This window comes from Electrophorus electricus, chromosome 19 (assembly GCF_041902795.1).
Source record: "Electrophorus electricus isolate QZ-2024a chromosome 19, ASM4190279v1, whole genome shotgun sequence".
NCBI classification, from domain to species: Eukaryota; Metazoa; Chordata; class Actinopteri; order Gymnotiformes; family Gymnotidae; genus Electrophorus; species Electrophorus electricus.
The window spans coordinates 6,045,235-6,189,413 of NC_137515.1; the positions used below are offsets into that span (position 1 = coordinate 6,045,235).

At 41.7% G+C, this 144,179-nt stretch overlaps 7 protein-coding genes and 2 long non-coding RNA genes across 29 annotated transcripts in view; 3 read left to right on the top strand and 6 right to left on the bottom strand.

The window, feature by feature from the left end:
• cux1a (cut-like homeobox 1a) overlaps positions 1-5,631 on the bottom strand; it is a 116,068-nt gene extending 110,437 nt beyond the window's left edge. For 6 of the 10 annotated variants that reach the window (XM_081701798.1, XM_081701796.1, XM_035535803.2 and 3 more), the window contains exon 1: positions 5,060-5,630. In XM_081701798.1, coding sequence (XP_081557924.1) covers positions 5,060-5,122 — 63 coding nt within the window. In that variant the 5' untranslated portion in view covers positions 5,123-5,630. Of the gene's footprint in view, positions 1-5,059 lie in introns of all 10 variants that reach the window. The other 4 variants (XM_081701797.1, XM_035535804.2, XM_035535808.2 and 1 more) reach the window with 2 other exon arrangements.
• Positions 5,632-10,481: 4,850 nt separating this feature from the next.
• On the top strand, positions 10,482-13,888 carry myl10 (myosin, light chain 10, regulatory). Of its 4 annotated transcripts, XM_035535823.2 has the most exons (7): positions 10,482-10,640; positions 11,354-11,440; positions 12,039-12,114; positions 12,630-12,734; positions 13,249-13,327; positions 13,488-13,536; positions 13,687-13,888. In XM_035535823.2, exons 1-7 carry the CDS (start codon positions 10,536-10,538, stop codon positions 13,789-13,791), a joined length of 606 nt encoding a protein of 201 aa, XP_035391716.1. In that variant the 5' UTR covers positions 10,482-10,535; the 3' UTR covers positions 13,792-13,888. The 4 variants fall into 4 exon arrangements, with proteins under 4 accessions (XP_035391716.1, XP_035391717.1, XP_035391718.1 ...); XM_035535824.2 differs by lacking the exons at positions 10,482-10,640; positions 11,354-11,440 and adding an exon at positions 11,588-11,652; XM_035535825.2 differs by lacking the exons at positions 10,482-10,640; positions 11,354-11,440 and adding an exon at positions 11,752-11,802.
• On the bottom strand, positions 10,635-32,312 carry col26a1 (collagen, type XXVI, alpha 1). 2 transcript variants are annotated; one of them, XR_004777086.2, is made up of 15 exons: positions 31,916-32,312; positions 31,047-31,169; positions 29,860-29,963; positions 24,238-24,299; positions 23,998-24,127; positions 22,110-22,217; positions 21,916-22,020; positions 21,144-21,209; positions 20,071-20,123; positions 17,601-17,663; positions 17,419-17,454; positions 17,276-17,320; positions 17,035-17,110; positions 15,653-16,425; positions 10,635-10,807 (listed from the first exon to the last, which is right to left on the bottom strand). XR_004777086.2 is itself a non-coding variant. In XM_027032980.3 (14 exons), exons 1-14 carry the CDS (start codon positions 32,050-32,052, stop codon positions 16,292-16,294), a joined length of 1,242 nt encoding a protein of 413 aa, XP_026888781.2. In that variant the 5' UTR covers positions 32,053-32,312; the 3' UTR covers positions 15,455-16,291. The 2 variants fall into 2 exon arrangements, 1 of the variants encoding a protein (XP_026888781.2); XM_027032980.3 differs by lacking the exon at positions 10,635-10,807 and having other exon boundaries at positions 15,455-16,425.
• Positions 32,313-35,204: 2,892 nt separating this feature from the next.
• On the bottom strand, positions 35,205-38,797 carry bcl7ba (BAF chromatin remodeling complex subunit BCL7B a). Of its 2 annotated transcripts, XM_027032979.3 has the most exons (6): positions 38,634-38,797; positions 38,022-38,103; positions 37,784-37,886; positions 36,924-37,676; positions 36,612-36,691; positions 35,205-36,415 (listed from the first exon to the last, which is right to left on the bottom strand). In XM_027032979.3, the coding sequence occupies exons 1-6, from the start codon at positions 38,723-38,725 to the stop codon at positions 36,323-36,325; spliced, it is 1,203 nt and encodes a 400-aa protein (XP_026888780.2). In that variant the 5' UTR covers positions 38,726-38,797; the 3' UTR covers positions 35,205-36,322. The 2 variants fall into 2 exon arrangements, with proteins under 2 accessions (XP_026888780.2, XP_081559048.1); XM_081702922.1 differs by lacking the exon at positions 38,022-38,103 and having other exon boundaries at positions 38,634-38,772.
• A 453-nt stretch (positions 38,798-39,250) lies between these two features.
• tbl2 (transducin beta like 2) lies at positions 39,251-42,193 on the bottom strand. The gene is made up of 7 exons (XM_027032978.3): positions 41,816-42,193; positions 41,372-41,490; positions 40,914-41,098; positions 40,668-40,819; positions 40,414-40,540; positions 40,106-40,258; positions 39,251-39,812 (listed from the first exon to the last, which is right to left on the bottom strand). Exons 1-7 carry the CDS (start codon positions 41,940-41,942, stop codon positions 39,353-39,355), a joined length of 1,323 nt encoding a protein of 440 aa, XP_026888779.2. The 5' UTR covers positions 41,943-42,193; the 3' UTR covers positions 39,251-39,352.
• A 6,619-nt stretch (positions 42,194-48,812) lies between these two features.
• On the bottom strand, positions 48,813-55,985 carry LOC145652367 (uncharacterized). Its single transcript, XR_014118548.1, has 3 exons — positions 55,758-55,985; positions 54,294-55,649; positions 48,813-52,280 (listed from the first exon to the last, which is right to left on the bottom strand). It is a non-coding gene; the product is annotated as an uncharacterized LOC145652367 (long non-coding RNA).
• A 25,943-nt stretch (positions 55,986-81,928) lies between these two features.
• tmem230a (transmembrane protein 230a) lies at positions 81,929-85,256 on the top strand. 3 transcript variants are annotated; one of them, XM_027008559.3, is made up of 4 exons: positions 81,929-81,993; positions 82,769-82,867; positions 82,966-83,088; positions 84,689-85,256. In XM_027008559.3, the coding sequence occupies exons 2-4, from the start codon at positions 82,772-82,774 to the stop codon at positions 84,827-84,829; spliced, it is 360 nt and encodes a 119-aa protein (XP_026864360.1). In that variant the 5' UTR covers positions 81,929-81,993; positions 82,769-82,771; the 3' UTR covers positions 84,830-85,256. The 3 variants fall into 3 exon arrangements, with proteins under 3 accessions (XP_026864360.1, XP_026864350.1, XP_026864369.1); XM_027008549.3 differs by having other exon boundaries at positions 81,965-82,080; XM_027008568.3 differs by having other exon boundaries at positions 81,965-82,080; positions 82,966-83,028.
• On the top strand, positions 84,860-110,764 carry igsf9a (immunoglobulin superfamily, member 9a). Of its 5 annotated transcripts, none has more exons than XM_035535214.2 (24): positions 84,860-84,997; positions 85,401-87,156; positions 88,510-88,605; positions 90,522-90,610; positions 90,823-91,017; positions 97,178-97,324; positions 98,362-98,513; positions 98,877-98,994; positions 99,456-99,597; positions 99,756-99,901; positions 100,034-100,176; positions 100,407-100,547; positions 100,837-100,953; positions 101,183-101,333; positions 101,641-101,752; positions 102,253-102,434; positions 102,611-102,819; positions 102,982-103,066; positions 103,379-103,549; positions 103,766-103,802; positions 104,149-106,380; positions 106,973-107,154; positions 107,361-107,532; positions 107,744-110,764. In XM_035535214.2, exons 4-23 carry the CDS (start codon positions 90,550-90,552, stop codon positions 107,513-107,515), a joined length of 4,878 nt encoding a protein of 1,625 aa, XP_035391107.2. In that variant the 5' UTR covers positions 84,860-84,997; positions 85,401-87,156; positions 88,510-88,605; positions 90,522-90,549; the 3' UTR covers positions 107,516-107,532; positions 107,744-110,764. The 5 variants fall into 5 exon arrangements, with proteins under 5 accessions (XP_035391107.2, XP_081558658.1, XP_081558656.1 ...); XM_081702532.1 differs by having other exon boundaries at positions 107,361-107,524; XM_081702530.1 differs by having other exon boundaries at positions 107,361-110,764.
• A 23,016-nt stretch (positions 110,765-133,780) lies between these two features.
• LOC145652426 (uncharacterized) lies at positions 133,781-139,623 on the bottom strand. The gene is made up of 5 exons (XR_014118727.1): positions 139,227-139,623; positions 138,896-139,109; positions 138,569-138,652; positions 135,409-135,581; positions 133,781-135,290 (listed from the first exon to the last, which is right to left on the bottom strand). It is a non-coding gene; the product is annotated as an uncharacterized LOC145652426 (long non-coding RNA).
• Between the last annotated feature and the right edge of the window lie 4,556 nt (positions 139,624-144,179).

The following is a 144,179-nucleotide window of genomic DNA, read 5'->3' on the forward strand; positions in this document are numbered from 1 at the left end:
TCCTCAATTATGCTGCCACTTTGAAATTTGACAGTTAGAACAGATGAAAAGTATAAAATTGTACATTATTAATTAACATTACATAAATAGTACATTTTTAATTTAGTACATTATTAGTGCTTTATTAATTTAGCACATTATTAATACATTAAAAAATTTAATAGACTACATTATTAGGCCACGTTATTATATTATGATTTGGTATGTTATACTATTGTTAATTTAAGACATTAGTATGTTATAATTTAGAACATCATTAATTTATTACATTATTAATCTATAATTTCAGTAAAGAGGCCCTAGTGCTGATTCAGACTTAAGATCCTTTTGACCCAAAAAGTGTTCTATTGATTGATGACACAAAAGTAATTCTGAGAGAGCACAGGCACATTCTGGACAGACTACACACACAGGCTCGCTCTGGACAGGCTACGCACACAGGCTCGTTCTGGACAGGCTACGCACACAGGCTTGTTCTGGACAGGCTACGCACACAGGCTCGTTCTGGACAGGCTACGCACACAGGCTCGTTCTGGACAGGCTACGCACACAGGCTCGGTCTGGATAGGCTGTGCACACAGGCTCGTTCTGGACAGACTACGCACACAGGCTCGGTCTGGACAGGCTACACACACAGGCTCGTTCTGGACAGGCTACGCACACAGGCTAGGTCTGGACAGGCTGCGCACACAGGCTTGTTCTGGACAGGCTACGCACACAGGCTCGGTCTGGATAGGCTACACACACAGGCTTGGTCGGGATAGGCTACATGCTGACAGCACAGGCTCGTTCTGGACAGGTTATATACTGTGAGCACAGGCTCACCTGGACGGGCTGCACACACAGGCTCGTTCTGGACACGTTACGCACTGTCCTGTTTCTGTCTTGTTGTCAAGCCTCTTTTACAAGTTTAGTGAGGCTCTGAAGTAGCAAAGATCTGAAGGGAGAATTCAGTGTGTGTGTGTGCGCATGTGTGTGCGTGTGTGCATGAGTGTGTGTGTGAGTGGTAGACTGCACAGAGACACTCTTGTTCTGCACATCTTTCAAGTCTGCATTAAAGCAGTGTCTAAAAGCAGTCTGGAGAAGAGAGAACAGTTTATTTTCACACACACACACACACACACACACACACACACAAAGTAATATAACCGCTTGGGTACATTCACCTTGAGCTCAAAGCCACTCAGGTGCTTTTGAACAGACAGAATACTGTCAGCCAAATACCGGCATTGCACAGTACACGTCAAACGTCTGAGGGATGTTCTCTATTACGTTTAAAGGTGAGCGAGTGATTGGTCCCTGGGTGCTCCACATATAGCAGGATTCATTACTTCAAATGTATCAGGAGCTGGAAGCTCCGGGCCCACAGGCTGCGGGTTTGTTCTGATCACGCAGCATTTTCATACGTTTGACAAAGTCTGGATCAGGAGAGCCACGTTCTTAACACAGCCAGGTACCTAACACAGCCAATTACCTAACATAGCCATGTTCCTAACACAACAAGGTCCCTAACACATCCACATACATAACACAGCCAGGTACCTAACACAGCCACGCTCCTAACACAGTCAGGTACCTAACACAGTCACATTCCTAACACAGCCAGGTACCTAAGACAGCCACGTTCCTAAGACAGACACATTTCAAACACAGTCACATTCCTAACACAGCCAGGTACCTAACACAGTCACGGTCCTAACACAGCCATGTACCTAACACAGCCATGTTCCTAACACAGCCAGGTCCCTAACACAGTCACATTCCTAACACAGCCAGGTACCTAAGACAGCCACGTTCCTAAGACAGACACATTTCAAACACAGTCACATTTCTAACACAGCCAGGTACCTAACACAGTCACATTCCTAACACAGCCAGGTACCTAACACAGTCACGGTCCTAACACAGCCATGTACCTAACACAGCCATGTTCCTAACACAGCCAGGTCCCTAACACAGTCACATTCCTAACACAGCCAGGTACCTAAGACAGCCACGTTCCTAAGACAGACACATTTCAAACACAGTCACATTTCTAACACAGCCAGGTACCTAACACAGCCATGTTCATAACACAGCCAGTTACCTAACACAGCCACACTCCTAACACAGCCAGGTACCTAACACAGCCAGGTCCCTAACACAGTCACATTCCTAACACAGCCAGGTACCTAAGACAGCCACGTTCATAACACAGCCACATTTCTAACACAGTCACATTCCTAACACAGCCATGTTCCTAACACAGCCAGGTACCTAACACAGCCACGTTCCTAACACAGCCAGGTACCTAACACAGCCACGTTCCTAACACAGCCACGTTCCTAACACAGCCAGGTACCTAACACAGCCACGTTCCTAACACGGCCACGTTCCTAACACAGCCACGCTCCTCACACAGCCAGGTACCTAACACAGCCATGTTCCTAACACAGCCATGTTCCTAACACAGCCAGGTACCTAACGTAGCCACTGATACACTAATGAATGTTATCTGAAGACCTTTTTAACTATTCCCCATTACTTATGAGCTGTTAATGCTTTTTCAACCTGAACACTGCTCTTAAAATTTCAGGAGATAAAACATTCTCCCAGCTCTCTTAATTGTGATGCTCATTTTGAGGGTTTTTCCATAGAAAAGAGAAGAGAAGAAATTAGCTACAGACACAGTCCTGATCAGATGAGTGAGTGTGTGTGTGTGTGTGTGTGTGTGTGTGTGTGTGTGTGTGTGTGTGTGTGTGTGTGTGTGTGTGTGTGTGTGTGTGTGTGTGTGTGTGTGTGTCTCACTCGTCGTAGGTGTGGCAGGCGTGACCACAGCGATGAGCAGACCAGAACAGGCTGGGGCACGACTGACGCCTCTCATCGCGACGGGGACCGCGCTACCTGCATCACAGTCAAGTCTCCGCACGGTGACGCGCGACAAAGGAGGAGGCTCCGCCTTTAGCCTCACCTTTAGCTGCGCACCTCACACAGCCCAGGTGACAGGTAACGGAGCAAAAAACAACAAAGATCCGACATAAACCCAAGCGAGACACAAGCCCCCTTTAACCCAGAGAACAGCCGCGTAACTGCGGTTGTCCTCATAAATAACACTATCACTGCATAATGTTCCAAAGGTGCACTTGAACCACATGGCGGCAGCTATTACGCTTAAAGCAGTCAACGTACTTTTTTTTCTCCAGAAAACAAAAGAGTAGCAGGCGCGTTAAATCCATTCAAACAACCGCCCTAATATCACACGGCGAAGACCACCGCGGTGAATCAAACGAAACACACCCTTTACAAAGACGCCAAAAAGGAATTCACTCGCTACGTCCAAAAAAGCGCCGGTGCCAGCTCCAGTGTGTCGGAGAGGCGGGCGGCAAAGGACCGACCACAGGATCGGTAACCACATCAGAGGAGACCCGCCTGGGTGAGCTCTTGGGTGGTCCCCACACGGCATGCCCCGTGAAAATAAAACACGCACACAAAAAAATCTTATAATCCTAGATAATTACAATGTCCCAAATCAAGACACCGGGGAACGTAGCATTCTTCAGCCGCGTTTGCGGTGAAGGGGATTTTCACTTTTAACATGGTTTAGGTGGGCTTTGTGGGTTACTTTGTGTAAGGCTGATAAGAGAATCGTCCCGTCATGTCCTGAACACGGTACATCCACCAGCTGACTGGGCGACACTACTAACGTAGTGCCTGCTACAGAACAGCCCACTGAACGGGTTATCACACATATATCAAACAACGTTGTTTGGTGCAATTAAATGTAATTGAATTTAGACTAATATCCGGGTGGACTGTTAACAACAGATGAAAGAGACGTAACCTACATCAAAAAGCAAGCTCCGGCGCGCCAAAACACCCCTGAACATTTTGACAACAGACACACACACACACACGCACGCACGCGCACACACACACACACACACACACACACACACACACACATATATATATATAAAACTTGGCTAAACCAAAGTACCAACCCTAACAATAACAGTAAAATACAGTAAATTGTAAATATAGCACATGTTTAATATATATAGATCAATTTTAAATACAACCATTTTCAATACAGAGTCCACATTTTGATCGCGGCCAAGGTTCAGGTTCCTAATATAACACCCATATCACTAGCTCACATTTCGGTAACTTAACCTAGTCAGTGCCGAGCTAGAATGAACTTCACACTAAAAAACTTGTGCCAAGCGTGAAACAAAAAGAGTGAACCTAGAATATTACTAACTCCATCGCCCGGGGTCCTGCACTGCGCATACAGCACATACGTGATTATACATGGATCGCGGAGCGCACTTGTTTTCTAGTTGCTAGTTGTTGTTGTTTGTTTGTTTGTTCGATTTATTTTGTTTAGTTTTTATTTAAGATACAACGTCGGACACCAAGTTCAACCAAACCCGTTCTTGAACTTGATCTTGGACTTGATACAGCGAGACAGTCAAAAAGTTTCGTACGACAAAGCGATGCTCATAACACCGAAACCGTAATTACAACTTATAAAAATTCCAACAATAACAAAAAAATAAACTAGACGGTACATAGTCCTAAAGTGAAAAAAAAGTAACGTATGAAAGCTAATTCTGAAGAGCAGAGGTATCTGCCACCACAGCGCCACCCGTGACACCGCAAGACACCCTGCACGCGTCTTCTCCAAAACCAAACGATTCCAGTACAGCCAGTTCCTTTGCGCACTGGCCAAACTACCCAGACTGGAGCAGTCTGGAGGCTGCGAGGATGCCCCTGACAGCTGGGACGCACGTGCTGTCTCCCTGCCAGCGGATTCCCCCCATACCCCCCACCCCCGCCCCCACCGCGATGGCTGATCGATGGGGAACTGAACAAAGAGGATCGATTTCCGATCAGCGCAAGCACCGCTGTAATCGATGGGCAACGGGAGAGCTTCAACACGGCCGCGCGAACTGGTGGAGAGGTTCCACAGAGCTGCGCGCCAGACAGGCTACCTGCTCTCCCCGGGCCGGGGGTAAAAGAAAACCAAAACAAGAAAACCAAAACAACCGCCCAGTAAGTAAAAGTCAAAGAAGTTTACCTGGAGTTGCTGTAAATCAAAGCGCTTCCAATATTGAAACATCGATCCCGCATTGGCCGCCATCTTGAGACATATTGAGTCGGGAATGAAAGGCTGATAGAGAGAGAGAGAGAGAGAGAGAGAGAGAGAGAGAGAGAGAGAGAGAGAGAGAGAGAGAGAGAGAGAGAGAGAGCGCGAAAGAGAGAGAGAGAGAGCGAGAGAGAGAGCGAGGGGGCTGGAGTTCAGTCCGACGAGGAGGGGGAGCGCGCGCAAAACACGGAGCGGAGCGATCGAACGGCGCCAGCCCTTATTAGCGCGCGCCGTGGAACGGAGTTATCGACCGCTAAACCTGCGATATCGACCAAGGACCACCGAGCAGGATGATCGAGACGGGGGTGGCATGCTAATAAAGCGAGAAAACACGGGATGGAGCTTGCAGTAGTTGGAGGTCCCCCCCCAAAACACACACACGCACAAAGAAAGGTTTGGCGGAGATGTGGGTCTTTCACAAAAAGAGTTCGTGTCATCGTATTGTTTTTTGTTTACGTCTTTAAAATCGACATCCCGACTCACACCTGCGCGCGGATTTGAAGGTTACAGAAGTTGCAAAGCACACAGCTCGAAGGGTTCAAAGACTCGTGTTTGTTCTAGTTAGCTATATATATATATATATATATATATATATATATATATATATATATATATATATATATATATATATATATATATATATATATATATATATATATATATGGCTAACTAGAACAAACACACGAGTATATATATCTCAGTTTTCAGTTGGCGCCAAATAGACTATTGTAATAGGAAGCTGAAAAAACAGGTTACATCTTGTTGACGGGGACCTACTTGCAGCCCACAAATAATATTTTCAAACTACATTATAACGTATACAAAATATATACAAAATGGATCTGTACATTCTGTGGATTGTGTACATATATACCCAACCATATACATTGTACATTGTGTATATAATCATAATATACATATATTGTACATACATTGTTAATATATTTTTGTACATACATAGAATATATATATTTATCTGTATATATTTTTTTTTCTCTATGCACCCCTGGTTCTCTTCCTCAGTTTGGACAGAGCACTCTCCACCATTTCACTGCGTGTTATACTGTGTATGACTATGTATGTGACGAATAAACCGAACTTGAACTTGAACGTGCAGCTGTACAATATAATACAAATCTTAAAAGGGACATTTTAAAAGGAGTATTTTGCAACATATTGGGTGCATCTTCTTGGGAAGAGTAAAAAGCAGTAAAACAACGTCAAAGTCGCAACTAATTCTTACTCGGATTTATTTATTTATTTATTGTATTTTGTTAAACGTTCGATACTGAAACTATAAACTATAAGGAATCGGTGATATACTTGAACTTGAGCTTAGGAAGGCGCGCCCCCTGTTGGTTAAAAACGCATGATGTGTTTCCGCGTGATGTGGGGTTTGTATTTATATTTAATATATTTATATTTTTGTTTGTGATTCTCATTTATGACCTGTGCGTTCATCGCTTTTAATTGCTGCCTAAATAAATGATTTGAAGATGAATCAGAAATATAGTGAACCTTTATTCATGCTGTAGAGGCAGGAATATTTTTCCTGCGTTTTTTTGCATTTTGCATATCGCCATGTTAGCTTTATCTATTATTGTAAAGAAATAATGTTAAAAAATTATGGATGCCTGGTGTAAACCTGACCTGTGGTATGGAAACCTGTGTACGGATGCCCATTACTCTTCGGCTGGCCCGAGCTACCTGCCCACACCGAAACTCTAAACTCACGTCTGCATTTCCTTGCTTCTGTTCAGCGCGGGCCAGACCAGGTTTCGGGAGCTGAGGGAGGCTCAGAGCTCCTCCCCTCTGCATCCCTCTCCTTCCTTGCCCGTAGAAGTCATCAGGGGAGCTGGGAGAGAAGCGGGTCCCATTGGTACTTGGTTTTGAAGCCCTCAGGAGCGGCAGAGCTCCCCTGGTACAGCTCTCACCCCCCCCCCCCCCCCCCCCGCCCCCACTCTTGGGAGCCCACAACCTCCTCCTCATCCTCCTCCCCGTGATAAGCTGTGAAGGACCCCCATGCGTCACCCCCATCCTCCAGCTTGCTTTTTTAATCAAATAAGGCTCCTCTCGAGGCCAGTCCTCGTTTAAAACAGCGGCATGCAGGACTGGATTTTAATTATGGATAGAATGGAGAGACAAGCATAGTGTATCGTCACCCAGATCGTCATGTGTGCCTTATTCCGCATAAGATCTTAGCAATTATTTACTCTCTTTCTAACTGATCCCATCTTCAGTGCATAAATAATTAGAAGATGCATCCATTTGTGTTTTGTTTTTGAATACCGAGAACAGCCAGGCTTTTGATTGCACTGCGCCCTCTAGTGGCAGTGCAAGCCAAGCAGCTGGTCACCCACAGAGAGGATTGTTGTGTTTACGATCGATTCTCCCTGAAGAAAAAAAAGGCAGGTACACCAAGTTAATAAAAGCCATGAACCTTGAAATGTTGTGAAGTGATCGGTGTGCAGGCAACCCCCTTTTTGTTAGCATCACCTGTGTGTACAGTTAGAGTCGATTAGGCTGTGCTACACGTAGTTATCACAAAGGCAGTATGTGCTGCGTGCTTTGGGCCTGTAGTGATGTATCTGTAGGTAAGTATCTGTGTTACAGTAATAAAGCATCTGTAGTACATCATCTGTGGTAAAGGTCTATAGTAAATTACCTGTGTTGAAGCATCCAAATGCTTTAGACAAGGATTTAGGGTGTGGGTAGGTTTTGGACCAGGGGTGTCCTAGTCCAGTCCTGGGGGGCTGGAGTGATTGCTCTGCTCCGACACACCTATTAAACCTGGCAATTGATTGATGAGTTGAATCAGGTGCATTTAACTATTATTAGCTAATGTAGCTAATGTACTGTGTCAAAACCTGCTGCCAGAGAGCCAGAGGCCAGTGTGGTTTGGTGATTGAACACATACATGCAGCTGATTCAACTCATCAGTCAATTGCAGGCTTTAGTAGTTTTGTCTGAGCAGAGCAATCCCTAAACTTTTAGACTCTGCACAGGAATCCTTTAGGCTCAGGTTGAATTTAGTATTTGTGGGAAGGAAGTAGACTCTGTGGGTAGTTGTAACGAAGGCTGAAGGCACCCACCCTACCTGGGGCTCAAACCCAGTATCCACAGGAGGTAAACATGAGGTCTGACTACCACAACACAGCACCCATTTAACTTCCCCAAAGTGACTGGCACCATCACACCATCCTCCCCTTTGGAGAGTGACAGTCTCCATGACAATGCCTCACTTCTGGGGCGGGCCCCTTTGTGCATGACACTTCCCACATGCCCCTCCTCACACAACTGTCCATTCCTTCAGGGCCACACCCATGCCCCTCGTCAGGGGTCTTCCCACCAGGCTACACCATCTCCTCATAGCAGGGGGGGTCTATCAACCTAGCAAGCATTCCCAATGGCTTTGCCACTTCTGACACCATGTGCAACAATGTCCAAAGGCAGCCATCCTACCTGGGATTCAAACTCCAGTCCAACAGGAGATAAACATAAGCTCTAACTACCAGACCAAAGAGCCATCTGTTTAGCCTTCCTAAGGCACGACTTGCATCACAGTTGGATTTAGAAACTGTGCGGGTAGGATTTAGACTGCACGGGGGATTTTATGGTTCTGTTCTGGGCTGCACTGTACTCACTGTAGTCAGTAATAAACAGAGGCACATTTCATGAAAAAAGCCCCCAAAACATACACTGAGTTCTTGTATGTTAAAGGAAATCAGGTTATGGTAAAATAGTAATAGCCAAAGCAATGTTTTACAGCCCTGACCAAACCACACTGGATTATTTCAGGACTCGGTTCTGCCTTTCAGACCACCCAGATTTGCCACGGTCAGGAGACTTGCTCTGTGGTGTTGTGAAAATGGCAAACAGATGATGTAAGGGGGTGTTCCAGAGTTTACACAAACAAGCACCAGCTCTGTTCAGTCGTCCTGGTGTTATTTAAGTGTTATTTTGTCACAGTGGGATCACATGGAGCAGGCTGAGGTGACTGACAGTCAGTAGCAGTTGGAGGAAACCGTCTCCTCCCAGGCAGACTAGCAACACCTGTGGCATTGTTGGAACGAACGTCCAGACCTTGACTCCTATCTCACACCTGCTGCTCACTTGCCTAACATGGACATGGCTCTCCTCCCCAGCTTATACTGAGAATGTCACCCCCCCCCCCCCCCCACACACGCACACACAAACACATACACATTGTCTGTAAGGGCAGGGCTAAAACGATTGTTCCAAGGCCTGTGGCTCCTTCTGGCAGGCGAGCAGGTGCCAGAACATAGTTCTGGGCTGTGTAAAACAACAGGGTTAAATTTGGCTTCCATAAAATAGCAGTCCATATCTGTTCTATTGAAGAAGCATTTGTCTCTTTGTTCATTACGAGCGACAGGGGCCAGGAAATAATATTTTTTATGATAAACACATAAAAAATGAACTGCCAAATCCAAACTGAGAGCTTGATTGTGCTGAAGAGTACCAGGAATGGTCTTAGTCACGATGACCACAGTTCTGGAGGTTTGAGTCAGTTTGAGGTTTGAGTTGATTGCTAAAATATCAGCTGCTTGGTAATCACTTTACCCGCAAGACAAGGCGTCAGCCATGCTGTAGCCAAATATCTCATTCGATGCCAGTTTCAGACCAACGAAATGCATTTTGTGTTTGTTTGTAGTAAAGAACGACAGTCTTAAAAAGCATTAATGGGTAACTGAACAAGTTAGCAGTTCAAATGTTCTGTTCTAATCACTAATAGTGAAAAACATTGGTGTATAATTGTGTGATGCACTAACCAACTGTATTATTTATGTTATTATAAATATGATTTAAAAAGGACTAGTTTTGCAGTACGGTGTAATTAGTGATAAAAATGTGAGCTTGGATAAAAATAAACTCTTAAACCATTGTAATAAAGAAAGTATATGATAACAAGGTATTTGAAATAACACATTGTAGAGGTTTGGTTTTTATTACATTCACAATCTCACATTCCTATTTCCAGCTTGTATCGAATCAGCTTTCAGAAAAAACGGATTATGGAAATTGGATATGTGTAATATCAACCTTCATCTGCTTCCATCACGACGACATCCACAGACGCTCTCTCATGGCCTCATGTCATAACTTTACTGAGTGAATAAAAGCTCCATTTCATTAACAGACTGACTGCCCTGTGGAGGAGTTGGAGTGAGCGTGGAGCCGCTGCCCAGAGAAAGAAGCCCGGTGGAATGTGAGCGGGCAGCTTAGCCGGTGGGGTTGGGCCACACTGAGTGATCTTACGACGGCAGGCCTTCGCACCCTGACGAGTTCACTCTGCATCTGTCCACAACAATAGCTGGGGGGGCTCTGATTCTCTATAAGGCAGGCATGCTTGAGTCGTGCCACCGCCTTTGTCTAAACATAGACCAGAATGCCACCGGGCCGAACCCACCCGTATATAAGCCATAGGAGCTGCTTCCCAAACGTCTGCTCAGCCATTAGTGACCGGGAACAGAACAGGAAGCCCGAGACAATGGTAGGCCTGCGTCTTCTACTTCACTGCGACTTAACGGAGAAGTCTAGTGATGCTGCATGGAATCTCCCGCTCAGGGACGATGTGACGGTTCTAACCTCGGACTGACAGGCTGAGCCGAAGGACGTGAAGCACGGGATGACTGCGGTCACCACAGAACTCCGTGATTGCTGTGGGAAAAGAATGAGAAGATGTTAGAGAATGAGATGCTAGACAATGCAAAGGATTTAGAGAAAGAAGATGTTTGAGAAATGAGATGATGCATGAGGAATGCTCAGATGTTTGAGAAACAAAATAACGTATGAGAAATGCTCAGATGTTTGAGAAGCAAGATAATGTATGAGAAATGGGCAGATGTTTGATACTGGGTGACTGAATGTGATACACAGGGTCTTTCACCTTTATGCCTAACTGAGATCAGGCCACTGAAGATCACACTTGTCAGTCCTTTTTGTTGAATCTTGCTGTTAACAAAAATCTTTAAGACTAATACTGCTCAGTAATGCATAATGGAAGCAACTGAAATAACAATAGTTTAATATAAATCAACTGCCACCAAAATACTGAGATGGTGGAATAGTGATATGACTTGGGCAGATTCACACATCAGCATATCTCTTAATGAACATTATTCAGCTCTCAAAAGCCCAAAGTATGAAATACTAGGAAGTATTCATAATGACATCTACAAAAAAAAATATTATTGTAAATTTCAGGCACCAAAGAAAGCCAAGAAGAAGGAAGCAGCCAGCTCAAATGTGTTCAGCATGTTTGAGCAGTCTCAGATCCAGGAGTTTAAGGAGGTAAGAATGTGTTCAGCATGTTTGAGCAGTCTCAGATCCAGGAGTTTAAGGAGGTGAGAATGTGTTCAGCATGTTTGAGCAGTCTCAGATCCAGGAGTTTAAGGAGGTAAGAATGTGTTCAGCATGTTTGAGCAGTCTCAGATCCAGGAGTTTAAGGAGGTAAGAATGTGTTCAGCATGTTTGAGCAGTCTCAGATCCAGGAGTTTAAGGAGGTAAGAATGTATTCAGCATGTTTGAGCAGTCTCAGATCCAGGAGTTTAAGGAGTTAAGAATGTATTCAGCATGTTTGAGCAGTCTCAGATCCAGGAGTTAAGAATGTATTCAGCATGTTTGAGCAGTCTCAGATCCAGGAGTTTAAGGAGGTAAGAATGTATTCAGCATGTTTGAGCAATCTCAGATCCAGGAGTTTAAGGAGGTATGAAAAGCATCTTTTAGTATCTTTTTAGCAGCATAAGAACTATAAGAATGTGGGAAGGTTGGTGTAAAGTGCTAGAAGGTGTTATGAAGTGCTGTAAGGTGATAGGTCAGTGTTCCTATATGCAGATGTTTGATGAACTGGTACATTTCTTCACATTCTTAATGGTTTTCACATTTCCAGGCTTTCACCATCATGGACCAGAACAGAGATGGCTTTATTGACAAGAACGACCTGAGAGACACCTTTGCTGCACTGGGTATGTGATATTTTTTGAATGATTCAGGGAAATCAGAGAGAGAGACAAAGATAAAGAAAAAGAAAAATTGAGAGAGAGAGAGACAGACAGAGAGCCTCAGAGATAAACAGGGTGTTGTATGATTCCCAGTTGTTTCAATTCGAGAGAGTTGCAGGTTCTAACTTCTGTCTCTGTACTGCTCTCTGATCTTAGGCATGGTTATCCCTTTAGAATACTAAGACTGGGTTTGGCACTGCCCTAGTTATTACAGAGCACTCTAGCACAGCAGACCTGTGAAACAAATCTCATAGTTTTATGTTTTACCTTTAATCCAGTGACTTCAGTTAATGGAAAATGTGGAAAATGTAACACAGTTGGGTTTACTCTTTACCTAACCAAACAACTGGCCTTTAATTTACCAATGCTGTCTTCCCATGTGCGCATGTATTTCTCTGTGTGTGTGTGTGTGTGTGTGTGTGTGTGTGTGTGTGTGTGTGTGTGTGTGTGCGTGTGCGTGTGCGTGCGTGCGTGTACAGGACGTCTGAATGTGGGCAATGATGAATTGGATGAGATGCTGAAGGAAGCTCCTGGTCCCATTAACTTCACCATCTTCCTCAGCATGTTTGGAGAGAAGCTAAAAGGTGAGACCAGCCCATGACAAAGCACTACACTTCAAACCAACCCATGAGAAAACAGTAGACTTCAACCTAACCAATGATGAAGCACTACACTTCAAAGCAACCCATGAGAAAACAGTAGACTTCAACCTAACCAATGATGAAGCACAACACATCAAACCAACCCATGAGAAAACACTACACATCAAACCAACCCATAAAAAAATACTACACTTCAAATCAACCCATGAGAAAACACTACACATCAAACCAACCCATAAGAAAACATTACACTTCAAACCAACCCATAAGAAAACACCACACATCAAACCAACCCATGAGCAAACACTACACTTCAAACAAGGTTACAAGATTTAGAGATTTATGCAGCAACGAAGGTATGGATATGTTTACAGACAGAGGCAGCTTTAAGATGTTGTCTTGCATAAATATTAGTATAACCCCACAGCTAGGGAGCTTGCGTGCTAGCGGCTAGCGCCACTAAGATAACACTACTGGCTTTTCTGCCCTCTGAAAGGGACTGATCCTGAGGAGAACATTCTTAATGCCTTTAAGATCTTCGACCCAGAGGGCACGGGCATCATCAAAGGAGAAGAGTGAGTATCCTCCTTCGTGAATATAAACATGTCTGCCTGCATGTACTGTTCAATACAGCTCAATGCCGATGTATTGCAGTTATTTCAGTTTACACGAGACAAAACTAAACTATGGCTTGCAGAATAAGGTGTTCTGTGTTCTTCTGTTTTCATCTCTCAGGATCAAATATCACCTCATGTCCCAGGCAGACAAATTCACAGAGGCAGAGGTATGTTTAACTCTCTCACACATAGTGGTATTCAGCTTTAAAAGTGACATACTGATTGTTTCACATGCTACAGTGATCAAACCACCAAATAATCCTTCTGGGAACATACTTTTATAGTCGCTATGGCAACCTCCTCTCTGACACCTTCAGGTAAATCAGATGTTCACAAACTTCCCCCTGGATGTGGCTGGTAATCTGGACTACAAAAATTTGTGCTATGTCATCACCCACGGCGAGGACAAGGAGCAGGAGTAAATACTCCATATCCCATGGTTCTCTGTGTTTACTGAAAGTCTGTTTCTGATTCCCTTTCCCTGCACTTGTCCTTTTGTCAATAAAGCTGTAAAAATTCTGTATTAAAAAGGCTCATTTCTATATATATATATATATATGCAGAAATATAGTGGGAAAATGGCAGAGAGCTACACTGCGTAAGCCAGAACCCTAACCTAAGCCCAACTATAACACCAAACGAAGAGCAACATTCTGAAGTCAGAACCCTCAAGCCTTATAACTCCAAGCTGAGAGCCAGACTGGTCAGAACAGCCTGAAGAAGGTCAAGGCTCCCTTTCATCTCCAGCCTCTCTGTTCCTGCTCCATTTATAGAGGGCCTGTGTGCACTCTGTCAGAGCAGCTATCAACAGACCACACCAAAACCGCTGTGCACTGTTACAACAGGTGAGCATGCAAACTCAACAGAGACAGACCTACAGAGTACACCTCCATAGAGACAGACCTACAGAGTACACCTCCATAGAGACAGACCTACAGAGTACACCTCCACAGACAGAGATCTACAAGTTACATCTCCACAGAGACAGGCCTACAGACTACACCTCCACAGAGAAATACCTACAGACTACATCTCCATAGAGACAGACCTACAGTGTACACCTCCATAGAGACAGACCTACAGACTACACCTTCATAGAGACAGACCTACAGGTTACATTTCCACAAAGACAGACCTACAGACTACACTTCCATAGAGACAGACCTACAGAGTAAACCTCCATAGAGACAGACCTACAGGCTCCACCTCCATGAAGACAGGCCTACAGACAAAACCTCCACAGAGACAGATCTACAGACTACACCTTCATAGAGACAGACCTACAGGTTACACCTCTACAGAGACAAACCTACAGACTACATCTCCATAGAGACAGACTTGCATGCTACACCTCCACAGGGACAGACCTACAGGTTATACTTCCACAGTGACAGACCTACAGGTTACACTTCCACAGAGACAGACCTACAGACTACACCTCCACAGAGACAGGCCCAGAGCCTTAATCTCCACAGAGACAGGCCTACAGACTACACCTCCATGGGGACAGACCTATAGACTACACCTCCACAGAGACAGATGTACAGACTACACCTCCATAGAGACATACCTATAGACTACACCTCCATAGAGACAGACATACAGACTACACCTCCATAGAGACATACCTACAGACTACACCTGCACAGAGACAGAGGTACAGACTACACCTCCACAGAGACAGACGTACAGACTACACCTCCACACCAGCCCTGCATACTCTTTCAATAATTAGACAAGTATAGGTAGAGCAGGCAGTAAGTAACGCGATACTAATACAGGTTCGTTAATTAGCATGTTTCAGTGAATAGACTGGAAGAACCTTTCAGCTGGAGCGGTGTCACCCCCTTATGAACAAGAGCTGAACACACCTGATGAAAGTTAACATGTAATGGAAGAACAAGACACAAATAAGGAAAAGAATAAGGTTTCTGCTTTCACCACATCTGATTGATATTGCACACACTGTGATTCAGGACAAATACTATTTCTTTTATGAAGCAGTCTCAGCGTACTCTTAACTGGGGGTTTAAGTAAGAGATGCGGCAATCGCAACGTTTTTGGCTAATTTTCTTTCTTAGTATTACGAATAACAGCACAAGGATGCGTTTTTGTTCAATTTCTCTTTTAATGGAAACGAAATATCTCAGCATAAAACTATGCACTAGGTTATAGGGTGAACATTTGCTTTTCACAAACCTCCAAATAAAATAAAGAGCAATAGTTTTACTTTTCCAAATGAAAACAAGTGCACCAGGTAATACAAATGAGAACTCAAGGCACCTTTATGTTGTTGTCCATGCATACATCTAATGCAGTTGCTGCGCTGTTCACGTGTGGCTGTGTTCGTGTCGCTGTAGTCCTCATGTAGTGAACAAGCGTAAATGTGACCAGCACTAAAATATGAAATATATGAAATACATGAGACTGATCAGCTGGTCACCGGTTATGGCCGATTATGCTGAAAACCAGCAGTTTCCGGTCACAAGCAGATCAATCAGTGCATCTCTAGTTTAAACAATGCTTTTTCCATGCTCATCTCAGAACAATTTTCCCATAATATTCACAGAGAATTTCTCCTTGTTTTTAAAAAATCTGATCTGAGATCAGTTTACATTGTCCAACTTTCTGTGGGCAGTATGATTAACTATATGAAAACCAACATCATGTGGGAAAATACCAATTACATTTAGACATACATATGGTGATATTATTATTATTATTATTATTATTAATAGCAATAATAAAATGACTGTAAAATCTTTTCTTTCCGTGACTTTAAAAAGTTTTTTCCTGACAGGTGTCAGTAGTTGCTCTGACACAGGAATTTTATTTGGGTAACAGAATACAAGGCTCCAGCAGGAGCTCTGTGTTTAGTGCAAGAGACCCATAGGTGAGTCTCCTCCTGCTGGACATCAGCATCTATGGTGTCCTGGGCACCCTGGGCCTCCTTGGTGCGGGGGAGGAGGGGAAGGACCTGCCTTGTCCCGTAGCTCTGACTGTGGGCGGGACGTTTAGCAGCAGGTCTGATCCCGAACCTAACTCCATGGCTGCATCTGTGGAGGCCCACAACAGATACAGGAAGAGCTCAGTGGTTAAGATACTTGACTTGTAAACAGAAGGTTACAAGTTCAAGCCCCACCACTGACATGTTTCTCTGAACAAGTCCCTTAATAACTATGAGCTGCTTTGGGTAAAAGTGTCAGCTAGACTCTTAAATGTAAAGAAGTCAGTAACACATCCCTTCTGGAAGGACCTGTACATTCTTTCAGCTATAACACTGAGCAGATCAAAGAATTAGATTTAAATAATGGGGACATTTGATCCAACAGGGAAAATGTAGTGTAGCTTCACTTCTTTAGATTTTGGCATTTCAAATACTGATATCTAACTAATGTCATTGTACCCAAACCGATCTCAACAATACAGCTTAGACCTGGTCAGCATTCCTCTGTCTCAGATGTGATATTAAGTCACCTTCTTGCTATCAACAGCATTCCAGTGGTTCTGTTAAGCATGCACTCCATGACACTAACAGTACAGAATATTCCAGAATGCTGTAAATGCCTTCACACAACTGCTCTTAGAGGTAACCCCCCTAAAACAGCTCCCACAACATGGGTTTTAGACTGGCTGAATGACAGACGGAGCAGAAGTGCTCTTACCATGAATGTTGAACATGTACTCTAGAATCAGAACCCTCTCTGCCAGAATCTTCAGTGCTTCTTTCAACTGTTGAAGCTTAAGGAAAAGCATATTAACAATAACAAAGTCCTCCAATCAAACTCGCTCACACACAGTCCCCCAACTCAAACTTACTCACACACAGTCCTGCATCTCCAAAATCAAAACTTATTAAGCAAATCCAAAACTGTTTAAAATAAAGAGTGCCACAATTGTTCTCACCTCTGTTTCCGTCTCTCCTGGTTCACCCTTCGGTCCGGGAGCACCCTGGACACAGAGCATAAGCATATAAAATGTAATGGCACACAATAATTTATTGACACCATGAAGCTAGCAAACTGGTAAACTCCTTAGAAAACACTCACTGGCCCCCCCTGCTTGCCATCAACTCCTGGTGGCCCCTGGTGAGAAAACAGAACGTAAGGCTTGAATAACCAGAAAAACTTCATAACCACAAGTATGGTATCAAAAGGTCTGAAAATGGGACCCTGAACACCATAAGCTTTATGTAACAATCCATTTGTACTTGTTGGAGGAGACCACTCACACTCTCTCCAGGGTCGCCCTTGGAGCCTTTAAGACCTGGGCTTCCTGAGAAGCCTGACACACCCTACAACAAGAGCACAAACACTCAGCACTGTGCACTATCCCCCCTCAAACACACACTCAACACAGTGCACTATCCCCCCTCAAACACAAACTCAGCACTGTGCACTATCCCCCCTCAAACACACACTCAACACTGTGCACTATCCCCCCTCAAATACAAAAAGACTGTGCACTATCCCCCCTCAAACACACACTCAAGACAGTGCACTATTCCCCCTCAAACACAAACTCAGCACTGTGCACTATCCCCCCTCAAACACAAACTCAGCACAGTGCACTATTCACCCTCAAACATAAACTCAGCACTGTGCACTATCCCCCCTCAAACACAAACTCAGCACTGTGCACTATTCCCCCTCAAACACAAACTCAGCACTGTGCACTATCCCCCCTCAAACACACACTCAGCACTGTGCACTATCCCCCCTCAAACACAAACTCAGCACTGTGCACTATTCCCCCTCAAACACAAACTCAGCACTGTGCACTATTCCCCCTCAAACACAAACTCAGCACTGTGCACTATCCCCCCTCAAACACACACTCAGCACTGTGCACTATCCCCCCTCAAACACAAACTCAGCACTGTGCACTATTCCCCCTCAAACACAAACTCAGCACTGTGCACTATTCCCCCTCAAACACAAACTCAGCACTGTGCACTATTCCCCCTCAAACACAAACTCAGCACTGTGCACTATCCACCCTCAAACACACACTCAACACAGTGCACTATCCCCCCTCAAACACAAACTCAGCACTGTACACTATCCCCCCTCAAACACAAAAACACTGTGCACTACCCCCCCTCAAACACAAACTCAGCACTGTACACTATCCACCCTCAAACACAAACTCAGCACTGTGCACTATCCCCCCTCAAACACAAACTCAGCACTGTGCACTATCCCCCCTCAAACACACACTCAGCACTGTGCACTATCCCCCGTCAAACACAAACTCAGCACGGTGCACTATCCCCCCTCAAACACAAACTCAGCACTGTGCACTATCCCCCGTCAAACACAAACTCAGCACTGTGCACTATTCCCCCTCAAACACAAACTCAGCACTGTGCACTATCCCCCCTCAAACACAAACTCAGCACTGTGCACTATCCCCCCTCAAACACAAACTCAGCACTGTGCACTATTCCCCCTCAAACACAAACTCAGCACTGTGCACTATCCCCCCTCAAACACACACTCAGCACTGTGCACTATCCCCCCTCAAACACAAACTCAGCACTGTGCACTATCCACCCTCAAACACAAACTCAGCACTGTGCACTATCCCCCCTCAAACACACACTCAGCACTGTGCACTATCCCCCCTCAAACACAAGCTCAACACTGTGCACTATCCACCCTCAAACACAAACTCAGCACTGTGCACTATTCCCCCTCAAACACAAATTCAGCACTGTGCACTATCCCCCCTCAAACACAAACTCAGCACTGTGCACTATCCCCCCTCAAACACACACTCAGCACTGTGCACTATCCCCCGTCAAACACAAACTCAGCACGGTGCACTATCCCCCCTCAAACACAAACTCAGCACTGTGCACTATCCCCCGTCAAACACAAACTCAGCACTGTGCACTATTCCCCCTCAAACACAAACTCAGCACTGTGCACTATCCCCCCTCAAACACAAACTCAGCACTGTGCACTATCCCCCCTCAAACACACACTCAGTACTGTGCACTATCCCCCCTCAAACACAAACTCAGCACTGTGCACTATTCCCCCTCAAACACAAACTCAGCACTGTGCACTATCCCCCCTCAAACACAAACTCAACACTGTGCACTATCCACCCTCAAACACACACTCAGCACTGTGCACTATCCACCCTCAAGCACAAACTCAGCACTGTGCACTATTCCCCCTCAAACACAAACTCAACACTGTGCACTATTCCCCCTCAAACACAAACTCAACACTGTGCACTATTCCCCGTCAAACACAAACTCAACACTGTGCACTATTCCCCGTCAAACACACACTCAGCACTGTGCACTATCCACCCTCAAACACACACTCAGCACTGTGCACTATCCCCCCTCAAACACACACTCAGCACTGTGCACTATTCCCCCTTATACACAAATGACTTCCCATGTTCTGTGTCACTGGCTCCACACCACAGAAAGTACAAAACATTAGACATTTTCCCAGTTCCCCTGGTCAGTGTGTTTCAAGGACAGAGCAGATTTCTCTAATGAGTTTCCCTGAGGTTTCATGCACTCAGTGTACAGTTGCAGGTGCGTGTTGATAAATGATAAGTCACACAGGTGTAATAGCTGTGATGTGATAATGCGCATGGACAAAGAAGGTAGAGCACTCCTGGGGAAACAATTAAAAACTGTTAAATGTGCAGCTTGAGGTCAATTTTCTTCCCACATTTTGTCCTGGTGTTCCGGGGATTCCAGGGGGTCCTGCAGGTCCTGGGCGTCCTAAAGAGGATTTAGGGAAGGAGAAAAGAGGAGTGAAGGGGAGATGAGTCGAGAGGAGTCTAATCTGAAACTCGGAAAATAAGGCCTCACATTCATGTTCCATTCATGTCTGTTGAGGTGTGGGGTAGAGCGCATGGAGGCAGGACTGCTGTGTGTAGGTGTGTGTGTGTGTGTGTGTGTGTGTGTGTGTGTGTGTGGAGGCAGGACTGCTGTGCGTAGGTGTGTGTGTGTGTGTGTGTGTGTGTGTGTGGGTGGAGGCAGGACTGCGGTGTGTAGGTGTACGGATGGAGGCAGGACTGCTGTGTGTAGGGGTGTGTGTGTGTGTGTGTGTGTGTGTGTGTGTGTGTGTGTGGAGGCAGGACTGCGGTGTGTAGGTGTGTATGGGTGGAGGGAGGACGTGTGTGTGTGTGTGTGTTTGTGTGTGTGTGTGTGTGTGTGTGGCGGCAGGACTGCCGTGAATATGTGTGCGCGTGTGGAGGTGTATGGGTGGAGGCAGGACTGCGGTGTGTAGGTGTACGGATGGAGGCAGGACTGCTGTGTGTAGGGGTGTGTGTGTGTGTGTGTGTGTGTGTGTGTGTGTGGAGGCAGGACTGCGGTGTGTAGGTGTGTATGGGTGGAGGGAGGACGTGTGTGTGTGTGTGTGTTTGTGTGTGTGTATGTGTGTGTGGCGGCAGGACTGCCGTGAATATGTGTGCGCGTGTGGAGGTGTATGGGTGGAGGCAGGACTGCGGTGTGTAGGTGTACGGATGGAGGCAGGACTGCTGTGTGTAGGGGTGGGTGTGTGTGTGTGTGTGTGTGTGTGTGTGTGTGTGTGTGTATGTGTGTGGAGGCAGGACTGCCGTGCGTAGGTGTGTATGGGTGGAGGGAGGACGTGTGTGTGTGTGTGTGTTTGTGTGTGTGTGTGTGTGTGTGGCGGCAGGACTGCCGTGAATATGTGTGCGCGTGTGGAGGTGTATGGGTGGAGGCAGGACTGCTGTGTGTAGGTGTACGGGTGGAGCCCGGTAGCCAAGGCTGATATACCTGGAGGCCCGGGCGGTCCCAGTATTAATCTCAGCTTGTGATGAGGAGGGTGGACATCTTCCTCATCTAAATGTCATCACACAATCACAACACTGATAACCATCTCATACACAGTGAAACACACTGGGCACATTGGAGCCTGCAGTACCCTTATTCTTCCCTGAAATCAAACGCCATTAAGAGAAGCATTCAAAACACAAGCTTGTTCAGTCATGGTGTAACACATTTATTATTTACTGGGTGAGTTGGAGAAGAGTGGGTTAAACTTCTGATGTTAAACGTCTGAATAGGCTTCACTTTAAGCCAGGTCTCTCCTGACAACTCAGAGTCACAGTGCTTGGTCTGTTCTCTAAGAGACACCCCTCTGGGTTTGTTCTCTCAGAGGGACACCTCTGGGTCTGTTCTCTGACATCTATGGGACTTGCGTGTGGCTTCCAGCAGGTCTTTAATTATAAAGAATGTTCTGTTCTGTCCTCACCATCTCTGGCACTCAGATCTGAAGGCTAATCCAGCCTGCTCAGAAAGGAGCCTTGAAGGCATCTGAGAGAATCCAGCAGGGTGTTCCTGGTCTGGAGTGCCAGCATAGCCTGTCTCAGGTAGACAGTGCCATCTACTGGTATTATAAGGACAAAACTGGGAATGTTACTCCCACCATCACTACTAACTAGCACATTTTTTGGTGTGATTAAGAAGTAAATTAGAACAAGTAGTGGTCTACTTCTTACATGTTGTGCGCGCGTGCGTGCGTGCGTGCTGTCTTTATCATACTCACATTGGCTGTGATGTTTGGTGATCAAAGTGAAGACCTCTCCCCTGGTGTAGTAAGTGAAGCCAGGAGGTCCCGGTGGACCTGGTGGTCCCCTCACACCTGGGGGACCTTGCATTCCCATGAAGAACACAACCGTTTAGTCATCATGCCTTTAATTTAGTATTATGAAAGTATGACTCTGAATTGCTGCACTTCACCTCTTGGTCCCGCCAGGCCTGGTTTCCCTCTCAGGCCGGCCTTCCCTTCAGGGCCCGGGGGTCCACTGGCTCCGGGAGGACCCACGGGTCCCACAGCTCCCCTGGACTCTACCAACACAAGCCATCAGTGTTTCCCTCTGCTAAAGCAACACTACACAGTGAGTTAGTGTAGGCAGCACATGAGTGAGAGCAATGGCTTTATATAGCATATCATTGTCCAGGCAGCAGGCCACGGTAAGAAGACTGATGCCAGTAACTCTGGAAAACACGATCGGGACCAGGAAGCTGAATGCTAAGACAGAAAATGGAGGGAAGCAAAGACAAAACATGGGAGTGAGAACACTGTTAATGAAACAATGTGTGCTCAGCAGATCCCAGCTGCACACCTTCAGAGTGCTTTTAATTCATGTTTGTAAAACAGTATATAGTGAGTATCAGACACAGATCCCTGTGGTCCACCGACAGACCTGTCTGATCCATGGACACAGACCTGTCTGATCCATGGACACAGACCTATCTGATCCATGGACACAGACCTATCTGATCCATGGACACAGACCTGTCTGATCCATGGACACAGACCTGTCTGATCCATGGACACAGACCTATCTGATCCATGGACACAGACCTGTCTGATCCATGAACACAGACCTGTCTGATCCATGGACACAGACCTGTCTGATCCATGGACACAGACCTGTCTGATACATGGACATGGATCCACAAAGGAAGGTTGATGGTCCTCTACTACAAGAGGCTCTTTTAGCTCTTGTGGAATTGTTTGCCAGAGGACACATGGACACTGGACCCTTTTAAATGCAAAATTAAAACTGGCCTTTTAGCCATTTCAACATCATCTCATCATCATCTCATGGACTCTTCTCATCTCTACTTTTTCTGACAAGGGTTGTGGTGGTAGCATATGGAGAAGACTTTTCTATTCCCTGTGACAGATTCCGGCACCTCCTGTGGGACACTCAGACACTCCCATGCCAGCTGTGAGATATAATCCCTCCAGCAGGTCCTGGGTCTGCCTCTGGGCCTCCTTCCAGACAGAAGTGCCTGGAAAAGCTGCAGTGGGAACCCACCAGGAGGCATCCTTATGGGTTGCACAAACCACCTCAACCACCTTAAAATCACCTTAAACCAACCTTTAAACTATATCCACCACCTTAAATCCACCTTAGTACCTCCTCAACCACTTCCATTCTGAGGCCTTACTGGATTGCAGAGCTCTGATAAGGTGATAGGGTGTATCACAGAGTCCAGCCACCCTGCAGAGAAACCTAATTTCTGCCTGTATTCATCATTATATTCCTTCGGTCACTGCCCATATCGTGTGACCACAGGTGAGGACTGGGCATAGATTGACTGGTACACAAAGAGCTTCCTCCTAAGCTCCTGCTACACCAGCACAGACAGACTCAAATTCAGAGACTACAGCACTGTTGCCAGTGAGCTGATCTGTATTACCCTTGCATAATGTAAAACTGCCAGGACATTTTACTAATGATTCTGTAGCAATGTGGAGGCATGAAGCTTTGTTAAAACTTTTTTTGTTTGTTTTGATTTTATTATAATTTATGGCCTTTTTTTTTTCTCTGTCCCTGCTGTAACACTCAGAATTATTGTATTAAAGGGTGCTATATAAATAAAGTCTGACCTGATCTGAAAAAATAAACTTCAGATCAATGCTAATTTTAGACAGTATGAAGTTACAGAACAAGATCACATCAAATGTATCATTACATTACATTGTGTGTTTATCTCTATAGCTGTATAATAAATATTTGTATAATATCTGTTATCTCTATAATAAATGTGCCTATATGAAATATTACACAGATCCTATATACTGCAGAACAAATGGGTAATGTGCTAGGCTCACCTCCCTGACCAACAGAACATGTTGTGACAGGTGAGGGGCGGGACCCATCGACCTCATTATCAGCTGTTCTGTCCACTGATTGGCTGACTGGTGGGAAAGCAAAGAGTCCGGCGTCTTGGAGTGACAGCATCTGGAACAAATGAACGAACGAGGCGGCAGTCATCACCGCACTCCCGAAGGTGAAATACTCCCATGAGCACAGTGAGCGCACAGAGGGTGTCCAAGCTCAGCTCGGCTCACCTGCAATTCGACAGCGTGCAGCCGTGCAGTGAGGTCTGTGTAGCCTGTGCAGTTCAGGCACTCTGTGGACAGAGAAAAGCTGCGTTGGATGGAGGTAAAGCACAGACGTGAGCGAGCGCTGCAGGCCGCTCTGTAATAAACCACACAGCCTGGAGCGAAAGCTTGGAACACACGCTGCCAAATCATGTCAGGCAGTAGTGTGTGAGGTTTTTAGTCACATATAGCTACACACACATCATTACTGTAGTCTCTTGTGTTCAGCATATTCAATAAATACGAACAACTGTAGAATAACTGTCCATGGTCATTCACAGATTACATATGTCAAATACACTGCCTGGCCAAAAAAAAAGGTCACACACTCTAATATTTCGTTGGACCACCTTTAGCTTTGATTACGGCAAGCATTCATTGTGGCATCGTTTCCACAAGCTTCTGCAATGTCAAAACATTTATTTCTGTCTGGAGTTGCTTTAATTTTTCCCCAAGATCTTGTATTGATGATGGGAGGTTTGGACCACTGCACAAAGTCTTCTGCAGCACATCCCAAAGATTCTCAATGGGGTTCAGGTCTGGACTCTGTGGTGGCCAATCCATGTGTGAAAATGATGTCTCATGCTCCCTGAACCACTCTTTCACAATTTGAAACCGATGAATCCTGGTATTGTCATCTTGGAATATGCCCGTGCCATCAGGGAAGAAAAAATCCTTTGATGGAATAATCTGGTTGTTCAGTATATTCAGGCAGTCAGCTGATCTCATTCTTTGGGCACATAACATTGCTGAACCTAGAACTGACCAACTGCAGCAACCGTAGATCATAGTACTGCTCCCACAGGCTTGTACGGTAGGCACTAGGCATGATGGGTGCATCACTTCAGCCGCCTCTCTTCTTACCCTGATGTACTCATCACTCTGGAACAGGGTAAATCTGGACTCATCAGACCACATGACCTTTTCTCTGCTCCAGAGTCCAATTTTTATGCTCCCTAGCAAACTGAAGCCATTTTTGCCGGTTAGCCTCACTGACAAGTGGTTTTCTTAAGGCTACACAGCTGTTTAGTCCCACTCCCTTGAGTTCCCTTCACATTGTGCGTGTGGAAATGCTCTTACTTTCACTATTAAACATATCCCTGAGTTCTACTGTTGTATTTCTACGATTTGATTTCTCCACACGTTTAAGTGATCGCCGATCACGATCATTCAAGATTTTTTTATGACCACATTCCTTCCTAGAAGATGATGTTTCTCCACTGTCCTTCCACTTTTTAATAATGCATTGGACAGTTCTTAACCCGATTTTTGTAGTTTCAGCAATCTCTTTAGATGTTTTCTCTGCTTGATGCATGCCAATAATTTGACCCTTCTGAAACAGATTAACATCTTTTCCATGACCACAAGATGTGTCTTTTGAGATGGCTGTTCAACAAATGAGAAGCTACTCACTGCATCAGTTAGGGTTAAATAATTTGTTGCCAATTGAAACATAATCACCCATGTAGCAATTATCCAATGGGAGGCCCTTACCTATTTGCTTAGTTAGATCTATGTGGTGACCTTTTTTTGGGCAGGCAGTGTACATAATAAATGCACTGGGTACATATACTGACACATCCCTTTTTTAAACCATTGGTTAACAATCACAAAACTACACTCAAACTGTATGTTACTGTTTATGAGAGGTCACTGTACGTACAATTTACATTTAGCTGATTCTTTTATCCAAAGCAGCTTACAATTCTGTAAGCACACATCTTGAGCAACTGAGGGTTAAGGGCCTTGCTCAGGGGCCCAACAGCAGTAACTTGGCAGTGGTGAGGCTTGAACTGGCAACCTTCTGACTAGTTAAATGCCTTAACCACTGAGCTACAACTGAATGTGTCAATGTATGCATCACTATACATGTCACTGTACGTATAACTATTCCTAGCTTTGCGTCCTAGCATGCGAGACAATCATGTCAGCAGAGGATGGTGAAGAATAGATACACTCAAACACTTTTTACACTTAAAACAGAAATAGTAACTGTTGATGTGTGTGTCTGTGTGTGTGTGTGTGTGTGTGTGTGTATGTGTGTGCTTTAGTCTCTTAGTAGAGAAATTATGCTCCCACAATGCCAAGGAAACATAAAAATAAAGACCAGTTTTAGTAATAAAAATACCATGTGTGTTAGTGAGGGTCTGACAACCACATAAAGTGATCATAAAACTTTAGAATACAAAGAAATCATTAACATCATTATACTATTTACTCTTTTTTGCCATAGTGCACAGTTAGTTGTAAACATTTCTTATACAATGTACTATTTTTTTTTCATAGCACGATGACAGATATGTGGTTTGGCACAGGTCAGTCTGTCAGGTTTCAGAGAGCTGAATTTATAGAGGAAGGCCTTCGTGTCCCATGTGCCTGTTTTCATCTTTTTCCAGGTGTCTACTACTTTAGCACTGGCTGGAGGGCAGGTCTCAGATCAGCTATGTGCTTGTTCCCTCTCCAAAGAGCAGAGGCTCTGTGCACTGGTCAACTCAATGAGCAGAGCAGACGCACCCTACTAGATGATGATAGCATTATCAGATGTGCAGTAGGGCACAGACATTCACTATCTCTGGCAATAGCTACTGGTTCAAGCTTTTTAAACCTGATGCTGCAATGAAACCCACACATACATGCACGTATGCCCACGCATGCACACACACACCAATAATACCAAAAATAGTAATATATCAGAAATTCATTTTAAATTAAGAGAAAACCTTTGTTCATTTTAAGATACAAACACACAAATCACTCAAACACTCACTAACACTGTTCCACTCTCACCTACCCTCAGGATACGCTGGTGAGAGGATATTCACCCTTAGAACAACCACTTTCATGTCCACAAGCTTCTGGTGAGGGGAAATACAGCCTCAGGCCTGGCCTGCACTCACAGAGCATTGCATGAGCAGGTCAGCACTTGCAGCCACGTCCTAATGGCCCCGGCACGTGCCTGTCAGGATGAGAGAGGGGAGAGCAGGAGGACAGGGGAGTCAGGCTCCTGGGAGTGGAGGACGGGGGAGTCAGGCTCCTGGGAGTGGAGGACGGGGGAGTCAGGCTCCTGGGAGTGGAGGACAGGGGAGTCAGGCTCCTGGGAGTGGAGGACAGGGGAGTCAGGCTCCTGGGAGTGGAGGACAGGGGAGTCAGGCTCCTGGGAGTGGAGGACGGGGGAGTCAGGCTCCTGGGAGTGGAGGACGGGGGAGTCAGGCTCCTGGGAGTGGAGGACGGGGGAGTCAGGCTCCTGGGAGTGGAGGACGGGGGAGTCAGGCTCCTGGGAGTGGAGGACGGGGGAGTCAGGCTCCTGGGAGTGGAGGACGGGGGAGTCACCTAGATATATGAACACATAGATCGCTGAACACCTAAATAGCTGAACACATAGATCGCTGAACACCTAAATAACTGAACACATACATCGCTGAACACCAAAATAGCTAAACACATAGATCGCTGAACACCTAAATAGATGAACATACAGACAGCTGAACACCTAAATAAATACAAATTACAAAAAAAACAAGATAGATGACCAGCTAGTCAAATGAACACCTAGACATATGAACACCTAGATAGCTCACCACCCACCATAAACTCTTCTACATCTGTGCTTTCACACAGCAGCTGTGATGCAAATGACACGACTAAAGAGAAGTGCAAAAACTGGTTGATGCTGAAAACTCATTTTAAAACAAAGCAACTGAATGACGTTCTACTGCAAATAATGCAACTATGCATCAAAAACCCTCCCACACAGCTTTTAAAATGCTACTTCAGACAGGCTAGCCAAAAGCATTCTCTCTATCATGAACGTGTTACTGTAATGAACCAGACCGTATTCACATTGGCATGCTCTGATACCAGACTCCAATCTTTGGTGTCTGCGTGTGTGACAGCATGCATTCCTAAAACACGAAACATTTTTGAAATATGTAAGTACCCAAGGCTGTTCTCACATCATCCGCACTGCTGCTGAAATGCTTGTTCTTCCTCATGCTGCTAGAGTGATCATCACTAGTCATGCCAAGTTAACTCAAGTAGTATCTCCCTTCACAGCTGGAATATTGTGTGTTATGTTGCTTAGAAGAAAGCACTGAGTTTCTAAGTGCATAAAATCATTATTTTCTCTGAGATTTCTCACACGACTACATCATAAAAAGCAAAAAAACCAACAACAAACAAACCCCAATCCTAACACTTAATCAACCAAACCCAGAGACTAAACCCTGACAATGAACCAACCAAACCCAGAGATTAAACCCTGACAATTAACCCAGGGGTTACAGGATCAATGACCAAGGGATGGGGAGGCAGAGAGAGACACATGTATGTGTGTGTGTGTTTTGATGGGGGCTTGTACCACACTATGCACCACACCAAAAAGAATGGGGTCTTGGGCCTTGATTCAGCTTCTATAGGAATGAGTAGGCAACAGTACCTGAAACAGCACACCTGTCAGGCTGGCTGGGGGAATAGCCTCTCCCTCTCCATCTGAAACAGCACACCTGTCAGGCTGGCTGGGGGAATAGCCTCTCCCTCTCCAACTTAAAACAGCACACCTGTCAGGCTGGCTGGAGGAAAAGCTTCTCCCTCTCCATCTTAAACAGCACACCTGTCAGGCTGGCTGGAGGAAAAGCTTCTCCCTCTCCATCTTAAACAGCACACCTGTCAGGCTGGCTGGAGGAATAGCTTCTCCCTCTTCATCTTAAAACAGCACACCTGTCAGGCTGGCTGGAGGAAAAGCTTCTCCCTCTCCATCTTAAACAGCACACCTGTCAGGCTGGCTGGAGGAATAGCTTCTCCCTCTTCATCTTAAAACAGCACACCTGTCAGGCTGGCTGAAGGAAAAGCTTCTCCCTCTCCATCTTAAACAGCACACCTGTCAGGCTGGTCAGAGGAACATTCTCTCTCCAGCTTAAACAGCGCACCTATCAGACTGGCCAGAGAAGCATTCTCTCTCTCCAGCTTTTTCACCTTTCACGGCTCTGACGTCCTTACTAGTGTCTGTGGTGATTCCATGTTACTGGAACCCATATTCACATGTAGATACAGAGATCACATCACTTCCCATAAGTCAATAAACACCCTTCTCTGTGTGTGTGTGTGTGTGTGTGTGTGTGTGTGTGTGTGTGTGTGTGTGTGCTTGCGTGCGCATGCTTGTGTGTATGTGTGTGTGTATGTGCGTGTGTGCGCAAATTTTGTTGAAATATTCAGTCCCTCCAGAGTGTGGGCATGTATCTCCAGGGCGATGCTGTCTGAGTATGATAAGTCTAATATTTGACTGAGTCTGACTCACACAAACACACACACACACACACACACACACACACACACACACACACACACACACACACACACACACACAGCAGAATCAAGGCCAGCTGTGTCTTCACACCCTCACCATATATACACAAAACGCTATATATCCACACCCATTCACATACAAAGCACATACTGTACCATATACTGTAATACTGTATACTCCCATGTCTCTCTCTCTCTCTCTCTCTCTCACACACACACACACACACACACACACACACACACACACACACACATTGCTGTTAATTAAACATGGTTCAGTCAGCTCACCCTCTTTACAGTCTATACCATGGAAACCAGGACAGCAACGCCACTCCAGTGCAGTAACCAGTCTGTAAGACATTCGGTACGAGGGTCTGACCACTGTCCTGTAACTGGAACACAGCACAGTTCATAGCCTCATCCACAAAACAGACAGTCTTACAAAAGTACTTTGATGTCTCCATAGAAGACATTCTTATGCTAGTACATCAGAGAGAGCACACTCTTTGGCTGTGTGTATATGTGCAGAAGTAAGTGTAAGTTCACTGCTCACAGAACAGTTTACGCCTCTATCACACTGAGCTATTTAACAGTTTAAGCTGCTATCACACTGAGCTGTTTAACAGTTTAAGCTTCTATCACATTGAGATATTTAACAGTTTAAGCCTCTATCACACTAAGCTGTTTAAGAGTTTAAGCCTCTATCACACTGAGCTATTTAACAGTTTAAGCCGCTATCACACTGAGCTGTTTAACAGTTTAAGCTTCTATCACATTGAGATATTTAACAGTTTAAGCCTCTATCACCCTGCGATGTTTAAGCCTCAATCACATTGAGCTGTTTGACAGTTTAACAGGTTTAAGCCTCTATCACACTGAGCTGTTTAACAGTTTAAGCCTCTATCTCACTGAGCTGTTTAACAGTTTAAGCCTCTATCACACTGAGCTGTTTAACAGTTTAAGCCTCTATCACACTGAGCTGTTTAACAGTTTAAGCCTCTATCACATCAAGTTGTTTAACAGTTTAAGCCTCTATCACACTGAGCTATTTAACAGTTTAAGCCTCTATCACATCAAGCTGTTTAACAGTTTAAGCCTCTATCTCACTGAGCTGTTTAAGCCTCTATCTCACTGAGCTGTTTAAGCCTCTATCACATTGAGCTGTTTGACAGTTTAAGCCTATATCACTGTATGAGCTGTTTAATGCTGAATCACCGAGACTTAGTTTAAGGATTTAAATGTATATTTCTGTGTTTGGGTTGTTTTACACTGTGTTTGGGCTGTTTTACAGCTCTATTACTAAGCCAATGATTAACAGTGTAAATCTATATAACACAGACTCACTTGTTTTACAGTTTAAATCTCTATCATTCTGTCTCTGTCTTACTGTCTAAAGCTCCATCCATAATTATATCTAATTAACAGATTTTATGTCTACTGTCTGAGTACGATACACCATATAATTGTCTTTGTACCTGATGAGGCTGGTACAAGGCCCGGGCCAGCGGCAACTCTGGACGCGCCTCTGAAGTAGAGTCTCTGTTCCATTGTACGTTTGACAGGAAACGGTCCTCCGCACGGTGTAGTGACACCAGTTCCTACCGTGAAGAGGAAAGGCTTGAGTGAACGGTACTTCTGCAGTTGTGCAGTTGTGTATAAAAAAAACCTCTAACCTACATCAAAAAGCAGTATGAGTGGATATTAAAATGAATTATCCATTAGAACTAACTACCTCCCGGCCGGGAATGAAAGAACATCATTTCAGAGAAAGACCCCAACGCACTCATAACAAAATGTCCTGTATTTTTTTGTAACACGTCTTAACAGTTTTGGTCTTTCAGAGAGCAGAAGCTGAGTGTCTGGTAAGTCTTTTGGCTATCTGTCTGTAGTTCTGCACTTTATCTTATGTGCTAGGTTCCGTTTTTAGTGTCCAGTGTCGCTGAACGGGCGAGTCCCTAGTCACGGTTATGGTCATTTTTCTGGAAGGTTTTTTTTTTTTTTTTTTTTTTTTTTTTTTTTTCCCCAGCGCTGGACGTATGCATCTAGCATCTTACATTCCTACAGAAAAGGTCTTTGGCCATGTCAGTCCAAAGAAGACAACCTTCATTATAAATTTTTTTTTTAATCATTTTTTTAAATTATATTTTTAATCAAACAATCCCTTGACTCATAGTATCTCATTCGACTGCAAAATGACGAGATACATTAGAATCTGTTCTTTATTTCTTACAAGTGCAATAGTTTGCGATAAATAAATGACAGCATGAGAACATTGGCTGCTGAATTCGTTCTTAAGATAAACATGCGCCATCAAAACTTTTCTTAGCTCGGCAGCATTACCTACCTGCTGAGGCCGGTGGGGACCGGAGCGGGTTTCTCCGGCAGCCTTATACCGGGGATTGTATAGATACCTACAGACGCACTAAACGGACAAAAGAAAATTAAGACTATATATAAAAGGCACAAAACCGCGCCCAGCATTCTTCCACGTTTTGCACTTGCCGTCAGCTAAATTTGTCCTAAAGAATGGTTGCGTGTATCTGAAATCCTCTCCGAGGAGTTTGTGTTATATGGAAAAACCAAGAATGTCTAAGTCAGTTGATGATGTGCATTCCTGCATCCCAGCTCGTCGTGCGGTCTGTGATGCTGTCTTCCTAGAAACTTTACAGGACCCCAGTGGCAAATTCTGCGCGGAGTGCATACACAGATGATGTGTCATACGAGAAGAACTGTTTAGCAAGGCAACCTTATATTGATCTTTTTTAGACTCTCTCTCTCTCTCTCTCTCTCTCTCTCTCTCTCTCTCTCTCTATCTATCTATCTATCTATCTATCTATATATCTATATATCTATCTATATATATATATATATATATATATATATATATATATATATATATATATATATATATATCTCAGTTTATCTCAACTGAGATATATATATCGTCAAATATGGCGCCAAATAGACTTAAAAACACAGGTTACATCTTGTTGACGGGATATATATATATATATATATATATATATATATATATATATATATATATATATATATATATATATATATATATATATATTACGGATACAGAATCTACAGTTATGTTATTTATGTCAGCTGCTACATGTCCAAACCGCACAAATCGCCTCCAAAATGAACTGTACCGACAGCTCCACCCCACAACCTTTCATCCAATTAAGCTCTTTTCATGTTCACCACGTTATCTTCTTATAACAGAAGCTGCAAAACGTCTACTTTCAGTTTTCCAAATCTTTTAAATTTTGAACTTGGTCGAATCCTGCGCTAAACATGTGTACGCAGCGCCCCCTACCGTTGTGAAAGAAAAGCATCATTCACCCAGCATGTAACGCATGGAAGAATGATGTGTAACCGTGAAATCAAACTAGAATTGGGAAAATGGAGGGTGTCAAACTATAAGACTAGAATACAGGTGATTAAGACCTTTGTTTTGTCAAAATTGTTGTTTTTGGCTACGGTTTTCCCTCCGGATGAGAAATGTATTAAGAGGTTGAATAAAATGTGTGTTCGTTTTATTTGGGGAAATAACAGAGAAGTGACAAAACGGGAAATTATGTACAAGTCGAAAGATAAAGGGGAATTAGGGAGAGTTGAGTTAGGTCAGAAATTAAAAATTGCCTTTTGCAAAAATGTAACAGAAGCTATATTTTGGAAAGCAATTTGGGTAGGAGATGTAAATCAGTGGGGAAAAAAAGAGGCAAGTCAAGGACACATGCTCCTTATTTTAAATTAGTATATGGAGATTTTTTGTTTAAATATAGGCAGCTTAATATTGATTGGATTAAGTCCCCAAATAAAATGATATATAAAACAACACAAGACTGTGGGGGACTATTTTGGGGGAATAGTTAATTATAAGGGTCTGACGGTGACAGAATATGAAACCTGTGTTAAAAAAGTACAGTCTAAAAGTATCTCGGAAAATGTTCAAGATACTGCATGGCTTATATCTGTTGGAAGACTGCCTGTACGATGTATTGTCAAATGGAGTTGTTTTGTTACAACAAAGGAATGTCCGATGTATAATTGCAAAGCTGATGAAACGATAGAACATTTATTACTGCAGTGCACAAGGATTATTGAAATTTGGGAGAAAATGGAAGGTATTGGGTTTAAATGGGGTCGTAACAGGAAAAGTATTATGCATGGAGTGTTTAATGAGAATTTGACTGAGAATGTGAAGGACTTTTGTTGGATGATTGTTTGTGTGATAAATTCGAAGATTTGGAAAACACGATGTAAGATGATTATTGAGCAATGTATAATACCTGCTGAAACAGTGTTTAAACAGATTGTGTGCGAGTTAAAAAGGTTGAAGACGATTGATATGAGAGGAAAAAAGACATTTCCCTGGACTCTTTTGGACATATAAATGGATGATGTATACCTAATTTACAGATGTAAAAGGTATTGTTAATTGTTAATGTATAGAGTGAAGGTAGTCTGGGTCCTCCGGGGGATATTGTTTGTGAGGTTTTTGTGATGGAGTGTTTGTATTGAATTGAATTGAATTTTCTTAATAAAATCAATTTAAAAATGGTAAAATCATAGAGTCTAATCCCGTGACATCATTGCGGGATAAGTAGAAAGGATATTTTCCTTTTGATCACACTCATTCTCCTCATCATCAAAACAAGAAAGCTTTATTATTATTATTATTATTATTATTATTATTATTTTAACTTACAATGAGGTTTTCATTTTATTTTGGTTTGATAAGACACAGAGTTTGCAACATCTTTGTTTCAGCCTCCTGAGTTGCACGAGACAGCAAATTCTGTCATGGATATATCAAGAAATGGGTAAGCAAGGCTTTGTAGTCAATGCGGAACTTATCAGGAAAATTATGTAAATGGACTAACACTGCAGTAATATACGCTGACTTGTTTCCTGGTACTAGTGTGTGGGCTGCCACATTCTGACCTAGTATCAATGGTTTCCTCAAAGCCCTTTCTGGTTGCATAGAAAGTCATGAAGGTCTGGGATGAAATCAGCAACATTATTTGTAGAAGAATTTCATGAGAAATATGTCAGTACCTCAGGAAGCTTCAGGTCATCCACATTTTAACATCGCTTATGCAAATCCACATATATGATTGTGTTGCTGAATTTGTGTAATAAGTGTTAACCCTACAGGCTTGACACTTAGGCTTTTACATAACAATATCCAGATAAAGTACATTCATAGACTATTGCAATTCTATTAAACATAGAAAAGTAAAAAAACGTAGTCCATGAATAAATAATGTGTAAATACATCCACTGGAGATTCAGTAACTCCAGGTTTAAGTTGTTACTGTTAAGTTGTAACAAATGTTACTATAAGATTCTGATGCCATGGCTTCTATAGATATTACCATTTTATGTGAAATTAGAACAAAAAGAATCATCTCATATTGTTATCCACAAGGAAAAAGGAAACACATCTGGCAAAGATCTCTAGGAGTTACACAACACAACAGCTATCAAGAGGACTGAAATAAAGTGCAACATTGAGTGGACTAGCTATACTAATACAGTTTTCAGTATTCAGTATTAAAGGTATCCTATCTGTAGCAATAGATAAATATATCCAAAAGTACAATACAGAGCCAAAAGAAGGTTCAGAGATTTTAATGACATTTTAAATAATAATAAAATTGCAATACCTATGATATCACTTAACCAGTGAACAATAATACATTTCAAACAGAAAAAGCAAAATATCTTCCATATCCAATAATAATTACATTTTAAAATCAAAACTTCGTTGATTGCTATTATGATAACTAAGAATGCCCAATATCACAGTGGGGAGACAAGTGGCAGATTCTTTATATCACATCCCAGACATTTGACTTGTCAGCTTCAAATCAGTGGGGAAAAAGATTAACCATGGAGCAGAAAAACAACAATATTAAAACAATAAGAAGTAAAACCTTATGCATAGATGGAAGCATTTAAGACCCTGAGGAAACAACAGGCTCCATAAGGTACTACATATTATTCACATCTTTCAAATCATAATTTAACATTTTCTCTTACAGATAGTTTAATTACATGTATGTACATGGTTGGGTTAAAGGGATATTTGACTATATTAAAAGATGTTTTCTTGAATATACTTAATGTGCAAGCATGTTGGCTGTAACAGACAAGTAAATATAGGACCAGCTCATGATAAGGTGAACTGTAGAGAACCTGAAGCTTAAAGGTCAGGCCCAAACCAACACCGTTTTCCAAACTTGTTTTTTTTTCTTTGTGGTAGACAGGAAAGACTAGAGGGGAATGTTAACATAATGGGCAGACATCACTACTTGCTGGAATGGAACACATTTGGGCATTAGGTCTTCATTTCAAGCCCTGCAAATTATCCAAATTAAACAGACTATAAAACCCAAACTACAGTAGAAGAGCTCATATAATTAAATAAAATTAAACAACATTAAAGCAGAATATTACATTTCTCCCCCTTGACAGGAATGTCTAAGCAGTTTCTATGTCTGGCAGACATTTTAATAGATGACCAAAGCAAATAATTCAACAAAACAGAACACTTGGGAGGAACACAAACATTTTAACCTTACTTTAAAACTGCCTTTCATATTGATCTGTTGTTGTCTGGGCCACAATGTGTCTCCTGCAGTTTAGACAGAGTTCTGCCAGCTGATTATCAATGGCCTAGTGCACGCAATGTGTATGTGTGTATGTTTGTGTGTGTGCGTGTATGTGTGTGTTAACTCATTAGAGTAGAACGGATAACTGATGTTTGTTCAGTACAGACTCTTTTTAATGCGGGTGCTCCGTAGCTTTCCTCATCCTCGTGTTCCTGTATAAAGTGATACAGAAATATTCTAATCAGTTCAGTGAAAACAGAGAAAAGGTTCATCACTGTCTGAAAACAGCTTTATTTGCCAGATACCCCATACTAAGAGGAATAAGATTAAAGGCAAACTGAATCAGTTTAACACAGTAAGAAAGTGTAACTTGTCGAAACAGACTGTGGAGAGTAGAAATTCAATGACCTGAGCAATGATGGGTACAATATCTTCTTTAATCAGTGTTGGTGGTTCATCCGTCATTTCGCATTGCTGCATTGATGGCTCTGCACACACAGAAAGAACTTTCTTACAAATACCTCCTGTTTATGGTTAGTCATAAGAACCTAGCACTGAGATTTAATTTAATTAGCATTGCAAATTAAAAAGCTCATTAAAATGTTTGGCCAATTGCACTGCAACAGATGTTGAAAAAGTGGCAAAATGGCTACAATCTGTTATTAACGTGCACATTTTGCTAGATTTATAAAGACTGTGTGATGGCGACATGCCTCTCACCTTCCACACACTCCTGCCCCAGTGTGGGGGGCTGGGGGTCCACGCAATCCTGCCCCAGATTGGGCGGTTGTTGAACCACACACTCCTGCCCTAGTGTGGGCGGTTGTTGAACCACACACTCCTGCCCCAGAGTGGGCAGTTGTTGAACCACACACTCCTGCCCCAGTGTGGGCGGTTGTTGAACCACACACTCCTGCCCCAGCGTGGGCGGTTGCTGAAGCACACACTCCTGCCCCAGCGTGGGTGGTTGCTGAACCACACACTCTTGCCCCAGTGTAGGTGGTTGTGGAACCACAAATTCCTGCCCCAGCATAGGTGGTTGTGGAACCACACACTCTTGCTCCAGTGTAGGCAGTTGTGGAACCACACACTCTTGCCCCAGTGTAGGAGGTCGTTGAACCACACACTCTTGCCCCAGTGTGGGAGGTTGTGGAGCCACACATTCCTGACCCAGTGTGGGGGGTTGTGGAACCCCAAACTCCTGCCCCAGCATGGGGGGTTTTAGAACCACACACTCCTGCCCCAGCGTGGGGGGTTGTGGAACCACACACTCCTGCCCCAGTGTGGGAGGCTTATGGTCCTGGCAGTCCTGCCCCAGCGTGGGGGGTTGTGGATCATCTGGGCAGTAGTGATGTGTGAGTCCAGTGGGACTCACTGGTTCACTGTGCTGTGGACTAGAGTTACTGCTGCTCTCTGCAGTCACCGCTTTGGCCTGGTACAAGTCTGACAGAGAACTCAGGTTGCTGTTCTCATCTGAGGAGACAGGGGGCAGCAATGAGGGGTTTGGGGAAGCATTGCACAGGTCTTGATGAATATGTAAAAGGATACATTAAGACTCACATTAAAAGCCAAATGTGTACCTTGGTAATCTAGTAGTACTGCACATGAATTTTCAGACACTTCCTCTGTGGAAAAGCTGTTCAGCTGGATATCTGCTCCAACAGGCACTTTGGTCTTCTCCTTCTAAAGGAGATCATTTAGGAGATTTAGTAGGTCTGGAAACTCATCACTTTACCTGTTTGCTAACGCTACTGGAAAACACACACACACACACACACACACACACACACACACACACACACACACACCCTTACACACCTGCCTTCTCTCTGTATCCACCACTGGAACCCATTTGAATATTCTTAGAGATGTGTCTCCAACTGTAACCCACTTTTTCTCCCTGTTACAAGTAAAACAATAGTTTTAACAGATTCCAGTTAAGTACAAGCCAGCAAGTTTACTTGTAGAAGGAAAAAGTCTGAACACTCTATCTTTAGTAGGATGGGACCCAGATTAATAAAAAGGGCGTTAGGCTTTTTGCTTTATTATATAGCTTTTTATAATCGAATCCAAGATATCCACACAATCTGCGTACAGGTAACTGTCAGAGTGAATTATCAGAGACAATTCAGTTGGTCACATATACTTGTATAGCAAATTCAATATGACTGAGCTTATGAAACGACAGTCATTTCACCTGTATCTAACACAAACAACACGTCACGTAAGCTTTAAAAATCACCTTTTAGTCCCTCCTCTTACCGACATGCCACTTGTCGCTAAGGAAACAGGTTTATTGCCATTGGTCCGTATGTCTATCGATCAACCGCCATCCTCTTTACAAACCCCTCCCACCTTTCGACTCTGAAGTTTCTGTTTAGAAAATATTTTCCACTCACAAAGTAATAACCGACCCTTCTTGCTACTTACCATCTCCGTACTCTTTCGATAGCAGCCATCACTTTCTTAATGTCATCTTTAGCGCGACTTCGGGTCTCCGCGCGAACCGAACGTCCCGACATATTTGAATTTTATGGGTAGGTTATCTACCGCTTTCGCTACAACCGTGTCGGTCTTGCCGTCCGGTGTACAAATCTCGCATCGCGATACTACGAGAAAACTTCCTGCCTGATCCCGCCCCTTTAATTCAAAGTGCAGGTAGCTCATGGCTTTTCTTTTAATGATTAAAAAAAACCTTAAAATTGTCGTTTCTATGTTATACGATACACAATCGTGAAAACAACTTAAAAATGCTTTAAGCGGAAACGTTTTTGTCAAAATAAAAGTCCTAATGTACCCCAAGCAACCCACATAGCTCAAACAGGAAGTAATACTTGATACTTTGGACTAGGTAGTCATTAACTAGAATGCTGTACTGAATCAAATGTTTGCTTTGATTAATATTTCATAACTATTAATATTATATACCTCAAACTGCTCACATGACAAATATACTTAAGTTTAAATGGCAAACAAATTCTCATTCAGCAACTCAAATGTCTGTAAAATCAACAAATAGCTTAATAAAAATCTTAGACCAAAAACTCTTTCCTAAAAACACTCATTGTTTATTCATCAAAATCACCAAGCCAAAACAACCCAACTCCAAACACAATATGTAAAGGCAGAGGAAGACAGGAGGTCAGCCATTAGTCCTTTTGTGTAGCGAGCACAGCATCTAAGGCGCTCTGGGCATCTTTCAGCTGCTGCCGCAGCCTCTGTTTCACACCCTCATTGCTGGCTTTCTTCAACATGGCCTGCATGTCCTGGATGGCTGCCCGGTAACCAGTCACATTGTGAAATACACGGATTACACGGTCACCGCTGCACACAAGAAAACGGTTGTTAATGTCAAATTTAAGATCAGTGACATCTTCGCCGTGGACACAGTGGAACTGCTCCTCCAGCTCGCCAGAGGTGGCACTATACATGGCCACATCACGGCCGCTGGACACAGCCACCGCGCGACCGTCAGGAGACAGGGCAATGCGGCTCCCCTCTGAAACCTGACATGGTATGGTCCGGAGCAGGTAGGGGTCCTGCTGCTTCTTGTACTCCACATCTGTGTCCCAGAGCTTCCATGTACCATCCTTGGACACCGTCGCCATCCTGTGGACATGAGGGAACACTGACACTTCATACATATAAACTACTCATACACAATTATGCACCACCTTGCAGAAGGTATATTATTATTTCAGGACAATTTTTTCTTTCATATAGTAATGCAGTTGTCTGTAGTCTCTGTCCTATTATTATAACGTTTAGTCTGCATAATCTTCTTGATTGGATAAGGGAGCCTATTAATAATAATCTTCCTGATTGCATAGCAGATGCCTCACCTGCGCATGTAATCCATTCCTTAAGATATAATTTTCCAGACTGCATAAGTGATGTCTCACCTGCGCGAGTCATTGGAGAAGTCGAAGGAATAGATTCCAGCCGAGTGTCCTTTAAGGTCAAACGCACGAGTGACCTCTTTAAACTCGCCAGACTTAGTGAAACACACCTCCCAGACCTTCACATCTGGGGTGAAACCACAGGCAGCCACAAATCTGAAACACAAAATGTCAATCTATCCCAGAATTCTAACACCAGCACTGTAGTGATGACAATGAAAGAGACCAACCAATGGCATTTGCAGTTAGACTTTAGTTTTCCTTGCTGAACTCTTTATAAACAATGCAAGTGATGTCTCACACCTGCTCACCTGCCACACGGAGAGATCGCAGCATAGGAGTTTGTCATCTGGTTAGTGTTAATGGAAGCTAGGACCTCTCCCTTCAGATCCCAGATCAGAATGGTGGTGTCCACGGATGCAGTCATGATAAACTTGCCTTGAACAAAGGAAGACCATAGGGACATTGCTAAACAGACAGCAGCTTTGGGAAGTGTGCTAGTCATCTCACAGCAGTAAGTCACAGCAAAAAGATTAAGTGCGGTACAGACTGGCATAGCTCTAACCTGTCTCAGCTATGTTGATGTTAATGATGATCCCTTTGTGTTTCTTGGGAAAGTCCTCAGGTGCAGCTTTGAAATTAAATGTGCCGTCCTCCTTCTTATTCATCTTAAAGATACGAATGGTCTCACCATTTGCCAGCCATGTAATGAAGGCTCTAGAGAAGCAGGACAGGCAAGTCATCCATGACAATCACACAATGAATCACAATTATGTACAGTAAACTACATTGAAAATTATGGCCCCCCTACCGAGAATCTGGGCTGAACCGGACGAGTGTGGCATGGTCGAGCTCTACGTTGGCCCGCAGGCACTTATGGTCCCGGTCCAGGAAGTCTTTGGTGCTCCAGATTCTAACAGTTCGGTCATCTGAGCAGGATGCCAGGTATTTACCATTGCTGCTGAAATCCAGGCATGTTACACTGCCATTGTGACCCTGACATAAAAGAAAATATGGAGCAAAACAGGCATGGATGAAAAAGCTAATCAAAAGTTATTACATTAATACAATTTATATAGTGTTAAACTTTTAGTCCAGTAGAAGACTTCTACCCCACTAGAAACAAGTGAAAACTTGTATCAGCGGACATGGAATAGTGGAGATCATCAGCCCCGAGTCCAAAGAGCATTGCGCCCAAACGTGGTTATCGAGAGTACACTCTCAGTTCAAATATGTGTGACGAGTTGACCGCCAGAATATGAGACGTACCTTCAAAGAGGAGGCGAGTATGGCGTGAGAGAACGTGTGCTGCTGTGGTCTTTCCTTACGAGTTCGCTGCTGCTGTTTCAGCTTCTTCGAGGAGGGCGCTCTAATCGAGCTATCCTCGACTTTAAAGTAACGTAGGAGTTAAAGTCAGGTCATTTTATAGTTGTCAAGCGCTTCCCCCCGTCATAAATCTCATCCACATGCTATTCTACAACGGATCATGATTGATAACGCCGTCAACCTCACCCAAAACGTTAATGACATAAAGCGACACTGGATTATCTCACGATGAAGAGAATGAACGCAAGTCACTTGGGCCGTTTGCGTTAACTGTTAGCTTAGCTAGCTAGCAGTGGCTACTCGGCACCGTGAGGTGATCCGTGCAGGCGCATATCCCACATTCCGTCTCAAAGGCTTAAATGCGAGTCGAAGAACAACCGCACTTACCAGATGCTGGGGCTTTTTTCTCTTCTACTCTTTCAGACACTCCGCCTTTCCGTCTGCCAACTGCTAGGGCGACCAGGATTATAAGGGCGCCTATGAGCACCGACACGGCGAGCAACGCCGCCTCCATCTCCAAGTGAAACGTGCCACGTTATCACCTCGGGCTCGCGAGCCCGTGGCGCGAGGGGCTCGCGCGTCGACTCAAGGTTCCACTCGACCGGCCGGCTGCCGATTGGACCGCTTTAACACATTACTTAACTGTTTGGCGCCGCTGCGATTAGTCGCTCTCAAGATATCGGCTGTCTTGTCGTAAAACCGAAGCGAATCGGTGACGAGCTCGACCGCGTGAAAAAGCAAATAATTGGTGACTTCGGACGCACTACGAAGAACAGAGGCGAGCAGCACATCCGGGTACTTGGGCCTTGCGTAACACACCCGCCCCTTCGGGTCGAATGCAGCCCCTTTAATCTGACGCGGTAAATACAAACTTCGAGATCTTTCACAATTTAATACCATAAATTAAGAATATCGCACTCGTTTTTAGACATTAGGAGCCCAAATCGTATATCCTGTCATTCAATAAATTATTTTATGTCATAGTCAAGCAACGATTGGTGTTATCTAAAATAATAATAATAATGAGATGGGGACGATGTTTTATATGTTACTTGTCTGTCGTTAAGGCATTTTATTTAGCTAACGTTGGATGTTTTGTTAGTCTGTCAGATGTGACATTACTGTAAACTAATTAGCTAGATTACACTACTAACATTAACGTGTTTAACAGGGATTTAGCTAGCACATCATTTCAGCGGAAGGGTACTTATGAGCAGTAATAAGTAAGATAAGTTTGGTGTTCTTAGGTCGATGCATTGACTTGCTAGTCATAGTCCTACTCGTTTTCCAAATGCAGCATTTGTTTTCAGCCAGAAGGGGAGGTCTGCTGTCGTTCCTGAATCCTAAATCAGCTAGTTAAACATTAAAATATAAAATAAAGATGCAGACTTCAGATTTAGTAGAAGAGAATAGCTGGTCCTGTTCTTGCAGGTTAACGTTAACAAGCATTACTGAGGCACACTCTAGAGAATGTCTAACAATCAAACAAATAACCGACATTTTTATACAGACGTGATTATGTATTCACCACAACTTATTTTACATATCGGTGTTTTTTATTCAGACTCATTCTACAGTGGGCCAGCCATCTCAAAGCTGTTGATACATTGTTCAGTCCACGTGAAGGGCAGCAGGAGAGAGGAAGTGAAGAACCTAGGCAGTGAAGGAGACCAAGCAGAGAAACACTGAATGGGCTAAAGAACTCCAGACAATCTCAGAGCGGTGCAGCATGATGAAGGCAGAGTTGGCACAGAATTTCAGGCAGCTGGAGCTTAAGAAGAAGCTGGAACCCATGCTGCCTGTCCTGGACTTCATCGCATGGTCTCTGCTCAAACATGACCAGGATGTAGTTTCACAGCTTTGGGTCCTCAGTAAACAGCGATCCTGGAGAACTTCAAAATACATTCCAAATTCATTGTGGAACTGGATGTGCAGTGCTGTGGATGTGCTGGCGACAGTGTGGGGGTGTACGGTTCCACCGCAGTCATTACTGCTACTGGATGCAGCTGCAGCGCCCTCGTCAGGCTTACAGACACGCTCCACCTCTTGTTTCCACTGAGCGATAAACTTCACGCACTCCTTGAGACCGTGCAAATTCCTCAGGTCTGGTGCTTGAGGTAATTAAAAGAGAACAGAGGTTTAACATTGAATTATATTAATAACATAAAATTCTGTGATTATGTGTCCTTTCAGAATGATTTGTGTACAGGGCAGAGGCCTCTGTAAAGGCCTCTGCAGGCTTCTGCAAAGGATGGTGGGTAGGCTCCAGCACACTTACAAGTATGAGATATTATTTCCATCAGGCTCAGGACCATCTCTTTAGGATAAGGTCAAGAGAAATCTCTTGGAATGTGGTGTTAACAGGTTCCAACTGGTGTGGGTGTTTTATATTAGTTTGCATATATTGACAAATGTATGGTTTGGATGCAATGGACGTGAAGACAAACGCAAATATGTAAAGGAATGTGGGGTGAATACATAATCACTACTGAAAAATGTATGAAAATGTGGGTTCTCTGATTTTTAGACATTCTCCAGAGGGTGCCTCAATAATGCGTGTTAATGTTAACCTACAATAAAGGACGTGCACAGTTATGCTCTTTAACCAATTCTGAAGTCTGCATTTTTATTTAATATTTGAATTGAACTTTAAAACTAGCCGACTGGGCACCTAGGAACCACATACTGTTGCTAGGTGCAGAGATGTGGGCTTGCAGCCCATTGTTGGGCAGAGTCCATCGCACTGCTCCAATAGACCTGCTCTGACTGCTACTTTCCCACGTCGGCAGTCGAAGTCGTTTCTCCTTCACAATGCTTTTCACCTGGTTGGCCAGTTTCACCGTCTCAGTAGACAAGCTAAAAGAAACTGTTGGCAGCCTCTCGTTGCTCCTGTAATATGACCGTCGCCAGACCAGAGAGTGGAACTGGATGGCAGTGTGGCACTTGCAGCTGCAGTTTGTTTGCTTCAAGATTTAATACGTGTAAGTGACCTTTGCTTCTCGTCCTGTCTTTACTGGTTTGTTAATAAGGTCATTTGAAATTGTGTTGTACATAAAGGAATATTACAGAATTATTCTCTATTTTAAGCTACACTGTGGGGTTTTGTTTTTTGATCTTTACATTTATATTAATGCAACCCAATACACTTAGCTAATGATCAGCTATGACCTGTAAGAACTGACAATTTGAACATTCAAACTTTAAGAGGAATAAAAAGAAAAAAATGATCAGCTGTTCATGTCAAAATCTGTAATATGTAATAGAAATAACTGTAATATGTTCAATATAACTGTAATATGTTCAATTACCATCATGTAACATATAACTGTAAATATGTCAATTGCAAGATGGGACTGTACATTCTGTACATACATATATAAATATCCATATATACATTGTACATATAAACATTATATATATATATATATATATATTATACATGCACTATTAATATATTTTTGTATATATATAGAATATATTTCTCTATGCACCCCTGTTTTTCTTTTTCCTCAGTTTGGACAGAGCACTCAACCATTTCACTGTGAGTTATACTGTGTATGACTATGTATGTGACAAATAAACCAAACTTGTACCTTTTTCTGTCGTTTTCATTTTAAGCTTAGAATAATCAAGGCCTGGACTTTGTAAGGTGGTTTTGAATCCAGGTCAGCTAGGTGAGGACACCAATAGCTTACTGGGTAAGCAGCCACACTCTAACAATGGTGGGCTCGTGTGCAGAACAGTTAGAGCTTGGATCAAGCAAAACAAGAGGAAAAAACTAAACACCTCGGTGAGCGTGGAAAAGGGGAGAACAAAGAACGCCACGGAAAGAAATGGCAACCCCGATGCACTGGGGAAAACTCGAACTAAAAGTTCCCAAACAAAACCAGAAAACGGGGAGGAACTTGAATGGCTAAGGGAAGCCTCAGGAGAGAGACAGACTCGAGAGGGGAAAACTGGAGAAGGGAGGGGACGTGTAAAAACACTGACACCCTCGCAGAACAGAAAAGAGGCATAGCACAAGGGCTCACAGACCTCAATACCCAGAGTTACCGGCTAGGAGCTTGGCTCAAAACTTTATCAAAAACCCAGCACTGAATGACTGGGTCACTGGGCTTATATAAGGTCTAGCCCAGCTGTTGGGTGTTGATCCTGATCAGTGGCGTGGTTGACTCGACGCCTCCCTCTGGTGGCCTGGTGCCAACCCTTACAGGCTTGATGTCTACAGACATGGCAAAAATATCTCAATGTTCAATGCATTTCAGTTTCAATGTTTATTTTTTTCAGTTAAAATGTTAATTTTTTTTTACTGCTTATTGTTCCATTAGACAGCCAGAACCGCAGCACCGGTTAAAGATTTTTGAGCGGCTTCCTGCGCGCACTGGTCCTGGAGCACAGCGACTGCCTCATCCACCTTAGGGTGCAGAGACTCAGGAGACTCCAGCATATGCAGTAGCTCCGAGTTGTCCAGTTCCAGGAACATACCCGTGATCTTCCCTGCAAGGGTGGGCTGCATGTTCTGGATCAGGGGAAACAGACGCTCACCCAGTATCTGCTTCTGCTCCTGTGGAGGTGCAGCAGCCAGCATGGAGGCACTGAGAGGTTCCTGACCCTGCACATGGACTGCAGCCAGCTGCACGGGCACCTGGAGCTCTGCCCCCAGGTGCTGCTGTGGGTTGAGAAACATAAATGTTTTATAATTGATTTGACTGATAAATGGTAAGTTCGACATTTATATCTAAGGGCTGTGTGCCCAGGTGTTGCTGTGGGCTGTGAACGCCTGAAGTGGTTTTGTACTGTGGTACTGCTCTCACCAGCGACGCCTTGTTGGCAGCTTCCGCGCTGGCCATCCCTGTCCCCGGAGCCTCAGATGCCATGGTCTGATAGGCCATCGTGCGTGGGACCTGGCAGGCGGTGGTTGGTCGGATGGCACTGAAGGCCTGCGGGTAGGATGCGGCTGGACCGATGGCACTCGGCATATCCTGGACTTGCTGTGGGTGGACGCACTGCATGGCCCAGCAAGGGCTGGGGAGGAGTTGTGCCAGCTGGCTGCTTGCCCAGTAGGCAGGCCAGTTCTGAGCTTGTGGAATGGCTTCCATGTTGTAGCCGGAGGGCGGGGCAGGCTGGTAGGGGTTGAGCACGAGGTTGGGCAAGGCACTCACGCTGGCCGTGCGCTTCATGTACTTGTTGGAGAGGTGGGCCTGCCGCTCCTCCTTGCGCTGCGCCAGAGCCACGTACAGCGGCTTGGTGCCTACAACGCGCCCATTCATCTCCGTTATCGCCGTGGCAGCCTCCTCCGGCGAGGAGAAACACACGAAGCCAAACCCTTTGGAGCGGCCGCCCTCCATCATCACCTTGGCACTTGTGATGGTCCCGAACGGAGAGAACTCCTTACGTAGACGCGCGTCGTCCAGACCGTCGTCTAGGTTCTTAACGTACAGGTTGTCTCCCTGGTAGCGAGTCATACCGTCCTGCTTCATCTGCTCAAACTTTCGTTTCAGCCCTGTCTGCCTCTCGCCTTTCTTCTGGGCATAACCCACATACACCTTCTTCCCATTCAGCTCCTTCCCATTTATCTCATCCACAGCCCTCTGGGCATCCTCATGCCTCTCGAAGTTCACAAAGCCAAAGCCCTTGGACTTGCCGCTCTCGTCGGTCATGACGCGAATGCTCAGCGTTTGGCCGAACTTGCTGAAGATCTCCTTCAGCTTGTCGTCGTCCATGTCCTCTCCAAAGTTCTTGATGTACACATTGGTGAACTTTTTGGCCCTGGCCCCCATCTCAGCCTCACGCTCCTTGCGAGACTTGAAGTGGCTAATGAACACTTTGCGGTCATTGAGCAACATGCCATTAAGTCTCTCAGTTGCTCTCTCCGCAGCCTCACGGGTCTCAAAGTGCACAAAGCCGTAGCCCTTAGAGCCATTCTCGTCACACACCACCTTGCTGGAAAGGATGTTCCCAAAGGCAGAGAATGTGTCGTAAAGAGCTTCGCTGTCAATAGACTTGTCAAGGTTCTTGATGAAGATGTTGCCAATTCCACTCTTCCTCAGAGAGGGGTCTCTCTGGGACCACATAATTCGCACAGGCCTGCCTTTGATGATGTTAAAGTTCATAGTGTCCAAAGCACGCTCAGCATCTGCCTGCTGCTGAAAGTTCACGTATGCGTATCCAAGTGAGCGGAGGATCATCGCGTCCCTGCAAATCCGTACGGAGACTATTGGGCCAGCAGGACTGAATTTCTCGTATAGCATTTCCTCGGTAATATCTGGATGAAGGTCTCCGACGTACAACGAGGCCATCGGATAACTTGGAGCACATGGATTCATCTTCGTGAGCCAAATGATCTAACTACACGAATTATAAAACAGTTTTCAAAATGAACCAGCATTCAACAGTGCCAAAATGTTTAATGGAAGAATTTAGCTTCATAATGGAGATCAACCACAACTTGCTTTTTACGTAACAGTGGACGTTCTTTTAAAAAACAATTAACCGAACGCGTTAATAGCGTGAATGCGAGGCTTGGGTCTGTTTTAGTCTATTAACTATACTAGGCTTTAACAACGCCTAACATTTCAATATATTAGCTAGTTAAAGCATTTTTCAAAAATCGTCCATATGCTGGTCACACTGGATCATTAAATAAATACTAATAGTTTGATAAACGCAGCAACCTTCATTTTCAGTAGCCTAATGCTAGGTAACATAAATCGCATTAACGTTAGTTATTGAATGTATCAAAAGTAAACATTTAGAAGGCCTAAAAAATCTAATATGTAAATCATAACTAAATATTTTATTTAAAGTACGTGCGAAATATTGAAAATTCATAAATTTGTTTTTGCTTTAACCCCCGCCCCCGACCATCGGAGGACTTTTAGAACTTTATATATATATATATATATATATATATATATATATATATATATAGATAGATAGATAGATAGATAGATAGATAGATAGATAGATAGATAGATAGATAGATTCATTCATTTATTTATTTTTATAATTTCTCACTGTGTCCAACTATAAGGGGTATAAAACGCATGAACAGGCATAAATAACGTGGGGAAAACGGGAATAGGAGAGATAGAGGGAAAAAAGAGAGACACAGAGACGAACAGACAAATTGGAAATGTACATGTTTACGTATTAGCCACCTGCACTATTACGGGAATTGTGTGTGTGTGTGGGGGGGGGGGGGGTGAAAATCGGGTATTTGGTGTCGCGGTTCCCACGGCAACGGCCCTGTTTATTTACTTCCTAGTACTTCCTAGTTTTGTTTCCTCGTGTTTTCTTGTTTTGGTTCCGCCCTCTAACTAGTTTATTACCCCCCCCCCCCTTTAGTCTCTGGATTTAAACCCCGTGTTTGTGTTCAGTCGTTGCCAAGTGTCGTCAATTCATTTTACGTTTCTGAGCCGTTTGTCAGTGTGTTTGTTGCTTCTGTTTTGTTGAAAATCCGCCTGTGGGTCGGGACTACTCTCTTCGCCTGTTCCCTGTCTGGTTTTGGTTGCATCGTAGACAAATTTCCTGGATTTTCGACCCTGGCCTCTTTTTGGATTCCGATTGCGTTCTCTAATAAATATTAATAAATGACCTCTAATAAATGACCTGTTCCTGTGAGAAATAACTTCATTAGTGCTGGAAAAGATCTCCGTTTTTAAAAGACTTGAAAGCCTCTTCGAGAGTTCTGTGGCTAATGCCTCGTTTGTAACATTGAGCTCAGTATAAAGACCGGCTATTCTCTTCAATTAGTTCTTGAGTCTGCATCTTTATTTTCTATTTAAAGTGTACTTAATAAAGTAACTGGAGAATGGGAAACATTAAGGAACGACATTAATTGGTGGCCCGTACGGGGATCAGTTGGATCTATTGGATCAACTGGCAACGGACCCACGCTGTCGGCAGGATAAAGCAGCAGCTGATGGATGAGCCAAAGCTGCTTTGTTCTGTGACCAGAGTCTGAATCCAATAAAAACAAGAGTAAGACACAGAAAACCAGCCGCTGCGAAAATAGTTTTAAAAAATATATATATACAGGGAAAGTGAATAGAGTGAATAAAGAAAAATAAAGAGAAATAGAAAGCTCCAGAGAAAAGAGCGCTGACGCGATAAATGTTAAATGTTGTCGTTGTTCCAGTTGTTTTTGTCTACGAGTGAAGTAAAGAAAATGCGCAGAGAATAAAGAGAATAAACGAGAAGAGAATAATAATAGAGCTCGTGAGGAAAATAGCGCTGAGATAAATGTTAATTGTTTTGTTTTCAACTGTTTGTCTTGATGTGGCCATCGCGAGTTAATTCATCACCTGCAATAAAGTATCGTTATACCACGACTACCATCTTAACAGTTTTTCCGGGTTATAATTAAGATTACTGTGGTATGGTCGTATAGGGGAAGTCCCTAATTTAACAAAGGAAGTGAATGGATACACAGACAGATCTGTTTAAACGTGATTAATAACATTGAAGTATAAAATGTGTGCACGCAAAATATATTGACGTTGTTTTAGTAATAAACATAATATAAAGTAAATGACAGAGGTACAGAATATAAAACTGGTGACAGTTACAGCAGTAGAGATCGTACATATTACGGACATATTAAAATAGTAGCAATAGGAGAAGGTGGGATTAAAGTATTACACGATAAGAAATATAAACAATGAGTGGCGATTAATATAATTTTGGAACCACGTAAATTTTATTTACTCAAAAAAGTTATGGTTGAGTCAACATATTAATAAATGGTTGAATTCAGCGAAACAAATAAAATAATCATATAGTGATTTGTTGTGAGACGCAGGCAGTGCGAACTCATTTTTGGCTTGAGAAAATATATAGAAATTCAGCAGGTCTGGACTGTTGGCAATCACACACTATACATTTAAAAAAAAAAAAAGTTGGCAGCTCTGCTTGCCGGAACAGTTCTGTAAAAATACAGTAAACTTGTAAACAATTTTAAAGAACAATCTGTAAAGTGTACATTGTAATTGACAAAAAAGTACATTTTGAACCAGTAAATCCAACAGCCATTTTTGCTCAATTAACATGATTACACTGATATTAAACAAATAATTTCAGTAATATTTACATGCAGTTGTCAAACGAAACAACATTATTTAACTGTAAAATCCTCCTTATAAGACTGTCATTTAACTGATTTTTTTTCTGCTAATTATACTCAAAGGTTTTGTATAATGTACTGGTCATTTGATATATTAATGGCAGGAGTTTCAGTCAAAGCAACATCTAAACACTGCATTTGAATTTTCTCTATAATTCATTTATTACTATTATATCTATTACAAAGGCTTTAAATCCTGTTCTAAGACTCTACCTATAATCTGTCTAAATATAAACTGTAAAACTAATTAAGGATTTCTCATCTCTTGATGAGAAAATCACTCAGTGAAAAACAATCTATTCTTGTACACTAAATGCAAACTGAGAGCACTTCTAAGATGATTTTATTTAAATTGCCATCATACGGATGTTGGATTTTTACCATAAACGTGAAAAATGTCATCTAGTGCACACAGATAAAGAATTTTACAGTATAGAAAAAAAAAAAATATATATATCAGACAATAACTTGCCTTGCCAAGAATTTATTAAGCCAGAAGTAGTTAACAAAATCATGTGTAATTTCCCAGCGTATACATTTTTAGAATGTGTACTTCACAAAAAATTAGAATGGAGAACATGTGACCGATTAGTGATCATCTTACTGAACTGAAATTACCCTGGTTAGGGGAAGATGGAATGAAAGCATAGGAAAGAGACATGAAAGAAAGAAATATAGAAAAACATATGGTGGGAAACTGAGAAGACTTTCTGTAACAGGAGCAAAAACAAAACCAGGCAACAGAGAAGGCAAAAACAACAGGTCAGTAGGTGCAGACAACAACGGAGAAACAGCAGGCATACTGGAAACAGGAGAAACAGGCCGAGGCAATACAGGTGGGAACCCATGGGCGGTGGAAGTAGAAGACACAGGAGAGCTTCGAGGAGCGACTAGGGGGACAGGCCTGGCACGAGGCCACGTGGAGTGGCTCCCTCCACTCCAGGAACAGGCGGGTCTGGGGGCACGGCTATGGGAACAGACGTGGTAACAGGACAGGCGGCATCCACTATGTCGGGAACCGGAGCCGGCACAGGACGGGCCGCGTCTCTCACGCCAGGAACAGGACCACGATCAGGACGGGTGGCGTCTCTCACGCCGGGAACAGGACCAGGATCAGGACGGGTGGCGTCTCTCACGCCGGGAACAGGACCAGGATCAGGACACGTGGCGTCTGTTGTGGACATTTACTTTGCTTCGCTTTACTTTGCTTTGTGCTTCTATAGTCACAGCATAACAGTCCGTAGATAGGCGCGAGAGGCAAGGACATCAGCAGCTCACATGCTGTCCTAACCGTAGAGATAGAAGACACCACCTGCGCTCAGGCTAACCAAAACATAAAGTTCAGATACCTTGTAGGAGCTGTTGTTTCTTTTTTCTTTCTTTTCTTCTCTGTGTATAAGGGGAGGGGGACTTGTACTGCGTGTCAGTTCTCTTTCTCTGTTATACAGGGGACAGAACTCAATAAACTTTTTACTACTCAATGCATAAGGCTGTCTGTGTTTGATGTACTCTCATTTTTGCACCACAGCATCTCTCACGACGGGAACAGGAAAGGGATCAGGACGGGCGGCATCTCTCACGACGGGAACAGGAACCAGATCAGGACGGGCAGCATCTCTCATGCCGGGAAGAGGACCAGGAGGATCAGGACGAGCGGCGTCTCTCACGCCGGGTATGGGCTCATACTGGGTGGTTTGCGGGATAGGCACAGATACTGGTGGGGTGACCCTGGAGTAACACACAGACACAGAACCTTCTCAGCAGTTCTCAAGGTGCACAGGAACTACGGAGAGCTCATTTTTACACTTGAGCACCCACCGAGTGATGTTAGACAGGTTATCTGTGCATTCACTCCGCCTATTCACGTCTTGCGCTGCAGGCCGCTCCCCCCTGCAGCGTCGGTCAAGACGGGTAGACTCTCGGCGCTTACCTGGGATCTCGTCATTATCACGAGATTCTGCTTCTTCTAGGAATGACGAGATGCCCATGTACCTGCAGCACCAGGGGATTTGCTGTCTCTGGTTTGGTGACTGTCTAGAAAAAGCCAGAATTTTGTCCCAGCGAAATCACCTTCCAGAGTCTCGCTCTCTCGCTGCGTCCTTGTGTGGCTGTTCATTCCGTAACATTGAACGGTAAGGAGGCGGACGCATGCGCGGAGAAGAGCGAGATTTAATAGGGCCAAATCCAGAATCAGAGTCGTTAAGGCAGTCCAGGGTCAATGAGCTGACACTGAGAGTACGGGGATACATGATTAACAAAATGTGAGGGAAAATGCTTAATGCTTGCTTAAAGGAGGACTAAGGAATATGTGACCTTTATGTGACCTTTGCCCTCATCTCGACCAGTCTGCAAGAAAGGCGAATAGAGAAGTGATGGAGTATGACAGTTATCGCTTAACTGTTGCTGGGCAGGGGTGCAGCAGCAGGGAGTAACAACTTGTTTTTAGCAGGAAAGAATGTTCAAGGACGGTTCAGAGGCCTGGCACCTGGAGTCACGAGATTACCTCATGAGAGAACAACGGGGAATGGTGGGGGTATATGAACTCATGTGAGAGAGAAGTTTGAGGCTTCTCTCCCTCGATGCATAAGGGACAGAACCAATAAAGCTCGTTCATCTGCACATCTGGCTCAAGTCCTATTGATTTTTCCTCCACACAAAACAAACACACGGAAGCAAACAGGGGAAGCAGGCTATAACAAAGACTAGGGAAAAATCAGGGCTAAAAACATGAAGGCTAGAATATACGGAGTACAAATCAACACCTTTTCCCCGATCTTCAGCAACATTTCTAAAACCACACAAGAAAGCAAAAACAAAGTTCTCAAAGTTTGATGTCAAATTCCTTAAAACGTTCATGCCGAGAGACATATTCTGTGCAAAACCATGTTGTTCAAAAAGCAGGTCTCCATAACTCAATCTCAAATAGACTCACAAGCCAATCTCAGATAGACCCATCGTCACTGGACGCTCTCTCCCCCCACGAGTCACGTCGTACGGCCTGCCGCATGCAGGGGGGTTCACATGCATATGTAGCAACGCCCTCCGTCTTGAAACACACCTGCACAGGGTTAAGTGTTCTGTCTATCTAAACCCCCTTCTGTGTGTGCCTCTTCATTGGTCATTGTTGATGTCCTTTGCTTATGTCACGGTTAGTGTCGACGTAAACCGTTTATGCGTATTCGCACTGATGTTCCGTTTAAGTGTGTTCGTGTTTAACGTCGTTACTATGTGCCACCATTGTCTTTTATGTTATTCGTTAATAAATGTTTCACAACGTCAGGGGAGTCTGTGCGTTCTGACCCGTGCCCTGTGGCACTCTGGCCAACGTTACACCCATAACCCAATCTATACCAGACAAAAAGCTTAAAATCTGAAGAAAAAAACAAAATAAAAAAACCCCACAACCTTATGTTGCTGTTGTGATGTTGGTCACCGACATATTCTTAGTAAGGCAGATAAAAACACTGAAAACTGTTTGTGTGGAGAAGATAAATAATTCAGACAAAATTAAAACAAGTTTCTGAAACATTTCACAAAACAATGATTTTATATATTTTTATATTTTCAAGGTCAGTTAAATTGCTTACCATCAATACAGAAATCAGTGTATGTGCAGGTTTAGGGGAGACTAATGTAGTGCCTGAGTCACTTTGACTAAGCTTAAATGCAGTGATATACTTGCTGTTAGCCAACATTCAAAAGAGAGAATAAAAGAATGACCAAGAAAAAATGTTAACTTACCACACGCAACAATGGTGGGATTCAACTGAACTTGGTCCATCTGTACTTCCCCTGCCAGGCATATGTCCTCCACATAACAGAACATCACATCTTCCTTCTGAGCAAAGTAGGACAGCAGAAGCAGCCCCATCACTTTGATGTCTTCAGAGCAGCCACTCAGCTCTCCCCTTATCACTTTGAACTTTGTTACAGCCTGTAGGAACTTTTTGTTCCTGTTCACACACAGTAGTTCAGGAGACTTTTTGCCCTTCAGATCCACATTCTGTGTGAGTTTCATTAAGCCTAATTCTGGTGAGATCCTTAAAGTGGAAAGCCATGCCAAGTTCATCGAACAAAAATGGCCACTAATCCTTGAGGTATTTTATATTTTTCCTGTGGTTTACGTGTTTACGTTGTATGTAGAAAGTCATCTTCATTAGAAGTTTGACCTCATGTGAATTTGCATCGGATTGCTGAGACATCATCTTCAGTTATTCTTTCTTCTCCTGTTGTCTTTCTGGGTTCTCTCCAAGAGGCAAGAATTTTAGATCCCAGTTAATGCACCCATATGTATCCTGGATTGCTGCTCTCCGTTCTGGAGGAACCTCATCTGTATCAGACTCATTAGTGTAATGCTTTTGTTTTCTTATTCTTGGGGTTGTAGATCACTTCAAATTATCTACCCTATTTTGTAATTGCTTGACTAGAGAGTGAGACCCTGGACCGATCACGTCTCCGTTATGTCTTGCAGAGATATAGGATATTTTGTTACCATCTTTTTGGCAACTTCAGTAGTTCCTTTTTCTTACGCCAAACTCTTTCACTCACGCACCATAATCTAGATGTCATGATTACTCCCTCCCAGCTTCCGTGTTTTTCCCTGTATTGTGTACCTTAGTTCCATTTCGTAGTTTCGTTTTCTCCGACCCACGCTTAATTTTTAACACCTGTCCCTCGTTTAGTTCATGCATTTAAACCATGCCTTGATCACTGTGTGGTTGCTGTTCATTGTGAATGTTTCTTGACTCTATGCGTACATATCATTTTCCTAGAGTCTTGTTATAGCTTGATACTCCTGTTTGCCTTCATTTATCCCAGCCCTTGTTTTGTAATCATGTATCCCCGTACACTCAACGTTACAACGGACAATTTCCTTTCGCAATCGTGGACTAGGACTTTTTCCTCTCTCCAATGACTGCATCAGTTCCTCTGGGAACTTATCCCATGGGGTCATAAAGGTATCCATCCAGTCTATATCAGGGCTTTGGCAGCTGCTGGATGAGGTTGAGGATGAATTTCTGGGTGAAAGTGACTGCAAGAATGCAGGTGGTCCTGGTGAGGCACCAACAGAAGAGCTACTGGTTTCAGCAGTCTGGCCTGCAAAAAAACACATACACAGAAGATTATTTCTAAGAATATAATATGAATTCTTTTATATTTTAGATTTAACTTGAATGCATGCTACTATGACTGCTTTTGACATACAGCTCAGCTTCCAAGCAGCCAGGACTTTGCGGGCTTGAATTGGCCTCAATGCTGACAGCAAATCGGCTTCCTCGGTAAACTTAAAATCATCATGTCTCCACCCCAAGGGAATGTTAGGTCTCTTCTAGAATATCCTTCATCATCTCTGGAAGGTCAGGCAAGACCTCACTGATGGCGGTGTGTAACCATGTTTGCCCCAAGTCAGTCATTTCTGGAATCATGGATGATTGCTTACTGTACAAATAAAAGGAAAAACTGTCATTACACTGATATCAAGTATGTGTATATATAAAAAAAACCTTTTCATTTTGTGATACGTTTCTTACATAGTATGTGTGAATTTTTAGTATGGTTTCCATCACAGATCATGTTTACCTCGACAATACACTGTGTTTCAGTGGAAGGACTTGGTGCCCATTAACAATGTATGATGGTAAAAATCTACCAAGTTGTTAATGTTAAGACATTCCAGCCTTGAACTGTGTTTTGTCACAAAGTACAGATGGTATTCAAAATGAACGTCAGCGTTATGTATATCCATTACAAAATACACAGATGCATCATTTTGAATTAAAATAATGAGAAGTTCTCCAAACTCCATGTGCTCATCATTTTTTGACACAAGAAAATGTCCTTTTTTATATGATGCACCCTTACACTGCACCTCTGTGGAAACACTAGTATTGTGTTCTGAAAAGCCAAACTCTCTAACTGCATGTTTAATTGCATCACTGTAAAGGTTGGGGTAGAAGGTACAACTGTCTTTGACTTGCAGAAGCTGACAACGTCCAGGTCCAGCTGGCCTGAAACATGCCTGAAACATCTTCTGTCTTTTGGATAAATTTAGGCAGATATTTTTTAAAGTTTTTCAAATGCCTGGCACACCTTTTGAAGTAGCTGCGTTTACTTTCAAAACGCATTGTCCACAACCTAATCAAGGGGCCAAATTTAAAAATTAGTGCTGGATAGTGTCGCAAGAAATTATGTTTTGGTCTTAGTGGACTCTCACTGTCACGGAACGCTCACCTCCCCCGAGTCACGTGGTTTGGCCTGCCACGTGCAGTGGGAGGGTGGTTTTGTTTGTAACCACACCTGCAACACTAATCTACAATGCATTCACTACAAAATAATGCATGGAGTACATTATACTACACATAAGATGTTTAAAATTGGTTTCATGGACCAGCCCCTTCATACATGAGGTCAATGGTCAAAGCCCGATCTGTACCTCGAGTACTTCGAACCTCAAGTACGGCTCGGCTTGAAATACCTTGCTTCGGGTCTCATGGACCACAAGCATCGAGACTATTTTCTGTCCTGGCTCCAAGATTGTGGAATGAACTCCCGCTTGCTGTCCGGACAGCAGAGTCCTTTGCAGTCTTCAAACCCAGACTGAAGACCCATTTATTTGCAGAATATTTAAAGGACAACTGACACTGCTCCCTTATTGACTGACTAATTTAAATACTTATTGTAGGGCATTTATGCTTTTTAACAAACTCTAGCACTTATTGTTTATAGCATTTATCATTGTTTAAGATAGACCTTATGTATTTTGCACTTCTAGGTATCAGCATTCATCCCTGTATTCTACAGTATTCTAGTTCATTGGTATGTTTAATTCTAACCTACTATACTGTACTTGGATATATTCTATGAGTAAATGACAAAGCACTTTTGTAAGTCGCTCTGGATAAGAGCGTCTGCTAAATGCCGTAAATGTAAATGTAAATGTTTCACAAGCTCAGCAATCCTACTTACATACTGTCACGATACGGCCCCTGCTTCCAAATGTCTCCTTGTTTGTATGTGTGTGTGTCAGTTAGGTGAGTAAGGGACTGCAGTGTCCTGGACCTGAATGCCTTTGAGAGGCAGGTGGAGCTGGTCCTCCATGGGGATTCTCCCTTGGGGGGGCTTTCAGAGAGGCGTCGTTGTCCTATGAGGACACTCCCTCCGTAAACCTGGTCACTCCCTGGTTAGGTACTTTCCCGTATTCTTGTGGGTTTCCCTCTTTCTCCAGCTCAGTTTTCTCTCTGAGGAGCGTCCTCGAAGTTTAGTCACCACCGCCATATAGTATTTCCTTTACAAAACTCATTTACCTCTTTTGCATTATGCTGACTGTATGTGCAACTCTGTTGTTTCAAATTTGCCCACTATGAAACTCCTTTTCCAAGCATTGTAATCAACTTATACTCTGTTTCAGTGTAAGATATACTGTTTTTAATCAAAATGCATAAGAAAATTCTTGTAAGATGTATTTCAACTTAAAAAAGATTATTGAAGTGAAAATAAACTGTTTTTCAATGTGCAACTTGCAAGTTCTTTCACGTGTGCACAGTACAAAACAGCGTTTCCACGCATTGTAATCAACTTAGATTCTGTGTCAGAGCAAGATATACTGTTTTTAACCAAAATGTAATGAATAAGAAAGTATTGCACTGAAACAGTGTATAAGCTGATTACAATAGATGGAAATGCTGTTTCGTTGTGCTTAGAGTTGTAAAACTAGACATTTACATTTTATGCATAAGAAAATTCATAAGAATGCATAAGAAAATTCTTGTAAGATGTATTTCAACTTAAAAAAGATTATTCAAGTGAAAATAAACTGTTTTTCAATGTGCAACTTGCAAGTTCTTTCACGTCTGCACAGTACACAACAGCGTTTCCACACATTATCGACTTAGATTCTGTGTCAGAGCAAGATATGCTGTTTTTAACAAAAATGTAATGAATAAGAAAACACTGTGTGACGTTTTATTTTACTGAAAACAGTCTGTGGCAGGGAAAACCAATTGTTTTACAAGGTTAAAGTATGCTGCAAGTAATAGCAGCACGGTTCATTCATTTCTGAAAGAAGGAAATAGTCATTGCAAAGCTTATAATCACCTTATACTCTGTTTCAACTCGTCATATTGTTTTTAATCAGAAAGGAATGCATAGGAGAACACGTTGTAATACTTATTTAAAAAGAAATTCTTATTGTGTAAGTGAAAACTGTTTTACCTCGTTTGCATTATGCTGATTGTATGTGCAACTCTGTTCTTTCAAATTTGCCCACTATGAAACACCTTTTCCAAGCATTGTAATCAACTTATACTCTGTTTCAGTGAAGTATATACTGGAGGATATACTGTTTTTAACCAAAATGTAATGCTTTGTAAGTGTAGTGTAAGTGAAAACTGTTTTACCACATTTGCATTTTGCTGATTGTATGCATTTGTAACTGTTATTTCAAATTTGCCCACTATGAAACTCCTTTTCCAAGCATTGTAATCAACTTATACTCTGTTTCAGTGTAAGTTATACTGTTTTTAACCCAAATGTCATGCATAAGAAAACAGTGTGACATTTTGTTTCACTGAAAGCAGTTTGTGGCGGGGAAGAACTTGCAATGTGCACATTGAAAAACAGTTTATTTTCACTTGAATAATCTGCTTTAAGTTGAAATACATTTTACAAGGAGTTTTCTTATGCATTACATTTTGGTTAAAAACAGTATATCTTGCTCTGACACAGAATCTAAGTTGATTACAATGCGTGGAAACGCTGTTGTGTACTGTGCACACGTGAAAGAACTTGCAAGTTGCACATTGAAAAACAGTTTATTTTCACTTCAATAATCTTTTTTAAGTTGAAATACATTTTACAAGAATTTTCTTATGCATTTTGATTAAAAACAGTATATCTTACACTGAAACAGAGTATAAGTTGATTACAATGCTTGGAAAAGGAGTTTCATAGTGGGCAAATTTGAAACAACAGAGTTGCACATACAGTCAGCATAATGCGAAAGAGGTAAATGAGTTTTGTAAAGGAAATACTATATGGCGGTGGTGACTAAACTTCGAGGACGCTCCTCAGAGAGAAAACTGAGCTGGAGAAAGAGGGAAACCCACAAGAATACGGGAAAGTACCTAACCAGGGAGTGACGTCCCGCTTGACTCCGGTGGTGTGCTCCGCCTGATCTAACGAACAGAAAGTAAGTGGTGAAGTTCAGTAATTTTATCCTAGAAGAAAGTGATGTAGTGATCCGCCTCAGTCTACCATGGGGTGGGTCTGTAATGTAGCATAGTATATGAGATACTAGGGCTTAAAAATAGGGTCTAGAGGACTCCGGAGTCTGGGACTCCGCCAGCCTAAGAGAATAGGCACACTGAGTAGACGTACTAGTGTAAGAAATAGGCCCGGGCCGACAGAACACCCCGCAGGGAAAGGAGTGGACTCAGTATACTAGCACGATTTGCTGGAGCGGAACTAATCCATATTGGGGGTAGATGGTGTGGATAATAAGATAAGAATAGGAAAATTGTAGAGAGTAGGTACGTTTCCTTTGTTCTTTTGTTGCCTGGATCCGGCAAAAAAAAAAAAATTAATTATCAATATTATTATTATTATTATTATTATTATTATTATGGGTGCGGGCAACAGTAAGGAGTACAAATTCAGTAAGGACAAGTTCTCCAGTAGCCTACTCTTTCAAATGAATAAGGACTACGGGGAACATGTAAACAAACATGTCCCATTTTGGATTAAATATTACGGTTTTAATGCCTCAGGGACTCTAAGTGTTGCATACCTGTTAAAATTAATTGAAAGAGTTAAGGTTAAGCCTAGGGAAGCTGATAAGAAAGCGCGGAAATATTTTGTTGAGAACAGTGAAGACATGCTGGAAAAGGCAAAAATGTGTTTAGAAGAAGCTGAGAAAAGGCAGAAGCAACAGGTAGGGCATAGAAAATGTAATAATGAAGTGTCTCAGTGTGTTTCCTTAGCTGATCCTGACCTCGATGCCGCCCCGCCGAGAGCCCCCCAGCTGATTCAGCAACCACAAGCGCTAGCAAATCCACCTCCTTATCCCCAACCAGGGACTTCATTAACACCAAAGCCGTCTCCATATGACGAAATAAGATGACAACTGGAGGCAATAACCTCACCAGTGGCTCATCGCACTCGAAGTCACGCCACTATAAAGCCATCTGCAGAGCCTGAGGTAGGCTATGCCCCACAGTTCCCGATGGTGGAAGTGTCGGGACCTGAGGGAGTGATTATGGTCCACCGTCACTGGACTGCAGATGACATCATGAAAGCGGCCGACGGCCTGAGCAAGCCAGGTGACATCGGCGGACGACGCTTCGGACAAGAACTGATGGCATTCATGCAGTCCTGCAGACCAACACAGGCTGAACTGAGACGGTTGTTGATGATTCGACTCGGACCACAGTATAACCGCATTGACAGAAACTGGGTGGATGGAGATGTCCGTCTCCACCTGCCTGAGTGGAATGCACCGCCCCAAGGCCAACCTGACCTGAATAGCCCATACGGAGAGATGATAAGAGGACTCATCGAAAGGGTGGAAACAGCCTATCCAACCACCATCAACACCGATATGATAGCATCATGCAAACAGAAAGATGACGAACCCGTCGCTGACTTTCTCGTCCATCTGACGCGTGTCCACACTGACCATTGTGGTATTTACACACCGGCAACGAGGAAATAGTCGTGGCAGGGGACGTGGTCGCGGAAGAGGCAGAGGAAGAGGAAAAGGAGGGAAAACTGATTGGATGAAAGAACAGGAATGCTACAACTGTGGAAAGCTTGGACATTTTGCCAGAAACTGTCCGGAGGAGGATAACTCATATGACGGGGCACAGACCAGGATCCCACAATCCACAATCCACAATGGAGTGGGAGGTCATCCCATTGATGAAAGGATGTCCGAGCCTCTCCGATGTAGTTTAGGAAACAGTCAATTTAAACATAGTTTTTTGGTATCAGAAACCTGTCCAATTAATTTGTTAGCTAGAGATTTAATGTGTAAACTTGGGTGCACAATTAGCAGCAACCCAGAGGGGTTATTTGTTACGTGGGAAACACCTACACAGGGAGTCCAGCTAGAGGCAGGAGCCCCTTTGTATGTGTATGAATTGCAGTGCACTGCGGGGGAAGTACTTACACATTTTATGACTGAAGTTACTAACACGCTACCTGGTGAGCTGACAATTAAACAAAGTAACTCTATTCACTGCACAATGAAGGTCCATGAGGGATGTGACGTTGAATTTGAACAGAAAGTTGACTTAGGAGGCAGCGACAGTTTGATTATCACAGCCATAGCGTGGGACTGCAAGTGGGCTGCAGGAGTGGTGCAGCTCTCAGATAAACAGAAATCTTTATATTCAATCTCACATGCAGCACCTCATGTGTCACTGGCTAGCGCACATGTTGACCCAGACTGGCAGAGAGTAGGGTTGTGGACAAAACACGTGTTGAGCGCAACTGATTAGATAAAAGAACCCCAGTGTAAAATTATGTACAGCCCGAGCATAGACGTGTGGAAAATGCCAACCCCATATAGGCTAAATTGCAAAAGGGGGGTCGAGCTTGTAAGTCCAAATATGATAATTATGGCAGCCTCTGTTACCCTCTCAGAGGAAGAGGAAGAGGAACTGAAAACAGTTCCTGCAGGGTTATGGGCACAGGGAAAAAATGATGTGGGCTTAATAAAAGGATGTGAGCCTGTCCACATCACCCCAAAATCTGATTACAGACCACACCAGCACCAATACCCTCTAAAACCAGAGGCAGTGGAGGGTATCAGGCCTGTGTTCCAATCATTAAAACGAGCAGGAGTTATCGTACCATGCCCAGTCTCACCAGTACGTACTCCAATTTTCCCAGTTAAGAAGCCAGGGAGAGATGAATGGAGATTTGTGCAGGATTTGCAGGCTGTCAACGTGGCAGTACACCCTAGAGCCCCAGAAGTTCCAAACCCGCACACCATTCTCTCTCAGATCCCACCAGACAGTAAGTGGTTCAGTGTAGTTGATTTGGCCAACGCTTTCTTTAGCGTAGCTGTGCACAAGGATAGCCAATTTTGGTTTGCTTTCACTTTTGAAGGAAAGCCATACACATTCACGAGATTGTGTCAGGGGTATTGTGAATCACCAACCATTTACAATGCCGCCTTACATCGAAGCCTAGAGGCTTTAGAACTCCCTGAGGGAATAGCCTTGCTGCAATATGTTGATGATCTTTTGATTTGCGGGAGAACATGAGAAGTGTGTAAACAAGCCAAGGTGGCACTGCTACATCATTTAGCAGGGGAAGGCCATAAGGCATCCAAATCCAAATTACAGTTTTGTAAGCAGCAAGTGCATTTTTTAGGACATGACATCACTGAACAAACGCGCATGCTGACTAAAGACCGAGTGAATGCCATTTTGACTATACCAAAGCCCATGACGAAAAAACAACTGTTGTCCTTTTTAGGAATGTGTTCCTATTGTAGGACATTTATACCATCCTATGCAGAACATGAGGGACCACTCAGAGATATAATACCGACCAAAGGGTAAAATTCCTCACAGCCGGAATGGACACCGGAAGCTGAGACGGCCTTCACAACACTGAAACAGCTGTTACAAGTCATGCCAGCGTTAGGCATCCCAGACCCAAATAAACCATTTGAACAGACAGTGGATGTTAAAGGGCAATATATTACAAGTGTATTGACACAAAAACATGGGGACAAACAAAGGCCGGTGGCCTACTTCTCAGGAAAATTAGACACAGTCGCAGCAGGCCTACCTCTATGTGTAAGAGCTGTGGCAGCCGCCGAGAAGGCACTAATGGCTTCCAAAGATATAGTAGGATACGCCAAGCTTACCCTACATGTGCCCCATGCAGTGCCAAGAATACTGCAAGATCAAAAGGTGGCACATTTGTCCACTCAGCGATGGCTTAGGTACCACACTGCCTTATTAGACATGCCAAATGTTACTGTGAAACGATGCACAACTCTAAACCCCTCCACTCTATTGCCTACAGAGGAGGAGGGAGAGCCCCATGACTGCCAACAGGTATTAGAAATTGCAACATCTCCCAGAATAGATTTAAAGGAGGAACCAATACTTAATGCAGACCTGTAATTGTTTGTGGACGGTTCAGCCAAACATGACTCTCAAGGCACTAATCGAGCAGCATATGCTGTTGTGTCACACACAGAAGTGGTGAAAGCAGAACCACTCCCATCTAATTACTCAGCATAGGCAGCTGGACTTGCTGCACTCATACATGCGTGTAAACTAGCATAAGACAAGACCGTGAACGTCTGGACCGATTCCCGGTACGCGTGGGGAGTAGCACATGACTTTGGGGCCATTTGGAGATATCGCAACTTTCTCACCAGCTCAGGAGCAAAGATAAAGAACCACCGCCTAGTAGCAGAGCTGTTGGAAGCAATTCAACTACCAAAGGAAGTAGCAATTATAAAGTGCGCTGCACACACAAAGGCGGATGACATCGTGTCAAAAGGGAATGCTTATGCAGATAAAGTAGCTCAACTCACAGCGTTACAACCGCTCCATACACAAATGGCACAAGCAGATACCGAAACCAGAATATCTACCAAGGATATCCAAAAACAAGCCACTCCACAAGATTATGTGAAATGGAAAAAAGGGGGGTGTAAACAAATAGGCGGGATATGGGTACACCCAGATACGAACAAACCCTGTCTCCCCACAGCTTATATGAAAGGACTAATTGAGATTGCTCATGGGAGGAGTCACATGAGCAAAGGGGGGATAGTGGAGAGTAGAACGAGACATTGGTATGCACCAGGAATAAACACACACACCAAAAATTTTTGTTCCCGATGCTTGGTATGTGCACAAAACACACCACACGGAGACAATCATACCAAACACGCACCCGCCGGACACCCGCCGCCTAGTGAGCCATTTCAACATTAGCAAATAGATTTTGTAGAACTAACACCAGCAGAAGGGAAGAGATACATGCTTGTGTGTGTGTGCATGTTTAGCAAGTGGGTGTAGGCCTTCCCAACGGGAAAACAAGATAGTGATGCAGTAGCAAAAGCGCTACTGAGAGAAATTATTCCCCGGTGGGGGTTGCCACAATGAGTGTCCACGTTGGGGCTAAAGGCTCTGACCAAATACCTAGGGGTAGATATGAGAAAACACTGCAGCTATCACCCTGCTAGTGCAGGGGCAGTAGAACGGACAAACGGCACCATTAAAGGGGGTCTAGCTAAATTAACGCAGGAAACAGGCATGAATTGGGTAAAATGCCTTCCCCTCGTTCTGTGGCAATGTCGAACCAGACCGCAGGCGCGAACAGGGCTATCAGCTTTTGAGATAGTGTTTGGACGGCCTCCCAACACGGGGACAGGACCGCCCGATTGGGATACTAACCTGATCAATGAATCACTTTTGCAGTATTGTGTGTCTCTGCACAAATATCTCTCCCATGTGTCTAAGCAGGTGAAGGCAGTCCTTCCCGAGGTGACGAATACTCCACTCCACACCCATCAACCAGGTGATTGGGTGCTGATAAAGGACTTCAGAAGGAAGCGGTGGAACCAGCCCAGGTGGAGAGGACCATTCCAAGTGCTACTGACGACTAACACCGCCGTCAAGACCGATGGAAGAGCGACATGGGTGCATCACACGCATTGTAAAAAGGCACCAGAAACGCCACCGCAGGACTAGCAAGATGCAGCACCTCCTGTGGATCAGCCTGATACTATCACGCATCAGTGTCATTACATCTAAAGATTGGTGTATACAAAAGTATGGAGGAGTAGAATTGGACTACATGGTGTGCAGTTCTACTGCCTGGACTTTTGACTTATGTGACGTAATTAATTGTGCAGGAAAGAATTCTTCATATCGCGGATATGACACATACTTATGTTGGGACAAGGATGACTTCCAGTTAACTTCCATGTTTTTACCATAATAATTGAAGGTTTTAGTCAATGATTGTATGAGAATCAAAGGGGGGAAATGTAAAAGAAATACTATATGCTTCAGTGATTCACATACAGTCAGCAGTATTGTGTTCCCTAGGGAAAATGCTTGTGTAAGCAAAGAACGTTAAGGGTGTGTGACAATAGATCAGATAAGCAGGAAATGTCTCTCTTGTTTTATTGCCTGCAATTGTTTTATTGCCTGCAAAGAAGAAACGACACCCAAGCAGACTGTTACCAGCTGGCCTGAAGAGATAAGCAACGCTTAAAGCTGATTGGAATATGAGCCATAGCAAAAAGAGGCAGGAAGTCCGTGATTGGTCAAAGCATACAGTTAGAATTGTATATTAAGCAACGCTCTGTATGACTCGGGGCTTCTCTTGGTAGTGAGCCCCACACTCTGTGGAATCTCTTTTCTATTAAAACCTTTTTACTTATTATCCACATCTGACTCCCCGTTTCATTGAATTTCCACCACAGTTTTCACTTACACAATAAGAATTTATTTTTAAATAAGTGTTACAACGTGTTCTCCTATGCATTCCTTTCTGATTAAAAACAATATGATGAGTTGAAACAGAGTATAAGGTGATTATAAGCTTTGCAATGACTATTTCCTCCTTTCAGAAATGAATGAACCGTGCTGCTATTACTTGCAGCATACTTCAACGTGGTAAAACACCTGGTTTTCCCTGCCACAAACTGTTTTCAGTAAAACAAAATGTCACACGGTGTTTTCTTACTCATTACATTTTAGTTAAAAACAGTATATCTTGCTCTGACAAAGAATCTAAGTCGATTACAATGCGTGGAAACGCTGTTTTGTACTGTGTACACGTGAAAGAACTTGCAAGTTGCACATTGAAAAACAGTTTTTTTTTCAATTGAATAATCTTTTTTAAGTTGAAATACATCTTACAAGAATTTTCTTATGCATTTTGATTAAAAACAGTATATCTTACACTGAACCAGAGTATAAGTTGATTACAATACTTGGAAAAGGAGTTTCATAGTGGGCAAAGGTGAAAGAACAGAGTTGCACATACAATCAGCGTAATGCAAACGTGGTAAAACAGTTTTCACTTACACCACACTTACAAAGCATTACATTTTGTTTAAAAACAGTATATCCTCCCGTATATACTTCACTGAAACAGAGTATAAGTTGATTACAATGCTTGGAAAAGGAGTTTCATACTGGGCAAATTTGAAAGAACAGACTTACAAATGCTTACAATCAGCAAAATGCAAATGTGGTAAAACAGTTTTCACTTACAAGGCATCACATTTTGATTAAAAACAGCATAAGTTGATTACAATGCTTGGAAAAGGTGTTTCATAGTGGGCAAATTTGAAAGAACAGAGTTGCACATACAATCAAATTTGAAAGAACTTGCAATGTGCACATTGAAAAACAGTTTATTTTCACTTTAATAATCTGTTTTCAGTTGAAATACATGGTACATGGAGCTTTCTTATGAATTACATTTTGGTTAAAAACAGTATATCTTGCATTGTAACAGATTACAAATTGATTACAATGCTTGGAAAGTGTGTTTCATAGTGGGAAAAAGTGAAAGAACAGACTTGCAATTACTTGCAACATATTGCAAACTTGGTAAAACAGGTGGTTTTTACTTTTACAAACTTTCAGTTAAAAATACTTTACAACATGGTTTCCTGTGCATTACATTTTGTTTAAAAATCAGAACTGAAAACAGTTCATTCAACTGAAACCCAGTTGTTTTACCACATTTGCAATATTTTGCAAGCAGTAGGTCAGCTAGGTGATGACACCAATAGCCAACTGGGTGAGCAACCATGCTCTAACAATGGTGGGCCTGTGTGCAGAACAGTTAGAGCTTGGATCAAGTAAAACAAAAGGAAAAAAACTAACCACCATGCCAAGCGTGGAAAAAGGGAGAAAAAGGATGCCACGGAAAGAAATGGCAACCCCAATGCACTGGGGAAAACCAAACTAAAACTTCCCAAACAAAACCAGAAAACAGGGAGGAACTTGAATGGCAAATGGAAGCATTGGGAGAGAGACAAACTCAAGAGGAGAAAACTGGAGAAGGGAGGGGACGTGTAAAAACAGACACCCTCACAGAGTAGAAAAGAGGCATAGCACAAGGACACACAGACCTCGATACCCAAAGTTACTGGCTAGGAGCTTGGCTCAAAACTTTAGTAAAAGACCGAGCAGTGAATGACTGGGTCACTGGGCTTATATAAGGACTATCCCAGCTGCTGGGTGTGAAGCCTGATTAGTGGTGTGCCTGACTCCAGCCACCAGAGGGAGGCCTTGGCCTGACACCAACCCTTACAGGACCCCCCTGGAAGGGGCGGCTCCTGATGTCCCAAGGCCAGCTGCATGATCCCGCCGAAAATCCCGAATGAGGTCACGGTCCAGAATGTGACGGGAGGGGACCCAGGACTGCTCCTCGGGCCCATATCCCTCCCAGTCCACCAAATACTGGACACCAGCATGAACCCACCAGTTGTCCAAGAGACGCTTGACCATGTACACCATGCGCAGACCCGGCGGTTCAGAGGGGCCCAACAAGCACAAAACAGGCCTAAGCCGAGACATGTGAAAAGGGGGGTGGACCCTCAACGATGGGGGAAGCCAATAAGTGACAGGGTTAACGCGGCAAAGGACCTTGAACGGCCCAATTTACCCAGGAGCGAGTTTGCGGGGATTCCCACGCAAAGGCAGGTCCTTGGCCGAGAGCCAAACCCGCTGCCCAGGCTGGTAAGTTGGCGCCGGTCACCATCTCTTATTGGCATAACATTTCTGAGCAGCAGCGGCAGACAAAAAGAGCCCTGTGTGCCTGTCACCAGGCAAAACGGCAGCACCTGACTGTCTGCTCAGTGGACCAAACACCCACATCAGCCTCTTGGTCAGGAAACATGGGCAGAGCATAACCATACTAGCACTCGAATGGTGACATGCTTAAGGAGGAGTGCTACAGGGTGTTGTGGGCAAACTCCACCCATAATAGGTGCTCGGACCAAGAGGCCAGACAGCGGAGGGTACGCTCAAAGTCCTGATTAATTCTTTCGGTCTGGCTGTTGAATTGGGGTGAAAGCCGGACAAGCTAGCTTCCGCCCCCAACAACCGACAGAAGGCCCCCCCAGAACTGGCTGGTGAATTGAGGCCTGCGGTTTGACACTGTCACTAAGCAGCCCATGAAGACAGACCACCTGGGTAAGCAATAACTTGGCTGTCTCCTTCGCCGATGGCAGTTTAGGCAGTGCAAAGAAGTGGCCAGCATTAGAGAACCTATCTACGACCACCAAAAACACTGTGTTGCCTCCTGATGGGGGCAGCCCTGTAATAAAGTCACGTGACAGGTGAGACCAAGGGTGCAAAGGCACAGCCAGTAGGTGCAACAGACCAGTGGGCCTTGTCCTGGGGTCCTTGCACTGAGCACAGGTGCGACCGGAGTTCACAAACGCTCGGATGTCAGGTTCCATGCGGGACCACCAAAACCACTGACAGAGAAACTCAAGCATCCGTGTGACTCCTGGGTGCGCAGAAAAGGGGGATGCATGTCCCCACTCGAGGACCTGAGCTTTAACCGCCTTAGGGACATACAGCTGCCCCGGCGGGCCTCCACCCGGGTCTGGTTCAGTAAGGAGAGCCTGACGTACTGCCTTCTAAACCACCCACTGGATTGGCACTATGACACGGGCCCCAGGGATAACAGTTGAGGGCGAAGCAGAAGACAGCGAGGATTCCCACTGCCAAAAGAGGACATCCAGTTTTATGGTCTTAGTGCCTGGCCGGTAAGATATGATAAAATCAAACTGGGCAAAAGGGCAACAGTCCCCATCTGGCCTGGCATGGATTAAATTGTTTGGCCTGCTTTATGTAGGCCAAGTTTTTGTGGTCCATCCAGACCAGGAAGGGGTGTTTTGCCCCCTCCAGCCAATGCCTCCGTTCCTCGAGCGCAAGCTTGACTGCCATTAATTCACGGTCGGCCACGTTGTAGTTCCGTTCCGCTGGGGACAGTCATCAAGAGAAGTAGGCACAGGGATGCAGTTTTTTGTCCTCTCTGGACTGTTGGGACAGAACTGCACCAACGCCCACCTCAGATGCATCCACATCAAGGAGAAACAGAAGCTTGGCATCAGGGAGCTGCAGGATAGGGGCCTTGATCAGACGGCATTTCAGTTCATCAAGCGCTTGCTGGGCCTCGGTGGACCAGCAGAACTGACCTGACGCCTTCCTGGTCAACGTGATCAGTGGGGCTGCAACTGTGCTAAAGTTCTTAATGAACCTGCGATAAAAATTTGCGAAGCTCAGGAAGTGTAGGACCAGATGCACCGAGGTGGGTCTAGGCCAGTTCTCTACAGCCTGCACCTTGGCGGGGTCCATGCACAATTTATTGTGGGAGACAACAAATCCCAAAAAGGAGATGGTACGGGCATGGAACACTGGTGGCCAGAGGGGGCCTCAGCCTGGCAACAACCCTTACATTCAATGCAAGACATGTTGTTTTTAACCACGTATTTTAACTGAAAAATGTTTGTGCAAGTGAAAACCAGCTGTTTTACCACGTATGTTGCAATATGGTGCAATTAATAACAACTCAGTTCATTCATGTCTACCCATTATGAAATTTTTTTTCCAAAGCATATAATGAACTTATACTCTCTTTCAATGCAAGACATATTGTTTTTAATCAAAATGTAATGCATAGGAAACCATGTTGTAACACTTATTTTATCTGAAATATTTTGTCCCAGTGAAAAGTGTTTTACCATGTTTACAATATACTCATTGTAAGTAATGACAACTCTCTTCTTTCACTTCTACCCAGTACAAAACAGCGTTTCCAAGCATTGTAATTGACTTATACCCAGATTCCTGGCCAGACATACAGTTTTTATGATAATGTAATGCATAAGAATACACATTGTAACATTTATTTTAACAGAGAAATGTTTGTGCAAGTGAAAACCAGCTGTTTTACCACATTTGCAATATGTTGCAAGTAATAGCAACTAATTTTGTTCTTGTCTGCTCAGTAGGAAAGTCTTTCCAAAGCTTATAATCAGCTTATACTCTATTTCAATGCAAGATATATTGTTTTTAACCAAAATGTAATGCATAGGAAATCACTTTTTAACACGTAATTTAACTGAAAAAAGTTTGTCCAAGTGAAAACCAGCTGTTTTACCAGAGTTGCAACATGTTGCAAGTAATAGCAACTCAGTTCTTTCAAGTCTGCCCAGTAGGAAAGTTTTTCCAAAGCTTAAAATCCACTTATACTGTTTCAATGCAAGACATATTGTTTTTAAGCAAAATGTAATGCATAAGAAAACATGTTGTAACATGTTTTTTTTTAACTCAAAACAGTTTGTGCAAGTGAAAACCAGCTGTTTTACCACATTTGCAATATGAAGCAAGTAATAGCATCTCAGTTCTTTCACTTCTGCCTGGTAGGAAAAAGTCTTTCCAAAGCTTAAAATCAACTTATACTCTGTTGCAATGCAAGACATACTGTTTTTGACCAATATTTAAAACATAGGAAACCACGTTGTATCATTTATTTTATCTGAAATATTTTGTGCAAGTGAAAACTGTTTTACTATGTCTGAAATATAGTCATTGTAAGTAATAGCAGCTCTCTTCTTTCACTTCTGCCCAGTACAAAATAACATTTTCAAGCAGTCTAATTGACTTATACACAGATTCATGGCTAAACATGCTGTTTTTACTGTAATGTAATGTATAACAATACACACTGTACCACGGATTTTAATCGAAAACAGTTTATGTTTGGAAAAACCAGCTGTTTTACCACTTTGGCAATATGCTTCAAGTAATAGCAAGTCATTGGGGGCCGGTAACCTAGGAAGCACTCAAAAGGTGTTATACCAGTGGAAGAACTCACAAGTGAGTTTTGGGCTATTTCTGCCCAAGAAAGGAAGGTGTACCAACCTAAGGGATTATGTAAACAAAAACAGTGCAAGAACTTGCTTAGTTCTTGATTGGTTCATTCACATTGGCCGTTGGACTGAGGGTGGTAACCAGATGTAAGGCTAATGGCAACTCCTATGTGCTCAAAGAAAGCTGACCACACATGGGCCATGAATTGCAGACCTCTGTCTGACAAAATGTCCTCTGGGATGCCAAAGATGAGGAACACCTGGTTGAACAGGGCCTCTTCAGTTTGAAGAGCTGTGGGCAATCCTGGAAATGCAATGAAATGTACACCCCGGGGGAACCGGTCTACTACCACAAGTATGGTAGTATTGCCATTTGAGCAGGGTAGGTCAGTGATAAAATCCACGGCTATATGGGACCAGGGTCTTTCAGGAGTGGGGATTGGCATGAGTTTTCCTGCAGGTAGGGTCTTAGGGGTTTTACTTTGGCAGCATACAGAACAGGAAGACACATACCTGTGTACATCGCTAGTGATAGTCTCCCACCAATACACCAGTTTCACCGGGATGTCCCATAGCGAGTGAAGAATGAGCCCAGGTTAACAGCTTATCCTGCCATGACACTGGTACATAACATTTCCCTGCAGGACAAACTCGGGGGATGTTGGTACCTTGCAAGGCTTGCTCAATTTCTTTGTCTATCTCCCAACGTATGGATGCCAAATGTACCCAGGCAGGAAGGATATTTTCTTGGTTATTAGAGTCCTCCTCTGTCTCCCCTAGGTGAATGCGGGGCAGGGCATCTGCTTTAGTATTGCAGGACCCTGGGCAATACATAATCCTGATATCGAATCTAGAAAAGAACAACAACCAATGGGCTTGACGGGGGTTCAATCGTTTGGCCAACCAGCTATACTTTAAGTTCCGGTGATCACTAAAAAAAAGGATGGTTGGCCCCCTCCAACCAGTGCCTCTATTCTTCTAAAGCCAGTTTGATGGCTAACAGTTCTCATTCACCTATTCCATAGTTACATTCAGCTAGGGATAGCTTTTGGGAAAAATACGCCACAGGATGTAGTTTAGAATCCTTCTGTCTTTGAAATAGAACAGCCCCTATGCCTATGTTCAAGGCGTCTACCTCCACCACAAAAGGAATAGACAGGTCAGGATGTCGAAGGAAAGGAGCAGTAGTAAATGCTTCCTTCAGCTGTTTAAATGCTCGCTCAGCCTCTTGGCTCCAGTGGAGTCTGGTTGCTGCTTCTTTAAATAGGGCTGTAAGAGGAGCTGCAATGCTGCTGAAGTTCCTGATGAAGTGTCTGTAGAAATTTGCAAGGCCGAGGAAACTCTGGAGCTTCTTGACTGTGGTGGGTGTGGGCCAAGTGAAAATGGCCTCTATCTTTTTGTCATCCATGGTGATACTGCTCTAGCTGATTATATATCCCAAGAAGGGCATAGTAGTGAGATGGAACTTGCATTTCTCTCATTTCACATACAGTCCATTGTCCAGGAGTTTCTTTAGAACAGAACAGATGTGTCATATGAGATTCCAGATCCTGGGAGTTTATGAGGATGTCGTCGATGTATACCATCACAAAGTTTCCTATGTAAACCTTCCTATGTAAGGTTGAATGAAGCCTTGACTTAGTGCTTCACTGATGTAAGTGTCCATGGCTTTCTCCTCTTCTTGGGATAGGGGATATATGTGGGATTTTGGTAACATGGCTGCCTGCAGGAGATCAAAGGAACAATCATATGTTCGGTGCAGGGGCAACAAGGTAGCTCTTTGTTTACTGAACACCACAGCGAGATCCTGGTACTCTTGAGGAACAGTAAAGGTGGGGTAAACAGCCGGGCTTTCTATGGAGGTGGAACACAGGTTCACTGCAGATAACATCATACAATCCTTCTGACACTGAGACAACCAATGAGTGATCTCCCTTTGAGACCATGATATGTTAGGGTCATGTTGTTCCAACCATGGAAGGCCAAGAATAATTGGGAAGGACGAGGCTTCTAATACCAGTAGTGAGATGAGTTCTGAGTGAAGGGCGCTAGTGGTGAGTCTGACTGGTGTAGTGTGAAGAGTGATAGAACCAGGCCCTACTGAAGACCCGTCTATAGCGGCTAGACGAAGGGTCTTAGGTAAGGGCTCTACGGGGATGTTTAAATCTTCAACCAGGCAGGCGTGGATAAAATTGCCTTCTGCTCCGGAGTCAATCAGGGCTGTAAACAGAAAGGAGGGAGTGTGAGGCCTAACATAGACAGGTAACATAAAAGACTTCATTACCATTTTTAATGGGTTTGATCCATACCGTGGCATGGGGTTTGTTGTTCATGTCTCCTCTATGGGACAAGGCAGTAGACCTCTTGGGTCTAAGACGACACTCCCTGATAACGTGTACTGAAGACCCACAGTACAGACATAGTCCCTCCTGAAAACGGTGTCACCTTTCCTCCTCTGTCAGGTGTAAAGAATCACATTGCATAGGCTCTGCTGCAGTCTCTTGTCTGGGATTTACTCTAGTTACCGGAGTGGTATAAGTTAAGCGGGTACTGTTATCTCTACGCAGTCTTCGTTCCCACAAAAACAGTCAAGATGGATAGCTAGGGCTATCAGCTGATCGAGGTTAAGCTCATCATCCCTGGAAGCCAGTTCATGCAATGCCTATGTGTTCAGACTGTTCCGGAAAGTGACAATCAGGGCTGCTTCATTCCACCCACTAACAGCAGCAATGGTATGGAATTCGCAGGCATAATCTGACACAGAACAGTTGCCTTGACAGAGTTTAGTAAGCATTTCTCCCCATGCTCTTCCCTCATGTGGGTGATCAAACATGGCTTTGAATTGTGCAATAAAATCTTCGTAAGTAGCCACTTGTAAGTTCTCGCAGATGGCAGTAGCCCTAAAGTTTTGTTGGTTAGACGAGAGGTAAGGAATGCTATTTTAGCCTGGTTATAAGGGGGAATGCTATTGAAATATAGCATGCCTTGCAATAAAAAACCCCGACATCTCTAGAGAGGCATCGTATTTATCTGGTTTACTTATGGGGGCTGCAGTGGGAGTGCCACCAACATCTGATGTGTCAATCACAAAACCGAGAGGCCTCAAATGGGAAAATTTGGGGCCTTGGATAAGAGCAGAACAGGAAGGTACATGGAAAATTAATGAGCAGGGAGAGGAGGTAAATAGCTGTACGCGAATAAGAAGACAAAAGGTGCAATTTACCCTCAAGGTTACAAGACATGTAGAGGTGGTAGAAGAACACAGGGGATGGCAGGAACAGGCTTCCATTCCTCTTCCTGAGTCCCCCCTTCTAAAAAGGGTTCCTAATGTGTTGTGGGCATGAGGGAAGAATGATGTAGGGTTGATTAAAGGGGTAGTACCAGTAAAAATCACACCCAAGTCTGATTACAGGCCCAAGCAAAGTCAGTATGCCCTGAAACCAGAAGCCATAAAAGGCATTAAACCAGTGTTCAAAGACCTCCTGGATGCAGGAGTGATAGTGACATGCCCTTATTCACCTATACAAACACCAATTTTCCCTGGAAAATTGGTCAAAGTTACAATTTGTACAGCCAGTAGCCTGCGGCCACCGGGTCTAGTTTGCAGGAATAGTAAGCAACTGGCCTATTTCTGTCTCCATGCTTCTGCAGGAGAACTGTCAACTGTCTGGGTGAATGGCTTGTCTGGATTTGGTATACCTAAGGTGGGTATGGTTTGGAGGGACTGTTTTAACCCCACAAACACTTCCTCTGCCTCTGGGGTCCATTCCACCTTGGTTTGAGATCCCTCTGTTGAGACTATAGCTCTCAATGGGGCTTCCAATTGTGCGTAATTAGGAATGAAGGTGCGGCAGTATGAGTATGTTCCCAGAAATGAAAGCAGCTGGCGATTGATGGTAGGCTTTGGAATGCGAGCGATGGCTGATGAACAGTCAGTGGCCAATGCCTTCCCTTCTCTAGAAAACATGTGACCCAAGAATTTTACTACTGGCTATACAAATTGTAACTTTGACCTGCTGGCTTGGTGGCCAGTCTTGGCTAAGTGCATGAGTAAGCACAAGCAATGTCTTTCACACTGTTCTGGGGTGGGTGTGGCCAGAAGTAAATCATCAACATACTGTAATAGCACACTGCCCTCTGATAACTGGAGTGGTGCTAGGCTGAGGGCATCCTTATAAATAATAAATCTTTATAGAGATTCACAATAACCCTGACACAATCGTGTGAATGTATAAGGTTTTCCCTCAAATTGAAAGGCAAATGAATACTGGCTAGCCTTATGCACTGGAATACTGAAAAAGGCATTAGCTAGGTCCACAACAGTGAACCATTTACTATCGTCTGGTATAGATAAGAGGATTGTGTGCGGGTTTGGGACATTTGGGCTCTTTGTCTAACTGCTGTATTGACTGCTTGGAGGTCCTGTACAAACCTCCATTCATTACAACCTGTTTTTTTAACAGGGAAAATTGGTGTTTGTATAGGAGAATCTGGGCATGTCACTATCACTCCTCCTTGCTTGGGCCTGTAATCGGACTTGGGTGTGATTTTTACTGGTACTACCCCTTTAGTCAACCCTACATCATTCTTCCCTCATGCCCACAACACATTAGGAACCTTTTTTAGAAGGGGGGACTCAGGAAGAGGAATGGAAGCCTGTTCCTGCCATCCCCTGTGTTCTTCTACCACCTCTACATGTCTTGTAACCTTGAGGGTAAATTGCACCTTTTGTCTTCTTGTTCGCATGCAGCTATTTACCTCCTCTCCCTGCTCATTAATTTTCCATGTACCTTCCTGTTCTGCTCTTATCCAAGGCCCCAAATTTTCCCATTTGAGGCCTCTTGGTTTTGTCCAAGGAAGGAAAACTTGGACACACGCATCGCATTGTAAAAGAGCTCCTGATCCTGAGGGGTGACAAGGTAACCAACCTAAGAGGGGAGCAGGGAGGAAAAGGCCACATGCTGCCCTCTTGTCCTGAGGGAATCAAGATTGGTTAACCCTCACCCCTCAACAGGATGCTGCTCCTCTTGCTATTGAAACTGGCAAGTTTGGGCACAGAGATATTGGGAACATCCACCTCCCAATATATCCTCATTAATGACACCAAAGGGGTCATCATTTGTGCCACTCCCTTAGTAAATGGGGAAACGGTTATGCTAAAGAGGCAGTACTTGGGGGGGGGGGGGACACGGACCCATGACCTACACCTTCGATCCGGTCCTCCCCTCAGATGCAGACGTGTACTGGTGCAGTGTAGAAATGGCAGGGGCACACAGATGGGTTAAAATGTTCACCATACTTAGCAGTTTTCCTCCACCACAGGAGAGTCTGTGACTGTCTACGACTGAGGAAATAGAACCGGAGTACGGGGATGACCTAGGGGCAGAAGAGTCTGACCTCGATGGCGAACATCCCCACACTCCAGGACTAGCCTAGCATGCGCTAGCCAGATGTGACAGAAACGGAGCCTGTGCATTGCCACTCCTGCATCACAGTCAGTTGAATACCAGCGGTCCCTGTTGGATATATCACTACATGGCATACAAATGCGCCAGCAAACCGCTAAAACGGGATGCCATGGTAAATGGCGCCTATGTCAAGTGAAAATAGTATATGTACATGAAAACAAGCTGGGTTTTTTTTTGTATTTGTATTGTGCACATTGCAAGTAATTTCAACTCTGTTCTTTGACTTCTGCCCAGTACAAAACTGCATTGCCAAGCAGTGTAATCGACTGTGTTACTAAAACAAATACTGTTTTTAAGCAAAATGTATTGCAAACGAAAACACTTTGTAACACAAATTTCAACTGAAAACAGTTTGTGCAACTGAAAACCAGCTGTTTTAACACATTTTTCAATATGCACATTGGAAGCAAATGCAACTCTGTTCATTCATTTCTGCCCACTTTGAAACAGAATTTCAAATCATTGTAATCGACCAATCCACTGTGATAATGAAAGAAATGCTCTTTTTAAGCAAAATATAATGCATAAGGCAACACTTTGTAAGTAAAAATAGTTTACATAAGTGAAAACAAGCTGTTTTTCCACGTTTGCAATGTGCACATTGCAAGTAAATGCAACTCTGTTCACTTGTGACCACTTTGAAACAGCGTTTCAATGCACTGTAATCAAATTATACACTGTTTCAGTGCAACGCATATTGTTTTCAACCAAAATGTAAAACATGATAAGGCAACACTTTGTAACATGTATTTCAAATGAAAATATTTATATGCAAGTGAAAACATGCTGTTTTAAGACATTTGCAATGTTCACATTTGTTCTTTCACGTTTAAGCATTTTGAAACAGCATTTCCAAGCATTGTAATCAGCTTGTACACTGTTTCTGTGCAAGACAATGTTCTTAACCAAAATGTAATGTATTATAAGAAAACACGTATTTCAAGTGAAAACAAGCTATTTTACAACATTTGCAATGTGCACTTTGCACGTTATTGCTCCGTTCTTAAGAAAACAGTTTGTATCATGCATTTCAAGTGAAAATAGTTCATGTAAGTGAAAACTAGCTGTTTTACCGCATTTGCAATATGCTCATTGCAAGTAATAGAAATTCAGTTCTTTCACTTCAGCCCAGTAGGAAAATGTCTTTCCAAAGCTTATAATCAACTTGTACTCTGTTTCAGTGCAAGACATATTGTTTTTAACCAAAATGTAATGGCTAAGAAAATATGTTATAAACAGGTATTTCAACAGAAAACAGATTGTGCAACAGATTGAGTTCTTTCAATTCTGCCCACTACAAAACAACGCTTCCAAGCATTGTAATCGACTTGTAAACGGATTCATGGCCAGACATAGTTTTAACCATAATGTAATGCATAAACAAACACGTTGTAACATGTATTTTAACTGAAAACATTTTGTGCAAGTGAAAACCAGTTGTTTTAACATGTTTGCAGGATGTTGTGAATGAAATATTTTGTGCAAGTGAAAAGTAACTGTTTTACCATGTTTGCAAGATGCTCATTGCAATTAATAGCAACTCTGTTCTGTCACTTGGCTAGAGGCTTGGCTCAGAACTTTGTCAAAGACCTAGCACTAAATGACTGGGTCACTGGGCTTATATAAGGTCTAGCTCAGCAGTTGGGTGTTAAGCCTGATTAGTAGTGTTGTTGACTCGAGGCCTCCCTCTGGTGGCCGGAGGGGACCTCGGCCTGGTGCCAACCTTTACAATGTAAGTGAACCGAAAACAGTTTGTGCAAGTGAAAATAAGCTGGTTTAACATGTTTTTCAATATGCACATTGCAAGTAATTGCAACTCTGTTTTTTCACTTCTACCCACTGTAAAACAGCGTTTCCTAGCATTGTAATCGACTTATAAACATATTCATGGCCACACATACAGTTTTTAACCATAATATAATGCATAAGAAAACACTTTGTAATATGTAATTCAACTGAAAACAGTTTGAACAAGTGAAAATAAGATGTTTTAACATGTTTTTCAATATGCACAATGCAAGTAATTGCAACTTTGTTCATTCACATCTGCCCACTTTGAAACAGAATTTTGAAGCATTGTAATCACGTTTGCAAGATGTTGCAAGTAATAGCAACTCAGTTGTTTCACTTCTGCCAAGAAGGAACTTTCCAAAGTTTCTTATACACTTGTACTTTGTTTCAGTGCAAGACATATTGTTTTTAAACAAAATATAATGAATAGGAGAACATGTTGTAACACTTATTTTAAATGAAATATTTTGTGCAAGTGAAAAGTAACTGTTTTACCAGGTTTGCAATATGCTCATTGTAATTAATAGCAACTCTGTTCTAACTTCTACCCACTATGAAACAATGTTTCAAAGCATTGTAATCGACTTATACACTGCTTCATTGCAAGACTAAGTTACAGTCCAAGACATATTGTTTTTAACAGAAATGTAATGCATAGGAAATCACGTTGTAACGTGTATTTTAACTAAATACAGATTGTGCAATGAAAATAAGCTGTTTTTCAAAGTGCACATTGCAAGTAATTGCAACTCTGTTCTTTCACTTTTGCCCACTATGAAGCACCGGTTCCAAGTATTGTAATCGACACTGTGTTAGTGAAAGAAATACTGTTTTTAACCAAAATGTAAAGCATGAGAAGAAAACACTTTTTAACGTGTATTTCATCTGAAAACAGTTTGTGCAAGTGAAAACTAGCTGTTTTACCACATGTGCAGTATGCTCATTGCATGTTTTTGCAACACAGTTCTTTCACTTTTTTAGATGTTAGGGATCTAACATTTAGTAAACCCAGCATTAGATAAAATGTGCAGGCAGTGTGCTGTGTTATTTTATTCATATTTATGTTACTAAGATATGTTTTTTTTTTGTTTTCTTTGTTTTCTGTATTTCTCCTTAGCTCAGATACAGTGTCAATATGATGAAACACGTGTGACGTAATGTTGCGACCAGCAGGCGGTTGGTTTAGCCTCTTAGTCTGCTGTTTGGCTTCTGTTCTGATTGTCATAGATTAACTAGGTCTGTCATGAGACTATGTCTTATGTTACTGGTAAGGAGAGCAGTGCCCTCCCTAGTAGGATGGATACCACCCCACCCTAAAAGGACAGGCTTGCTCTCAAATGTGTTCCAATTATCTATCCCATATTGTTTTTTGAGCACCACCTGGAGCACAACCTCTAAGCTTTTTTGCTTCATTTTTTTTTAGCTGTTTCTCAATCTAATTTGTCTTATTAGGTACAGCAGTAAATATATTCCAGGGCATGCAACTTCTTTTTCTGTAGTGTCTTACTTCACTTATGGCCATTTGATCTGAATGTAGGAATCACCAAGGTAGTGGTGTTGCTTCCAAGGATTCCACCACTCTGCTTGGGTTCAATGGGCCTCATTTTCAAGAGCAATATACGTCTGATACATTAAACATGTCCAACTACTGGTTGTTATTGCATTCAACACATTTTTGGTGGACCAACAAAATGAAATAAACACTAACGTTCTCCTACTCTTTTGTACAAATTTTTGCTGCATGATTGCTCAGATATTTATTTTATTATTTTATTTTTTATTCTGCTTACAATTACAATTCTATGTATTTGGTTGGTGCAGGCTTTATGCGCTTGCATCCATATACTGATTCTGAGGGGGATATGGAGGTGGGGATGAATCTGTAGTCCACCACTGTTGCCACAGTCTTTTGGGTATTAGGCAGAATTTGATTGTAACTGCACCAGGAGGAGCAATCTCATTGTAGCTGCAATCATTGGTGTAAAGAGGAATAGGAATAGAAATATAAAACAAAGTTTTAGAACATTTTATAAACATTCATTCCCACACCTCAAAGACCTCGGCTTGGGCCAAAATCCCTCATTAAAGGGTCCCTGTGTGTTGCCTACCTCCAGGTGTTGTGCATTGCTCCAAAACTAGCATTCCTGTCTCGTCCAAGCTTGCCGCTGCCAAGTCTATGCTGTTGGAGATTTCTACCAGCACTATAGCTTCTGCTTTCTTTTGTTTGATTTTTGCACACTCAGTGCTGTGCTTCTTTGTTTCTATGGAGAATTAAAAAAAACTCTGTTGCAACACTGATGGCTTTCTCCCTCCCTGTCTCCACCATCACACAACCAACTTAATAGCTCACACAATACCCATAACTATCCAAGCACGTATAGACCCTACAGTAGTTGATGGGTGACAAATTACTTCCAAAATGATGTTATCGTCTATAACCACATCAAGTAACATAATATGTCAAGTGAAAGGGGTACTCTAGGTAGATATTTAGAAATTGTATTTAATTATTTAGTCTGTAAAACTACAAATTATAGCTCCCATGTAAGATAAATATTGTAACTTATTCTGCATTGTGCTAGTCTTTTATTGCTAATGGTTTATTCCAGGCATTCAGTCTGATTGCAACGCAGCATTAGTGGGATATCTTTTTTTTCTCCATTTGCACAGGTCAAAGACAGAATAGACTAACTGGTAATGTTATGGAGGCTAGAAACTTGAGCTGTTAATTCTTTGTTTATCCTTGTATTCTGCCATTAGCTATCCTGATTTTGTTTATCTTGTTTAAGTTTTCACATCAATGATTATGAAGATTTACCATGCTTTGTTTTTTCTTGTGCTAAATAATAAGTATGATTTTCCATTTGTCAAAATGTGGGTTATTAAACTTCTCACAACCCAAAATTATTAGTTAGTAATGATAACTACTACTGATTCTTATTTCAGCCAGTCTTGTAGCACCACTAACTTCAATATAAAAATATAAATGGCACTCTCTAAAGCCAGTGCTTGGTCTTTCTGTTATAGGCTACTGTAGAAACATATAAGCTCAACACGATGGCATCTGGTCAATTAAGACCCTCTATGTCCATATCAAGGGCTCATTCTAAGATAATGAACAGACTGCGATTTGTAGTTATAGATGCTTACAGACGAATAAAAAACATGGTATTATACAATATTTAATTTACGATAATACATTCCAGTAAACATTAGACACTGCACCTTTAACTATCCCCTCACATGCTATTCCAATGTCGGAAACAGGAAGTAAACAATGTAGCTAGAGAATACAGAAGTAAGTAGCTGTCTAGGCTGTTAGGGGAGCATATTTCCACCTCTGATGTTCAGCAACCTGACGAGACTATTACCACTTTCAATCACAGTCAGTTGCTAAATATATTCGTGCAGTAACTTATTAAAAATAATGTTCAAACTTCGCTAGCTCTGCTATGGTAGCTACGCTAACATTACAATGCTCGGTACATCTGTAAAATAGCTAGTTGACTGAACATGATAGCCAGCTATGTAGCTTTTTAGTACAGTAGGTTACTTTGCTAACATTAAATATTCAAAACGGTGTAAATGTCGATAAAGGTTTTAAACGTGAGTTGATCAGTTACATCCTGAAGTCCTCGAGAAAGCAACTGAGAACAGTATCTAGGTTAGGCTAAGCTAGCTCGCGATTCATCTGTAAGTTTAGACATATTAAACACAAACCTTAAGAAGTGTTAAAATGACTGACAAAATGTTCGTTGAAGAAGTTTTTTTTTTTAACTTGAAAAAAGCTGTAGCCAAAATGAAGCGGCACCGAGCCCAGGCTCGTGTGGAACTACATGCATTCATGAAAATAAGAATAGCCAGTGATGCACTAATTAGTAGTTGGGCTTTTAATTTGTGTACCCCTCAGAGATTCCATCGCCGTACAATATTACTATATTAGTTACATTTTTATGGCAGTATATAGTAGAATGTGGACTACTTTGATGAGAACATACACATTGTTCCTGTCACTGTAGTTTCTGTTATTGTTGTCGTTCTTTCTTTGTTGTGTCATCACACCGTGATTCCAGATTATGGTACCCTCGCGAGGTGGCACAGCCGGCGGTGGAATCAACAGCGTTAAATATTCAAGATTGGCAGAGAGCGATGAAGGCTATATCGATCTGCAGGTGAGAGGTACTGAGGTGCTGTCAGGATTATGTTGTGATTTTAATCACATATTAATCTTATCATGAATCATAATTATTTTTATTTATTTGTTTCACAGTTCAAGAGAACCCCACCCAAAGTACCATACAAAGCCATTGCCTTGGCAGTGTTCCTGTTCTTGGTTGGTTCTTTACTGATTATTGTTGGATCTCTGCTTTTGGCCGGGTACATTCATGTTTCAGTAAGTTAGCAAGGCAAAAACAAAACAAAACATGGAGCTTTTGATAACCTGTAACAACTGAGGTCAGCAGAAGTCATTTTGATGACAGATAGGGATAATCAGCAGAACTGAAGTCTTGAGCGCAAGCCAGTAGCATGTCTCTTCGAACCTTTGTAAGTTCCACACTGAGGTCTTGATCCACTGCAATATCCAGAGGGGAACTGGCACAGTAAATCCTGATCAATTAGCCTGACCATACAGATGGTGGTACTCTCAGCCAAACATTTTTACTTTTTCTTGATTGTGTTTAATTAATTCACTAAGTAAAGAAATAATCTTCTTATGACCATGTAACAATAGATCTAGAATAATGTGGCTAGATGGAAGCTAGAATTCTAGTCTTAGCACCTAGCCAATATTCCAGAGAAATTAGAGATGAGAATGAATACAATAATTCAATAATTCATAATCCATTCATTGCAGGTGACGATCTCCTCTAAGTTATCCTCTGCCCTCCATCCTCTGTAGCCAGATCCGGGGAAGTCAAGAGACACTGACACCAGAGTAGTGAATCAAGAGAGTTCCACTTTATTGAGGAAAGTACAGAGTATATATATATATATACAGAGTATATATCTACTATCTAAATCTACAGGTTGACGCGGAAAAGTGAGTCATGTTCTAAGGGTCTACGTAGAAGGGAAAGAAGCAAGGTTAGTAAAGATTAGATCTTCTCTGCATGACTGAGCCATGAGCTGTTCCCTTGTGAGCCATGAGCCACTCCTGTGCATAGAGAGAGATGGGGAGAGAGAAAGACAAAGAGAGGGGTAAAGTATGCAAGAAGAGGGAGCGGATGACCAGCTAGCTGTCATGCAGTCATGTCATGACTTATGAGCAGACACCTTGCGTTGGGTGCCTGAAGACAGAAAGGCTCCAGTGTCTAACATTCCCCCCCTTTGATTCCAACAGGAATCATATGTCAGTATATAGACCTTTCTCATATGCAGGCACCAAGGCAACATTAGCATGATTCATCACAGAGGTAGAGATGCGAGTTATGAAAAAAGACAGCAGTGACATTAAACAGAGGCCACAAACAAGAATCAAAACAATGATCAGGATTATGGGCGAACATATGTTTATGAGCCAAGATCCCCAAGGGCCGACAAGGCCCATCAGCCAACTGAACCAAGAATCATCAGCAGGTGGAGGCTCAGCAATAGCGGCCTTCACGTGCAAAATGATGTCAGTAATGTTATAGTAATTAGGGATGTCAAAGCAACATGTTTCATTAATGATCTTGCAGATGTCTCCCTCTTTTGCCAAAAGGAGATCTAGGGCTAGGTTTTGTAAAATGGGTTTGTATCTTATTTACCTCATCATTGAGCAAGGTCAGGGCTTTTTCAGACCTATTATTGTATTCTTTCTCATTCTCTTTGTATTCTTGAGGGACCTGTCGAGCTGTTTATCTCACATGATAGGGTGATGGGGCAGCATTTTATCAAATCATTCTGTTAGGTCCTTGAGCATGTTACCCTTTACAAATCTGTCCATGTATTTGGATGTTTTCCCCCTTGAGTCATTATTGTAGTTTTAAAGTGGTATTATCCCTGTTCCTCAGTATCCAGATCGTACAATTCCAGTTCTCATCATTGGAGTCCTTATATTTCTCCCTGGATTCTATCACTTGAGGATTGCCTACTATGCCTCCAAGGGTTACCGTGGTTACTCCTATGATGACATTCCAGACTTTGATGACTGAACCTAATACATGCCAAATGGCCCATCTAACCATCCCATAGCTCTGGAAGTATGACTGTTGGTTTTGCTGTGTTATTGCAGAATGTGCATGATGTGCCTTCATATTTTCTCTGTGATCACTGATTTTCCTTCAAGCTGTGATCTAGCAACCAGCTGTTCCTTTTCTAAGGTACAGTGAAGGCAGTATACACTCATCAATGCTGCATAGATGTACTATGTTTATTATATCAAAGTCTCAATTCACATCTATATTATGCAAACTAATATTTATTTAGTCCTATGCATGAAAAGCCAAACAATAAATGGCCAAGGTCTTCTTTGTATTTTGTGTACATGCTCCAATGAGATTTTTATGAGTTTTATATCATGTATATATAGTTGCAATGAGAGGTATTGTTTTGAGAGATTAAACTGCTATAATGAACTTATTACTTTAGGTTGGTGGTTTGAAAATGATAAAGCTATGCAGTAGCTATGTGTTTGTGTTAGTGAAAACATTTCTGAAAACACCAAAATGCGTTCAGCAAACAGTTTTCATAATACAAAAGTGTTTGTGGTATTTGTCTTTATAGGTTTGTAATGAGGTTGTTCAAGCAAGATGCGGGGACAAGTTGCAGACGCAAGAACATGTTTATTTGAACATATAACATTTAGCACGCAGGCTAACGAGATCAAAACACCGACAACACAAACGCGTAAACTATAGACTTTTATACATGTATACTAATGACATAATGAGGAGCAGGTGTGAGACACAGGGAGGGTGTGGCCACTTTAACGAACACATACAGAGGCGTTTGGGGGAGTGGCCGTACCATGACATGTATTAGTAATTTATTTATTTATTTGTTTTTATTTATTAAGCTCAGTTTGCTCAGAATACCCTTGCCTTAAATGAGCAATAAGTTATTTTTACTACTAAAAAGTGGTAAACAATATTTACAAAAGTGATTATTTTTACATTTTTTGTCTTTAAAATGCAGCTCACATAAGAATAAACAAATTACTCTGAAACCCTCAAACGAACCAATTTATGCTCCGTAGAGCAGGCCACACATGGGGGCGGCCATGTTTTAAAATAGTACGGAATATCTGAAACATCCAGGACACTAGATACCAATATAATGACTATTTCATAATGTGAAATTGCTTCTTTAAAGTCTATAAAGTCCATCAGTCGTCTACTTCCATCTGGTGGCAAACGGCGACTACTCTGAAGTATTCCTAACTCTACAGCAATACTTTACTGTTTTATTGTGCAAAAGTATATTTGTGGGTTGCAAACAATTAGTGTTAAGGCATATTACTGTCAATTCCCAGTGGAATCTGTGTTATTTGCTTGTTATATGTTACACATATGAGGAATTTGTAATAGCTAGTGATTATGTAAAATACCAAGTGGACTGCAAAATGGACCATTCTAAACAAAGTAGTCACAGTGACATGGTGGAAGGTGTTGTCTGTAGGTTAAGTAGGTTAGAAGTGCTGCTGGAACTCATCAATGAATGTAATTTCTGGAATGCTGAAATCTGCATATCCAACCATCAGTGCTCCGTTGCTAAGTACACCTGTGATAATAATTATACTACTGATGAAGATTTGGAGGATGACCTTAATGGTGCATTGCATAAAATGTTTACACCTACAAGGTTTCTACAAAGTTGTTGGTGAATGTATTTGAGGGATTAAAAATGCATGTTGTCCATATAAACATACTCCATGGGATGTTTACTTTAGGTATAACTATCATATATGTGTACAGATAAGATGCTCTATCTCGTACAGACAGTTATGAGTATAGTCTGCTGTGTTTCCTTTCTCTTACATTCAGATAGGATTTAGTTTTATTCATATATACAATATAAATGCATGTAAATATGTATAAAGATAAAGCAAATTATTGTTTTAAACTGAATTGACCTCAGATATTTGCTGTGAATGTTTTGTTAACCACTTTCTCTCTCATTGGAGATGAAAGTAAGGCGTGCACCGGTGTATGGGAACAGAAGGAAGTACGGTGGAGGTACTTGAGCCGCTGACGCGAATACCCAACGCTGGCCTATGATCTGAGATGAGTGGGACAGTTTAGACATACAGGCCGTCTTAATCGGCAATGCCTAGTTATATCATAACTAAAAGTACATAAAAAGCGTTTGGTAGCAGTTTGGGGATATCGTATTTTACATGTTCTTATTTGAAAATAATCGCCATCGATACAGGAAACATCTTATGTGGACAATTCTGACAAAGATTTTGTTTAATTCCGACATCGCAAAGCATTTTATCCTTACAAGAAAGTTCTCAAAAGGATGTTTATTTGAAGCATACGTAAGTAACGGACTAAAATAATTTATCTTAATATGTATTACGGAAATAACGAACTATGTATCATTCAATTTCGAAAAATGTGATTTCTTGCGTAGTTTTCTGCGTACTAACATTATATATGTATCACTTTACTTCTTGATGTGGCTCTAACTGCTAAAGAAAGCTATAGGCAATACCAAGATATATGTCGCAAGGGTCTGCCGTCTGAATATCGCAAAGTAAACTATATCTTCAACCTGAGTAATATTATATTTATGTAACAAAAATGCGTCATTTTAATTTTGACAAATGTTGATCTCAGATGCACAGTCCTCGCACTCAGGCTACATCTAAGACGCACGCGCCGAATAGATTTTGACAAATGTTTCTGGTGTTTGTGTGTGAGAGAGAGAGTAGAGAAAATGAGACAATAAAAAAGAGTGAGATTGGCAGTAGAATATACACAGATGGTGCATTCAGTGTGTATTTGGTGTTTGGGTTAGAGATTGAAACTTAAGCCTACGGCTGCACTTATGGTGAAAATAAATAATTGCATGATTGTCCCACAGATTGGATTAGGGTTTTTGAAATATTCATTGGAGATGACGTTTTTAAGAAAACTTAGCTTGTATCAGTTATCCTTTTTCTCGAGGTTACAGAGCAGGGTTCACTAACAGTCACTCTGGTAGCTCAAGATTGTTAATTATACTTGTTATGACTATACATAGTCGTTAATGGAGGTAAATCATCTGTTTTCAAGTTAAAGAAGACATCTGCTAATATGAGTATATTTGTACTGTATTATCGACGTATGGGTGTAACTTTAACTTCCAACTCAGGTTTGGATTGACGGTCAGAACCATTGGGTTTCTCTTTTACACCGCTTGCTATGGCTATATCAAGTATGGTCACATGGTTTATTCACGCTCAGTCAATAATAAATGCAACAAAATACAGCCAGTTATAAGTGCAATAAGTATCCATGATATGGAAATTAAGACATAATGCATCATATATTCTTATTATTCTGGATTATGTGAAGTGCAAAGGAGCAATGAGCTGCTACTTACATGAACTGCCTGCATCTTGCATTACACCAAACATAAACACACTGGCTAATATATTTTTCCAATATATATTTAATGTATACATATTATATATATATATATATATATATATATATATATATATATATATATATATATATATATATATATATATATATATATAATTTTTTTTTTTTTTTTTCCTTGAAATGTATAGCCATCTCTCTTGCTGATTCCATACAGTATCTAAAGGTCCAGAAGTCATTCTTGGAAACTGAGACACATTTGTTTGACCTCTCAGCAACATTGTTTATATGTTTGCATTCAGAATCCCCTCCTCCGCACCATTGAGATTTGCATGTGGTTCTCCCATTCCCTGCTGGTTTGGAAGTGGAAGGCTTCCTCTATATGTTAGAAGAAATCAGTGAGTGTTATGTATTCTCTTCTTGGAAACCTATTATGTGGAATTGTGTCACTGTGTTATTGTGTCACATTGTGTCACTGCATCTTGGGAAAACCTGTGTCTGATTTCATCCCATTTAAATCGGTTAAAGCTTTTAGTGTCTTCTGCAGAAAGTGGGCACCAAGTAATCTCTTTCTGTAATTTCTGTTATTTAGGAAATATTTTATAAACATGTTTTGTGTACATCAGGCTGTAAGATCTGTTCAGGCCATGAGTTGAAGGCACCAACTTTTACTGGAACTGAAGTGAAGGAAAATAGGTTTAGCATCCCTGGCTTCTACAGACCTACCCATTTGGCTGATTAAATATTTGATCGCTTCAGCAGGGAACTTGCAAAATGGCTCCACTCAGCTGTTCCTTTCGCTCTGTGAGCAAGTGTTTGAGTAGCTACACTAACATACTTGGCATGGGCTGGCATCTGTGTGTGGAATGTTTATGGGTAAACGTAAAAGTGGTTACCATGGACAAATGACTACAGGTGGTTTAGAAACATCATGCTACTGTTTGTTTTGTCCTTCTCTCTGTCTTGTGCAAAGACAGGACCTCTTTCAAGTGTCCCTTGTACTGTAGTATGATGTGAGTTTTGTTTTTGTTTTTTTTACTGACATCTCCTTTGTTTTCTTATAGAGACAAAATACCTAGCATATAGGTCTGCAATTATTAGTACCTTGTAATAGACTTTGAACCTGTCCTTGTCTTTGTTCACACCAGCCACTTTCACATGTACATTTACATATGTATAAAGTAAAAAATAATAGATTGCATAATGTTCTAATGTGGCTAATGTGTTGGAAGAAACCAAGATGATAGACAACACTATTATGCACAAGAGATGCAACCTTTGTTCCTGGAATTTGTTAAGGTTATTACTTGATCTTTAGCACAGTCATTAAACAGATTGGGTTTTGATGCACTTTAGCCTTAAATGGTGCTATAAACTCCATGACTGTATTACCAGACTATAGTGGGTTCAGGGATGCATTTGGCCAATTAATAGCAGAGTTAGATGTATTAAAATAATCCCCAACACACTAATTGTGAGATGTTTCTTTTAACTGTATGTACTCACATATCTGGAGCACAGTGTAAAACTGGAGTCCAAAAATAGAATGAATGCTCAAAAATTAGGAATTGTTAGTGTGTTGAACCTGTTTTCTAGCATCTGGTGAGGTTGAGCAGGTGTGTTTTTAAAAAGAAATTTCTCTTATGAATCCATGCTATTTTCGAGCACATGAGGTGACAGTTTTTCATCTAAGCACACTGTAAACTTCTGTACATATGAGTTGTAAAATATGTGTTTTACGACTCATATGTACTCATAAAACAAAGCCATTTTCAGATGGACAAAACCATTTTAATCTTTTTATTCATAAGTATAGATCATACATGATCACTATACAGATGTACAAACATAGGCATACTATTTTTATACTTTTGAGTTTCCATGAATTGCATCATTAGGGGCCTATGCAGCTCAACTGTCCAAATTGCTGTCTGTCACATATTCTGCTTTCATCTGCTGATGATTATGGTATTTACTATACAGTGGTCCCATGTACACTGCCTTATGAAAGCCATTAAGTCTAGATACCCAAACATCTTGGAAATAGGCTTTTTATTTGAGATTACTTTTTGCAGTTCAGATATAATAAACATATGACATAATAATAAGGATGAAAGCTTTCTGACTGTCCCCTACAGAATGACAGCATCAAAAACTTGAGAATGTTTTCAAAGTAATACTTACTGGTTTACTGATTCTAGCATTTTCCAAAAGCTATTTCCATTGATTACCTTAATTAGAATATGTTTTAGTGTGAGTAGTGAGTGTGGATAGAAGAACATTGAATAAAATTTGACCTGAATGTTCCTTTCAGGAAAGAAGTGACATATGGCTGTTTTACCATGGCACTGAAGTGGCATTATCTACCTGTAATCATATCTGTTGCTGTGGTCTGCTTATTTGGTGAGTTTGTTTGTTATACCACACACACATACACATGAATATGTACAAAGACTCACATACATGACTTCAGTAACCTCCAGGCTCCTGCCTCTTTTCTATAAACATCATCGCTAAAGTGAAATGATATGGTTACTGCTGCAGCACAGTTTATACTGTATTATACACCCCTGGCAGTGTTTGGTATAAGTAATATATCCTCCTTGCTGTGTTAGATGTATCTGGTGGTGTGGGTCTGGTGGTGCACAGGAAACAGGGGAGCTCAGCATTGCTAAAATGCAATGTGGCTCTTCCATCTGAAGGCCCAACAGCCACCCTCTATGTGGTGGAGTGGGTACGCCAGGGCTACGACACCCCTGTCCTCATCAAGTTTGGAACATATGTGCCACGTATCCATCCACACTATGAAGGTCAGTTTCCAAAACCTTTGCCAGTTTTTGAATTTATTTCAGTTCGTGTGTAAATATCAGATATTCCACAGGCATTAACAATGTACTTCAGCAAGCTTAAGTTGATCACATATATACTCATCAACTATTTTAATATAAACACCTATACTTATTACTCACTTTATTAGATGGTCCTGTCTTATAAATATATTTTGAATGGGTGAAGATTTCAAGATTATAGTCCACATGTTGCTATTAACAATGTTTTTGCTATGTGCTATCCACTTCACTGGTCAATTTTTGACCACAGGACTATTGCTGCTGATCAGATATTATTTGGCTAGCAGACCAGGGTCATGGCATGGTAATGGGTGTATCAGGCACAACAGTGTTTCTGGAGTTTTTACACATGGTGGGATAAGAGTCATCTGCCACTAAAATGAATCTTCCAGCAGTGGCCTGTAAGTTTAAATGATGCATGCAGAAACAGGTGGTCTAGAGTTTTCAACTGTACACCTACAAGGTGTTTCTAATATCTAATAACTTGGGGGATGTATGTATATCATAATACTAGTTTCATAAATTTGGCTCACCTCTAGCTTATAACTATCTTGTTACTTCATCATTGCTGAGTTGTGTGTGCTTGCTGTAACCATACTCTTGTGGGTCTGGTGGGATCTGTTTGCTATTCATCTCATTGAATAATTCCGTATTGTCTGCTCTGGGGATGACACAAAGCCTTCTCTGGGTAAAAGAGTCTTTCAGTAGACTAGGAAAAGTTTTTTCTTCCTTGTTTTCCTGAAAGGGCACAGACAATGGTCGTAATGTGGAAGGGCAGGGCAGGTAATGTAGTAATATGAGAAGCTACTGGGTTTGCGAGAGATTTGTAGTGGGCTGGAGGAGGGTTCAACCACATGGCCTTTCATTAGGCCACAGAAACACTTACTTGACCTCACACACTCTGTGGAGATCGCAGCGAGCTATGTACCTGTCTGTCAGACTGGTACCCAGATGATAAAGTCATCTTATTATAAGGGTCATTATAAGGCTCAGTTTGACCAATGATTATATGATTAATAGTTCACGGAGATGACTGAATGATATTCTTCTAATTGTTAAGTCTAGCTTTCATTTACTGTCAGGGAAATTATAGAACTGTTTGAAGTCAGTGTCATCATAATAGATAGCAGCTGATGTGACCAGTTGACATGATTGCAGTTATTTTACTTTGATTTTTGTTTACCTATTCCCAGAGAAACAGTTCGCTGTTCTACCCAGACAGATGATTAAAACCTTTTATGCAGAGATGATGATGCTAAACAAGCCTTAAGTACCAATAAGTACTCTTAAGTACTCTTTTTTCAGCCATCCAGATCCAACCATTTCTGCATGGTATCTACTCTGACATACAGCTCTACATATCAACTTATACATTTACTTAAATTGTTTATGGCACTATGTCTGTTGCTATTGAAAAGCTGCTTTAATTTAAAGGTTCTATAAATAAATCACCACCTTGCAATCTGGCTCTAGCCATGGAGTTTTCTTTTTTGATGATTAGCCCTCTGGTTTTCAAAAGTTATTCTTCTGAGGACTAAAAAGCTAGAACTGACTACTAGAAAAGGAATATTAAAATACACGATTGCTTCCTTTTCTGTCTTCTTTGCAGTGGAAGCAGCTCTCTAGAGTCAAGTTTAATTCCTATTTGAGCACATATTTTCAATGTTGCCAAACTGGGAAACAAAACACTTTTTTTCTGAGTAAAACAACAAAATTAAAGACATGGATGTCTGGGATGATTTGGCCTCTCCTATAACAACAAGATGAGATTTTTTTGTTTTGTTTAAACAACAGAAGGTTTAAACAGACGTAAGTACTTAAGTGAAGTGAAGAGACTTAAGTGAAGTGAAGATGACTCCTTTGCAGTGGTGGTTGCAGGGGACAGTGAAAGGATAGTATGAGGTTTGGAGGAGGGAGAGCTTGATGTGAATTTCACCCCGTTTAGGCTATACATCATTTCAGGTGTCAGTTCTGACACACAGAATGCCATCACTGATGCTTGCTGACAAGTGTCATTGTGTTACAGTAAAATTCACACATGACAACAGGTGTATTGTAGTGAAATGCTGTAGTGAAATGCTGCAGTAATAAAATTGCAGAAAGCTAGACTTTGAACTGATTATTCGTTTTGTATATCCTGTGAATAATTGAATAAAGTAGTGGTTCAGATGCTTTGGAAGTGTTGAACTGCACATTTTCACTGTGATAATAAACTTTCCTTTATGCTGAGGGGAAAAAATCATTGCAGCCCTAAGTTAAGTGTTTTGTTTCGTGTTAGGATGTCATCTGCTTTTTTCTGGTTGCATTTCTTAGCAACAAACACATAGATATGCTAATATAAATATACATGCACACAAGTGTACTGTACATAAGTATTGTTATAATATTACATAAAATGTGTTTCAGGCTCATGTGACCCAAGTGATTATGGACACCCATATACCATATGGTCATACTTATTACAAAAACCCAGAGGCTGAAAATGCATATTAAATAAGTGACATTGATGCTGGCATTACACCTTACATGCTGGTTTCACTGCCCCAGACAAATTTCCATAGTCAGAATAAAATGATGAGTTTTGCTATAACTGTGGTGCACTCCTATCATCTTGATCGTTTGGTGTAAAGGCGGTTAGGATAGCTGTCTTAAATTGTTCTTTTCTTGTCTTGACATTCCAATAAAATCAGCCACATTTAATATCATCATGAGTTTTTAATCTTGGCTCATGCAAATACTGACGTGACATTGCCAACAATGAAAAGGTGAGCTAAAGAAGTAGTAAAGCAGATACAGGATCATCTCTGGCAGGTAGATGAGAGACATGGAGGGGACTCTGGGTATGCCTCAGAAATCAAAGTTTAGATTTTTTCTTGATAGCCTTTTTTTTTTTTTAGAACACCACTGCACACACAAAGACTTCAGCCTTTAAAAGAGTTTTAAATGTCTTCTAGTATATGCTTAGCTTGAGTGTGAAACATGTAGCTATATACAAGAGTTTGGTAAAGAATCTTTGCCTGATAATTCTGACCAAAGAAACATTAAGTTATGGTTTGTTTGACTTGTCAGTTACTTTTGTGAATCATCTGTTGCTAACATTAGAATGTCAATGCTTGTTGGAGTATGTTGGGTGCATAAAAATAGAATTTAATTTATTCTAATTCTGTGTTTCAGTTATTCTATGTTTGAGTGGCTATCACATTTAGAGAGAACACCCCTATCCCATGGTTCTGTTCTCCCCCTCACTAAACCCCTCCTTTTCAGAGCTTTTTTTGTTGTTGTTTTGAATTTTTTGAGCCTTTTACCCAGCCCCTCCCTGTTTGATTCAAATTTCAAACAAAAACACCTTAAAGCACATTGGCAACAAATCTGATGGATGGCGTGGCATAGGGTGAAACCTTATCTGCTCTCCTGCTAACTGAAACTGGAGAGTCTGTAAATGAGAAACCCTTACCAGGGAGTGACGGAGCGACACAATGACTGAGTGTCAGAAGAGGTGGGGGGACTCTACAGGCTCCTGGTTTCACATCCTCAGGCCAAAAGACGTTGGTGACAGCAGCTGGGTAGTATTGTGTGGGTTAAGTTAGTCTAAGGTAGTGCAAAACAATAGATTAGCCATATATTTTCAGCAACACCATGACAATCCTTCCTGGGTTAAACAATGCTGGTAATGTTGGCAGTGCTTTTAGGTTTTCCAGCTCATCCTCCTTTGATAATTTTATCTAAGAGGAGACTGCTGATGTGAGAAAAAATAAAAATAAAAATCCTCACTGCAGTATGTTTGACCCCACAAGATTTTTTTTTTAATCAAAGCTGCTCCTGCAAAGTACTGGAAACATATTAGCCATTATTGGCGATTGCAGACCTATGATCACTACTTATATGTGTATGATATAGTTGCATTATGTGATATGAACCTGGTGAAAGGTCTGCACGATAGTAGTCAAGGTACATTTCCAATCGAGAACTGCTGCAGTGTTTAATTATCACACAGGGCTTCTGTTAGTGCAGCTGGATACAAATTAGTGCAACAGTTAGTTCCACACTGGGATACTGGAAATTCTTTTTCTTTTCTTTTCTTTTCTTTTCTTTTTGCTGGGTGTGGAAAACACTGAACCCCAAATTGTTCCAGGGTTGTAGCCTCTATTACCCCATTCCCCTCCCCTTGTGTGCCTCTAAAGGAGAGTATATTCTCAGTTCACCTCATTGAGTTAAAAAAGTATACATTTTTTTATTAACCTAATCCTAAACTCCTTATCCTAGATTTCCACACAGCATTGCTCCTGTAGGGCACTGATCTATGGCTGTCGCTAGAATTCAGCATGTCATGGCTTAGCAACAGACTGTTTGTGCATCCTTAGTTTGCTCTGTGCAGTATGGTGTGACTAATCACTCGGAAAAGCCATCCCTACTGTGCAATGTACACACGTGTGTATGTGTTTGTATAAGTTCTTACTCTTTTGAAGCTGGACTGCTGAATAGGGAACTGTTTGCTTTGAATGCTTTGAGATTTTTACTTAGTTGTCCTAACCATTAAGTCAGCCTTGCCTTAACTTTCAAAAACATTTGAAGATGTTTGCCAGTTAGTCATTCTTTTGCTGGTGAACATTTCTATTGTTATTCAGGCTTCAGTCTCCTTCTCTTCATCGTTCACTTACACACACTCTCTCTCTCTCTCTCTCTCTCTCTCTCTCTCTCTTTCTCTCTCTCTTTTTCTCTCTCTCTCACACTTACACACACACACACACACACACACACACACACACACACACACACACACACACACGTTTGACATTTCTAAATAGGCATTATCCCAGCACTAATAGTTGGTAACCTGAGCAGCCTGCATCCTCTTAAGCCTCTCTTGTCCCCAAGGCAACTAAATTGAAATCCAAACCACTGGCTCCTGGTACTATGACAATGCTTTATTGCAGTATGGAATATAAACCAAATATGTGTGTGTGGACAGGCTAGTTAGAGCAGTTTATTTCTGACTTCCTTGTGAGGCAGAGTAAACATAGTTGAGTGGATGGCTATGTGGTGTTGCTGTTATCACAAGCTGAATTCCACAGGGCTTCCTTAACTCTGGGGACCTGGTTAATTATTACCATCGTCACTCAGTCTCACAAACAGGACAAAAGCCAAGCTGTGCATGTGCTGTGGCTCTGATAGAGTAGTGCTATCCTAGTTCAGTGATCCTCTGCGTATGTGTTGTAACTCTGTTAGAGAAGTGCCTTCCTAGTTCAGTGATCCACTGCCCCACAGCTGCTTTCCTACCTGATTGCAGGATTATGATTCTATTAAGAGACTAGATATCAGATATTTCTTTCATTTTACAACTTATCAAAGACAATTTCTTAATCACTTTTTGACCATATAATGTGCCACATGAAACTAAACCACACAAACAAATAAGTTTTAATGTGCATGTATTTGATAGACAAATAGTCAAAGCCTGTTCTCACTGCCACCAGTTGAAATACAACTGACTCACCTAACCTGAATCATGAAGATCATGAATCTGAATCAGGTATAATGGAAGACTATGTAAACTGCTGGCAGAGAGGAAAGCTTTTTGTTTTGCACGCCTTAAACCACAGGACTTGTTACAGCACTTCCCCGGGATGGATAGTAAGGCATTGCAAAGTTGATTTCAGCAAAACAAAGAGAGAAAGAGGGCGAGAGAGGAGGGGGCAGTCAGCAAACACCATCACCCCAGGGTTAGTCACCTAGCAACTGAGATATATAATTTCAGAGGCTGTAGAACACCTTGTGTATTCACTTTTGAGTGGCAGAATCCAACTGGATTGAAATTTGAAACTTGGATATGACATTATGTAAATATATCATTATGTGTAAGTAATACATATAAATCCTTTTCCATCTTATATAATTGTGTGTTTGTTGTTATCTTGTCCAAAATTAGGCATGATCTTCACACAGTGCTTTTAGATCCATATCAAAGGAGAGCTTAAATGTGATGAGATATATTCAGGTAAATGTTAAAGAAAACAATAAAAGCTTTGTGAAATAAAAAAAAGTGCTCCATAGCAGGTGTAATGGCAAATATTGATGAGTCCTGGTGACTTGACTCTGACTTTCCTCTCTGTTTGCTCCCTAGATCGCATATCTCTTTCTGGGGCTACAGACCTGTTGGTAGTGGGCCTCAAATTAGATGATGGGGGCTGGTATGAATGCCGTGTTCTTCTGCTGAACAAACCATCTGATGAGACTCGAAATGGGAGCTGGACCCTGCTCTCTGTCACAGGTGAGCGTTGCTGTCTTATAGAAGCCAGAGGGAAGGTGTTCACATATGGCTACTTGGATATCCATGGCGAGGGCCATAAGAATAGATAACTTTAAATGTGGAATTGTGCTTTGTCAAGAATCAGCTTCACCCTGCCCCACAATTGTTGTTAGACCCATAGACCTCCTTTTATTACACAGACACACACACACACACATTAAAAAATTAATGCCCACTCATTCTTCACACTCTGCACCTGTTCTCTGATGAAGCAGTGCCTGCGACTCATTTAGCTGTGCTGTAGACGCCAGTCACTTAGTACTCCACATAATCGTAGCCCAGTCCAGGTTTCACAGCCACCTGGCTCAGACCCAAGGGTGTGTTTCTCAAAGCCAGTGGTGTGGACAGCAACCTAAAACCAATTAAAAGTTGAAAGTGTTGTTACTTCAAGCAATAAAAGCAGAAATAAAATAGCCTACCAAAAAGTAGGAGTTCTAAAGGATCAGGTTATAGCTGCAAGTAGTTGCAGATACAGTGTGACTTCTTAACATAAATTGCATCTATCAGCTTTGTTATATCAGCTGGTGTTTTTTCATTTTGTTACACCTTTTCTCCAAAAAATGATGAAAGTTCAGTACTGAGAGCTTTAAACAACTACAAAGAAGTGTTGTAACCAACAGAGCACAGTTAAATTAAACACAGAAATTAAATGAGTAGTTAAGTGTGAATGATTCACAAAGATTCATAACGTTAGAAGTAGATTTCAAAAACACAAGTATAAGAAAAAAATTTGGTTGGGCAATCAATAATTATTGACACAGATAAGGAGTGAACATCTTTTGTCATTAATGGGTTGTTGTTTTTGTTGTCGGTGCATTTGCTTCTAATAAAAATAAACTAATCCTTGCACCTTGACTTTAAAACATCGGCCTCTCTGTGAATGAAACCAACTGTTTGAAATTCATAACTAATGCACCCACCTAATATGTATAATAACATGTTAATGATGATTAACAGTATCGGTCTTTATGAGTTGTTTCCTGTGTCTGATGGTATAGCACCACCAGTGTTCAGTGAAACACCATCCCTGGTCACAGAAGTCTTCTTGAGTAGACCTATCACTCTGAAGTGTGTTGCCCATGGCAACCCTCCGCCCATTATCAAGTGGTATAAAGATGGTGTCCTAATGAATCAGACAGGAAATGTTAAGGTGAGAAATATTTATGGGTTATTATGGGAAAATACCTTCAAACATCGTAAAAAATCAGATTAAAAGAAATATCACATAGAGTTTGATAGAGTATTCAGTGAATTAGCTTATTAATTAAAAATGCAGAAAAAGCTAGTTAAACTGTAAATAAATTGTGGTTAATTAATGATATAATCAAATGTTCATAAATGCCTGGTTGAAATCACAAATGGCTTTGCTTATGTATGTATATTACATTTTTATATGATCCTGTCTCACACTCTCTCTCTCTCTCCTCCTCTCTCCTTCTATTGATATGTCCTGTCTTTTTTCTCTTGCTTCTCTAATTCTCCCTTCTTTGATCTCTTCTTCTTTATCTGGAAGGTTTTGAATGGCAGTTTGTCTTTCTCCTCTGTGAAAAAAGACACAGCAGGACACTATCAGTGCCATGCCTCCAACAGCGAGGGTAATGAAATTTGCTCCACACAGCTCAGGGTTAAAGGTTAGTTTTTTTGAATACCCACACCTACTTCCTATTGTGCAATAATATTTATGTGCAAAGTTTCACAAGTATAGTCCTGGCTTCCCTGTCCTGAAACTTTATGAACTAAATGAAGGTGTTAAAGAAAAAACAATGTGTACCAGAGTTGAAGAATCCTAATATTATTTATTAAAATATTATTGAATATGATTTACAATGGAATTCTTTGGGTCAGTTAAGTCATTTGGGAAAAATGCTTTCATCTAGTGGTCAGTTAACATGCAATTGTGTTGCAATAGTTCGGAAAAATAACATTAAATGATATACTATTTAAATAAAATTCAGAATATAAAAAGAACATAATGCATCATTCTCCCTTTTTGGCATGCATTGGAGTGGTCACAACTGTTCCATAATATGTTAAGCAAGGATGTTTATTTTGAATCTTGGAGCATTTCTTAAGTGTTTCAATTTCAAAACAGGTCCTCCTGCTATCATAATTCCCCCAACGAACACAATTCTCAACCTGTCTCAGAATGCCTTGCTGCAGTGTCAGGCAGAGGCAGACCCTCCCAACATGACCTACGTGTGGCTGAGGGAAGGAGAAAACGTCTACCACATAGAGTGAGTTACACTCCACCTTCTGTCACAAACACCAGCATCAGCAAGTTGTTTTATAGTTACTGTTTCACATTTTGTACTTGTTTATGTGTATATTTGTCTGTGTGCGTGGGTGTACTGTGTACATGTGTATGTGCGTTTATGTATGTGCATTTTGTCAGATCTCTGAAGACACGTGTAAAGGTGATGGTTGATGGCACACTCCTCATATCCCATCTTACACCGGGGGATTCCGGAAACTACACATGCATGCCCACGAATGGGCTTCCAGTCCCGCCTACTGCCTCAGCCATCCTTACTGTGCAATGTATGTTCATATGTGTGGGTGTGTGTTTATGTATATATGTTGTGAGTATTGTGACTTTCTGAGTACTTTCAGAATTTATTTTTGATTAACCCCCACACCAAACTCTATGCTATTTTTTTTAACTTTTAACAGACCCAGCTCAGGTGACCCAGATGCCTGAGTGGACTTTCCTTCCTACTGGTATGAGAGGGGTGATCTCCTGCCCTCTATCTGCTGAGCCCCAACTGCTCCGAGTGGCCTGGACCAAAGATGGGAAAGCATTGGATCTACGTTCGGTGAGGCCACTCAGGTTTCTTACTGCTCGCTCTTTCTCTTTCTCTGTCTCATTCTCTCTTTCTTTCCCTACCCCCTCTCTTCTTTTCTCCCTCATGCTCTGTAACAATGAAAACTATGTTGAAGATTATATCAAGAACATATCATATTTTTGAGAAATTTAATGAATGAATGAGGTGACTGCATTACTAAATGCATGGTGATAATTCCAATTTGCTTTCCCATCCTACAGTACCCTGGCTGGGCACTGACTGCAGAAGGTTCCATTGTCATAGCAACAACTAACGATGATGCAACTGGTGTTTACACCTGTACTCCTTATAACAGCTATGGAACAATGGGCCAATCAGAGCCTACCACTGTCATTCTACAGGTCAGAGTTTGAAAACACACCCACCAGACTAACAGCAGGTATCTATTTATCAGTAACTCCAAGTTTCTGTCATGACATGTGCAGTTTAATGTGTTTCCTCTACACTAACACATCTGACTCAATTTTCCTGCTGAGGCATTGAGGAAAGCAATAGGAAGCCCCTGGACAGCAACAGTGTAGAATTCCAGAACCAAAAGGAAAACACACTAATCTAAACTTCAACAGAGGAGAAGAAGGGCGCTGTCCCAGGCCTGTTCACACTGAGTCACACTGTGTCAAACTGTTTTAGGACCCTCCATCTCTCAGGGTGTCTCCCCAGAGTGAATATAGGCAGCAGGTGGGTCAGACACTCCTGATTCCATGTCAGGCACTTGGAGATCCTCCACCTACAGTCAAGTGGGCCAAGGTGGGTAGCCTGGACATTTAAAAACAGCCTATTTTGTTTTATGAAGGAGTATAAAAACATTGTTTTGTTACATGTAGCATGCAATTATTGTACACAGATATACACAAAAAAACCCAAAACTGATTTCTCTACTGACAGACCACATTTATTTCTTTTTCTTTCTCTCTTTCTCTGCCACTCTCTTTTGATCTCTCTCTCTCTCTCCCTTTTTATCTCTCTTCCCCTCCAGCCTGGTGCCTCTTCTAGCTATTTTTACTCCATAACTTCAAACGGCTCCCTACTTCTGCAGCCACTGGGTAAAGAGCACCATGGTGAGTGGGAGTGTCATGTGATTAACCGCGTGGCCACCATCAAAGCCACCACCAGTGTCTCGGTACTCGGTAAGTAGTACAGGCCAGCAGTCTCAGCTCCGCTTCTGAACATGCTGATGCCTCACACTTGCACATCTCCAACTGTTGACAAAGGTTTGCATCAAGGTAATGTTTAAATAGGAGTATGTAAAATCATATTTAAGTCATGGATTCCTATTGTATTATTTGTTATACAGCTCTTCTAGTATTGAAGGAAAATTAGATATGTTTCCTTCTTTTCACTGTAAATTTATACTGCATTACATTGTATGCTCCATTTGTGTGTGTGTGTGCGCGCACATGCGAGCATATGTGTCTGTGTGTGTATCATTCTCAGGTACAAGCCCCCATGTAGTGTCTTCAGTGTCTGTGGAAGCAGAGATAGACCAGGCCAATATATCCTGGGAGCCTGGATTTGATGGAGGCTATAAACAGACATTCTCTGTCTGGTCAGTACCTAGCTTAGCATTACTGTTCAGTATTTGTGCATTTGTGTCTTTGTCTGTCCGTGTGTGTGTGTGTGTGTGTTGTCTTGTAATTGTATTTTATAAATGTATAATTATAGATTTTCACCTAACTCAGTTTCTGACCACAGAACCTTTGCTGACCAGATATTCCTTCAGTGTCACACCTTTCTAGACACAGTATCAAACACAGAAATATGTGTGGCTTGGTAGTAGGTGTTATGCTGGTATGAGTGTATTGCAATGTAAGCAGTTGTTGCTGGAGTTTTTACACCTATTAAAGTTGCTGCTGGGCTCAGAGATGTGTCACATCCAAAAAGAATGGAAAAAAGTGTCTTGTGTTCAGAAACATAGTCTGTAACTGTACACAAACAAGGTTTCAAATTAACAAAAGTCTATATAAATGTGGGTAGGAATGTATGTATATGCTTGTCTCTAATTATACGTCTATGCTTGATGCATTCTTTCTGTCTTTTCATCTCCAGGCTGAAGTGTCTGTGTGCAGATGGGGAACTCCAGGAATGGAAGTCCATTCTGGCATACTCCTCCAGCCTCAGCCTACTGGTCACAGGCCTGCTTCCCTCAACTGAGTACCAATTCAGAGTGATGGCCCACAACAAACTGGGCAGTGGTCCATTCAGTGAGATCGGCACTGCCAGAACTCTAGGTGAGAAGCAGCTCTATAAGAAGATCTTGATAGCAACCCAATCTGTCTGTGCTCTGCATGATGCAAATAATTTAATCTCTTCTTGCTTTCATAGTAAGCCTACAAAATTCCAGCATCCCACAGAATTATCAAGAATTATTTTTATTATTATTATTATTATTTGCTTTCCTGTTCAGATAAGCATCCTGTGGGGTCCAGGCTGGAACCACCCACACTACTATCATTCAATCAGAGCTCTGAGGGTGTTTATCTGTGGTGGGCAGCACCACAACTGCCCATCGATGGCTTCCTCCTCCAATCACGTCTCAAGGAAGGGGAGTGGCTAAATTTGGATGTGGACATTAGTGCAAATAAAACTGACATGCTCATTAAGGGGTTGCAAAAGGTAAAGGTCAATTAAGGTAACAATTTCTGATTTTACTATTTACCTTTCAGTAGGCTGACATTTCCCCAGACCTAATAAATGCTATTCTCTCTGTGTGTGTGTGTGTGTGTGTGTGTGTGTGTGTGTGTGTGTGTGTGTGTGTGTGTGTGTGTGACACTGCAGAATTCTAACTATGAGCTAAGACTACTGTCTCGCAGTGGGCAAAATCTAAGTATGCCTAGTCGCTCAGTCAACATCTCTACTCTTGGTCAGTGCCACAATGTCTCGTAGCTTCTTATCCTAGTTCACTATTCAGTGTTTATTGTCTGTTTAAATTTTGTAGTCCCACAATTGTTGGACCATTCTTATTAATAATCTGTTTCCATTAATTGTGTGTGTGTGTTGGCCAGTAAAACTGATAAATCCACCCAGTATCTTGGTATTATGAGTCCTAATAAAAATGTGTTGCTATACATTTAAATTGTTAGTCATTTCTGAGCTTCATAAATTATTTTTACAAATTTATTTTTAGAGTGGTAGATTAAAAACAAAAGTGGACAATTCTGTTTTGATATTACAGGTATGGAAGAGTATCTGACTAGTCCCCAACTCCTTGAATTTGCTCCCCATCAGCTATTGGTTGGAATCATAGGTGGAATGGGCTTCTTGTGCTTGGTATTTCTACTAGTTTTGGCCATGTTGTTCGTGATTAGCCAAAGAAGAAGTCAGCGACAGGAGAAATATAGAGAGGGTAAAGTGACTTAACTAACACTTTATGGAGAAATATATGGAGGGTAAAGTGACACTTTGATATGCCATGAAGCAGCAATACGAACACCTTACTGACTTTTCTCTGGCCTGCTCAATAAGGCTCTCAGTTGGAAATTCAAGGAAATTAATAGAATTTACCTCCATAGTTTTTACCATGTCATTCATTTCTATTGTCTTCTACTTTCCCTCATTTCAGATCTTACTCCTGTTGTGTATGTGTGCCAATCCCTGAAGTAAGTGTTTTTGATCAGCATGTATTAATTCATCTTATTTCCCTCTGCCACTATTTTATAAATGTTCTTTGAATTTCGAAAAATTGATTTTCTAGAAATATGTAGGGAGGAGCTGGCAGTAGTTTGTACTTCAGTGCTCAACATATCAGATGTCTAAAAAAGATGCGTTTGTAGCAATAAAAGTATATACACTACCAAGCTGACATATGCCAAAACAAACTACAGAAATCACAGTGTATCATTAACATTTCCATCAGTGATTCCAGATTTCATCCCCTCTGGCCCACCTTTCCATCAGGGATTCTGGCTTTAATCTCTTCTGGCCCTCTTTTCTTGTCTCTCTCAGAGATGGCACAGCTCCCAATAGCCCTGACAGTGTCCTGAAGCAGAATCTCCTCCCACCTTGCTCCCTCTCCAGCTCTTCTTCCTCCTTCGGCAAGTCCAGCTGCAGTGAGTACCATGGGCAAAGGCAGCAAAATCTTCCATGTACTAAACCTTCGCACAGCTCCCTACCTGAGACTCACCTCCACAGGGGTCCTCTGGGGTCCCCAGTTTGCTCTGTGGAGCTCATTTACCGGGGAGCAGATGGCCGTTTCATGCTGAAACCTTATGAAGAAATCAGTGCAGCAGCTCCTGCAACACAAACAATCCCAAGGCCAAGCTTGTTACAGATATCAGATGGAGCTGACAATTCCATGGTTCAGAACTCACAGTCCTTGTACTCCTATGAGGAAAAAAGAAGACATCCTCCGTTCGTCCTTTCTGTGGATTTGACCACTTGTGGCTCAGACAGCTGCCCTTCAGGCACAGTGCAAGCAATGCCTGAACAACACTCTTTGCAAAGATTCCCATCCCAGTTCAAGGAGCAGGAATTATCAAACCAACCCCTAGATCAGTCAAGTCTCATCTCTGAGTGCAGTAGTTCCACACTCCTCACACCCTCTGAGCGCTATAAAACCCTGAACTGCAGCAGTGTACGCTCTGCGGCCAGTACCCTGGTCCTGCAGATGGAACATGAGAGGGAACAGGGTAACCTGAGCCACTGCCTGAGGCTGGCCCGTGAGAGGGAGGAACTGGAGCGAGAGCTTCGCAGGTATACTCTTGATTGGGACTGCCATGTCAACCACCACAAGAGTGCAGGTTCACTCAGAGTGGAACAAAGTAGAAATGTTGAAAACATTGAGGAAATGGGCACAGACATTGGAGCCCTGCAGGGTAAGCAGTTGTCCAGCAGAGGGCACTGTGTGTCCAACAATCCAAGTGTTCCAGGAATAAGAGCTTCTTCCTGTATTGTGTGGGAGGCTAGCCCTATGATGGCTGCTCGCAGCTTGGTTCCGGCACAAGTATCCCAAGAAAGGGGTGTTGGGTTGTCAAAGGGTTCTCGCTGTAGCCAGATGTCAAACCAACACAAATCTCAAAGTCTAGAGCAGGGTGAGCACCAAAAGTCCCATTTTAAAGAACAGAGGCAGAGATGTACCATGACTGAAGGTGCCTCTGCCTGTGTTGACAATGAATCTTTTTACACCACATTGGAAAATGTTCATTACACTTTGAAGGGCAGCCAGAAGAATGCACGAACCTATAATCTCAGTCAGCACTGTATTGTTCCCAAACTGAGTCATTCAGTTCAAAAGCAGCTGGATAGGACTGCAGAGAGGAGTGAGACTGGCTGTACTGGTGACTATGTGGAGATGTGTGTGGATGAACCTGAGGTACAGGCAGAGGGCCCGCTTACAAGGTCCATGCTAGACCACAGTCAGGAGACGCAGGATTATCACAGGCCAATTTTATATCAGATATCAAAGGAGATAGTGGAAGAAAGAGTAGGAGGTTTCAGATGGGATCTAGAAAAGTTGAGTCAGTCAAGCAGGACACTACCTTCAGTAGGTGGCCAAAGTCCAACTCTCCAGCATAAACATCACATGGCTTCAAAACACATAAATCACCATAAGAGTGCACCCATCCTGAACTCTAAAATGAACAAAGAGGTGTTCTTGACCCCTGATGCCTGGATTAACTCTTTGCAGAACTCCCATTCGCATTTTGTATGTCGGCCTGACTCAGTGGTACAAGGGTCCCACCTCATTCCCAACCAGGAAACTAATACACCTTTTCCCTTAAAAATACAGCTGCAACACTCACAGCATCAAGGGATCTCTAAGACTCCTGCCTCCTTTACTGCTGACCACCAACACTCTGAGCCCTGCAGTTCTCCCAGTTTGCCACTAAGGGGCACCAGCTGGTCCTCATCCTACTGCCATTCTCCAGTAACCGAAGTCATCCATATGCATGAGAAGGAAGAGGATGAGAAAGATGCGCCAGAGGTCAATGTGGAACTCCAAGGGTACCGGAGTGTGCCAGAGTTAGAGGGGCGTTGCAGGAGCTATGCCAGCCAGAGCAGCGGCCAAGCCAGCCTGGATCAGCGCAGCAGCAGTGAGAGCAGTGGCCGAGGCAGCCTGGATCAGCACAGTAGCAGGCAGTCCCTATCCTTCAGCGCCCCCTTCACCTGTTTCCCCAGTGCAGCAGAGGAGAGTGACAAGGATGAGGCAGGCCTGCAGGAGCCAACTGAGAGGGATTGGTGAGAGCAGGATCTCTTTGTCTCCTGTTTTACCTCTTTCTCTATTTCTAGCTCACAGTCTTATTCTTCAGTCCATTGTTCTTCTAAAGCTTGGCATAGTCATTAGGATTTATCACTGTGTTTCTCGGCTCAGTTCCTAAAGAATGCCTATACAGCCTGGCAGAATATTTTTCCAGATTCAACATTCCTGATTTGACTAATTAATCAAACCCCTTATGAAATTAATCAAGAGTTTTGGAGAAGGAAAAACACAAAGCTTTGTGGGTCATAGATCCTTCAGAATAGGGACTAAATCTCACTGTTTATGCAGCTGTACTTACAGACAGGAGCTATGTTCCTTTTTCTTTAGAGCATTAACTCAGAATGCCCTCAAAATACATGAACACCTAGTGAAAAGGGGATGATTTATATGCCATCTTTTAAAGTTTAATAGTTCAATATGTGAGACTGCTCAACTCTTTAGAAGCTCTGCCTTTCCTGTTAGAAGCTGGCCTTCAGGACATATGTTGTGTAATTATTTAAACAAAATGCTTTCAATACTGCACACACCTTATTTGTACTCACAGTGTTCTCTCTGCCCATGTGTCACCAGCCCCAGGAGAGGCTCTGTGGATGAAAATTATGAGTGGGACTCTCACTACGTCACCAAGCATTTCGAGGACCTGAAAGCTCCCGTAAGCAGAAGGAGCCTTGAGGGAGAATTCCTAAGCAAGGGAAGAGGCAAGATTTGTGCAGAGGATGACAGCAGGCTTGCTTTAAACCAAGAAAAGAAAGGTAGGGGAAATCTGGCATTTAGAACAACATCTGCAAAGATCTCATCACAATTGCTCAGTAGATTTGTAAAGAAATAAAAATAATTATGAAGAACTTTGTGAACTCAAGTGTTTTTCAGCTGTCTGATTCTCCTTAACTGCACTAATAGTTTGTGTCAAAACCCTCTACTCATTTCTGACATTATTAAATTTGGTTGCATCCATCAGGACTGTTCCCCTGGGTTAGTCTAGTGGGCTCTGTCCCAGAGTGTGCTGCACCCAGTGTCTTGACAACTGGCAGTGAAGAGTCTCCCTTGGCACAGGAGATCCTGCATAACTCCACAAGCTATCCAGACCCTGAGCCTGATGCTGTGATGTTCTGAGCTTCCATAGTAAGAAGGTCTGTGTATGTGGTCTGCCATGTTTATGTGTGTGTCTTCACAAATGACATGCAATGAAAACAATGACATGCAGGAGTATACCCTAACATCATCCCCCCTGAAAGAAATATTGTGTAATAAACTTGTGATTAAATTTTATAACAATATTATTCTCAGTTTAGATCTGTTTATCATACAACATTCTTCATGTTTCTGTTCTGTGCATTACAGTGTCCTCTCCACTGGAGAAAGGACACTGAAGAGCATGGCTCTAATTGAATCTTGTTATGACACACCCCAATGGATTAAATGCCGCTCAACATTGACAGACTCATTTGATGTGCAGTTCAGCAGTTACAACAACACTGAGGCAGTTGCATTGACTGTCAACTAGGATTTGACTGTTTTTTCCAGTAGACATTTAAGGACTGTTTACTGTAAGAGAGGACACCTATCTTCATGCTGCTATAAGATCAAAATATGCAAATGTGGATAGTATGGTATTAGTCTCATCAAGATCAATGACATCTGATCCAGAATAATTTCAGTGGAGAATGATTCACTGGAGAATCTAGGAGAATAAGTATGATTGGTTGCACCTAATCCCATATGAAAGAAGAAGGCTGCCTTATCATTCATCTGCAATGACTTAGTTTCAACAAAGTGACTGACTATTTAAAACATAATTCACCTTCCCTGAAGTCCACTGCAGTGTTTTCTTCTGCCCAGCCAGCTGGAACCTGAGGCTTGGATAGGACAGCCATGGATGATTTCATCGATCTGCCATAACTGTCCATAATCCATAATTGACTGATGTAATCAGAGAAGCCATAGGTTATGGGATAAATGCGTGTGACAGACTTTCTTACCATAAATTCCCTCTTCAGAACTAAATGATGGGATATGTTGGGTGACGGGTGCTGCAGTGCATGGGCTGGCATTAAGTGTAAAAGTGCCTTAATGGAAAGCCATTAGTCACGGGGGTGAGATTTACAAGGGGATACTTGGCCTTTCCAAAAAATTACATTTTGTAGATTCAAATACCTAAGGTGAAGAACTACATCACACCAGAAGCTGTTCTCTAAACCTTTCATATTCTCCTGTCCTCATACTGTAGGTGTTTACTCTGAATGAATGAATTGATTGATTGATTCATTCAGTGACATTAGGATTTAGTCCCAAAATAATTTTTTAAGGTGGCCCGAAGTACCTGTACAGTTGAACCTGTAAGTGCATTAAATTGCACCATTTTATCATGAAAGCACATTGTCTGCCAGAGCCATAATTCTTTTATAATGTTGTACAATGTGGAGCAAAGCATTAAATGTCAAGTGAGTTTTCACAGGAGCACACTTATCTGAACTCTGCAACTCTGAATTTCTACTTATTTTGCTGTTGTTATGTCTTTGATATATAGATAGGAAATAAAACTAGACGCTCTGTAAAAAGCAATATATATGTCAGTGACCTCTGTATGCTCTTATAACTCTTTGAAGGTAAAGCTTGGAAGAAAAAGCAACTGAATAGCTGGAAAAGACTATCATGCATGTGATGTAGAGCCAAACTCTGAGGCCCCACCACAAGAGACATGGTGGAAGCCCTTTTTCATTTTTTTTCTTTTTTTTACAATTTCCTAAATGAGGCCTCCCCTGCCCTCAGTGCATCCCCTTCGTGCCCCTCCCCTTTGCTACTGGGTGGGGACAGTCACAATATGGAATTACTGACAGTAGCACAGCTAGCAATAGCTTTCTCAGTTTATTACCAGAGTAAATAGGGTACACATGTACGTAAGCAAATACAAACACAGATACAAAATGAGAATTCCAGTTGCCTTTTTTTATCTGACAGTCTCTGCACCAACAGTTAAACAAAATGATTCACATTAGATCCATTATACATATTTTCAAATGTCATCTGTACTGTGAAATACCTGTTGAATTATCACTGTAAATTCATTTTATAAAAGATTAAATAAAATGTTTTCAAAACAAAATGTAATAATTAAATAAATAACAGATGTTTTGGTGTTCAAACACTGTCAGTTGTAATAGGTGACAGGAAGTACCACTAAAGAAATATATACACAAAGAGGTCTCATAATCAGCACACATAACAGGTGTTAAATTCACAATTACTTCCTTAAGTGTGCTTTCCAGAGATGATGGCATTCCCAGCAGGTTATGGTAGTGCCCCTCCTCCCTCTTGTGTGGAGCATGCTAGGTACTCTATAAAATACCCAGGCTGGGGACAGGTGGTATCTTAGGGCCTCTGCTCTATTTAGTGAGGGTCATTACACTTTGACATAGATGTCCTCCTTTACATCTCTTTCAAACTATTTGTTTCTCTAACATATATACCTCACTTGTTGGTTTGTTTGTTGGAGAGAGGCCTACTGTGTTGGTACATGTGTCAAATGAGCAGCTGCTTAGTTTAGTTAGATTGTCTAGGCATCTTTTTATGTTTTGTGTAAGTTTTAAGGAAGGCCCAATCTTGGTAGCCATAACATTCAGTGCCTGTTTCTACCTCAGTATTTTATGGAGAAACTCGCTTGATCCAGCTCACATAGGTGAGGAGGGACCACCATAAGTTGGTTACGTGGCTAACATTTCAGGTGATCAGGTGACTGTGTGATACTGTGTGATACTTCCTGTCCCCTTTTATAACTGATGATGGTATTTGAATTAATGTCTTGTTTATTTCCTTAATAGTCCAGTGATTTTATTAAACATGGTTTATAAAATACATTTTTTAAATTTCATTTTGACAGCTACATTGTATGTTCGAATCTGTCTTTCTGTTGATTGTGTGATTTGAAACCCCATGACGTTACCACTGCTTGGCTCGTGGTATTTGTTAATAATGAAGGGGCATGAAATGAGAAATTATGGCTGAAATGAGAAATTATGACTTTGATTACCACTGAGATATTATAAACAATGTCCTTTTTCTGGAATATTGAATACTTGATACATTTTCTCTGTGCTACAAATTTAAGTACACACACTGCAAAAAATTCAGAAAATGTAAAGCAAATGCACAGAGGTGGTGTGGTTTCTTCCAGACTTTTTTTCTTGCAGTGTCAATGGAGAGTTCCTCAGACTCACACTAATAGGTTTCCATTCCTGCCTAAGTTCATTTCATGTTGTTAAATAAAGCTCCAAACTGAGAAACAAAGAACCCCCACTGCTTTGTTTTTAATCACTGTAACAACCTCAAATAATTCTTATTTGGCACTGTAATCCCACAACTGTATTCATGCATAATAAAGTTGTTTGCACAATTACACCAGTATAGAGCAGGTCTAGTTCACAGCAGGTTTCTCAGATGAATTATTAAAATTTAGTATTGTGAGTGCTTTGGGTTCTGCTGTACTGTGAATGTTCCAAATTGTTGTGAAGGATTGTCATATCAGCTGTCCTATTGATGTGTCCTGCCTGTCTGCTGCCTTTGGTTAAACCACAGAAATGGAATGTATGAAGGTGCACGCCAAACACAAGCACTTGTAAATTCTGAAGTCTTTTCAAGTTATTTCAAAACAGCGTGATTAGGAATATATTCTCCACTGGTTTATTTGAAGTAAGAATACAAAGGATGTTTTATTCTAGTATAACCAAAGTAAACCATGTTAAATGAGTAAAGCCCAGCAATTTCAGAGACATGTAGTGCTGTAGGATCAAATATGAAGAATCAGAGATGATGGATGCACATAATATTTTTGTACTGTTGTGTATATGATCCTACTGAAAACATACACCCAGGTGTTTCCTGAAACATTGTTTTCTTTGTCAAAATACCATGCACATTTTCATTCTGTGTAGATTTTCATATACAGACAAAGGAACATTCCTATTTATAGTGTAACGGTGAGCGGTAAGGAGGCAGATATAAGGGCGAAGAAGAACTAAATTTATTAAGGGCAAATCTAAAGTCATAGTCATAAGGGTAGTCCAGGGTCAGACTGGATGGCTTGTGGGATAGCCACAGGTACAACTTGGGTGACCCTGGAGAAACAGATACAGAACCCTCTCGATTCAAATAAACAATGAATAGCCAAGACACAGGGAACACAACAGACATAAATACATGAACTTAACAAGGTAGAAACGAAGGACAGGTTTAAGTAATCAAAAGAGGGGCGAAGAACACGAAACTACGGCATGGAACTAAAATACACAAGACAGGGAAAACACGGAACAATGAAGCTGGGAGGGACTAATCGTGACAGCGGATGCGTGTGCGGAGAAGAGCGAGATTTATTAAGGGCAAAGGCACAGTCGTAGTCAGAGTAGTCCAGGGTTATAGAGCCAACACAGAAGGTACGGGGATACATTATCAAATGAACAAAACACACTAAGGAAAACAGGGGAATCAGGCTATAACAAAAGACGCTAGGAGAACTGGGGGGCTAAGAAACACGAAGGCTAGGATACACGAAGTGCAAATTAACATTCAATACAACCAAACACAATGAACCTAACACACGCATTCAAATAAACGCAATTAAGTAAACAATGAACAGCCACGACCAAGGCCACAAGGCAGGGTTTAAATACATAACGAAACGAGGGACATGTGTGGAAAATCAAATGAGGGGTGGAGAAAACGAAAGTACGGAATGGAACTAAAATACACAAGACAAGGAAAACATGGAACACCGAAGATGGGAGGGACTAATCGTGACATAGTTTATTCATTTGCCTTTTGTGTCTGTTCTATAGGTCTAGGTAACTAAAAGAATATTATTTCAGTCCAAGATCTACAACATAATTGATTTTTTTTTTTAAATTGTTTTAAACGAAACATTGCTAAAGCATTGCATTTCACTTGTACTTGGCTTTGTCACAATGTATATTTTGTTTCAAGGGAGGCCATAAAATTGGCATAGCTGTGTCAATGCTGCGTGATTACACTGAGATGCTGTTTCTTTCATCTTTTTCTCTGCATTGGTTACACTCAAACTAGAGTAGTAATCTTACGGCAGCAGGCTGTTATAAAAAGGTTGTTACAAGCACATACACAGTGTGACACGACGAGAAAACAAGATGCTATCACCAGGACAAACACATTTATTAACACTAACACAAAACCAAAACCATGAAGAACACCTATAAATGACAATAGACTAAAGACACTACAAACAGTGAAACAGCACACCAACAACCACTGCATGTAATATATACAGGGTCAAACACAGACAAATCACAACTAAATTAAATATACATGTTAACAAGTGCTGTGACTAAGAACAAATGAAACAGATGAGTAACTAACAGGGTGGGACGTGGTAATGAGGGGAAAACATACACAGACAGAGATAAGACAATACAAACAATACAAAAGTTGAGGAGTCAAGGAGGGGGCCGTTACTCAAAGATAGTTCTGTATCTTTATAAAGAAAACTCGCAATCAAAACTTCTAAGGTGGGCTCGAATCCATGTCAGCTAGGTGATGATACCAACAGCCTACTAGGTGAGCAACCACACTTTAACAAGGGCGGGCCCATGCGCAGAACAGTTAGATCTTGGATCAGGTAAAACAAAAGGAAGAAACTAAACCCCACATGGAGTGTGGAAAAAGGGAGAACAAAGCACGCCACAGGAAGAAATGGCAACCCCGATGCACTGGGGAAAACCAGACAACAGAGAGGAACTTGACTGGCTAAGGGAAGCCTTGGGAGAGAGACAGACTCAAGAGGGAAAGGAACGTGTAAAAACACAGATACCCTCACAGCACAGAAGTAACTTTGGCAAAGACCCAACACTGAATGACTGGGTCACTGGGCTTATATAAGGTCTAGCCCAGCTGTTGGATGTTAAGCTTGATTAGTGGTGTGCCTGACTCGAGACCTCCCTCTGGAGGCCAGAGGTGGCCTCGGCCTGGCACCAACCCTTACAAGTCTATACAAGTCCCATTTGTTTTCTTGCATGCAATTACATAACATCATCCTAACAACAGCTTTCAGAAATGCTGAAATAATTTACATAAGTGGAACTCGGAAAGAAAATGGAAGCATTCAGTATCTGTGTAAAAACCCAGCTGTCCTGGTCACCTGTATTGGCAGGTGACATTCCATGCTCAGGTGAGGTTTCAAGTTATATTTATTTGTCACATACATAGTTATACACAATATAACTCGCAGTGAAATGGTTGAGAGTGCTCTGTCCAAACTGAGGAAAAAGAAAACAGGCATGCATAGAGAAATATATATATATTCTATATATGTACTATATTCTATATATGTTAATATATTCTATATATTAACAATGTATGTACAATATATGTATATTATGTTTATATACACAATGTATATGGTTGTGTATATATATATATATATATATATATATATATATATATATATATATATATATATATACATACAGTTATGTTACATGGTGGTGGTGGTCCCCACAGTTTATCAGTTTCCCTGATTCAGGGCCCAAATGGACTGTGGGAAGAAGCTCCTCTTCAGTCTCTCTGTCTTGGTCTTCAGGGAGCGAAAGTGCCTCCCTGACCTCAACAGAGAGAAGAGCCTATTGTTGGGATGGGTGGGGTCCTTCACAATCCTCCTGGCCTTGGTCTGGCACCGCTTGTAGTAGATGGTCTGCAGGTCAGGAAGTTCCGTGTGAGTGATGCGCTCTGCTGAACGCACTACCCTTTGGAGTGCTTGTCTCTCCTACTTGGTGCTATTCCCAAACCAGACTGTGATGTTCCCTGTGAGGATGCTCTCGATAGTGCAGGTGTAGAAGTTCCGCAGTACCTTGGAGGGCAGTCTGAAGTCTCTTAGGCGTCTGAGGTGGTAAAGACGCTGACGAGCCTTCTTTGCCAGGGAGTTGGTATGGCGGGACCAGGACAGGTCCTGCGAGATGTGAACACCTAGGTATCTACTCTCTCCACCGTGGTTCCACTGATCCTCACAGGTTGGTAGTGCCGCTCCTGCTTCTTGCTGCAATCCACGATCAGCTCCTTTGTCTTACTGATGTTTAGGAGGAGATTTTTTTCCTGGCACCAGTTTTCCAGGTGTTTAATCTCCTCCAGGTAGGCCCTCTCATCGTTGTCCGAGATCAGGCCCATGACAACAGTGTCGTCAGCAAACTTGACAATGATGGTGGAGCTGGAAGTGGCTGTGCAGTTGTAGGTGTACAGTTTGTAGAGCAGGGGGCTTAGGACACAACCCTGAGGAGCTCCAGTGCTGAGGCTGAGGGTGGATGAGGCACAGTTGCCCACCCATACTGATTGTGGTCTGTCAGTTAGGAAGTTGGAGATCCAGTCGCACAGAGATGTATGTAGTCCTAGATCCTCCAACTTAGTAGTGAGCAGGGAGGGGATGATAGTGTTAAATGCTGAACTGTAGTCGACAAACAGCATTTTAACATAATTTCCCCTCCATTTGTCCAGGTGGGTCAGTGTGGTGTGGAGCAGATGTGCAATTGCGTCATCAGTGAAGCGGTTGTGGCGGTATACAAACTGCAGTGGGTCCATGGAGGCTGGCAGTGAAGATTTGATGAAGTCTCTGACTAGTTTTTCAAAGCACTTCATCACGACCAATGTGAGGGCAGCAGGGCAGTAGTCATTGAGATCGGAGGGTCGAGGTTTCTTCGGGACGGGGATGATGGTGGATCGCTTGAAGCTGGACGGGACGATACTGAGCGTCAGGGAGAGATTGAAGATGTTGGTGAATACCGGGGCTAGCTGATCTGCACAGGCTTTGAGGACCCTCCCGCAGATACTGTCCGGTCCCACCGCCTTCGTGGTATTCGCCCTTTTAAACACTCTCCTCACGTCACTCTCCGTGATGATGAGAGGGCGCTGTTCTATGGTGGGCCCTGCGCATGCACTGTTGGCTGCGCTGATAGTACCGTTACCATTAGCACTAGCGCTGCTAGCATTAGTGCTGCTAGATGTAGCCTCGAAGCGAGCAAAGAATGTATTCAGTTCGTTCGCCAGAGACTCATCCGCACTCATCAGTCCAGAGGGTGGGCTCCTGTAGTCCGTAGTCCCTGCCACAGGGATCTAGAGCCACTCTGCTGGAACCATGTCTCTAGTTTCTTCCCATAGCGCCGCTAAAACCAAGGTTTTAGCCTTGGTCCATCACTTGAGTTATTCTCACATTTACCTGACACTTTTATCCAAACCAACTTATAATTATGATTGAGCAAAACTTGAGAGCTAAGGGCTTTGCCCAGGGGCCCAACAGTAGCAGTCATGAGGCTTGAACCAGCAACCTTCCAATTACAAGCCTAGTACCTTAACCAATGAGCTACCACTTCCCTACTCTTTAGACAACCCATGCCATGCCACATCACTCACTCACAAAATGTAATTGGTTAGTGATTAACCTTTCTGTGTGTTTTGCAGTAAGCAATAATGTTTTGTACTTTCTCTCTCTCCGCCCTGGTTAGCCACACATTCTTTCTCACAACACTGAAGATTTCTCTCCTAAGGTCTTTTTTTGTCATCATAATAGAGTCATTACAGGAAAATGACTCTGGGTCACCTACTGCTAAAAATAAGAATTTTATTTTCCTTTCTTTTTTAACAGAGCACAGAACATGATTCTGTAGAATTAAAAAAAAAAGAAATGAAGGATGAAAGAAAAATGTACTTTGCAGTCTCCTCCATCCCACAGATCAAAGCTAATGCACTCTAATTTTCTCCAGCCCCATATTATACAGCCATTGTGGATGCTTGCAAAACTGCTCTGTAGGTAAATATTCATTTCCTTCATGTGCCCCTCTGTCTAAATCTTCTTTATAACCAATTACCCATCACTAGACCTGAATGTCTTATTTCTATCTTTAGCCCTTCCTACATATAAGAATGCTGTGATTCTATTTAATCAACATCTACACCTGAAGATACTATTCTCTATAACCCAACCCTGTAGCCCAAAACCCTATTTCTGTCTCTAACCACTGACTGAAATTAAAGCCAATGCACTTGCTCACTTTTATCCAATCCCATATCTCAAAAGCTTGGTTTATCTAGCTATAGACTGCCCTTTGATACTCTGGGTCTCTATTCAAAATTCAAACTTTAACCATTCTAATGGAACAAGCCAAACATGTGACAGATCAGTAACAGAATTTGCACAAACAGAAAGAACTATTCTGATGCACTTGTTGCTACATGTTCTGCATCTGTGACAATATATTCAGATATTAATATACACTGCTCAAAATAATTAAGGGAACACTTCAATCACACATTGGATCTCAAAGAATGAAAGTTGAAAATCTTTAATGGTCTAAACAGTGTACTCTGAGAACAAAATGATGTTACAATGGACACCAAAAACATCAATCAACTAAAGGCTGGCACAATGGGGTTCAAACCCAGGTCCAATATATGATGATACCAACACACTACAGGGTGAGCTACCACACTTTAACAATAGCAGGCCCGTGTGCAAAACAGTTAGATCTTAGAAGAGGTAAAACAAGAGAATTTTTAAAAAGGTGGGGAATTGAAGCCTGGGTGCTTCGTTGCAAGGAAAACGAGCTCCCGCTAGATTGCAGAGGTCATTCAATGACATGCACATATATTGCACTTCAAAGGAATGGAAAACAAAAATGGGTGGAAAAAAAAAACAAATACGCACCGAGCGTGAAAAAAAGGGGAAAACAAAGGACACCACGGGAAGAACGGCAGCCCCGATGCACTGGGGAAAACAAGACTCTAAAATGTCCTGAACAAAACCATAAAACAGGGTGGTGCGTTAGTGAGAGAGAGAGAGAGAGAGAGAGAGAGAACTGCAGAAGGGAGGGGGAGTGTAAAAACACAGGAACCCTCAAAGAGCAGAAGAGAGGTGTAGCACAAGGGCTCACAGACCTCAATACCCAGAGTTACCAGCAAGGAACTTAGTTCAACACTTTAGCAAAGACCCAGCACTGAGTGGCTGGGTCACTGGGCTTATATAGACCTAGCACAGCTGTTGGACATCAAGTCTGATTGGTAGTGTGCCTGACTCGAGGCCTCCTCCTAGTGGCCAGAGGGGGCCTTCACCTGGTGCCAAGCCTTACAGGTAGATTCAAAAACACAGTAAAATATTGGAATCACAGGATGATCCAATCCAATTCATAGTGTGACTCAGTAGAGTATATGGCCCCCATGTACCTGTATGCACTCCTGACAATGTCTGGGCATGCACCTGATGAGATGGCAGTGTAGGTACCATCCCAATCTATCAGGTGGCAGCACCATCAGCAATGCATAGAGCAAACTTGTGTCATATGGAAGAAAATGGGTTTATCTAAAAGCATGTGGAATTCAGGTGTTTTAAATATGTTGATCAACAGAACTTCATTCTCTCTCACTGGTTTTTCCTGCAACAATTTTGCTCTCTCTCTTTCTTCATTTTAGCACCACTTGGATCGTTAACAGCAAAATTAAAAAATTGTATTTCTTAATTTAAGTAATCCAAGTAATGGTGGAATCTAAACTAACATCTGATCATGCAGCCTGATAAAAGGTGATCACATCCCCCCTTGGTAAACTGTGGACGAAACTCATATTCGTGGATTTTAGCACCAGAAGGACGATTCCCAGCACACCTGGATGATGTCATATTTTATTAACAAGGAACCAGCAGTGGAAATTCCCTCCTAATTCTAGAGGAATTTAGTGAGGACTACCAGCTAGGATAATCACCCAAAATCATGAAAACATGTGAGACTTTAACATCTGGGCATAGTTTATAAAAAGGTTATAGTTAAAAATGTTTAATTAAGCACCTAGTACTATCTTGAATGTATTTGTGTTTAGTGTTCAACCTATTTTGTTTAGATAATCTTAATCAATATTTGAATATACCAGAAGTTATTTCTCCTCCTTGCATGCGATCTCTCGATATCTCTTTTTGCTAACAAACATATATCATTATGTTGCAATAGGCTCAGACACACTGACCTTATTGTTTAGTTAGTAAACCCAGCGCCATTATTCTTTGTTCTATGGTCACGTTAGAACAAGCCAACTGAGCTTATTAACACACAGTCACGTTGCTCTGCTGTTCTCCATAGGAGAACCTCAACAGCAAGTCCCACCTCCTTCTCATGCACGCACGTTTGCATGAGCATGCATAGACATACATGCACGCTCTTCCCTCCCATTTTACTTACACACACACACATGCACAGTATCTTTAGCTGTACATATACTGATTGTTGATGCTGTAGTGTGTTAATAAAAGTTTCATTTATTCTAACCAAGTTGTCTGTCTTGATATCATTCAGATTGTGGTTGTTGCCAATTCCTGTTTGTGTTGCCAATTTTGTGTCACGGAGAATGAGCTCCTGGTCAGTATCAAATATACTGATACATAACATCCCAGAGGCTCACGGTTGGATTCAGGTCTGGGGAACATGAGGGCCAGTCAAATGCATCATTGCCTTCATCATCCAGGAACTGCCTACACACTCTGTCCACATGAGGCTGGGCATTGTCTTGCACCAATAGGAACCCAGGGACAACTGCACCAGTGTAAGGTCTGACATTGGTTCTGAGGTTTTCATCCTGGTACCTAACAGCATTTAGGATCACGCTGGCCATAAAGTGGAGGTTTGTGCGTCCCTCCAAGCACATGCCTCCCCAGACCATCAATAACCCACCACCAGACTAGTCATGATGGATGATGTTGCAGGTAGCATATTCACATCCAGCATTCACATTCAGACTCTGTTATGTAGGTCACATGTGCTCAGCTTGAATCTGATCTCATCTGTGAAGAGAAAAGTGCATCAGTGGCGGTCCTGTCAATTCTGGTGTTTTCTGAGGAATGCTAATTGAGCTGCTTGGTGCTGTGCTGTAGAGTCCCAGTAGAGGATGTCGGGCTCTCCTGCAACCCTGTTTCTGTCAGTTTGGTCAGAAACATTCACACTAGTATTTGTTACATTTATGGCATTTAGCTGACTAAATACAAATTGACCAATTGAGGGTTCAGGGCCTTGCTCAGGGGCCCAACGGCGGTAATACTGGCAGTGGTGGCAAACTGGCAACCTTATGATTACAACCAATGAGTCACAAGAAAGTTTGCTGTGTTTCCCAGCACAGTCTCAAGCACATGGAGGATATATGAAATGGCCCACTGGAGGTCATTTTATAGGACTCTGGCAGTGCTCCTCCTGTTCCTCACACAAAGGAGTAGATACCAGTCCTGCTGCTTGGTTGATGCCCTTCTACAGCCCTGTCCAGATCCCCTCGTGTTATGGCTTGTGTCCTGGTATCTGCTCCATGCTCTTGAGACTCCTGGGAGACACAGCAAACCTTCTTGTGATGGCATGTATGAATGGAAATCATAATCAATAACAATCACAGAGAAGCACAGTAGAAGGAACAAACAAAGTGGGGGAGTTAAATATTTTTGTAAACAATGTTATATATTCCAGTTACCTTCCAATTTTTCCCCCTAACACAACAGTGCTAAATATAATCACCCAGTTAGTTAGTATGCTGCAGGCTGGAAGTAGGATCGCATCAACCTGAAGAGGTGAAAGGCTTTTGGGGTCTTGGCCAACAGCGGAATTCATGTTAAGTTTCAATGGAGGCTAATCAAGTTTAAATTAGAAACTGGTTAAATTAGAGGATGCCACAGTTCATGTTTTAAGAACATATAAAGCGGTATCATCTGTGCATTTCTTACTTTATTATGTCCCTGGTCTCTGTGTGTTGTGTCTGTGGTTGTATGCTTTTTGTTTCAGATCAGTTTTGGTTTTTCCCTGGAAGTCCACTTACTTCAAGCCTTCGTTCATCCATGTTTGCTCCGATACTTTGCTCCTTCCATGTGTTCCTGTGTTTTCCATGTCGGTTATGTGTAATTGATATGTGCTCTACAGTCTACTTTTGTGCTCTACTTTTTGTGCTCTACAGTCATGTTTGAACTTTGTTTGGCTAGACTCCTGTGTTAGACCCTTTTATGAAACATTACTTTGCACTTTTGCCTTGTCACCTTTGATTGACTTATGGTGTATATTAACATGCTGTTAGTGTTTCTGGTAGTAGGGATTGGTTGTTGTTTCTCTTGGGATTGGGTTTGCTTGTATTTTTTAGCAGATTTATTTTCTATTTTATTATTCTGGTAGATTAGTTTTTCCTTTCAGTGTGGGTTTTATTCATTGTGTTGGCTTTGGCCACTGAAGTCATAACAGATGGAAGGATGTAGGAATTGTACAGTTCACCTGCACTTCTTTTACTCCTTGGTTTTGTGACGTGGATGGTTTCAGCGAGGTAGTCTTTATTGTCCATGACAATAAAAAGAGCAAGAAGGGAAAAAAAGGAAATGCAAACGGAAGGAGAAGTCAGCGTCTCGGTGGTGCTCGGTAGTCGCTCTATAGTCCGCTAATGCACAGTGCTGACTTCAGGTACCTGTGGGCTTGAGGAAAAGCGGGGAAAAAAGGAACAGGTGTGTTGGGTTAATAATCAGGTGATTGTGAGCGGGGCAGGTGTGTAGTGCGGTCCTTTATCATTCTACCCGCTGTTCGTTACCCTACTGCAATCTCATTGCCTAGACAGGGTCATATCAACTTATTGATCATTTTTACATTACAGCCATTAGCTAACGTTATGTAGCATTATCTATCTATCTAGCTTATGTTTGGCTGGTTAACCAGGTCTAGCTAACAGGCTTTGATTACACAGTGAGAGCTAAATATGGGAAAGTTGGTGACTATTGGCAGTTTCAAAAATGTCAGTGTATCATATAACATTTATAGCTGAGCTAAATTACAAACTGTAGCCTGCATATTTTGTTACATTCTCATTGCTTATTACATTATTGAATAAAGTGTCAAATGAAAACAATGACTGTTATTTAAAAAATAAACTCCAGTATTGAGAAAGTTGTTGCTTCCAGCTTGAGTTTGCTTTTGCTGGCAAATCCAGAGCTGTTCGGGCAGTGCAATTTTCCTGCTACAAACTCTGATATTGAGTGCTACTTCACTTCACTTCAATTTGAACCATTTTGATTTGGTCTCATTTTCTGGAATAAAATTTAGAGAGTAACCCTTCACCTGAATTTGTGTATGCACACTATTACCTTATGCATCTCTATTACTTGAGTAGAGCGATGTTGAATGAGTTAAGTGTGGGAGGGTCAGTTGATTTCACAGTGAGCACCTGACATGGATGAGAGAAAATTGAGAGTGCAAATCATCATAGAAAGCTACGTTTGGTGTATACATTTCATGGTTAATTGTGTTTAAATGTCCCAGTGCGTGGTCTGGTGCAGGATTGACTCAGAAAATATTTAGGGTTTCTTTTGTCAAGCACATGGTAAGCACCTGTCTCTCCTTTAGTTCATGCATGGAAACCCTGTCTTGAGCCCTGTGGGGTTTTTTTTTGTTTTGTTTTGTTTTTTTGTGCTGTTCATTGAATGTGCTTATGTGGCTGTGCTTGTTTCTTGACTCCGTGTATGTATATTTTAAATAATTGTGTTTAAGTTTGTTCTCCTAGCCTTAACCCTGAGTTTTCCCTAGTCTTTTGTTATAGCCTGATTCCCCTCTTTGCTTTCGTGTACACTTAAGCAAGTCTAATTTAGACTTATACAAATGGTACAAAAATATAATAGTATGAAGCTATTATATTGTATAAAATGAAATTAGGCTAAGACTAATTTCATTTTACACAATATAATTGTTTGCTGGGACTGGCTCTTTTGAATGTTTCCATATGCTCAGCCAGTGACAACACAGGAGAGAGAAGAAAGAACCAAATTAATTACCTGATGCCTACATTGGGTGTTTAAGTGCTTATTCACATACTTCTTTATTCTAATGCTCTGCAGCCCCTGAATCCCTGGTGCCTTTACAATAATGGGCTAATTGGTGCAATAAAATATTGGTGCTTAATTTACCTCCACAATATTCTCTCTGGTCACACCTCTGAGAAAAGTTTACCTTTTTAATGCAAAGATTGTTTAACTGATGCCTGAATAGTGCATTTGTACATTAGGGAAACTATTGCACCTATGCACAAGATAAGAAGTAAAATATCATATTAACTATATTGTAAGCAGATTGTTCCTGGCCTAGTGTATGGAACAGAGAGAAAATGGAAAGATTAAGGTAATAATGCTACAACCATCCAACATATATACATTAAAATACTCTTACATAACAAATAACAATTATCAATAACAAATAACATGATCTTGACAGAACTGTCCCTAGGTTAGGAGTCTGAAGAGTTCACCCTTTCTGTGTAGTCTTCTCGAATACATATGCTATCCCTTGAATCTTCTCTGTAAGAACTTTGAGTCTTCTTGCAGCAGTAATGGCAAACTGCAGCCTGTAGTCTTCTACTCTTTTTTTTAATGCTAGATTTGGATATGACTTTGTCATGGGTTGGGGCTATAAGCAATCTACCTCTGCAGAGGACAGATGTAGTTCCTGGCAAAACAGAAGTGCTTCTATTAGGCCCACAGGCAGCCAGGAGTACCCTCTCTAATTATATAATAAACCTTGATGGTCTCCCAATCACATTTAACGATCATGGTGTTATTATGAATCCTAGTCTCTTGTCTGACACTCATGTAAATAATATTACAAGGACAGCCTTTTTCCAACTCGAGAACATATTATCTTTGCATGATGTATAAAAGCTAGTCCATGCATTTATCACTTCCACATTGCACTACTGCAATGCCTTTCTATGTTGCTGTACCATTAAGTGCAAAAACAAGCTCCAGTTAGTTGAAAAGGTAGCAGTCAGAGTTCTTTCTCGAAGCAGAAAGTTTGATCATGTGTAATGTACATTACATTGACTCCCAGTAAAATTTCATAATGATTATAAAATACTTTCAAAGCACTGACTGGTCTTGCTCTACAGTACCTGGGTAAACTCCTGTTGCATTATGATCCACCATGTCTGCTTAGATCAAAAGGTGCAGCTCTTTACTAGAACCTAGAATAAGCAACTCTACCACAGGATATTCCAGAGTGTGGGAGCTTTATAGTAAAAGGCTCTGCCCCTTGTGGTAGAGTTGCTTATTCTAGGTTCTAGTAAAGAGCTGCATCTTTTGATCTAAGCACACATGAAGGATCATAATGCACCCAGGTACTGTAGAGCAAGACCAGTCAGTGCTTTGAAAGTCATTAGAAGTATTTTATAATCATTATGAAATTTTACTGGGAGTCAATGTAATGTACATCACACATGATTAAACCTTCTATTTCCAGAAAGAGCACTGGCTGCTACGTTTTCAACTAATTGGAGCTTGTTTGTGCACTTAATGGTACAGCAATATAGAAAGGCATTGCAGTAGTGCAATGTGGAAGTGATAAATGCATATAGTAGCATTTCGGGGGGGCCATTCTCTTCTGGCTGACACAGACACCACAATAGCAACAATATAAACAATAAAGAGCAAAATAAGTAATAAGAGAAAAAAAATGATAATAAAAAGGTATACATATTTCAATGGTATACATATGTCTGAAACCCATCTTGACAATGTCTGTCAATGGCAACAGAGAAGTAGTTGGTTTGTGTGGAGGGGGTGGAGCCATGGCAGCTGAAAGGTAGCTTGTTTTGACCTTTATGATAAAGGACCTGTAGATGAACTCTAAGATTTATTCATTTAACAATGAAAACTTGTACTTTGGGTTGATCTGGGGGACTTCATTCTTGCTTTATGCAAACTAAAGTTTGAAAAGGTACATGACTTTGTCTCCACATTGGCAATACTGTATGTTTTATATTGCATAAATGGTACTTGTGGAGAGTGAAACAACAAAGATGGACAGAGATAAGCATTCTAGTAACTGGAGTTTGTCAACATTGTCAGGAAGTAAGTGTTTGAAATTGACCTTGGCTTGAACTGTTTCAAAGCTCATCATCAATCAGGTCCATGTCTAGACCAGGTCAAGAGATTTGACTGGTGGGTAACTTGCTCAACACTCTCAGTTCTGTGGTCTCATAACAGTGCTTAGGTTAAAGGCAGCTGTAGCCCGTTAATTTGCATGAGTGATTACCAATTTGACATCCTCTCTCATCTTGTTTTCTCTCATCTTGTCTGGTCTGAAAGGAGACGTGATCTTGAGCTGCCTGTTGTGCGGCTCCCGATCACCTTGATGCCAGTTTGGAGGGGTGGCCATTGCTATTGTTCTTAGTCATTTCCTGTTCTGTGTCAATTAACTTTGCCAATTATCTCCTTTTCAAACTTTTCAATTAATTTATTAATTAATGTGTTTATCCATCTGCATTCATTTAGTGATTTTCTTGTTTATTCATCTATGTGGAACACACAGCCTAGGGCAATTAAGGTTTTATGCATTTTATTTTTATATTTTGCCAATACAATACTGTGTGGGTTGTATGTCACAACACTGCAGCACATTTGGTTAGCTCCTGTGTTTTGGTAAACCCCTGTATATTTTCAGCATAAGCCTACTTGAAACAATTTGAAACTAGGATGCTATTTTTCACACATTAATTCCACACTTTTAAAACCACTGATATAATTGACTAAAGTGTACATACTGAATAAAAACTTGTGTACCCCCAAGGACAATGTGATGCTGGGTTTGGTGTTCCTACTATTTTACAGAATAATGTTTTATTATTTTTTATTAAAGACTCTGTATAGTGACAATCACATGTTAACATATCCATGTGGTGTTTTTTATTTGATAGAAAACAAATCATGAGCAATATAAGCAGTCAACACCTTGTCTGAGCTTTGGAACTGCAATGTACCAATAACAGACTCAAAATATGAATTCAGACAGCCAGGGTTTCATATGTCACAAACCTAAGGAAACAAACCCATTGACTTTCAGGGTGAGGCTTTCCATACTATTAGCATAATGCAATGGTGAAACAAGGGGTGTCAAAGGAGAAGCCAGATATAATAGCTATTGTATTTACAAAACTATTTTCAAAACCATGTCAGAAATGTGCACTGCTTTCAGCTGCAGAGTTGCAAAAGGAGAAAATGTGAGCCATCCTGCATTTCCAAAGGATCTGAAAATTTGATAGGAAATGTGTGCAGTTTATTTGAAAAAATCATGTGAACCATATTTTTATGAGCATATTGTGTACAGTGGCACAATCATACTGGAACAGCAAAGGCCTTCCCTAAGGTTTTGCCAAAAGGCTAGAAGCATGTAATTGTGTACAATGTCTTTGTATGCTATGGTAGTATCATTACCCTTCACTGGGCTTATCCCCTAATGGTCTGTAGTATACATTCACCCACTCCATTTACTCCAAAGGATGCAGAAACCATTCACTCACCATAGACCGACCAGAGTAGCTGAGACTCCAACACCTATACTGAACTGGCTACATGGACTATATATAATGGAATAAAACTGCTTTGTGTAAGGGTCTGTACCAGGCCGAGGCCCCCTCCGGCCACCAGAGGGAGGCCTCGAGTCAAGCACGCCACTAATTAGGCCCAACAGCTGGGCTAGGCCTATATAAGCCCAGTGACCCAGTGCTGGGTCTTTGTCAAAGTTCTGAGCCAAGCTCATAGCCAGTAGCTTCGGGTATTGAGATCTGTTACCCCTTGTGCTACACCTCACTTCTGCACTGCAAGGGTGTCTGTGTTTTTGCATGTTCCCTCTCCAGTTTTCCCCCTCAAATCTGTCTCTCTCCCAAGGCTCCCTTTAGCCATTACAGTTGCTCCCTGTTTTCTGGTTTTGTTTGGGAAGTTTTAGTTTGGTTTTCCCCAGGGCATCGGGGCTGCCATTCTTTCCATGGCGTCCTTGGTTCTCCCTTTTCCCACGCATGGCGTGGTGTTTAGTTTTGTCGTCCTCCATTCCTCTGAAGGGCAATATATACACAGAGGTAGTTTTGTAGCTGCTGCGGTCTAGCGGGTCTTTGTCTGTCTTGCAACAAAGTGGCTGTGGTTTGAGTCCCCTTTGGTTATTTATTTTTCTTGTTTACCTGTTCCATGATCTAATTGTTCTGCACACAGGTACACTATTAGAGTATCGTTGCTCACCCAGTAGACTGTTGGGGTTATCACCTGGGTTCGAGGCCCCCTTATACTTTGTGATGACGCATGTTCTATAAAACGCTATATCATTAAATCTGACTTGACTCTGGGGCTCTTATTCAGGGTTTGGGCTAGGACCACCCTCCACTAAACTTTACTATGCATTTGAATAGTTAATATTGTAATGGAATTTACCACACCCAGATTTATCCATTACAGTGCCAAATAGTGAAGTGAAGCATAATTCATCATTCCAGACAATACGTCTCCACTCATCCAGAGTTCAGAGACAATGTGTTTGACACCACTCTAGATGATACTTGGAACTGCATATAGTGGTCTGAGCTGTTGTTCCTCATAGATGCTTCCATGTGAGAGTAATAGCACAGTTTACCAGGCAGATCAGAATGGCAGAAATTTCATGAACTGACTTGTGGCAAAGCAGGAACCCTACAACAGCGCCATTTGCAGCAACAATCAAAACCTGTCTTATTAGCTCAAGAAGTTTGCTGTCTAGTCCATGATTACATCCAGGCAAAATAAAAGTTCATTTGACCTGTGAACCTCACTGGGATGTAATGTACACTTAAGTTTGATATCATCAGCAAATAGGTAATATGCAATATGAAACTTTTCCATAATCAGTCCCAGAGGCAATAAATATAAAGAAAATATCATGGTCCCCAAAGCGGAACCCTGTGGGACACCACAGGATTGTGGGGAGGACACTGACTTAAAATCGCTAATAGACATAGTAAAACTTCTCTTCCTGAGATGTAATCCAGTTTATATCTGATATTCCCACCTAGTCCCATAACCTCTTAGTTAAAATATAATGCTCAACTGTGTCGAACTCTGAGCTAAGGTCGAGTAGCATCAGTAATGTCAGAAATGCTAGAGAATGTGTCTTGGTTATATTCAATTAACCATCAAAGATGGTTTACAAACACCCGAACTTATTTAGCTCTACTAAAAGGGCACTCCATTCCCTTATCAGGTCTTCAAAGTCACTCTGTAAGGAAGGTTTATTACTCCGCAAAGACACACAACTCCAAACTTTACAACCTAATCATTAAATTAATCATTGTGTGTGTGTGTGGGGGGGTGTTAGGTATTGAGACAAGGAAGCAGAAGACCTCCACTAAATCGTGCAACTATAGTTCCACTTCAGCTATCTTTGACTGGGATCCTGCATTAAAACAACAGAATTTTTGAGTGAATGCAAATGTGTAAAAAAAATGATTCATTCTTATGTTCACAGGTTCATTCTTATTTTATCATTATGTAGCTTTGGATAAATTTGGCAATTTGGCTCATCATTTACTGCAGAATTAGCTTTTATAAGACTTAAGCCTCTTTTCTATACTGATGATTTTATTAATGTATACTTTTCATGTGATTCTCAGAGATGCACTATATATATATATATATATATATATATATATATATATATATATATATATATATATATATATATATATATGCTTTATGCTATTATATTTTTTGCAAAACATTTCTGTCAAACTGTGGTGAAAACAGAGATCTGATGTGGTTTGGACAGGGTTTTATGTATGACATGGCCTGACTGTTATTGCCTGGGTGATTTACAGCTCCTGCCAACAGCTCCTGAACATTTCATTCAACACACAATGCATCAGACTATTAAACATGGTATATACTGGTTAAACTGGATGTATAGTTGAAACCACAGGGTCATGCAGGCTACTCAACTTTAGTTCTCTACTACTGCCATCCCTGCTGGCTTGTATTGAATAGGTGTAATAGAATTACAAGCGCCACGGTAAACAGATGAGACAAGTCCAAAGACTGTTTGTAAATATTCAAGAAAATACTAATAATACTAATAACACTAATAATACTGCCTGTTAAGACTTATTTTTGCCTTGGGCAACCCCTTAACGCACCGGCAGTTTTAAGCTCATTTTTGAACGATTTGTACTTGTTCACTTTAACACTAGGTATCTGAAATTGTACACATATAGCACAATGATCATTCAGGATTCAAATTGAAGGAGACACTTGGGACTAGACATCCATTCACATCCAGGCTTATTTGTCCATCATTTGATTTTTTTGGTGTATAATGTGTCTATTGATGCTGGAGATTCATTTTTACTCATACGCTGCATTTTCTCTGTGAGGATGCTCTTGTGTAATATATTGAACAGTTTTGAGCATATACCTGAAATGAATAATTAGCTACACAATGTTTTCCACTAGGTGTCCTAGACTTCTCCAAAGTGTCCAAAAATCTCTCCAAATGCACACAAAGTCATTAATCACTATACATCAAGTTTGCATGTTCACAGTGCGTTACTTTAGTAAGTTCTACAGCAATATTAGCTTCATAGCATCATTGTTAACATCATTAGGGGAAATACTGTAACTAATACTGTAACTAATTCAGAATCTTCCAGGATGAGTCAGAGACTGCATCTTTTAAGGATCCTTCACTAACCTACTACAGACGAGATAAAAACAACAAAGACATACTTGTCAAGAGAGATAAATGACAACTCATAACTGTGGTACTGCAGCCTACAACTGCTATAGATATGCTTCATGTAAACCTATCCACACAGCCACTAAAATAACTTGCACAAAAGGATCAATTGTCATCACCCATTCCTCCTCATGCATTACAGCGAAAGTTGTCTAAAGTGTGTACCTTCCAGGAGATGTAGTCAGCTTTATATTGGAGAAACCAACAGAAGGCTTCCTGATTGATTTGTTGAACACCTCAGACCATCAGAATTAAACATTTGTCATTTCCAGTAGCTAGGCATTTTAATATAATATATATTTCATACTAATGACATATGTTTGCACTGCCAATTGTTGCTATGGAAATGAAATTGGGAAATTAGAAGAATAAAAAAGATCTATACTTAGAACTTTAGAACCTTGTGAAATGAATGTTTAAACATCTATTTTTCCATATATAAACTGCTTCATCCTCCTACTAATTCAGAAGCTCTTCGCTTGCACAGCTGATGGACCTCTGTCCAAAAGGTCCTGTGCCCTTGTGTACTTCACTACTATTTTGAATATCTCTACATCTCTTACTACAGTACACTGCAGTTACTCACCTAGACTCCTCAGTGTGTATATATGTGTATACTTAAAATTAAACAGAAGCCCCTAGCAGAAAAAAGATTTGTCTGCCAATGCAATGAGATATACAAGCATAACTGCATTGCCAGACAACATAATTTGCTCAAAAATTTCTCAAACAGCAAGCCAAGGACTGGAATGTTAACTACACTTTGTGAGTAAGAAAATGTGAACTATTCAATTCTCACATGCTTTTCCATGAAAATATATTACTTTAAGAAACAAACTTTCAGAGACAGAGTTGAATCAGTACAACAGCCATTTACAATATTACCAGGGGAAAAAAAGTGGTGTCATAACTACAGCTGACATAGGATGTAAAGTACTCCATGTATCAAAAAAGTTGCATTCAATGAAACCACAATTCACATTGTAGCGATTTCATACTTAATGAATTGTCCATTGCAGTTGGCAAATTTCATTGGGGCACAACCCTGAGTAACAGGGAAAATATATTATTTTAATGTTTAATAATAATCTCAACTCATGAAAGTCGCCAGTTCGATACGTGATTATTTCTTGTCTACCGTCTACTAAACATTATAATATCACTCGGGCTCACAGACGTAATAACCAAGGTAGGTTATGTTTATAGAATAAGCAGAGATAAGAAAAACATGCAAAACAATCATTGACTATAATTATATTAATGACCAGGAGGGGCTAGTTCAATAGTTATAAAAAGCTTAGCAATGTAAACACACTAAAGTTAAAAACAAATCAATCGTGGTGGATATAGGTAATTAGATAAGCCAATAAAAAAATTTGAGTGAGCGGTAAGGAGGCTGACGCATGCGCGGAGAAGAGTGAGTCGTTGTCAGAGTAGTCCAGGGTCATTGAGCCAATACGGAAAGTACGAGGATACACGATTAAAGAAACACACGAAGGCAAACAGGAAGCAGGCTATAACGGAGGCAAGGAAGAACTCGGAAGCTTCGATAAACACCAAGGCATGGGGTGAGTGGTTGAGTGAGTGAGCCAGCGAGTAAGCAGGCAAACAAAAACATACATACATACGCCAGGACACAGGGAATCAGATAGGGTTTAAATACATGAACTAATCAATTCTAAACCAGACACAGGTGAAAGTAATTACAGGCATGGGAAAACAGATGAGGGGCGGAGAAAATGAAACTAAGGAACGGAACAAGCAAGTAAAGGAAAACAGACACGACAGGGAAACCATGGAACATGAAAGTGAGGCGGGGCCAACCATGACCTAGAGAAACAAAATAAATGGATTGGTTTACGCAATCTATAGGAGTAATCAAACAGGCAGTCTACTTATCGATCAAGACCAACAAAGGAAATTTATTAATTCATAATAAAAGTATGGCAACAGTCTAATAGGAGGATCAGGAGAGAAAGCAGTTGCGAACAGTGAAGTGGGAAATTAATTAAGTTATGAGGCTGTGTCACAGATGAGGGAAAAGAGTTCTCATCTAGTTTGATTAATAAATACTAAAGTAAATACCAACTGTTAACATATGAGGGAAATGTCAGCTCTTACGACTCGCGGGCGTTCGACCCTATTGAACAGTCTGGAGATCGTAATTTGATTTTGTTCATCAGGTCAACATGCCCTGAACTTCATCTAGCTGCCCAAATGATGATGAATGATGCGTCCTTTCTGTGTGATTGTTCGATGGCTGAAACAGTCCACTGTTCTTTGTAGTTCTTGGCATTCGGTGAGTGTGGAGAGCAGAGTTATTAGGACAGGGCCTTCAGATCTGGCTCAAGTGAGAGTCACATAGGCCTTTGCAGGCAGACCTTTTCCAAAATTAGAGTGGGTTCTTTACCGGCAGTGTATTGGAATTCTGACCTTGACCAGGCTGGTGTGTTTAGTAAGAGTCATGACGGGTCCAATCCGAAGAATACACACTAATGAAAGGAAATTCGAAAGATAATAACAAAATCCAATTAAAATATGGTAAAATAAGACAACCTAATATTTCCTGCTTATTGAGAGGTTACTGACTTGTTTATCAAATAAAAAAAGAAAAAAAACTTTGTCTCCACCCTTCTTTTTTGTTTCAGTCACAGTTCGCATCTCTGACCTGACCAGACTGTTCGTCTCAACAGACTCCACTTTACCCCTCTCAACTTCTCTAAAATTCTCAACCCAACTTCTCAATTCAACCGAGCAGTTAGAATTTGTCAAAAACACGAAGAAACAAGGCCTGTCTAAGTCATACATATGCAATAACCTCTGTTCACAATTGGGAGAAAAGAATTGAAGGTATATGGAAATACCAGAATCCACAGGGTCCACCAGGAATCAATTATAAGTAAAATGAAGAAATAAAAATATAGTATTAAAAATAATAGTAATAAAGAAAATCACATATTCCTTTTTACAGACTACTACCTTTATTGTCTAATTGGTTCATATAGGATTTCTGGCAAACAACTAGGAGTAACAATTTGTTTACAATATGCATGAGGTTAAGCAACATACAAATGAAGTAATATATTAGTGAATAATACAAATGAATGAAGGACAAGTAATGAACAGAATAATGTGACAACAGGTATTTATAAAATAAGAGGAGCACACATCACAATTTGAAAATTATATTAAAATCACCATACATTATTGGTTGATTTGACATCATAGTAGACTAAATGGTAAGTTGTTACTTTGTGATTATGTGGAATGAGCAAAGTTACTTGCCCTGGTAGGAATTTGAGTCTAAACATATTTATGGTCTTCTTTATTATACCATACCAGCCGTAAGAGATTTTTACCTTACCATCCATCAGTTTATGACCCTTAGAGAGGAGGGTTAGGATCTAGACCATCTAGATATAACAGCTGGGCCATTCATTTATGGATTTGTAGTTAATCCTTAAGGTACCAGCTCGTCTCAGGTCTGGTCTGTGGCCCAGGGGTGGAAGAGAGCCCCCTCTTGACCAAGTTAGAAATTCATCAGGTGAATAATCTTTAATCTTCACTACAACATTGTATATATCTCAGTACTTTAGAATCCCAGTTCTACAGTAAAATATTTAATGGAGAATCACTCCAATTCCAAATTTCTCCAGGACACTACTTTATGGCTGCACATCATTAGCTCACTATCAATTTGATTTAAAAATTAAACTCATCTTAATTTAATTGAATATAAAGACTAGAATCAGACAAGGTTTATAGAAGTTGAGTTTTGACTGAAGGAGACTTCAGCATTGTTCTCTGACATTGTTAGGCAAATTACAGGAAGTGAAATGGCATGAGTGTTTCTCAAAATTACACATTTAATATTTACCTATAGATGTGAATGTGTCAGTTAGATGCAAGCACTTTTGGAAATGAAACTGATTGCTTTCATATTGTCCATGATGCGTGTGAGTGTGAGTAGACAAAGAGCCTCTGTTGCTTCTTCAACCTCATGCACTACCACACATTTAAAAGACCAGTATTTCTTTTACAGGTTTAAATGTTCATGTTGATGAATAATGCCTAGTAGGCTGCTATACTTCATCCTGGGCTTTGTACTCTGAATATTTATGGCCAATATATACGCTACTTTGACTTTGTTACAGCTGCCATAAATATTGTGAACATAGTACTTGGGCTCTATTAATCAAATATATATTATTTCAAGCTATGTAAATAGACTAAATTTGAATTTCATTTGAGGATTTGGGCTGTGCTTATCATAAGAAAACATGATAAATGACTGCTCCTGACATTCATGCTTTCCCTTTTTAGAACACTGTAGCTTTTATAAGGATGCCAGGGCATAGGTTTTATTCACAGTAAAGCCTTTCCAGGAGGACAGAGTCTACTACTGCTCAGCATGAAGCTCAATTCACTCAACACACATCTGACAGGTCTTGTGAAACTACTGGCATTTAAAAAAAAAAATGGAAGGATGAGTGTCTTTAAATGTGTCTCCTAAACAGCATTCACAAAACATACAAAATCTTTGTTGGTAACTATACTGTAGTTCCAGCTCATTCAGATGTTAACAGAAACCTTTTCTTTTCCGGTAATGGCATGTTGTGGGCTGGTGGTCATTTCTGGGCATGTCTTGTGCGTGGATGACAACTGGGCCAGAAAGACTGTTGGCTTTTCTGCTTCCCAATGCTTTTCCCAAGAAGGAAGAGCTTTAGGATTTTGGTTCTGATCATGGATTATATGTTTTGGTTCATCTTTTTTAATTAAAATGCTAGCTCAGAAATGTGTTACAATTTTTATTAGCAGGTGGTCTATTGCAAGAGAAGACTTCTTTAATCCACAATAAAAATGTTCAGTTAATAAATTACACCAACATTTTCTCCATTGTATTCCATTTAGTTAATGTTATAACAATTGTTCATTTAACACACAGTATGCATTTGAGACTAGTCGTCCCTAGCTAAACAAATGAGTTACTTATTGCTGCACTGCACAGTAAACAGATCTACCTCAAACCATCAGAATCTCCTCAAACACCAAGTAAGCATATAACTGCAGAGACTGATCCTAAATTTTCACATCACTGCAGAGTAAAGGAGAAAAAAAGAAAAAGAAGAGTTGGTTGTCTTTGGTAAGATTATTTTATTAGCACCTACTGCTGAGGTATTCTGATGCTGGCTGCACTGAGAGGCTTTATTAAAAGTTTGGACACCTCCAATAACATTATGGTTCAAAAACCTGATAATTTTTTTATTTTTTTTTAATTCATCACATTGCAGTTTGAACAGAAGATTTGCTCAGATTTGGACTATGAGACTAGATTCCTCTTCAAATGCCTTAAATCATCTTTAAGCAAATGTCCCAAAGAACCTTCATTGAGAAGTAAAAGCCAACTTGTCGCTCCATTGCAAGATCAGTGTACAGCAGCAGAGCTACATCTCTGCCATTTTGGAATGAAAACAACTACCAAAAATAACTTGTGTATTCTTTGCTATTGTATTAAAGTGAAGTCCAAACCTAAAACAATTCTTTCCAATTTGTCAGATTTAATGCTTGCATTGAACAATGCAATATAACTATACATACTATTGTAACTATTTAAGTATTAAATCAGACATGTAAAACACTTTCAGAATTTAACTAAACAAAAACCTTAATGTCACACATTCAAACAATGAAACCACAAAGCTTCAATCAAGTCAGGTACTGAAATTAGCAGAACGTCAATGGTCATTCTAGTATGGTGACATCACTAATATATAGTGCAAGTATTCCATTTACTGGTGACTTTGAACTGTTCTACTGTGCTTATGATTTGGCTGTGAGAGATGCCAATTTTGGTTGGACAAGATGTGACATTGTGATTCGTATAAGCACTGTAGCCATGCGGAGGAGAGACTTTGGTCACACACCTCCCTTACACTGTCACAATCGCCATACTACTGAAACAGCATTCTACCCAGGTCAATTGTGTGGATAACTGTACTGATCTATTTTGGAAGTCAGACTCCAGGGGTATGACTAAAACCCACCAGTGCCCCACTGGGAACCTTAAGGCCCTCCTCATATAAGCTGAGATCAGTGTACCGTTTGTCCTTGAGGAATGTGTAACATGAATCAGCAGGGATATCTGTGGCCAAGATTTTAAGTCTTTACAGGGACCATCTTTACTGTCTGCAAATTTCCCCACAACCTTACTGCCCATATACCCAGCAATATAAACCAGTACACTTCCATTATGGTCAAAAGAAGGTCCATGACATTTTCGTAGGATACCCTCATTGCGATTCATATACTCCAGCACAGCACTGTTCCGGAAGAACCACACAAATATTTGCTATAAAAATATATGTTACCTGATAGTAAATGTAGATAAGATATATAAATAATTTAATAAAAATTAATAGAACCAAAAAAATCACTTACAATTATCTGTGTTTGGTGGGAAACAAACCAATAGTCCATAGACTCCTCAACATGGTCAGCTATGACTGGTGTCAAGGTCTTGCTCAGTTAGTCTTCAGTGAGTTACAATCCTGCAGACACCACCTGGTATTCACACTCAAACTGGTCAGGGCTGTTGCAGATACCACCACAAGCTGAAAACAAAACCACCACATTGAATACATTTTTTTTTTTTTTTAAAGTACAGTAAATTGCCCTGCTATGCAACACAGTATTGAAATACTTCATGTTGTGAAATTGCCCCCTTCCTGATCTTTTTTTGCACATTTGTCACACTTAATGTTTCAGAGCAATTAAATTAAACTTTTTATTAAGGGGGAAAAAAAAAAAAATATCCAAAACTACATTGCCCTGTGTGAAAGTGATTGCCCCCTAAACCTAATAACTGCTTGGGCCACCCTTAGCAACAACTGCAATCAAGCATTTGTAATAACTGGCAATGAGTCTTTTACAGCACTGTGGAGGAAGTTTGGCCCACTCATCTGTGCAGAATTTGGCCACATTGGAGGGTTTTCAAGCATGAACTGCCTTTTTGAGGTCATGCCAAAGCATCTAAATTCAGGTCAAGACTGACTAAGCCACTCAAGTCTTCATTTTGTTTTTCTTAAGCCATTCAAAGGTGGACTGGCTGGTGTGTTTTGGATCATTGTCCTGCTGCAGAACTCAAGTGCACTTCAGCTTGAGTTAATGAACAGATGCCAAAAACATTCTCCTTCAGGATTTTTTGGTAGACAGCAGAATTCATGGTTCCATTTACCACAGCAAGTCTTCCAGGTCCTGAAGCAGCAAAACAGCGCCAGACCACCACCATATTTTACTGTTGGTATAATGTTCCTTTTCTGAAATGTTGTGTTACTTTTACACCAGATGTAATGGGACATACACCTTTCAAAAAGGTCAACTTTTGTCTCATCAGTCCACAGAGCATTTTCCTAAAAGTCTTGGGGATCATCAAGATGTTTTCTTGCAAAACTGTGACAAGCCTTTATGTTCTTTTTGCTCAGCAGGGGTTTTCCTCTTGGAACTCTGCCGTGCAGGCTGGGTTTATCCAGCCTCTTTCTTATACTGGAATCATGAACACTGACCTTAACTGAGGTAAGTGAGGCCTGCAGTTCTTTGGATGTTGTTGTGGGGTCTTTTGTGACCTCTTGGATGAGTCATCACTGCACTCCTGGGGTAATTTTGGTCGGCCAGTCACTCCTGGGAAGGTTCACCGCTGTTCTGTTTTTGCCATTTGTGGATAATGGCTCTCTCTGTGGTTTGCCAGAATCCCAAAGCTTTAGAAATGACTTTATAACCTTTTCCAGACTGATAGATCTCAATTACTTTGTATGTCATTTGCACCTAAAATTCTTTAGATCACAGCCTACCATCTAACTTTTAAGGCTCTTTTTTGCTCTACTTCACTTTGTCAGGCAGGTCCTATTTAAGTGATTTCTTGTTGAGTACAGGTGTTGCAGTAATCAGGCCTGGGTGTGGCTAGGAAATTGAACTTAGCTTTCCAAAGATTTGATAAACCACAGTTAATTTATGTTTTAACAGGGGGCAATCACTCTTTCACACAGGGCCATGTAGGTTTGGATCTTTGTCTAATATTTAAATTTGTTTGATGATCTGAAACATTTAAGTGTGACAAATATGCAAAAAAAAAAGATATCAGGAAGGGGGCAAACACTTTCACACCACTGTATTTTACATATTCCTAATGGTTGTATAAGCATTGTAAAGGCAGTCTTGAGTCAAATGATTTGTTAAAGGGCAGGACACCTGGTGATGTTCACAGAGATTACACCAGATCATTTTCAACACATTGGACAGGCTTAATGCCAATTCAACCACTTATACATTTCAAGCAGGGGAGCCACTCCATACACTTTTCCAAGAATGGGACATGTGTGGATGCATCTGAGATACCACACTTCAGTTTGTGGGAGTCCTTGAGCTGCTTGGAGTTGAAACAGTTAATTAAAGTTTTCACAGAATTTGGCATCTGCACAGTTCCTCTGTTCTTAACCCATGATCTGCTTTACCTGTGCTAAAGCCTTTATGCCGACAGCAACTAAGTAGCTCGGGACCAGAGTAATACATTTAATAAAGTAATACATTTGACCAATTTGAAGCTAACTGGGGCACATGCTTACACTCTGGGGCACATGCTTTTTAGGAAGACAGCAGCACAATCAGATGCCCTCTTTGCTTTCATATTTATTCAGATCCTCCAGAATGGCCCAGAAGAGATGATCACCATCCAGTTTGAACCCATGATTGTGGTAGTTGTTGCCTATATTCTTGATCAGATGTGTTGCATCCCACAGGAAGAACACTTTGATGTTATTTACTTCAAAGTATGGCCTCTCTGTTATTACAAGATGAGAAAGCATTGAATTTTTACCAGCATCCTGGTCACAGACGAAGCACTCCATATCAGCCTTCCTTAGCTCAAATTGTTCATTAATTGTTTTTTTTTTCCTCATTTTATTTTTATTTTTTTTCTCTTAAAACCGTTACTATTGTGACCATTGTCAGCCAAAGGAGGATGAGCCCCCCCATTGAGTCTTGGTTCCTCACAAGGTTTCTTCCTCGTGCTCTAGGGAGTTGTTCCTTGCCACTGTTGCCCTTGGCTTGCTCACTGGCAGCTTGGACTCTGACATTTGTAAAGCTGCTTTTTTTGACATCTGTTGTAAAAAGTGCTAAATGAAGTTTGATTTGATTTACACTGTTTTTACAGTTCATTTGCATAGCTAGACTAGTTTACTCAAATGCTTTGTTACCAATAAGCAGGTCTTGGCCAAAGTTGGCTGTCATGGAACGCTCGCCTCCTGGGAGTCATGTGGTTTGGCTTGCCACGTGAAGTGGGAGGATATTTGTTTGTGGCCACACCTGCACACACTTGCACCTTGTCTTGTTTTTATGTATATAAACCCATGTCTTTGTGTGCAGGGTGTTGGTCATTTTTAATGTACTTGTAGAAGTTAATGTAGCGTTTGTAAAACGTAACTGGTTGTCTTGATCGTGTTAAGTGTTAAATATCGTTAGTTTAGTGTGTCTATGTTAGTTGTTTGTATAGTACGTAAATGCCACTCTTGTCTTTTGTTTTATGTAATTGAATGTGCGTCCTTGCCTTAGAGAGTCTGTGTGTCCTGCTCCATGTCCTTCGGCATTCGGGCTAGCACGTTACATGGCATCTTCTCCCTCTGACCTACAACTTTAATAAAAAGGAATTTAATAAAAAGCCTGACAATAATTAAAAATTAAGACTGTGTCTGAATGTAAAACATTGGCAGGAAGGTTATCACATACAGTGGGAGCTTTATAGGAAAAGGCTCTGACCCTTGAGGTAGATTTCCTTATTCAAGGTACTAAATGCCACCTCTCTCCTGACTGATGGTGTTTCTTGCTGTGTATAAAATCTGCCCTGATGGTGTAGAAGTTGCCTGTACATACATACCTGCACTTCCTTCTTTTCCCATGACCAAGTTACATGATCACTTGAAGTCAGCACGGATGGCATGATTCTGTAATTCTGTATCTTGTTTATCACCCTTTATCTGGGGGAGGAGGCTGCACTAGTCTTTTTGAGAGGAATCCCAGTGAATCCCATCAGTGTGATTTTCCATTTTCTTCTCTCCTCGGTCTTCAATATGAGTCACTTCTACTGAATACTATACATAAAAAGAGGAAAATGTACAACTTATATACAATGTACAATCTCCTGTGGTTAATGATTAATAATAGGATAATGTTAATAATAACAATCAATAATTATCACTCATAATAACCCTGATTGGAGAATGTGTTATCTAATTCCATTTCAATTCTGGCCCATACTGTAAGGATCCATTGCAGTGGCCTCTTAAGAAACATTCAGATGCTATCACCCTATAAAAACAGTAAGAAATAAATAACTTAAATTTATGCAAATATCATCTTTTGAAAAAATAGATGTGTCCATTTTACACACCTTATAATATTGAAAAAATTCCACACTTTTTCCTTTAAAGTGGCAGTGAAGATTGTCATCTTCTCCTATTGTCCAGATGTTGGGTGTTTCTCAGAGGAGGTGCAAAGTACCTTTATTACTATAAGGTGTCACGGAATGCTATGGCAGCGTATTGCTCCAGGAACCTAATTATGAATAGGTAGAGTAAATTCCAGCTCATCTACATCAATGATAACCCCAAGGTCTGTATAAAACAAAACATTATACATACTTATTATGCATACTTACTAAGAAACCACCATTAGTAAGCGAAAGCGAAAGCTTTGCCAAGTCGGTCTTTTTCAGCAATACTACCACAGCCCTGCAAGAGACTTTATGCACTGTATACACTTTCTGAGCACCCAAGTTAATACAAAGCAGGAAATCTTGCACAGATTTTACCTCCTTACTGCTACATCCAAATGTACAGCATTGTCGACAGTGATTGCTACTGTTTTCTCTTTAATGTTGAACTCATCACTCATCAAGCACATCCCCTATCTCCTCTGCTACACAGGAACCTGTCTGAGCTTGATGCACTGCCATTGTTTGTAGCACTTTGTCTTTCCTAACATTTTTTTTAACATAGTGTGTCATTACAGTCAAGTAGCAGTCTTGAGCTAGACTTCTCCACCCATCACAAATTCTACATATCTTTGGTCTGATTTTCTTTTTCTACTGCATACCATGCAGGTATCAGTGTGCTTGACAGCATATCTCTCGAAGGGGGCTGATACATGGCATTTAATGCTTTTGTCATATCCCTGAATAAATAAAAATTCTGAAAAAAATGTATTCACAAAGCACAAACACATTATAGGTATGCCATAGAGGTATAAAACAAATGATCTATCTCATGTGCTGTATTGTACTAAACCAGCACTGTACTCTGAACTGTTCTGGCTGCTACTGGTGACTGCTCTGTTCAGGGTAGCATGTCACTGATTGCTATGCACAATTTGCTTGACATATGCCCAGTACTGTGTACTGTACTAAATTGCACTGTCTACTCATTTTGTATTTTGTATTTGTCCTGTCCTGTATTTATTATTGTTTATTTAATGTTTATTTAATAACATTTTGCACTATATTGCACTTGTGTAGCATGTTGTCTGTTGCACTGTTTTTTTTATGTTGCACCATGGTCCTGGAGGAACATTGTCTCGTTTTTGTTGTGTACTTGTATATAGCTGAAATGACAATAAAACCTCTTGAACTTGAACTTGAACTTGATGTTCCCTACCTAAAACTGTGAGATTCAACAGTGAAAAGGGGATGCAATCCTTTAAAAATAAAATTGGTTACTGCTCTGTGTCATTTTTCCCTCCTCTCAACTGACATCCTGAGTATTTCTGATATAGCGAAAAGGCTTGTTTCTCCATGGACAACTGCATAGGCTTGAGTAGAAAACAACATGTAAGTAGTTAGTAGGGCTCACTTATGAAACCTACGGAACATGAATTATAACGACATTACAGATATGTTCATATGGCAGGTGAATTGTAGCGATCTATCTAGCTGCTAGGTACTAGTTTTGTGCTAACAGTAGCTGAATCTTAACTAGTTTTCAACAGTGACAAATGGTACAGTAACGAGCATTAATTTTCTCTGGCAAAGTGAGAGAAAAGTTAACAGTAAACTGATGATATTTTGTCATCGGAAACATTAGTGTCTGTGTGTGGTTATAATATATTTAGCCAATATTCTTCCATTTCCAGCAGTGAAATAGTACTGTTCTTCATACAGTTTTCTTGATGGAATCCATCTGTGATCAAAATGTTTCCTGTGTAATCAAATGTTTCATCAGATTTGACATATTACCTGTTTTGGACGCCACTATCTTATGGCACTTGTTGCACCTGGAACTGTTCTCAATAACTTTTTCAAAGTAGAGCCAGTGTGAACTATATTTTAGCTACCAGCCACATCTTCCTGACCACGCTAAGGTAGCCTTCATTATTTCACATCTCACAGGGAGGGCTCATACTTGGGGTGCTGTGCTAGTGTCTAACTCATCTCTGCTGCTGGCAACTACCTCAAGTTTGTTAAAAGAACTCAAGGTGCTTTTCCATCATCTATACCAGGGTAGGATCTGTGGCCAGGCCCTGCTTCATCTAAGGCTGTGTCCATGATCAGCAGCGGATTATGCTATGGAGTTTCGGACACTGGCAGCTGGGACCCACTGGAATGAACCAGCATTAGTGAATGCTTTCCTCTGAGGTCTGTGGGGAGAGTTGCAGGCTGAACTAGCCTGTAAGCAGGACGTGGCGACCCTGAACGACGTGGTTCATCTCGCCATCACATGCAACCATCTCCTGCAAGAGAGACACAGCTATCTCCGCAGAGAGTCGGCTCCACGTATTTCTCCATCCTTGTGGAGTAACAAGACCTGGCTGAGGTATTCAGTCACATCAAAGCCACTCAGCTTCCCCCTCATTGCAAATGGGGCTGTTCTATAAACCTGGAGGGAGCTATTCCACCTTTGTGCAGGATCTACCCACTCTCCCAAGAAGAGGTTACATCTGCACCTCCACTTCACCCACCTCAGATAGCATCTTCTTCATAACGAAGAATGACGGCAGGCTGAGGCCATGCATAGATTATAGAGGTCTTAACGAGCTGCTGGTTAAACACCAGTACCCATTCCTCTTGGTTCCAGCTGCCTTTGAGCAGCTTAGGGGAGCACAGTACTTCACAAAGTTAGACCTACATAGTGCCTATAAACAAATGGAAAATGGCCTTCAGTACATCCTCTGGACATAAGGCCTTAAGGGAGTTCTTGGGTAGATCTGTCATTGCTTATATCAATGATATTCTGATTTATTCACCTTCCTATGACCATGATGTACAGGCAGTCTTCCGCACCCTCCTGCATAACCAACTCTACTGTAAGTTGGAGAAGTGCGAGTTCCACAGCAGTGAGATGAGCGTCCTGGGGTACATCATTCGGGAGGGCTCCATATGCATGTAACTATGTAAGGTAGATGTGGTGACTGGATAGCTGAGATCCCAGATGCACCATGAGCGGCAACAGTTCCTGGGGTTCGCCAACTTCCATCAGTGGTTCAAAGAACCACTGAGAAGACAGTTGATGACCTCACAACCATCTTTTCCAGTACCGCAGCAGCCAGATCCCAGTGTTATCCCAGCGCACAGGTAAAGAAGGCAATCTAAGACAGGTAGCCTACTACTCCCACAAGCTGAGTCCTTCTTGTATCCCCACCTGTAATGTTCACCTGTGTCCTGTTAGTCTTCATTGATCTCAATTATTTAAGCCCTGTGTTAAGCCCAGTGTTTGCCTCATGCTATGCATCTGTTTTAGTCTCTCTTAGCCTCCTGTGCTGTTTGTTAGTTCTCTCACTTTTATAAAGAACTCCTGCACTCCTGCCTCTCACCTTGTCCCTGCTAAACATTACAAGAGGTTTTGTCACAGATGCCCAAGTCTTTAAGGAATGCTCCCTTAACCAGAGCGCACCTTAACCAGAGTGCCTGTATGTTAGCTGAAACCAAGAAAGGTGGAAGCATCGCCAGCACATGATCCCAAGGTGGGCGTGTCATCTAGCATGCATTCTGGCTCATCTGCCCAAAAAGTAGAGGCACTGGCACCACCCAAGGCAGCAGCAAGCACCTCCTCCTACTCACCTCAACTGGCAACTGAAAGACTGACTGGTCTTCCTCCCGGCCACACTGGACTTCTTCCTGCATCTTTCTTTGGTTGCGTATCACATGTACCATATACATGTTCCCATCACTGTCCCTATTCCCATCCCCATCACTGTTACTGTGTCATCACTGTTGCTATTCCCATTGTCACAGGTAGACACTGATGCATGACTTGAGTACCCCTAAATTTTAACAAAACAGAAACAGTATAATGATATTTAAGGCATAGTGTTCATAAAATGTAATTTAAAGCACAATAGGTAAGGAATTTTACCAAAAACTGATGCTTTGATGTTTGGATTGGTTAGCTGTCATGATTGGCCACCCTCCTGGGGTCCCTGTTTCCGTGGTTTCCCTGTCGTGTCTGTTTTCCTTTGTTTCCTGGTTGTTCTGTTCCTTGGTTTCATTTTCTCTGCCCCCTCATCAGTTTTTTTCCATGCCTGTTATTATTTTCACCTGTGTCTGGTTTTGTGTTAATTAGGTCATACATTTAAACCCTGTCTGGTGCGTTGTGTCTCTACTGTTCATTGAATGTATGTCTGGCTATCTGTAAACCTGTATCTGTCTGAATGTATGTAAGTCATGTCTATTTTTCCTAGCCTGTATGTTAATTCTGGCCTTTGTTTACTGAAGCCTCTGTGTGTTGTCCTTCGTTTATCCTAGCCCTCGTCTTGTTGTCACATCCACAGACCTGAGCGTTCCCTGTTTCCCTAACAACCGAGTAACTTCCGGGCTTTCGTCAGTTTCCATGGTTCCGTGTCTCCTCCCCTTTGTGTTCCGAGTTTTTCCCTAATTGCATTCCTATGTAAACCCTGTTCCTGCGTCTCTTGGTTGTCAGTCATTCTTTGTCATTCATTGTCTCTCATTGTTTTTGGTAAGATCTCACCCATCCACACTCATACGTTTGTCTCTCATTAGATTTTGTTTGTTCTTGCACTTTGCTCGTATGTAGTTTGTATATCACTGTTTCACATCTCGATCCCCATGTTCATGTTTTCTCCCCATGCTCCCTGTTTAGTTACTCTCGTTGTTTATGTTGCTTTCTTTGTTCAGTTCTCTACTGTTCCCTCGTAATACCCTGTAATTCCCT

Excerpts from the sequence above, each read along its gene's own strand:
- myl10 (XM_035535823.2), top strand. The coding sequence starts at position 10,536 with ATGCCACCGGGCCGAACCCACCCGTATATAAGCCATAGGAGCTGCTTC. Across the intron at positions 11,441-12,038 it reads AGATCCAGGAGTTTAAGGAG|GCTTTCACCATCATGGACCA; the intron begins GTAAGAATGTGT and ends TCACATTTCCAG. Across the intron at positions 12,735-13,248 it reads GTTTGGAGAGAAGCTAAAAG|GGACTGATCCTGAGGAGAAC; the intron begins GTGAGACCAGCC and ends GCCCTCTGAAAG.
- col26a1 (XM_027032980.3), bottom strand. The coding sequence starts at position 32,052 with ATGCTGGGCGCGGTTTTGTGCCTTTTATATATAGTCTTAATTTTCTTT. Across the intron at positions 31,170-31,915 it reads GTCCCCACCGGCCTCAGCAG|GAACTGGTGTCACTACACCG; the intron begins GTAGGTAATGCT and ends TCTTCACGGTAG. Across the intron at positions 17,321-17,418 it reads ATGGCAAGCAGGGGGGGCCA|GGTGCTCCCGGACCGAAGGG; the intron begins GTGAGTGTTTTC and ends CTCTGTGTCCAG.
- bcl7ba (XM_027032979.3), bottom strand. The coding sequence starts at position 38,725 with ATGTCGGGACGTTCGGTTCGCGCGGAGACCCGAAGTCGCGCTAAAGAT. Across the intron at positions 37,677-37,783 it reads AGTACTACTAGATTACCAAG|ATGAGAACAGCAACCTGAGT; the intron begins GTACACATTTGG and ends CTGTCTCCTCAG. Across the intron at positions 36,416-36,611 it reads TTGTACCCATCATTGCTCAG|GAACACGAGGATGAGGAAAG; the intron begins GTCATTGAATTT and ends CACTTTATACAG.
- tbl2 (XM_027032978.3), bottom strand. The coding sequence starts at position 41,942 with ATGGAGGCGGCGTTGCTCGCCGTGTCGGTGCTCATAGGCGCCCTTATA. Across the intron at positions 40,541-40,667 it reads CATCAACATAGCTGAGACAG|GCAAGTTTATCATGACTGCA; the intron begins GTTAGAGCTATG and ends CCTTTGTTCAAG. Across the intron at positions 39,813-40,105 it reads TTCTCCAATGACTCGCGCAG|GATGGCGACGGTGTCCAAGG; the intron begins GTGAGACATCAC and ends TCATGTCCACAG.
- tmem230a (XM_027008549.3), top strand. The coding sequence starts at position 82,039 with ATGTTCAGCAACCTGACGAGACTATTACCACTTTCAATCACA. Across the intron at positions 82,081-82,768 it reads TATTACCACTTTCAATCACA|ATTATGGTACCCTCGCGAGG; the intron begins GTCAGTTGCTAA and ends CCGTGATTCCAG. Across the intron at positions 82,868-82,965 it reads AAGGCTATATCGATCTGCAG|TTCAAGAGAACCCCACCCAA; the intron begins GTGAGAGGTACT and ends TTTGTTTCACAG.
- igsf9a (XM_081702530.1), top strand. The coding sequence starts at position 90,550 with ATGGCACTGAAGTGGCATTATCTACCTGTAATCATATCTGTTGCTGTG. Across the intron at positions 98,995-99,455 it reads CACACAGCTCAGGGTTAAAG|GTCCTCCTGCTATCATAATT; the intron begins GTTAGTTTTTTT and ends ATTTCAAAACAG. Across the intron at positions 107,155-107,360 it reads TTTAAACCAAGAAAAGAAAG|GACTGTTCCCCTGGGTTAGT; the intron begins GTAGGGGAAATC and ends TGCATCCATCAG.